The following is a 125967-nucleotide window of genomic DNA, read 5'->3' on the forward strand; positions in this document are numbered from 1 at the left end:
AGATCAAACACAAGATACAAATGCTGCGACCGTTCATTGAGATGATGCAAAAATGACTCAATTACCCTCTCTCTCTCTCTCTCTCCACTCCCCCGTCCCTCTGTGTTCTCCGCCACAGTGCTGCTCCCATGGGAACCACAGCTAAGGACGAGATGAACAAGTTTTGGGCCAAAAATGCCAGATTAAACCGGCCCATGTCTCCCCATCTCACCATCTACAAGTACGTGTCCCACATTCCCAGTGCAGGGCGACGCCTCTGTTCGTCTCTTCAAGTCAAACCCATACGCTCGCTCCCTTTATGTTTCATAATCCTCGCTTCATATTTTCCAACCAACATTACCAGTTCTACTGCAGCACATCAGCCAAGTTGAAGATGGTATTAGTGTAAAAAGTCAATTTTCACATCATGCAGTAATTTCATTCTTTTAGTGCTTATAAAGCAGCAGGAGAGTTCACGCCTTTGGATGCATGTGGTGCAATAAGGAGCCTCTGCTTTTTTTTTTCACTCGGTATATTAGCACTACCAGGTTTTCTTCCTGGCTATTTTTTTTTTTCACTTATTATTTCTTTCCCAGGATAATTTTATGGCTAATCTCTGTGGCATTTACAATCCTGCTAAAATTGTCTGTTTATTTCTACTTATCTACAGCTTTAAATCTCACTCTACCTCCTGTTTTAAATCACTCTGTGTAAGAGCATTATCTTAATTTCCAGCTCTATGTGCAGACTTTGAAATCTGTTAAGGTGTCAACTATAATCTACTTTTGTTTGAAATTTGGTGGAAAAAAAAAACAAAAAAAACCCTCCTGTGCAGCGCTCGCTCACTCACAGCTTTGCTTTTGAGTTTGTGTTGCTGCTCGGGGCTGAAAAATAGACGTGTCTTTTTATTCTGTAGTACATCACAGTGATGTGACGTGTCAGTGGCAGCCTAACCTGACACTAAACAGTTTCTTTTTTTTTTTCTTTTTTTGTGTGTAAAATTCAGAGTAAAGCTAATGATAGTTGAATGCTTTGACTTTTGAGTTTTTTTTCAGTGAGTTTCAGCTTTGTGCGTTCACCATTGTAGTTGATGTGCGGCGTGTCCTTTGTGTTTCAGATGGTCCGTCCCCATGATGATGTCCATCACACACAGAGGAACTGGCGTGGGGCTCAGCGGAGGTAACAACAACTCACTGAATGAAGCATCCCATAAGTTTGTTGTTGTTTTGTTGTTTCCATGCTGCTTCTGTCACCGTGTGTTTTATTTAATCCATCGAGGTGAAGCTGCAGCTTGATTGACCCTGAAAATCTCCTCAGGCCATTTCAGTCCATCACTATTGATTTCTGCTAAGAGCATTTACTGGCATTATAAAACAGACCTTGTGTTCAATACAATTCAACCCCCTTTTGCATGTGGAAGTTGGACGTAATGGGCAGACTGCGGACAGCTTTTAGCCATTTGCCGGCTTGTAAAGGTTGATCCCGCTCACTCTGACATTGTGCATCGGCGCCGTTGACCTTGTTGTTCCACGCTGGGTTCAATTTGTTCCTGAGTTAATGTGCTCAATAAGGGTCAGCGTCCTCAGCTGCCGAGTCCAACATCGCACACTGACACATAAACAGGCACAACGTGTTATGAAAGTATCACACAGTATTTTAAATGCTACATGCATATAAAATGAAAAACTACAATTTAAATGTAACGTTTTTAATCTGTTTATACATTTTCCATGTTATTATATTGTCTTGTTATGTGTTTTTAAACATGCAAATGATCAAATATTTCTACGGCCATGAGGTTTTAAAATCATCTAAGCAGCACAGAAACTAAAACGCTGCTTTGATGAAGACGCCTATGCTTTTATTTTGAAATGCATGCACATGACATCTTTCTGTAACTCATCCCATCCCATCCCGTCGTCACACAACAGACCTTGTCCAGTGTCCGTCCTGGTCCTTATTGCTTCTGTCTGTGTCCAGCTATCTCGACCTTTGCGCTGGCGGCCATGGTTTTACCGGGAAGTTACCCGTACTACCTGGACTTGATCCACTCGCTGTCCGTCGGCCCCTATCTCATCGGGTTGGCCAAGTTCGGCATCGCCTTCCCCGTATCGTACCACACCTACAACGGCATCCGCCACTTGGTAAGACTTGTATTTGAAATAATTTGACTCTTTTGTGTCTTTTGCTTCATAACAGAGAATAATTGAGCTTCTTTAGTCAACTTAAACTACTGAAAAGAGCAATTATCGCCATTTGTGTTACATTTGCTCATTTTACAATTTTAATTTGTGACATTTATAAACTGATGATGTGTCTCCTGCTAAATCGTCTCCCCTCTTCTCTCTTTCTTCTTCTGTATGTTGTTATTTAAATCAGTTTTGGGACATGGGAAAGGGCTTCAAAATCCCAGAGGTCTACCGCACCGGCTACACAGTTATCGGTCTGTCCATCATCACCTCCATAGCCGTGGCTTTCCTCTGAGGAGCAGGAGGAGAGGAGAAGAAGAACAAGAGGAGGAGGAGGAAGCTGAAGGGAAAAATGGACTGTGGGAGTTTTGTGTATATGTTCTGTTGGGGCTTCACCGCAGGCCCGCTTTCATCAAAGTAATAAATAAAGAATTATATTATGCTCTAAAGCAGAGACGACGGTGTTGTGATGTTTTTATCCCTTGGAATTAATTATTCTCTGGAAAAAGCTTTGGGGTCATTGAACGCAGCAAGAGTGCAAAGTGCATGCAAATGTGACCCAGTTTATTTCACACTTGTTCTCCGTGTGAACAACCACCAGCAGCCAAAATTAGACGTGTCCTACATGTTATGTCCTTATGTAATTTGTCTAATAGTGCTGCTGTGACGTCAAATTCATTAATCACTTTATTTTGCTCCGAGTGCTCGGTCGCTGCCTGCCGGGCCTGACCGATGTGCGTGTTTGTGTGTTGTGTGTCGGCTGTTTACTGTAGGCTGTCATTCATATTTTACTTTCTCCAGGCCACAGCTGCTCAGATGCATTTTTAACACGAGGAAAGGAGAAGGGAGGCTCAAAATGCGGAGAGGCAGCCCAGTGGTGGAAGCTGTGTTATGTGAGCCGGCTCCTCACCGGCAGCCCGCCTCAGGCCTTTACCTCCCACCGAGACGCACAGGAGCTACACACTGCACCTCTACAGCTTTTGTCCTGCAGTGTGAATAAAAGCAAGCCGTGATGTAATGTCAGATCCAACTCCCATTTATGTGGCGTACAGTAACAAGAGCACACAGGGAGAGAGAGAGAGAGAAAGAGGGAGAGGGGAGGAGAGTGGAGGAGGAAGCAGTAAACGGTCTGGACTGGTGTTGGGAGGCTGCACCCAAACTGTTTGTTTGTGTTTCGATCAGCTGGAGAGAAGCAACACCGACGCCTCATCCAGTTAGCCTCAACAACATCCATTTATCAATTTGTTACCAGTGGCTTGAAAGTAAAAAAAAGAAAAAGAAAAAAACACTTGTCAGGCTGCGTTTTTTCAGCTTTTCAGTTTCACATGTGATCAAACAGATTCCTGGGCTGACTGTCGGCAGCAGCTGTCAGTTTTCATAAAACACCGGAGTTAATTTAACGCTTCTGACTGTTTAATTCCCCTCAGAGCCGCATCAGCTCCATTACTGGACCAGCATCTCTATATTTAACAGTTGCCAGCTCAAAAAAGGAAAAAAAAAAAAAAACCCAAACTGCTCTCTGTGTGTGACTTTTAGTGTGATCTCGGTAAATTTGGCTTCCAGTAGATTCCCTGCATTGAGCCTAATCCATGCTACAGGCGCATCTCCACCTGAGCTGTAGAGATCTATCAGCCTGTAATTTCCCATTGTGACTGACAGGGAAAATAGCTCCCAACTCCTCCAGGTTTATAAGACCGGATCTGCTTCTAGTCTGAGTCTGTTTGCTGCAAATCTGTAGAAACGTCTTCTATTTTTAGAGTGAAACATAAACTGAGGTGAAAGGAAAACACAGACAAGAAGATAGTCAGGGAGGGAGGGAGAGAGGGAGGGAGAGAGGCGGTTCTCTGGGAGGAAGGAGCGCGTTCCTTCAGAGTTATTGGTGCTTTAACAATGTGAGATGTTCCATCTTTTTGGCTTTTGGCGCAGATAATATCACCATTATGATGTTTTGATGAGATAACCTGCGTTAAAGCGGTGTGTTGTTGTTGTTGTGTGTCTCTGAGGCGCAGAGAGACTTAATGAATGCGCGGCGGCAGCACCCCCTACCGGGCGGCAGATTTATTATCCACGGGGCTGCGGTCCTGATGCTGAGGGAGGATGGCGGAGGATGCTGCGCAGGGCTGGGAGGGGGGGAGTATAAACCCGCTTTTGATCGAAAATATTGTGCCTCAGTCTCTGTGGCGCAATGGAATAGCGCGCTGGACTTCTAATCCAGAGGCTCCGGGTTCGAGTCCCGGCAGAGATGACAATCAAAGGATGGTGGCTTTTTGGATGAGAGGCAAAACTGAGTGATGGATAAAAAGAAAAAAGGAAAGAAAAAAAGCGTTGAGGTTGATTCATGGCTTTTGCTGCTGGGATGTGTTTAAAAGGGCTGTTCAGTCAGCAGATGGTGGATGGAGGGATGGATGGAGGGATGCACAGACAAATAAATAGATGTGTTTATTTTTTTGCAGAGGCCCAATAATAATAAAACGCTGTGCATCTGGACTGAATTGTCATAGAGATTTCCACATAGGAAAGCCCTTTTCAGCGCGCAAAGGTCAGCGCTTTAATATGCATGATTTCAAACGGGCAAAGAGCCTGAAAGCTCCGGCTTCGGTGTGACAGCAGCAGCAGTAACAGCAGCAGCACGCCGGCTTCGTTACCAGCCAATTACCGTGCAGGCTGCGGACTCAGGGCTCTGGTCTTACACGGTCATCAGGTATAAGGCACCGCAGGACAACACACAACACAGCAGCAGCAGCAGCAGCAGCGCCGGCGCCTGCAGCCTCGTCCTGTGAAAGTCAGTGGTTTCAGCACCAGGAGCTGTCCACTCATTTAAATAAATAAAGTAATAACTATTTTTTTTTTCTATTGCAGGGCCAGTAAAACACACACTCACACATACAGACACAAAAAACACATTTAAAGCCTTTTTTTTTCTCTCGTCCTCATAACAAGTGTTTAATGACGCCAGATGCTGCGTGACTGTTCCCCGGTTTGGTTTAGGGACAGAGGGAGAGAGATAAAGACTCCGCTTTACTTTGAACATAAATGAGTCACGGTGCCAGAAAATGGTGTCGTCTCAAGATTCCTGTGTGCAGATTTCTGTATTGAATTATAGACTCACAACTACAATGTTGGCGCAGGGAGAGAGAGGGAGAGAGAGAGAGGGGAGTGAGGAGAGAATAAGGACTGCAGTAGTCATTGTGTATTTTTAATTTAGTGAAATCAGAGTGCTGGGGACCTTTTTCTGGAATCATTTCAAGGACCCCTGAAGGTGGACTTTAGTTTCTGCTTTAGAAAAACCCACATTACTCCAATCACGGAGGCCCAGAGCTGCTCTGCTTCTTTATTTATTTATTTGTTTTTATTATGATTTATTTTTTTATTTTCCAGTGTGGAGAGCAGCTGCTCGCTTGAAGATCTCAAACGCCCCGCGACTCCTTCCACTCCTCCTCCTCCTCTCCCTCTCCCTCTCCCTCCTCCTCCTCCTCCCGACTCCCTGTGGCTTTTTATTATTTTGTGTTTTCCCCTCAAACACGCACTAACCCTCTGCTTCTCGTGCGCCGTGTCGTCGTTGTCGTCGCCACCACCGGCAATGATTGGACCGTCGCGCGGCTGCCGCCATCCATGTTTAACCCCATCATGCCTCCCCACACACAGACCTAATCCGCCAGTAAAACTAATCCTTAATCCTCTCTGGCAAGTTGAACCCCTCCCTCCTCCTCCACCTCCCCCCACCCCTCCCTCCCTCCTCTGGATCCTGACTCCTAAACGGGCCTGGTGCACGCGGAGCGGAGCCTCCACTGTGGCCATAAACTTTACAGCCTCTGTATTTGCAAACTGTCCGCTCCTCCATCACGATGCATAGATTTGACTGTTATTATGCAAATTATTTTTTACAGGCGATAAAGGACCAAAGAAAGTTACAATAAAGTCACTGTTACAGCAACATTATGTAACTTATCTACTGCACTTTTTAAAATGAAAGATTCAAAAACCGCTTTGATGTTTTATTGGGGAGCGTGCCTATGTTCCCACAGCCCTATGTTCCCACAGCCCTATGTTCCCACTGGACCCTCTCTACCTATCTGGACTCTATCTATCTGGCCTGTCTAGCCTCTACCTGGTCTTTTTACTAAACTTAACCAACTCCTTTCTTCATTGCCTAAACCCAACCAATGGTGGGACCAAAGGGCTGTGGGAACATAGGGCCTAATTTTGAGTGACAACAAAAGTTAGAAATGTGGGAACATAAGGCTGAGGGAACATAGAAATGAATGACCCTGTTTCATTGACTTGTAACAGTGACAACGACCCCTGACACCGACACAGCGCCACCTGCTGCCTGGTATTTACGAGCAGATGTGTGATTTTATGGGACACACCTCTTAGCTCAAAGCTATCCCTTTTTTGGGGTCATTCCTATGTTCCCACAGCTCTATGTTCCCTCAGCCCTATGTTCCCACATTTCTAACTTTTGTTGTCACTGGAAATTAGGCCCTATGTTCCCACAGCCCTTTGGTCCCACCATTGGTTGGGTTTAGGCAATGAAGAAAGGAGTTGGTTAAGTTTAGTAAAAAGACCAGGTAGAGGCTAGACAGGCCAGATAGATAGAGTCCAGATAGGTAGAGAGAGTCCAGTGGGAACATAGGGCTGCGGGAACATAGGGCTGTGGGAACATAGGCACGCTCCCGCTCAAAGCTAGCTCACTTTTTTCAGTTTGTTTACTATCACAGGAAAGACCAACACAGACGTTTTCTGGAAAAGAGAAGAAGAGGGAGGAGGAGACTCGACCGACGCCTTCAATTCACTGGACTAGATAGCCTAGTAAGTAATGTCTTCGTTATCTTTGCCTGTTACGTAGGGTTTGTTTGTAGATGCGCCACATGTGCGCTCACAACCAAAGTGAAGCCGTAGCAGCGGCAGACCGTGCATCATGGCTATTTTTTTCGTGCATGTCCGTCCGTGGCGCACAGAGGAAAAAACTCAACTTTTTGGGAGGCAGCAAGCACACGCACACCGCATGTCATGTGATAAGAACAGACTCAGAATCGATCAGCTGCACAGAGCTGCTGCTTCTCCTGCAGCGACATGCTACCTGGCTCTCAGTGCTTGTCGGTGTTGTGTCAAATCCCGGTTTCCTGTCCAGCTGTTCCTCCCCTATAGCCTACTGTTAAGGCGCTCTGCCCCCAGATGTAGCCTAGAATATGTTTTATAGAAGAGAAACACACATTTCAGGACCAATGATTTGTATCATCAGAACAGACATGTTCTGTGATTTTCAGCCTCAATAGAGGAGGGACAATGGCCTACCTGAAAGTAATAATTTCAGTTGGCAGTATGATAGAGGCTAAAAACATAGCCTACTTTTTTTTTTTTTTACAAAGAGTGGGAAACACAGTTTTGTTTTACGAATGTAAAGGATCTCTCTTATTTTGACCGGAAAATATTTGGCTAGTGGAAATTCTGATTGAGCCACATTGGCTGGTGATCAAAAAAGTTAATTTAGAACCCAATCGTCACTCATCTTTTCCCGTTAGGTAAAGTCTTGAAGTCCGGTCCGGCAATCCATGCAGCGGTGGATGACATTTGGATCATACTGTATGTGTTTTCTACTTTGTGTATAGCCTAGGCCTACTGTATTTGTGTAGGTTTATCTGTTAAACAACAAAAGGTTACGGCTAACAGGCATGTTTCTGTCGTGGTGCCGCCAAGAAATTAGATCTGGGACACCGGGTTGCAGATCTTTCAAGGGTGGTTCTCAGCCCAAGAGATGCTAGCTGGAAGCCAGAGACCCTGAATTCCTGTATCCAGATATCTCAGAAGCTGTTTAATTAAAGTAAAAATCTTGCATAAGTTCCTCTTTAATGGTTAGGTCGGTCTCGTTGTCTTTGTCAGGTAATGTCCATGTACCATCCTGAGTGGCGCTCAGTTTGCGATGCGCTGTAAAAGGGAGTTCCTCTTCTCACCTGTAGGGGGAACCCGAGTGCCTGAAAAATAATGACAACAAAAAAACAAAAAAAACTCCCATAATAAAGCTTTAAAAGCTCAGATGAGCTCTATTGTACTGAGAGACAAAAGAAATAATAATCCCACAACTCTGAGGACTGAGTGACATCATTACCATACAGAGGAACGATCAGGCCTGTGGGAGTCAAACTGTAGGACGGCGATAGGGATAATAATATAATAACTCCATAATATATCGATGATAAGACACATTCCTCTCATCTGTGGACGTGTATAGGACACTAGACCTTGCTCAGCATCAGACCTGGAGGAGATAAGGTGAGCTGAGGCGTCACCACAGCCGCCGATAAGGTCAGGGTTAGCCTCGCGCCGCCGTGGAGCATCATGGGAACATTATTATAGGGGGCTTATTTTTTTGCGGGTACGGTGAGATCACACTCCTCTATCGGCTCCATCTCCTCCGTGTTGCTCTCAGCCAGTAGGCCCCCGCTCTGGCCCTGTTATCCCAGTGGTACGGGCCAAATCGTATTAAAATCCCCTCCCTCCCTCCCTCCCTCCGCTGCCTTGTCCCCTCCCCTCCCTCTCGTCTTTTCAGACAGACTGTTTTTGCTGCAGTGAACGGTAGCCGTGGAGAGAGAGAGAAAGAGAAAGAGAGATAGAGAGAGAGAGATACAAACAGTGTGAGAGAGAAACAGAGAGGAGAGAGAGTGAGCGGAGGAAAAAGCAAGAAAAACAAGGAGTCAGGCGAAGGAACAAGGAGATAAAAAAGAAAAAAGAGAAAAGTCGATAAAAGCAGATTGAGAGGAGGCTCCGGACAAGCGACCGCTGCGCATCAAAGGAGGGACCGAACCGGGGACCGGGGACCTTATAGGAGACCAGCGCCAACAAAACCCCACTCCGGAGGCGGAATATACACGGTGTGTGTGCGCGCGTGTGTGTATCTGTATCTATGAATGTGTGTATGTGTGCGTGTGTGCACTGCTCCTCAGCTTTGTGTTATTGTCCGGGGTTAGGCTGTGTTAGCCTGTAGGGCGGACAGGAGACACCTGTCAGTGCTGACGCTTTTCCGTCTCCAGGAATGTGTCTCTGTGTGTGTGTGCGCGCACTCTGGGTAGGTGGCTGTGTGCGTGTGTGTGTGTGTGTGTGTGTGTGTATGTATGTGTGTAATCCGTCATGCCAGCCCAGGGAGAGAGCTGTATAATCCCTGCGTGTTTTATAATTTACTCAGAATATGCGTTTTGTATAGTCGGGCTGCGCTGCTGCTGCTGCTGCTTCAGCTTCACCACACTCCTCTTCTTCTCTCCGGTTATCGCTCTGCAAAAAAGCATTACAACTGCGCGCTCTGTGTGTGTGTATGAGTGTGTGTATGTGTGTGTGTGCAGCAGCCACCTCTCTCCAGCCTTTACAAGAGTCTCTAAATCTCATCCCATCAGTGTCAGATATTTCTGCAAGGTGTTGGGGAAACACGCTCAGTCCGGACCGAGAAGCACACACACACACACACATCGCTCCGGTGCTCGCAGTGATGCAGGCGGTCATCACGAGCTGTTGTGTTGTGTGTGTTATTATTATTGTTATTATTATTATCATCATTATCATCATTATCATTATCGTTACCCACTGTCCATTACTGTCCACGTTACGGTGCACGGTCGCCCAGGCAGAACTTGTGTCCGGGCTGATGGTTTCCCCGCATGGACGCACTTCTTCTCATTTTTTGTTTTCATTTCTCGCCATCACTCAACAGGAAAGGGGCTGGAGCAACAATAAACACCCCCCCCCCCCCCCACTCCCCCTCCCCTCACCCCCCCTCTAGTCACCACCACCACCACCCAACCCCCCACTCCACCCCACTCCACCACCACCGCCCTTCTCCCTCTGTCCCCGCCCTATCACCGCCCGCCTGTCCCGCAAGCACCGCTCCGTCCGCGGCTCTCTCTCTCTCTCTCTCTAGGCTGTGTGTGTGCTGCTATTTTAGGGAAAGAGAAAGCGAAAGAGAGAGAGCGGGATACAGAGAGAGGGATGAGTGTGTTAGAGAGAGGGAGAGGGAGAGGGAGAGGAAGAGACCGATGTATGTCCGTCCGTCTCTGGTCTTGTTGTGCAGCGCGGCTATTCTCAGCGGGCGACAGGTGCATCTCTCCGCTCACTGCTGCTGTTGCACTTTCATTCCTTCCTCCCTCTTCTCCTCCTCTTTCTTTCTTTCTTTCTTTCTTTCTTTCTTTCTTTCTTTCTTTGTCTTCTGTCTGTTTTGTTTCCCACGAGCAGCTGGGGAAATGCCCCTTCGCGTTATTTCTAATTAACGGAAGTTTAGTTGGAGCTCGGTTTATATCTTCTTCTTGTTCTTCTTCTTTCCCACCACAGCTTGTTAAGAGCCAATGAATAAATTCACTGTTATATGAGCCCCCCACCCCCCACCTCCCCCATTCTCCCACCCTCCAGCCCCCCTACTCCTCATTATCACCAATACACCATCATCTTAGCTTCATCACATCACCCCCCTCCTCCTCCTCCTCCTCCTCCTCCTCCTCTTACCCCCGCCTCTCTCAATTTCTCAGTGTGGCATGACACAAGCAGATCGATGAATACCCATGGAGCAACGCGTGAATAACAGAGGGGGAGGGTGGGGAGGGGTGGGAGTGGGAGTGGGGGGGGCAAGCGTTTATTCAGCAGCCAGCCCATGCAGCCACTAGCCAATGGCAGGGGACGCAATTAGTGGCCGGTCTGCGGTGGCTGTTGCCCCTGCTCTGCTTGTTTCCCTTATCTGTGCTGCTGCTCTCCCCTGCAGGTGACTCCAGAGCTGCTCTGCTCCTCCTGAGGATTCAGAGAGACAGGCGGATCTGTGCGACCGACCATGGCCTTCCCATCAGCCCCCTCCTCCGCATTATGGAGTGTCAGCTTATTGACAGTACTACTCGCAGCTGCCGTGCACAGCAACATTGTCTATGGTAAGTAAGCACCTCTTTATCTACCCTACGCCTCCTATTCTCTCTATCTGGCTGTGTGTGTGTGTGTCTCTCTCTCTCTCTCTCTCTGTGGGGGCCCCTGACCTCCCCGACCCCCCCCCCCCCCCCCCCTGTCTCCGGTCGTGCCCCCCTATCTGTTGACTTGAGGCCTTTTTTCGGTGTTTCCTGTATTATGACAAGGGAATCACAGAGCCGTTAATAAGCACATGGGACGCTGCTCCCACCCAACCACCCAACCACCCCGGACCCCTAGAGGAATTTCTGCCGTTGTGTTTTTGAGGAATGTGTGTGTGTGTGAGTGTGTGTGATTCATGCACACACACATGGCCACGAGGCCACGCAAAACACGTGCTTTAGTTAGTTTGTTTCATTTATTGTCTACAATGGGGAAATTTGTCTTTGGTCTCATAAAACAACAAGCAGGACGGCAACAACAACACTTACTTACAGTGCTCCAATGGCATCAGAGATGAAGGAATTTTTAAAAAATAATACGATTTGCCCTTGGTACTTTGTATCGTCTACCAGAGGGAAGAAGTTCAAACTCCCTATTGAGTGGATGAGAGGGATCGTTTGCTATTTTGACAGCTTTTTTCCTATAAGCACTTCTTCGTATATACAACTTAATGGTTTCTGTCTCATCCCTATGATGCTATAGGTTTACTATTCTCTGCAGCTTTACTACAGGTCCTCGCTGCTGTGGCTCATTTTGCCCCGTGGTGGTGGCTTCTTCTTCCTCTTCCTCTTCCTCTTCTCTCTCTTTATCTATCTCTTTCTCTCTTCATGACATCTTCAGTCACTTGAATGCACCCATACAAAACACACACTCTCACTCACACACACACTGTACGTTTCATGTTCACCTGCTCTGCTTCCATCTCTCCGAAGACACGATGTGTGTCAGAGGTTCATGCAGCCTGGACACAAGCTGCTGATCATGTTGTTGTGTGTAGCCTATACGTGTGCACACTTAACTTAACACTTTACGGACGCACACATGATGATGACACTGGTCACAGCCGGACCGAGGAGCGGCTGATGAGCCGGGTGCAGCGGAAAGCGGATGGAGGAGAGGATTTGATGACAGAGGCACTTTATAATGATATCATCCCTGCTGTGAGCACCAAGTGAGCAGGAGTACACTGACTGTCCACTCTCTCTCTCTCTTCCCCCAATTACATAACACTCCACTGACTGCCTGCCTGCCGGTAATACAACCTTTAGAGGGCAAATTGTGCCGGTGGCGAAATGGAGCATCATGATTGGCCCTTAATCCATAAAAAATTGATTGACACAGGTAGAGTGCTGTTGGCGTTTTCTCATTACAGTTGTGATTTAATTGCACAGAGTGTTTGGCAAAGAACCATAAGATGATATAGCAGGCAAGAGAGCTTCTAATAGACTCTCCCTGATTTGCATTTGCAATATATATTCTCCGAGATCCTTCGCCTTGTGCACACACCCACACCATTTCAACAAATTTGAATATACATCCGTGAGGAGCACACGGTCGCACCGTGGTGCGTGCGTGCTCGCGCGAGTGTCCACGTGCATGCTTTTACTGTAGATACCCCCTCACTCGGTTTATCCACATCAGCTGTTTCTACTTTCCCTTGAATTATGCATACTTGTGTTTCCGCGTGTTTGTGTGTGTGTGAAGTGGTGGGGAAGCGGAAAGAGAGAACCGTCGGTGTGAGTGCACAGTGGTCAGAGTGTGGTATGAAAGAAACGAGAAACAATCCGGCTGTGCCAAGAGAGAGAGATGGGATGAGGTCACTGCTAAACAAAATGCAAATACAGGCCTGTCAGAGCCCCCCCCCCCCCCCCCCCGCCCCCGCCTCCGCCTCGGGGGGGAGGAAGCGTGGCGAAGATGAGAAATGCACATTCTCCAGATTGAGGTGCTGATGATGAAATATCAATCCCTCATCATCAGAGTGCTGACCCCGGCCGTGCACGCAGCTCGTCATTGAAACGCAGACGGCGGTTTTGTTATTTGGGTCCGAAAGCGATTCTGGCTCACGTTCAGACACACGTCACATTTGATTAAGGTGTGCCCAGAGGGAGGCCTGACCATGCATGACCAATTCTTGCTTTGGTTTCACCTAAGCGCTGTTTTACATTATCATGTCAGTCAAGGAGAGTAATTAAGCCCGGGACGTCTGACAGTGTTCGGGAAGATGAGAAAACACGTCAAAGAGTGCAATTGAGAGGAGAGAGGAGAGGAGAGGAGAGGAGAGGAGGGGAGTAGGGGGTGGGGGGGGGGGGGAATCAGGGACAGAGTGCTGACTTCATGGACTGTCAGTGTGAAAGTTGTAAACCATTAACTTGTACTCAAGGTCTTCTTGTCATTCATTTTGGCTATCAAAGCCTCATCAAACACTGATGCTAACTACGCTGCAATAAGAGCAATGAGTGCGATTCTGCAACAAAACCTGGAGCTTTTGTCAAAAAAAACTAAAAAAACTCAGCCTATTTGTGCTATACCTTCCACCATGTGCACGATTTCATCAAGAAAAGTGCAGGGATGCGTCTAGTTGGCGCTGGGGTAAGAAATACTGATCATTTATATAGACTTTTCTCACAGGAAAAACAAGTTACTGAGCTCTCATGAGACCTCACACATTCACAGCACCAAGAGCGGCAAAATATCCGGCAGACAGGAAACTTTATGTATGAATCTTTTGTTCACTACTTTCTACAGTTTCCAAGCATTTGAGCAATGCGTTGGTGCAAATGGGAAGTGTTGTAGTGCGTCATATATACTGTAAGGCCCGCCTGGCCCATCACTCACATCTGTTCCCATCCGTCCTGATTGGTGGTGTTGTTGTTGTTGTGACACAGCAGCAGCCGAGTCGTTAAGTAGAAGGCCGAGTTAGCGGGGTGGGGGAGGTGGGAGGGGCAAGTCAGATAACGCTGTCATCGTCGTGGAGATCTCCCAACGCAAAGAGCCAGTGGAACAGAAAAGAGTCTACTTAGCATAAATAATTCAATGTTATGTATCAGAGAGGAAAAAACGATTAGCTCAGCAAATCAATGCGAGAGGCGGATGAGCCATCAGAGAGCGGGGCTGCCCATCACTGCTGCTGCTGCACACACACACACACAGATACACACACAGATACACACACTGTTTGTCTCCTCTCACCATCACATATAAAAACACAGACACAAAGCTTTGGCTGGGAGTCATGGGGGTAGATCATTATACAGCGACCAACAGGCTGCCTGTCATGACCAGACCACCCCGAGCTCCCGGCTCTCCTCCATCCACTTCCACTTCCACTGCCTCATCCTCATTTTGTTGTTTTGTTAAGAGTCCAGGAAAAAAAAAAAAAAAACGACAGCTCTTACTCTTTCACTAGGAATTTATCCGTGACCGGGCTCCCTTAGAGCGAGTGAACGAATCGGGAAGACACTAATTGCTCACCATTTGACATATCCATTTCCACAGCTGGATGTGCAGCCATGCAGCGCGGATGGAAAGCGCCTCGTAGAAGGGCACAGATTAGGCATGCAGTTGGCCGTCTGTACCCCGGTTCTGTTCTGTACACGGCTGACCCAGTTACCTCGGGGCTGTTTGTGTGTGTGTGTGTGTGTGTAGAGTGTGTATGGAGAGTGTGTATGGGGTCTGTCTGCCATGCAGGGCGCTCTGTTGTCTGTGGACAGCAAGGAGTTTAAGTTTAAGTTATTTATATAGCGCATTAAAGGGATACTTCACTCAGAAGCAATATTTCACCAATTTTCTACTCACCGTCATGCCAAGGAAGGGTTTGGAGAACTTTATGACTCATCAAAACACTTCTGGAGTTCCAGGGGGGGGGGTCCGACTGGCTACGGATTTTCATATAATGGCGGCAGATAGAGTTCACTTTTGAATCGTCCAAAACACACACTATGAAACATCCAGATACCTCCATACTGCTCGTCCGTACTGAACCAAGTGTCCTGAAGCCGCCACATGGAAAAGTTGTTGGGAAAAAATTAATTTGATCTCTGTTTTTATCCTTGTTGTAGCAGTAGCTCCCAGTGGCTGCATGAGAGTTGCTGCGAGATGTTCTTCCGTGTTTACATCATACATCTAATGGTTTACAACGACGAACGAACATCTTGCGCATGTGCACAAACATCGACAGAGCCACTGGGAGCTACTACTACAACAAGGCTAAAACAGAGATTTTTTTCTGAACAACTTTTTCATGTGGCGGCTTCAGGACACTTGGGTCAGTACAGACGAGCAGTATGGAGGTATCTGGATGTTTCATAGTGTGTGTTTTGGACAATTCAAAAGTGAACTCTATCCACCACCATTTTATGAAAATCCGTTGCCAGCCGGACCCCCCCTGGAACTCCTAAAGCGTTTTTATGACTCTGAAAGTTCTCCAAACCCTTCCTTGGCATGACGGTGAGAAGAAAATTGATGAATTATTGATATTGGGTGAAGTATCCCTTTAAAAGCAAAGAGAATTTGCGCCAAAATGCAACAACATGTCACTTAGGCAACAGGCATAAAGACATTTCACATATAGAGCAACATCAATTTATCAAAAGAAGAATGAAAAACTATTAAAACCCAGGGTGACCAGATGAATGTAGAAACAGACTGAATGCTGTTGAAAGCCAAAACGTAAAAACGGGTCGTACGGTGCTTCTTAAAAGAGTCGGCCTTTCTAATGGCTCCTGGCAGGCTGTTAAAGAGCCGAGGGGCTGCAGCAGAAATGCCCGGTCGGTCCCATGACTTCTTTTCTTCTGTGAACGAGGCACAGCCAACATACCTCGGCCTGAGGATCTGAGGGTTCTGGTGTAAAGGGGGTGAGAAGAAAGCGTGCAGCGGCGGCCTCCCCTCCGCTCCACAGCAGCAGCAGCAGCAGCAGCAGCAGCAGCAGCAGCAGCAGCAGCAGCAGCAGCAGCAGCAGCAGCGGCGGCCCTGAACCCCATGCAGACCCCGGGAGAGTTGTTTGCATTTGTGACAATTGGAGCCACGCCTTAATAGTTTATTTACCTCGACGGGGTTGTGTTGATCGGGGAGAATGAGTGAATGAAGGCCGATGACTTCCAGCTGAGGCCGATAATGAGTGAGGATTAGAGGACGGGGAGCGGCGTGGCGCGGCGTGGACCGATTGTGGTGCGGTGAGATTTACAAGCGGGAGTACTACTCGCCCTGTTTGTGTGTGTCTATGTGTGTGTGTGTGTGTGTGTGTGTGTGTGACTCTGCCAGCGGTTCACTTTATCCTGCCACAAAATGGGCTCCTACCCCTCCCTCGCCGCCCCCCTGTGGACCGGCTCTTTCTCGCTGGCCTCCTGCCCACTTCCTGTGTGTGCTGCTGTTGTTTGCTGTTGACTTCCTGTGTGCCAAGATGAGGGGGGGGGGGGGGGGGGCGCTTTGGCTAATACACAGCAGCACGGCGGCGGTGGCGGCTAGCGTACAATAGCAGTAGTAGGGCGGATTGGATGGGAGGCCTCTGCCTGTTAACAAGGCTGACTGATAAGCAGTGACTCATTAACAAGCCGAGGTACACAGAGCCTGGGGGAATTACCGCCTAGCCACTGTGACATTAATAAGAGGCCTAAGCTATTTTTCCATTTGGCTCTGCTGGCAGAGAGCTAAACCAGTGGTTTCTCCCAATCTCGACCCCGGCTATTTACTGGCTCCGGCGCCTTTTCCCCATTTGTTTCAGCCACTGGTTACCTAGGTCTGATTGGAGTGTGTGTGTGTGCTAGATCAGTATTGTCAGTGTGAGGGCTCCAGTTAATGACATCTGCTGCTTCAATAGAGAACCAGGCTCCCCTCATTAGTTTTCTGCAGGTTCATTCAGAAACATCTGGGGAGGAGCCCAATTAATTCTTCTCATGCTGATCATGCCAATTAATTAACAATATGTTTGTTTTTCCAAGGAAGAAAGACAGTGACATACACAAACACACACACACACACACACAACAATGTATATGCTGGGATTTTAATTAATGAGACTGATGATGACTCTGACGTTATATATAGAACCAGTTGAGCGCCTAACACACAGTCAGCACAATGCAGAGAAGTGACTAGTACTGTCCCCTATTCAAACTTTAAATCCAAAAGCCACATCGCTCTCATTGTCTTCTCGTGTTTATTCTTCTCTGATCCTTTAAGTGTTTTGTCGTCAAGATCAGTTTTGCGATTATAAATCGGATCCTGATTGGCTGGCATTAGTTTGCAACAGATTTACATCTGGCAGAAAACCAATTATTTCTGCTGTTCATCATGCCGATTAATTAAGGCGCTGCGGCTGATTGATTAAACTCCCAACAAAGCTCAAACCACGAGCACCGGCTGGACCCCTGGGGATGATTTGCAATCGCACATTAATGCACATTGCTGTGTCTTCATGTTATCTTCATATATCTCCTCAGACGTGGCGAAACATTACACGTGGGCACGAGAAAGGAGAGAGACACCCAGAGCTCAACAAGGCACAAGTGTTGATAAGTAATTTGTGGCTAAATGAAGCAGAATTAAAATGCAGTGGCACGCCGGTATCGGTGGATCTTAAAGGTATCACGAGCACCCAAACAAGACTCCATTAGACCTCATCAATCTGAGGCATGGTCTCATCCACCCAGCCAGGCCCCCACTCAGGCAGCAGGGAGATTACATCACAGCAGATCAATCTTACTCACCACCATCATAATAACAGCAAATGGCATTTAGGGAACCGAAAGAGAGAAGGGCTCTTGAGATTTTTTTCTTTTTGCACAGAGCTTATCACACGCAGCTTCCTCTCAGGTGCTCTTAAAAGACACGTCACTCTGCAGCAGCAGCAGCAGCAGCAGCAGCAGCAGCTCAGGGTCAGGAAAATTAGGGGTCCCGCATTTGGCGAGCCGTCAGCTTTAGACCATCACTTCACAAAGACACAGCAGATTAAATAAACCCAACAACAACAACAACAACAACAACAACAGCAGCAGAAGCAGCAGCGGCGGCGGCGTCTCCAGCCTTGGAATAAATTAATTCACCTCGTTTCTAGCAAGAGCCCTTATTATTATTGCGCTCTGCACTGAACTGAACTGGCTTTTCCTTTGATCAGGTCCCCACCACCACCACCACCACCTCCCCCCGCCTTTTTTTTTTCTCCCATTATCTGCCAGACATCTCCGGTGGGTGTTTTAATTGATTGCACTGGGGGTGGAAATCACCCAACCTGTCACTGACGCTTGGCGGGTCAGACCAGGGGCTTCCTGGGAAAGGTGTACCTGTTTGTTGGAGCTCATCACCGAGCCGTGTGAAACTCCAAAGTATGACGAGGTGCAGGAAGAGTGTGTGTGTGTGTGTGGCTGTAAAGCGCAGCGTTTATATTGATTGAGTCTTGAGTGCTGTGGGTTTCCTCCCCCCCTCCACCCTCCTCCCCCCTTGAGCACAGGAGCTCCACCAAAGGAAAGAGCAGAGGTTGCTCTTGTTTACTTCCTGTTCTCTTTTTTGATGATGCCATCACTTCAGCTGCTGGGACTGAGTGTGTCTGCGAGGGGATCTTATCGCTGATACCACAACCATGAAGCCATTATAATTCACCTATGTGCAGCTGTCTGGGGAATCCCCCCCCCCCACTCCCCCTCCAGTCCAGTCCGGTTTCTGCTGCTGCTGCTGCTGCGGAGGATATCTCCACCGTGTCCACTTACTGCATGTTGGGTCTTATCAGACGTAGAACATGTCATGTTGAGGATCCAGTGTAGGAGAAGTATTGTGAAGGAGCTTAAAGGGATAGTTCAACATTTTGGCAAATTGGCCCATTGCCTTAATACCTATAGTTCAATCAGGATAGACCATTTACGACAAGAGAGCCAGGTTTGAGGATGAAGATGAAATTACATTTATTGTGCACAAAATAGACTTTGGCGCTTAGACCATGGGTGTAGACCAGCTGAGTAAACTGATCTGGGGATGAGAAGCTTGCATCTGAAGTAGTTATATCCCCCCCGGGCCTAGACACTGGTGGTGGTAGGGAAGCTTGAAGTCGCCTGATGAGGGAACTTCTCGGTTGAAGATCCAGGTTAAGACAGTCTGTATGTTGATGGAGGTGGTGCCGGGGTGGAGATGGGCTGAGAGTTTTGCAGGAATGACGGCTGGATGACAGGAGAGAGAGAACTTTTAAATTTGACGCTAATGACTGATTGGTGGAAGGGAAAGAGGATGGCAGACTGTGATTGGCTGAATTATGAGAATGAGGGTGGAGCGAGAGGATAGCAGGAAAACGGCTTTGAGGCGTGCTTAAAGAGATAGTCTTCCTGTCTGAACTTTCGCTTAGCTTCATTTATAGCAGTAGGTTCGTTACCTTTAATTGTTGGTGCAAGCTATTTTTAGAACGGCGGAGCAGAGCCGCGATCTGCTCAGAGCTATGCTATGGAGGCTTATGGGATTTCTTGGTTTCCCTCATCAAACTCATCAAATACACAATCCAACAACTCCACAACGCTCTGGTGGACAAGTTGTGACCTGCACATTCACCACACTATGAGATAATAACACAACGTTACTAGACAGAGTTGTTTTAGAGGTAAATTCAGAGACTGCTTGCGGAAAAACTGCTCCCGACAGGTACACGCATCAGCGCTTTTGCATGAATTTCCCTCTAAAACAACTCTGTCTGGTAACGTTGTGTTATTATCTCATAGTGTGGTGAATGTGCAGCTCACAACTTGTCCACCAGAGCGTTGTGGAGTTGTTGGATTGTGTATTTGATGAGTTTGATGAGTAGCGTAGCTCTGAGCAGCTTGTGGCTCTGCTCCGCCGTTCTAAAAATAGCTTGCACCGACAATTAAAGGTAACGAACCTACTGCTATGACAGGGATTATGGCAATGGGACAATTTGCCAAAATGTTGAACTATCCCTTTAATGTAGCACAAACCCTCTTGGACATCGTCCCCAAACTAAAGCATTAATCTTTGTAAACACGTCTGTAGTTGAAATCTTCCTCAGCACTGCTGGAAGCATCACTGACACACACGGTTACTTCTCCTCCTCCTCCTCCTCCTCCTCCTCTTACTTCCTCCGTGACAAAACTATTTGATGAAAATAATTTGTGATCAACTTTTTTTTTTTTTGACTTCCTCACTGAATTGACAGCCGTCTGGCATTTTCCTGCTGCACCAGCCGACGCGACGTCAAAGTGAATCAGCAGCCAGACTGACAGAGTCCTTGAGGCTGAGTCCTCCGTCTCGGCACATGCGGCACAAAACTTTTTGATAGATTTACCATTGACTGACTGATCCGGCAGTCAGTCGGAGCGATTGAACCCGGCGCTGCAGTCGCAGTATAAATTATGAAGCAGAGTTACTCTAAAAGCATTATTTGTGTAATGCGTTTCCTGTGCGTAATGTACTTTTTATTGTTCCAGTTGCAAGTTTATTGTGTATGCTACTGAGATATGGTTTCAGCATTGAGAGTATTGGATGGTATGATTATTAAAGTCTTCGCATTGTAACACAGCTACTGCTCAGCGGAGTTCATTTATGGTTCCTCTGCTCCGCTGCACTCCTTATGCTTCACAATCACATCGCGCCGCGCTCCTCCAACGCTCATAGCTTTCCCCAATGCAGTGTGTATTATTTAAATGCCCTTTGCGTTAATACAGTACCTGGCATTTAGCGTAGCATGCCTTCATCACAATTTATGGCGGCATTGTAATTGGATCAAATTTTTCACACGCCCTATTGCAAAGCTGGAGCGAGTCTGGGAGGTTGCATTGTCAACAAGAGCAGCCATGATGGGTGCGGGATCATTAGACTTGATACTACAGAGCCCGGATTTACTTTTCAGTGAAGTGGAAAAGGTCGTCTTTTATGAGTCTTCCCTGGAAGGCAACAAAAAAATGATGACGTGTGGCTTTTCTTTCTTTTTTTTGCCGCAGTTTGCAGCAACTGTAAGAGGAGTGATGGGGGAGGAAAATGCATGTATACCGTAGGTGTCTGTTCTCTTCGGAGGAGCTGAGTGGACGGCAAAAAAGTTTGGAGGGAGTTCAGTTCTGTTTCTGCACTGTTAGCATGTTGTGGGACACGTGCTGCGTGGACCACATTCGCACTTGGCTGAGGTCCGTTCACCTTCGCAGGAGGTCTGCAGGACGCCATCATGATGCTCTCCCTGCACTGGCACCTTGTAGCCTATATGTTAGTGCAGAGACTCATCTTCTCCCTCAAGCTCTCTGCACCTGCCAGTCGATTATGTTTCTCTCTTTAGATAAAACTCTCACCTAACACAGTGGATATCTGAGTTGTTTAATGCAGGTGAATACAGTGATTGTGAACTTGAGTAGGTATCATTGTCCTCTCATGAGATCGGCTGCTTCCTGTAAAGTGGAGGTATTCAAGTCATCAGCGTATAAAGACTCCAAAACGGCAGTCTATTGATGAGCCGCTGGTGAAATAATCTTGTTTGCTTCATTCTTTGTAACCTTGAGTTGTTTTTTTTTGTTTTTTTTTTGTTTTATAAGACTAACACATGCATGTTTCCCAGTGGCAGCTGGTGTAGGGAATATCTCGCCTTCCTTAAAGCGCTAAATAAGGTCAGCCAATCAATCAGTGTGTCAGTCAGCGTGATGCAAGAGGAAGCCTCAGTGGACAGGTCAGCCTTGGGTTGTTTTTTTTATTTTATTTTTATTTTATTTTTTTCCATCTGGCCCTTGACACTGATGAGGGTGTGTGTGATGAACACATGATGAGTGGATGTGGCTTTTGACGACGAGGCCATCGCGGCGCGGTGTAACTCATCGCTGCCGCGCCGGGTTGAAGACAAAGGCACCAAATAGGCATCTCTAATCTCCCTGCTGAATGAATCCGAAACAAAGAGAGGAGGAACGCAGACATAGAGGCTTGGACACACATAGGATAAGCTGATTACCCAGGAAAAAAAAAGGAGGGAGGGAGGGAGGGAGGGCGAGGGAGACAGAGGGAGAAAAAGACAGAGGCATGCACGTGAACAAGAGAAATCCATACAGTAAAGAGAAACACGAGGGGGCAGGAGAGGGGGGGGGGAAATGGAGGAGGAGGGGTCTGGGAAGAATAAAAGCAAGTGCACTCTAATGATGGGGTGCACAGACCGGAGAGAAAATGAAAAGAAACAGCGCAGGGAGCGAGGGAGGAAGAGGAAAAAAACACACAGGAGGAAGGAAGGAGGGAGGTGGGGGGAGAAAAGGTGAACGTTTATAAAGGACGAGCCACGGCGCGCTACATAGAGCATGCAATGGGGAAATGAAGGGAATGCATATTCGCCTGTGATATCCTCCTTAGGAATGCAACACAATCAAAAACAGGACATTATGCAAATATGAAGCGGCGACGGCGAAGAAGAAGAAAAAAACAACAACTAATCGGTGCTACCTGAGTCATTTCACCTGCTCTGTTCAGCAGTCGCTATATATACAAACAGAATTACACCACAATCCAGGTGTACGGGCTAAATATACAGCTAATTAAAATTAATGAGATTTACTTAGAAAAGAATATGCTCCTTCCCTAAGCTGCTTATCCTTGCATGAGAATCTACTACACGCTGACACACACACACACACACACACACACACACACACACACACACACACACACACACACACACACACACACACACACACACACACACATACATATACACACACACACTTCGTTTTGATTCACTCTCTCTCACTTCGTTTTCTCACAGGCTGCTCGTCAGACTATTAGGAATCCGTGGTGCGCCTGCACACACACACACACACACACACACACACACAAACACACACTCATGTTTGTATGGCTATCTTTGTGAGGACGTCCATTGACATAATGTATTCCCTAGCCCCTTACCCTAACCTTAAAGGTACATTGTGTAGGAATTACTCCCATCTAGCGTTGCGGTTGTATATCGCAAGCAACTCAATCGTGTTTTTCATGCTGCATTCACGTGAAATTGGGCAGACGGCAGACGGACGACAGCACGTAACGGCATAAACAAGCCTCTATGTAAACAAGTGGTCTGTCATGGCAATTACCTGACCCACGTTTTGCCGTCTTTCTCTGGACTTCTGTGACTAAATTGACATCTGGTTTGTTACCGAAGGCCGTCTGCCCGACTGCAGGTGAATGCAGCGTCAGTGTAACGCTCCATTCCTCCTCACTGCGTTACCGCGGTGACTTTTCACAGACGCCACCTCCACCTGAGCCGACAGCTCCGGTGTCTCCGCTGAGTTTCCGTGGTTTCCTACCGTCACGCTGCCACTGAACGTAAAAACATGGCGACACCACATGGCAGCCAGCACCGAGCTTACCCGCTCCATGTAGAGATGAATGATACAGTATGAACGGCTCATTCAGAGCTGAAAGGAACACTTCACTTTGTTGATGGGGGTGATTATTGATGAATGAAAAACAGACTTTTGAATGAAATAATCGATTTTCGTGAATAGATAACAGGAGAAGTTACACAATGTCCCTTTAAACATCCAAAACAAATGACTAACCTTAACCATTACTCTTAACCTAGTTATTATAAAGTCTTAACCTTCAAACAGCCCTTGGAAGGGGTCTGAGAAAGTGAAAACCGGTCAAAATGTCCTCACTTTCCCAAAATGTCCTCACTCTGATGGTTTAAAACTCAAACTGGTCCTCACATGTATAGCTATACAAGTACATGTGCACACACACAGACACACACAAACACACAGTCTATCTGTCTGTCTTTCAGCTGACTTCCCTCTCACGCTGACTTAAACATGCTCCTTGTTCAATGAACATGCAAGTTCTTGACTGGAGTTTGGCTCACACACACACATTGACACACACTGACACTCATTCACACAGATGCACAATTGTGTAAACAGATGCTAACACTCTGGGAGGCTCAGCAACCAATTTGAGGACAACACACACAGTCCAAAAGTCAGAGACGTCATGTATAAATATGTATTTGTCACGTTTATGATGACGTCATAAACATGGCAAATACACGTCAACGCACACACCCACACACACACACACACACACACACACACACACACACACACACACACACACACACACACACACACACACACACACACACACACGCATTGAAACAGAGCTTTGATAGCGCTCCAGTCTTCACTTAAACAAAAATACCCATGTGAGCTAAGCTGTTGACTGCCAGGCACAAAAATTGTGTGTGTGTGTGTGCCTAGCTATCTGTGTGCATGCATAAGTGTGTGTGTTTAGCAGGCCAGCCACTTCATACATATAGCTACACTCCCTCCACAGCGTAGCAGCTCTTCTGTACACACAGTGCAGGCATTTGATATGAAACATTTTTGCATACTGCTTACTGAAGATATCTTTATTTTTTTTCCTCCCCATACGTCGGTGTCCAACCAGAGACGCTCCACTTTTCTAGCGAGCAAAGTGCTGAGTAATTAAAAGGCTTTAGAAGGAGAAGAGGAGTGGAGGTGGAAGTGTGTCTCTCTGTGTGTGTCTGTGTGTGTGTGTGTGTGTGCAGGAGGCTTGGTAAAATGACAAAGCGCGAATTAATCACACTCTTTATTAACAGACTTAGGTTTCGGTGGAAACACTTGTGTCTCCACTGCAGAGGTAGCTGAACCACACACATGCATATGCACGCTCTCCTCTCCGTCTCTATCTGCCTCCCTCTCCTCTGCCTCAGCTTCATTTCTCAGCCTGGTGAGTACTTGAATGTCATTATGACTTTTGCTATCAAAAGCAAACAGCGGCGGGGGCCCGGCTGGAGGAGAGCACGCCAGACCTCCACGCTTTTCCATGCAGGGCACACCATGCAGTGATGTTTTTGATTTATTCCGTCTTGCTGCTTCTTTTCACATCAAATGACCGGTGAGTGTTAAAGTTTGTTTGTCGGTGCAAGCTGTTTTTAGAACGGCGGAGCAGAGCCGTGAGCTGCTCAGAGCTACGCTACGGGGGCTCATGGGATTTCTTGGTTTCCCTCATCAAACTCATCAAATACACAATCCAGCAACTCCACAACGCTCTGGTGGACAAGTTGTGACCTGCACATTCACCACGCTATGAGATAATAACACAACGTTACCAGACAGAGTTGTTTTAGAGGGAAATACAGAGACTGCTTGATGAAAAACTGACCCTGAAGGCAACGAGCATTAGCGGTTTTGCATGTATTTCCCTCTAAAACAACTCTGTCTGGTAACGTTGTGTTATTATCTCATAGCGTGGTGAATGTGCAGGTCACAACTTGTCCACCAGAGCGTTGTGGAGTTGTTGGATTGTGTATTTGATGAGTTTGATGAGGGAAACCAAGAAATCCCATGAGCCTCCGTAGCGTAGCTCTGAGCAGCTCACGGCTCTGCTCCGCCGTTCTAAAAACAGCTTGCACCGACAATTAAAGGTAACGAACCTACTGCTATGACTATAGGGATTATGGCAATGGGCCAATTTGCCAAAATGTTGAACTATCCCTTTAAATGGCAGATTGTATTTATTGACAAAGCCCCAACGTGGTCCCCCCTCCTCTCTTTATATTTACAGCGGCCCTGTGTGCGTGCGTGTCAACAGCTTCATATCTACCGGCAAATTCGATCCCATTTGCGTAAATGCATCGACAGACGGCACAAGCGAACGATATAATTGAGCTAATGAGCTACACGCCCCTTATCTGCTGTTCATTCATACGGGCAGCCAAAGGCGTGACGACTATCAGCCTCCTTACACAGGCTACTGTATGTTTGATGAGTCCCTTGAAGGGAGAATTTGATACCGCAGTCGAACTTCCTCAAGGCAAACTGTTTTGATGTGTTAAGCAAAGAAGAAGGAGTTTATCCTCTGCTTTTCTGTCATTTTTTCTTTCTTTCTCCCTTCTTGTTCTCTTATTCTATGATGAATATTTAAATATTATTGTGATTTATTTATCGCGGCTCAGTGTTCAGCTTCGCAGAGCTATTTTCAGGTTGATATCTTTGCAGGCAGGAGGAGGAGGGGGAGGTGTGTGTATCGACTTGTACATGGGGAGGTGTCACGCTTGACTTTGTGACAGCGCTCAGCAGCGGTGGCAGCGGCGCCTCCGAGAGCATCTTTCTGTTGTTGTTTGAAGGGTTCGGTGACATTTTCTGGTTCCTCCCCCCTCGGGGGGCTGAAGGAGCCCGAGCCGGCCTGGTTTCATCAAAACCTCCCGCTACAAATTTACAGAGGTTTCCCCCTTTTTTTTTTTTTTTTTTTTTTTTCTTTGAAGGTTGAGGAGGGAAGGGAAGGGTCGTTTACGTCATGGGGTCAGTAGCCGGTGGCAAAATGGCTGCCTGTTGACATTTCCCTCCACTGTTTGATTTTTTTGTTACACCTCGATGGAGTGAACATGAAAACCATGGCAACCCGGCATGACCTGCCATCCCATAGTGCAGAGTGTTGAAGGGGATCCTATTTTAAGAGTTTAACAGAGACATTGTGCAACAGGATCTGAAGTTAACCAAGACCTCAGAAACACTGGAAGTGGAGTCGGCTTACTTGACTGTAATCTATGAACGTCTGTTGTTTAAAACCAAGGGAGGGGAATTGATTTATTGATTTATTATCAAAGTTTATCCGATCCGATATTCTGCTTTTCAGCCTGTTTGTATTGGACTTTTTCCGGTCCACCTGTTATGTCTCAGACCAAACAATCGACAAACAAGTAACTCATAGCAAGTTGAGCTGACACAGAATAAACTGAGTCACGACGGGTCTCGATTTAGCAGCCGCCATGTTTGATTAGTCAGCTTCTTCTCCTTCTTCTTCCTCTTCTTGTTCTTCTGTTTCGCATTTTGTTCAACTTCCGAGTCAAAGCCCAGGGCATTTTGTATGCAATTGACAAAAACGTGCAGAAGTAATTCAACTCAACTCAAACTTTATTTACAAAGCACATTTAAAACAACCAAAGTTTGAACCAAAGTGCTGTATAGGTAAAAAAAAAAAAAAAAAGGCAAACAAATATAAGTCAGCTCCGAGCAGCTTTATCAGGGTGTTTCATTCCAAGAGATTCGATTTAGTTTGATTTCAGTCAAACTAACATGTTTATATGCAATTTGAAAAGTCCAGTGAACACATCGTCATGTAAAAATCGCAACTGAAGATCAAACTGTTGTGTTTTTACCTGTGAAACCAGAGTTCAGCTTTTTATTTTGTGGTGATATTATTCAGTTAGTAGAGTATTTGGTTTTAGTAAATGTTCCAGTCAAAGACACGGATAGCTACTGTCACTGTGTAATTTAATTGGAAGTTTCAAGTCAAGTATCGAGTTCTCGAGGATGAACCCAGAGTCCAGTGAAGTTGTCATCTTTAACGAACACAATATAAAGACAGAAACCTTTAAAGACCGAACAATAATATTTTCCTTTATCATCACTGTGTTGACAGTATTTAATACACAGCTGAAGCCAGTGCACCCGCTCAATAAGTAGATATCTGTCTGTCTGACGCCGGCTTTTTAATTTCGGAGCTGTGGTGATTAATCGATCTGTTTTTTTTGTCTTTTTATAATTCAATCATTATTTAATCAGACAGTTTTTGACTGAGATTAAGAATTTTCTTTTTCAAGAGCGGCCTGATAACAAGAGGCAATCAACAACAAAGACAACGCAGCTACACAAGAAACAAAGAATTAAGAAAAAATACATTGACAACAGTCATAAGACAGATCAAATAATGAAGTTTTAACATCTCAAAGGGAAATGTAAAGTAAGTCTGTGTGTGTGTTTGAGGGCAGTTTGGAGCTTATTCCCTTTGAACGGTTCATCAGCACTGAAACCAGTTTCTGCCAACATTAGTATGGAAGTTACTGTAGATAATAGATTTAAATGAGAGACAAGATGAGAGGAAGATGGTTGATGAGTACAATATATGTCGTTTATGGTAAAGTTTAGTGGACTATAGATTATTTTAATAGCTTCATTTTTTATTTTTGAATATGAACCTTGAGCACTAGTCGTTTGTCAGGCCAAATTCATATGTATATTTAATATGAGGAAGATGAAACATGATTTAATCAGTTCGTTGGTCAAAAGTAAATTATCACAGAGAACTGTTCAGATAATTAAGTAACTTTTCAAACAAAAGTGTCTCATGTTTTATCATTTTACTTTCTTGTTTATGAGGATTTGAGGAGTTGATTGTCTCTACAACATAATGTTACTGACTAAATGATGAGTTATATGAGAATAATAATCAAATTAATTAGTGATGGAAATGAAATAGAGCTCCATCATATACAAAAACACAATATTTGATTGTATGAGTGTGAATGGTCATTTTTCCTTTTTCATTTTCACTTAAAAATTTAAATATAAACTTGATAATGTGATTTTTTTGTTGTTATTGTTGGTTCATACCAAACTAAAACGCTCCTTTTATGTGCTGAGATTATTATTTGTCGGCCGGGGGCGTCTCTATGGCAACACAACACTGATGGTGCTAACAATGCCCAACAATGTTGTGACACATTTTTTTTTTTTTTTTTTTTACTTTTATCAAAACAGAAACTGCAGCTCCTTGTTAGTTGGATAAATGCACTCGGGCCATATTGTGATTTCCATTACACTGCTACACTGATTCTGCATCTTTAGAAACAACCGCCCTCAGTAATTCTTCACTGTTGACTGGTGGCGTTTCACTAAGTCAGAGCCTGAGACTTATTAGATAATGCTTCTGCTAACAAGTCAAGTAGAAGTATTTAGGGGGGTCGGTGGTTTCACAATAATCACGAACCAAGTCAAGTTTCATATTTCATCACAAGTCAGCAGCAGCAGCTCCAGACGAGTATAGCGACTGTTGGAGCTCCGGCCGGCGGCGCTACACTATATACACTCTGTTAAAGTGTCCTTGGCTAAGACACATAACTCCCCTCCCTATCTGCTCAGTCATTGTGTTTGGCTTCGGCTTAGAGCATCAGCTAAATGGCCGACGTGCTAAGATGTGCAGTAATTCCATCTTCAGAAATCCAATCATTTTTACTGGCAGCTTCAGATTAACCCTGGCCGGCGCGTCATAAATTGACTGGCACATATTCCCTAAACAATAAACGTCTGTCACGGCATATGTGGACGGAAAAGCTAGCAGCGGCAAGTTGCTGCATGGAGGACGTTGTTGCCATGGCGAGGGAGTGACAACAGGAGGAGGGAGGAGGAGGAGGAGATGTCTGTTGCTAAAATAGTTACTCCTTCAATTTGGCTCATCCACACTAAACCGCTGCGCGTCACATTTCCTGTTAGGACTTGAATCATCTCGCTGCCTCTAATCACCTGATGTTGCGCCGTTTGAAATGAAAAGTGAAAGCGTCACCTGAATCAAGTTTGACATTTTCAATTTCAATCAAGAAACACCTGATAAAGAAACATCTATCTGCCAGACGCTGTGCCACATCCGCATGAGCCATTAACACTGTGTGTGTGTGTGTGTGTGTGTGTGTGTAAGGTCATTCAGTAACACATAGACATGGCAGCAAAACAAATGCCCCATTAACTATTCATAAATTCCTCATTACATATTCTCATTAGCTTCAAACTGTATATGGAAACACATGCTGACATGCAGAAACACAACACACACACAAAAGAAAACCCCGATTAACAGCTACAGTGACTCGTGTAAAACACTTTACTGTAGGAGGAGTAGAGGAAAACAAACATGCTTTTATTTGACAAACACAATTGTGCATATTTTCCTTTTCTGCTGGAACACTACTGAGATAAATACTAAAAATAACAGAGGAGGGAGGATGAAATAACTTTTTTTTCAGCAGCATTTCTTTTTAAAAAACTGTCAGAAATGTTAATCCGTAAAATAAATAATATATGATAACAGTGATGTAATACCTGCTGTTTTGTAGTAAAACATATGTTTCTGGGTGCTGGCCGGCCGACCCGAGGGGGGGAATCCCTATAACCATGACAGAGTTAGTGCAGAGATTTATCCACAGGGAGTGAGAGAGACAGAGCAATGCTGCAGATTTTATGCAAGATTTGAGTTGTAAAAAAAAAAGGGCCAGAGGAGGATCTCTGTCTTCTGAGGTCGTCTTTACTCACTGGGTTGAGTTTAATTTAGTGGTGGTGCATTCAAGGGCAGCTGGATTTTTAGAGCTGGGTCTTTATATAAAAACTTCTAAACATCTTCAAAGTCAAAAAAAAGAAAAAGAAAAAGAATTCTCCTTTGGTTTGCTGCACCTTGTTTTTGGATGATTTAAGATCTATATGCTCTATATGTACAGATTTGGATCAAAACAACAGATTATTGCTCTGACGAAGCAGGTGTGATGGAGGATTACCTGTACAATCTCTCAACAGCTACGACACAGAGTTATTTCTTATGGTAAAAGTAAAAAGGTAACTGGCTGTTTGTGTTTTTGAGAAGTTTCACCTGTCGTGTATCAAGCTTCAGATCAGAGATTGAAACATCTTCAAGGCCAAACAGGAAGTCTTGTTGCATTTAATTTTACATGATGGGCCATGATCTGTGTATGTGTGAATGAGACAGACAGTGAGCTCTCAAAACTGACGTCTGTAAAGGTGTTTTTATTTCAAACCCTATACACATCAAGAGCACTTAACAAGGAGCAGTTATCTGTGGCACGGCGTTCATCATGACACACAACAGACTAGAGCTCAGGGAGACTGCGCGTAGGCACAACGTTGCTTTGAGCTACAAACGTAAAAACACGCTTAACGCGCTCACTCACGGTGACGTTTGCCAATACGCTGATGTCGATGATGAAATATTTAGCATGTGATGTTCAGAAACTGGGATTAACATGTCAGCGTGCAACGTATACAGCCCGGGCTAATGGGAATCTCATTAACTTTTCATTAGTGTTTTGTTGTTGAATTTTGCACCGGATGATGGCACAGGATGAAAAGTCAACAAAAGACGTGGTTCTTCCCACGAAAGCTCACCTTCACTGCAAAAACACAGATATAAACCGTATGTTTGGTGGTGGGAAAGAGGGAGACCATTTTCAAGACCATTACTGTATTCAATCCTCATAATAATCATGTGGTTTGATATTTACATTATTCCTCAGCTTAAAAGGAAAATATAATCTTATATAAAATCTAAACCATATTTAAATGAAACAAAGTTTGGATTGAACAGAAGAACACAGCACAGAACCTGCTGAAGTCTCCTCCCACTGTCGACTCTGGTGCAGCCAAGTTTTTCAGATGGTAACACACAAGCAGATAGAACAATTTTATGTCAAACTTATTGAATCACATTACATGAACCAAAGAAGAGAGAGACATTTGCGGTAAAAGAAAAAAAAAAGATGTCACTGCAGCCGTGGTCATGACTGGTCCTGATCCTGAGTCCAGCTCGATAGCGACCAAGGCAAGACCGAGTAATAGTGGAGTCAATGAATGAATGAACAAATGAATTTATTTCGAACATAGAAAATGAAATTTAAAAACAAAAAAAAAGAATACAAACAAAAGAACAGTGTCCGAAAAGGAGCAGGTAGAAGTAAAAAGCCTACCCCTTTCTTACGTATCTATTAAGAAATCTATAAGACCAAGACCTTGTAAAAGTGACCGGTCTCGAGTACCACAACACTAGTAATTAGGGATCATCCTCTGGGGAACATGAATATACCTGCACACATCATGGACTTGGAGTGGAGCTATACGCTGCTCGCATGAGCTAAAAAAAACACGACAACACAAATGAATCTGTGAATGACAGTGAATCTAATGGACCAGGAAAACAAAGACACCAAATACCTGTATAGTCCAAATCAACACAGCAGCATCACAATACCTGCACTTCCTCCTCCCCCAGCCGTGTTGTAGTCACGCTGCCAATCACAGGAGCCCCCTGTGTCCAAGCCAACAGACAGTCAACAAATTACCATTTGGAGCGGAACCCGGCTATAAATGCGATTGGTTTGGATTTTGGAGTCTGCTCTCCTGGCTTTGGATTTGAATAGAATAGACTCTGTCCTTTTTTTTTTTTTGCCTCTGTGGCTTCAGAAAGCAAGATTAGATAGAGGTAGGGAGGCAAAGAGACACACAAGGAGAGAGAGAGAGGGAGAGGGGAAATAAGAAACACAGAGCTAGAGAGCATCCACGGGTCTTTAAAATTGCAAAAGCCTTAAAAATAAATCAAAATTTCAGGCCTAGATTTTTCTTTTTTTCTTTTTTTTTTTGTGAAAATATGTGAGGTGTCTGTGCTGGAGGTCTTTTTCTTTCCCTCCGCCCCATGACAAGTCTCTTTGTCCTGCACGTCTCCCCTCAGATGATTTCAGAGTGAGCAGCACAATAGACCACGTCATGTTTTATTCATTATTTCTGCCTTTAGTAAACAAAATTGGACTTCGTGTTCCTTAACAAATAATTTCATGTTTTTCCTTTTCATTACGCCCGCTCATTCATAATTTCGTCGTGATTGAGGCAAAATAAGTTGCTTTTGGCACTCGTTTTTTTTTATTTCAGAGTGATATATTCGTGGCAGTGTCAAGATCTGAAAAACCCATCGCTACGTGTTTGACAATAAAGTAATTACCATAAACAAATGACACTATTACCAGGAAGATTGTCAGCCTCCAAGGGCCTGTGTGCTGCATTTTTACACAGTGTCCTATCAAGTCGGATTTTACAGGAAATCTGCCAGATTGCTAACGACACTGCGAGTTTCCATCAGGGCATATGCAAAAAGAAAAAAAGAAAAACACGGCTGCCATATTTCCTATACTAGTGATGATAAATATTTGTGATCCAGATTTGCAAAAGAGATGTACTCCAGGCACGATATCCATTATATTTGATTTAATAGCTTTTTAAATATGCAAATAAAATGCTTACATGCATCATTATTGCAATATTGCACTCTACTTACTGTAACTGTATTATAGGAACCTCAGAAGATAGAGTCGTTGGATGTTATTGGATGCTTTATAGTTGTTATAATGTTGATTATAGCCACTCTATGTGAGTATTTAGACAATCTCTTCGTATCTTTATTCACCTCCCAGTGGATTTCCATGCAGTTGTGTCACAGATGTTTTTGACGCGAGCACACACCTGCCACCAGGCTGCACGTGCAGGTGCAGGAGCGTGAAGCGAAACCTTACAAAGCGCATCGGCGAGCGATTCGTCTTCATTTTTGCAATGCTTTAACTTCCTCCGTATAAGTGATCGATTCATCAAAGAGTAATTGAGGGATTAGTAGTAATGACAACAAAGGTTAGTTGCAGCGCGACATGTGTCACACATTCAGGCCGCAACAAGGCGAGGTTTCGTTTCAGCAGCTCTGAGTGGCAGCAGGAGATTCATTAGCTCATTAGTGAGAGACTCATTAGGCAGAAGTCATGTGACGTTGTAATCTGCACTAATGTAAGTACAATAATGTCGGTAATCTTTGCACTCGATCTGACCTGCATCTCTGTCCTGTTGAGTGAGTGGGTGGGCAGCTCGCTCTCTCTCTGGACGGGTCAGTGAGAAGTGTCTTGATTAAAGAGAATTTATTTATGATCCCCTTTTCTTCATTTTTCTGTCGTTGATATAATGTTGGATGTCCGTGTTAAACGTGGCCAAAGTTTCAAATAATGAGGTGAACAATAATCCGAGTGAAACATAATCCCTGACTGTCAGGCGACTTGGAAACGCGAGGTTTCCATCGCGAGGTTTGCACGGTCATCAGCTCCCAAGCTCAGCTAATTCTCACAAAACAGGCTCCTTTAACTGTATTATAGACATCAACCATAACCAACGGTGGACGGTTTACTGTCATAATGTGCTTGCTGTCAGCTCAGCACCTGTGAAATATCAACAGGGGGCATCGGTAGAAAAAGTTTAATGCACAGATTGTGATTGATGCTTGTATTCACTTTTAAAAGCGACGTCCTGCTGTAATCTGTGTAGCCGCCGTCCACTCTTATATTTCAGACTCGAGCATTTACAGATGGATTTGTTATAATTTCCCATCGATCGTATTACTTAGTTTTAATTTAAATCACAGTTAATAATAATAATAATAAGCTGCTGTCGGCTGTCGGCTTCTGGATGTCCGACCAAATCGGAGGAAACTGGGGCCTGAGTTATAACTGCGCCGTTTTCAATCTGCGGCTAAGCTCTCAGGCTGCGTAACAGGCAGTTTGAGATAAATAAGAGCCTTTTTTTTTTTTTTCCTTTTTTGGACTGTGAATTATGCAAAGCTATTCCAGTGGAGTCCCAGAATAAAAAAAAATATACAGAGCTGGAAATGAACATAATAGGTCCCCTTTAATTTGCAGTTTTCCAAGAAGATTTCCTTTCACTTGACGTTGTGTTGCTTTAATTAGGACAAATGTAGCCGCTCTTAATAGAGGGAATAGGACACTCTTCTTGATGAGACATGCACTTTTTTTTTTAAATTAAGAAATATCGCCTATAGCTTCAAATAAAAGTCCTGAATTATTCCTTGTGAAACCTGCAGACAGCCTGTGGAGGCAGAGACGGAGGGAGTGCTGCTGCATCTGAGCTCTGGGTTATTTCAGGATGGTTGTCTTGCACCGTAATGTGGTTTGGCACTTGTGTGTCTAGTCAGTGTGGAGATATATGGATGAATTTGCCTTGAGTGGAGGGAGGCTGGTTTCTGAATGGATGCGCTCTGGTTTCTCTGGTTGCTGATTGCTCTGGTCAAGACTTTTCTCTCCCATTTTTCTTCCTCATTTTCGTCTTCTCTGCGTCTCCTCCTTTGTCTTATCTTCCCTGCATCGGCCTCTCATCGTGTCCTCCTTTTCTTCACAGCCTCTCTCTCTTTTTGTTTGCCTTTTTTTTTCTTCTCTTTTGTTCCTGCTCTCCTCTCCTCCTGCCTTCCATTCACACTTTCCCTTCATTTCCCTCTCCTCTCCTTTCAACTTTCTCCTCCACTCCTCTTTTAATTTCTCTCTGCCATCTTATCTTATCTTTTTTTTTTTCTAAATATCTTTCCCCTCCCTCTCTTCTCTATATTTATCTCTCCTCCCCTCTCATCACTTTAAAGTCCCTCTCTCCGTTTCCCCTCTCGTCTTCTACCTCTCCCCTCTTGTCTCTTTGCTTTCCTGTCTTCTCCTCTTGCTTTCTCTCCATCCTTTTTCATCCACATCTCTCTCTTTCTCTCCCTTCCTGCCTCCTCCTCTGGTCTCCTTCTGTTTTGTGCTTGCTGTTTTAGCATACTCTGCAGGGAGCTCTCCTGCGATGCCAATTATATTGACTGAAGAAAAGGAGAAAGAGAAAGGAGAAGGAGGGAGGGAGGGAGGCTTGGAAGACCTGTGCATGCGTGCACACAAACACACACACACATTCATGCTGACGGAGAGGATGAATAAAAGGGAACGGAGGCTTGAGAGCTCAGGAGGAGCAGTGGAGGATGAGGAGTCGAAGGAGAGGAAGAGGGGGATGATGAAAGAAGGGGGAGAGCTGGGAGGAAGAGGACAGAGAGAAATTGGAGGAGAGCGAATCCGTCTGTGAGTGTAATAGTCTCCCGCTGTTGAACCCGAGGGAATTCACTGACTGCAGAGGAGAGGGAGGGAGAGAGATGGAGGAAGCGAGAGAGAGGGGGAAGGAAGAGGAGGAGGAGGAGGAGGAGGAGGAGGAGGTGGGTGCGATCACAGCAGAGGAGATGATAGAGAGATACAGAGAGAGAGGACAAGACAAGAGAGAGCAGAAACAGAGGTGGCATGAAAAGAGAGATGACTTCAGTTCCTCTCCTCTCGAAGCTCCACTCCAGGCAAAATGTGGCTCGTGACATTAAATAAGATTCAGCGTCATGACTGAGTGTATGAATGGAGAGCATAAGTATATCATAGTAATGTGCTGCTGCTGTAGCCTACTACAGTAGCTCAGCCTGGAAAACTACTTACTTACAGTGTGTGTGTGTGTGTGTGTGTGTGTGACTGTGACTGTGACTGTGACTGTGCACCGGGTCCAGTGTAAAGTGTGTAAAAACGTTTCAGAGGGTCACTTACCACTAAATTACTGAACAATATCTGCACTCAGGATCCGAATATCTTAGTTTGTATTGCACAAGTACAATGAAATTGAGGTTGAGACTTTCATTTTCGGTGATATTAAAAAGACAAATGGCAGAAAAAAGAGTTAAATTAAAAAAGAAAATAAGTGAACTGTACTGATTTTTGCTAAACAGATGTCGCTCAGCAGGATATTGGCTCATCTCTGTGTGTAGCCATGCTAAAAGTTGAAATGTCAAAAAGTTTTGACACATTTGTCTCTGAGAGCACAATAGAAGTCGATTAAATTTCACATTTGAAGGAGCAATTTGTACGTTTTTTTTGCTATTGCTGCGTAACTGTTGCATAGCTTTAGCAAGAGCTTCTGTTTTGTGCCACTTCTTTTGTGCTAGCATGCTAAACAGCTAGCTCCAGCCAGGTTTTCCGATACCGAGTCACTGCAGCGTCAACTGAAGAAGTACTGTAGTAGTAGTGCTGCTACTGTTGTTGCAAAGGCTGTTAAGCTCTTGAAAAGACTGCTAAGTAAACAGCTGTTGATGCTAACGCTGGATATGTAAGCGTTTAGAAACCCTCAATTAGCTCTTTTATAAAAACATCCACAGAAACATGTCTCGAAAGAATAATGCCTCCTTTGTGCTGGATAATCCACAGACCTCAGTGTGAAGAGTTTTCAGTGAAAGTCTTCTGAAGAATTTAATCATTGAGCTTTTTCAACACTACAAACAAATTCCATTGAATTCTGTTGAACTAAGTTGGCAGCAGACGTTTTAAAAAGGATATCTGGACCAGCTAAGATGCTGAAAGAGTTAAATGACAAAATATTTCTTTTTGCAATTTGTCTGAACCGGCCCTGCCAGTCACTTTCTTATTGAGTTGAAGGATTTCAATCTTCCTCCCTTGGTTCAGAAATCTCTGGTAACCCCTTTTGAAACTTTCACAAAATGAGAAGTGATCTGTATAGGAGCTGCTGCATAAGAGAATAAACAATGAATAAAATATGTATTTATATATACATATATATATATATATATAAACATGGTCAGCTCTTTTGCTTTATTCATTTGGATCAGCTGCATTTGAGACTGTTTCTCCCCAGAAAAATGACACGATCAGTTGTTTCAGCAAGAATCCCAATTTGGCTTATGCACTCAACTATTATGGGAACAAAGAAGGGAAGTGAGGTGGTGTCATTACAGAGCCGCAACGTCCGCACAGGGAGGAGGTGCGGGTGATTAGATGGGACAAAAAACATTGGACTATGTTTCCTCTTTGTGACTCACAGTCAAACCACGATTGTTGGACGTATCATTTCAACCGAACCCCATAATAAGTCATCACATGGACTTTGGATACGATACAGAAACGGATTCATTTCCCAGATGATGCTGCATGTCTTTCCTTTTCGACATCAGAGCATCAGATCAGGAAATGCTTGGAAACGTGTCACTGCAAAAGGGCAGTTACCAGAAAACGTGTTTGTGATGTATTGATGTGAGTCATATCCATCCTACAGTCTGGCCTTTTGCAGTTTTACCAGGTCTACAACCAAATTAAAGACCCAGACGGCGCCTCCTCTCCTCCCCATCCATCATCAGCCAAACACCACATGAAACGTTCGTCCATCCATCCAGGAGAGTTTGTAGATCTGAAGCTGTTTGTGGTGGAGCAGCAGAAACTTAAAAATGCTTTTTTATCTTGCTTTGTCGCTCCTCAGTTCATTCAGACTTCAAAAGGAAGAAGAAAAAACAAAACAACCAATCCATGGCCCCAAGCTTTTAATTATGGAAAAGGGAGGATGATAGAGAACAGACACCTTGAACGAGTCGGACAAAGACAGAAAACGTGATGAGAAACTTTTAGAAAACCCCATCAGATGTATGGTACTTTACCCTGAGTGGTGGTAAATCTACAACACTGGGCTATTCTTCATGGTTTCTGACAGTTTTAGATTGGGTGACGTGGGGGGGGGGGGGCTTTTTTTCAAACGACATTGATGGTACAGTGCACACACATCTGCACAGTCTACTGTACATCCATCATGCACCTATGCTCGCGTCCACGAAGATGTAGTGCAGGCTGTTTGGTGTTTACCCAGCTTTTTAGCTTGACGTACACCTTTATGATGTAAATTTATGGCACACATTAGGGAGTGCGATGATATATATCTATAGCTGGTATATGGCTTTTTTTTTTTTTACAGGATATCAGATACAGTCTTACAACAGGAGGACACCTCATTTGATTTTACGCCAAACATGTACTCTTTTCTGGTGTCCAAATAATTCAATTTTAGACTCATCTGTCCAAAGAACATTATTCTAGACGTCCTGGTCTTCGTCCACGTTCTCTCTGGCAAACTTCAGTCTGGCCTTCATGTTTCTCTTAGAGAGCAAAGGTTTCCTCCTTGCACACCTCCCATGCAAGTTACACTTCTACGGTCTCTTTCTGATTGTAAAAGCATGCGTTTTCACATCAACAATAGTAAGAGGCTGCTGAGACTTCTTTTCGCATCCTGCAGTCTGCTGCTCTTGGGGTGAACTTGCTTGGACGGCCAGACCTTGGGCACGTTGGCAGTTGTTTCAAATGTCCTCCATTTGTAGATGATTTTCCAGACAGTGGATTGGCTGGTTTTAAATAGTTTTGAGATCTTTTTTAATACCTTACCAGACTCATAAGTCGCTAGAATCTTCTTTCTGAAGGCGTCAGACAGCTCTTTCGATCTCACGATGGTATTCAGTCTCACTTCTACATTCAGGAGCACTGTATGTACTGTATGTATGAATACAGTGCTCTGTATATATGTATTTCCATCTTTATGTTCAGATGTGACTGAATCCAGCAAGGGAAGGGGAAGGGAGTAAGCCAGAGGGGTAAAGGAGGTATGGATGGGACAATAGCTCACATTTTTACTATATTTTTCCCCTTTTTTTCTCTTTTTAACACTGCCCGCAATATGCTTATGAGAAGTATGGTTGTATATGTATGTGAATTATGTGGCTAATGTGGGTATATTGTTAAAAAAAGAAAGTGAAATAATCAAATCTTGATCACAAAAAAAACAACATTCAAAAGGAGTACTGCAAACTAAATGTCTGAGGTTTTTAATAGGACAAACCTCTCTCAAAAAGCTGAGTAACAATGTTCAGATCATGTGCACCGTGATGTGATTCACTTGTGTGTGAGTTTTTTAGTGGGAATAAATGTGGATGTGTCCGAACTTATTCCCCACCGAAAAGAGAATTACATTTTACCAAAAAAATTTGAAAGTCTTTTTTAAAATTGTTTAGTTATATTACTTGAATCTCTCTTGAATCTCTTGATATTAAATATCCATATGTCAAGATATGTTTAAAAAAAAAAAAAACACTAACAGGATTTCATAGGGTGCCCATAACTTTTTCACATAAAAAAATTTGTGCAACAACATTTTTCCCCCTCCAAAATAGATTTCTTCAATAATTCTGTTTTGTGTTTTTAGATAAATCCCAGACTCTGGCTGGGAGTTAATGGGTCAACTGATCTCAGATCTTTTGCGAGTGCGACGGTTAAGGAATGAGTTTTAGTGTTCTGTAATGCTCTAAGTGATGTTTCAGAGGCTTTTTCCTGCCGTGACAGGAATAAAATTTACATAGAAATACCGAGCAGCAGCAGCAGCAGCAGCGATGAATTCGGTTTGAATACATCACAGTAAAGTAGCATCAAATGGATGTCATTAAGGAATAAAAGAGGGGCTTTTTTTCTTCTCCACAAAGGATACAATGGATAGGTAGGTTACATAAGTGTCGGTTTGTCTTAACGACGCGGCGACGCTGACCAGAGTTGACGCTTCAACCCTTCCTTTACTGTACTTACTGTAATATCAGCACCTGCTGTTACTCTCTGCAGCGTGGTGTGTATTTATAGTGTGTGTAGGTGTGTGAGCTGTGCACCGCTGCGCTTGCATTTCTTTTTTTTTTTTGAAATCATTAGGGCGATCAGGGTCGTTCATGGCGCTTCCAGTAGATCTGCAGCTACGTGATGATGAACGCTCTCTCTTCACTATAATTAATTAATCAGAATGAATAAGACACAGAGAGACGTTGTAATTTACATGTTCTCAAATGAAGCTCAGATACTATTATATGTTTGGCTTCTCTCGTGTCAAGTGGGTCACACAGTTCTCCCATGTTGGTTGGTTGGCCGTGACAGTTCAGACCCATGTGAAGTGACCCTAATTAGTGAGTTAGCCCCACGGAGGTCAACGTGACGATCTCTGAGGCCTTTCCCGCCAACGTATATATACCACCACGCACAACAAACCGCCACTGTCCAAGCCTCTATTGTTTAACTGTCTGTGTTTGTGCTGCCATTGTTAGCAGCAGATACACCCACCATCCCCCTCCTCCTCTTCCTCCTCCACCTCCTCCTCCTCCTCCTCCTCGTCTTCATCCGACCCTCTTCCCTCGCTCCTGCTCGTCCATTGATCTCCATTGTCTTGATTGGGAGTGACAAACCGCGGGGGCCGTCCGAAAGGTTGCGTTCATTAGCGGCCGCTCGTCTCTTACAAGGCAAAAACACGCATTCCCACAGACGTGGATGGGAGAAGAACAAGGGGGTGCACATGCCCCCCACCCACCCACACACACACACACACACACACACACACACACACACACACACACACACACACACACACACACACACACACACACACACACACACACACACACAAATTGGTACACACTTAAGGACACACACACACATATTCCCAAGTGGTCCCTGGAGAAAAGAAACACGCCTGGATACAGCGAAGAAAGTGTTTCAGTACAGTGACACAGTAAAAGGGGAGGCTAATCTTGCACACACACACACACACACATGCACATGCACACACACACGCACACATGCACACACACACTACACACTGTACTCCAACCAACCAAACTTTGGCCATTATTATTTCTGCTTCTCTTAACTCTGCTTTGTCTCTCTGTGCTACTTCCAGGGAGACACACAAACATATGCACACACACATAGACACACAAACACACACACACACACAAAATCTCCAAATTCACCCCTTTGTCCTTTTATGTCATGTTGCTGAGCAGAGACTGAGGCAGGAGAGGAGAGGAGAGGACGGAACAAGAGAAAGAGCCAAGTACAGCCAGTACAACAACCAGTACAACAACAACAAGAGCCAAAACATCCAGTACAACAACACCAACAACAACAACCGCTCTCATGTAACTCAGCAACAATTACACGACAAAGAGGAGAAGGTGTTTATTTTTATTTGTGGTTTCATGTGGAAGAAGCGTCAGACGGGAACGCTGACATGATACCAGACAAACTTGACAGACGCAGCACCTGCCGCGCGTAGAAGCCAGAGTATCGAGGTATCAGGTGCTAATCGTTCTGTAATTGTGCAGGGAGGAAGGGAGGGAGGAGAGAGGGAGGGAGGGTGAAAGACAAACTCTCCAAACACTGCACACTCCACTGGTTTCTGATCAGATCTGCAGCGACAGCAGCCGCTGAAAACACAGCACAACATGTCGTCCGAACGGCTTTTTTTTTTTAAAGGTAAAGAGTGTTAATAATGCCTTCTCCTGGATGTCCGCACACAGCGGGGTGGCTCTGCCTCCCCTCAGCTCCCCCGTGTGTCTCCCCCCGGGGCTTTTGTAGTTGTCGACACTTGAGGATTTTGTACAAATAAAGGAATAACAGCAGCGCGCTCTCTCTCTCTCTCTGGACGGTCTCTCTCCTCAAGGGCATCCGGGGTGTTGCGCCGCGTGTGTTTTGCAGTCACGAAAAGTGATGCAAGGAGCAGTGGGAAGAGTTCAAACCCTGCCCACTCTCCTGCTTCAGCACACCTGCTGGTTGGATTGTTTATTTTTGGTAAAGTAAATATAAAAAAAGAAAAATTACAAAAGTTGTTATGTGCACGGCCCCCTCACACTGAACTTTGCAAAGGTGTAGGGTCAGGAGGAGGTTGCAGATCTGGGTGGAGGATTTGACTGTTTGAAGGATGACGGCTTAAAGCTTTTTTACCATATGTACAACAACAACAAAAAAAAGATCTGTCTTTAAAAAGATCATCTTCCGCATTTATCTTATCTCACAGATGTTTTGCATCTGTGGGTATCGCTGCTGCTGCATAAGTAGCAGGAAATAGCCCCCACAGAAAAGCAGAGATGGTGGCGATACGAGAGGAGTGCAGCGATAAGAGATCCAGCTGCAATGCAAAGTTTATGTTTTCAAAATGTTTTTTAAATGAGTTTAAAGTGCTGACACGAACCTCTGCATCCTGCATCATGAAACCAGTGATATTACAGCTCCCCATCCATTTCTGCTTTCTCTCCTTATTTCCTCTCATCGCTCTCTCTTTTTTTTTTTTATTAATGAATAAATGCATCAAGTGGCCGAACCATATTTCAAATACTAATTACACAGATAAAGTGTGTGTGAGGGTTTTGCACACCGAGTTTTCGAGTAAAGTCACGTTAGATGAAGACGATGCAAATGTTTGATTGACGGATGTCATGTCAGTGAGCGGAACAGCATCAGTCCAGAAGTGGTTTTAATGGTTTTAAAGGAATAGTTCACCAAAAAATGAAATTCAGTCATTATTGACCTCATGCTGATGAATACTCCGGAGTAGTTTTTTATTCCTCAAAGTGCATCTGAAGACCTGGGAGGGCGGTTCCTAGTCCAAAGAAAACTTTATATGAGAGTCAATAGGGCCAGAGACAAAAAGTCCATAAAACTACACAAAAACCTTGTAATATTCCTCCTTACTGCTCGTCCACTGCAATCCAAGTGTCCTGAAGGGATATAGTCCAGAGTTTACTCGAAATTACGTCATTTAGGACATTTTTACAGCCTAAACTGTCCTGTATTGCGCTCTCATGTTCACGCGCACCAGGCAAATTCAATACAGGACTGTTTAGGCTGTAAAAATGTCCTAAATGACGTAATTTCGAGTAAATTCTGGACTATATCTCTTCAGGACACTTGGGTTGCAGCAGATGAGCAGTGTGGAGTAAGATTACAAGGTTTTTGTGTAGTTTTATGGACCTTTTTGTGTCGGGCCCTATAAGGATTTTGTTGGACTACGAACCGGCCTCTCAGGTCTCCAGATGCACTTTGAGGAATAAAAAACTACTCTGGAGTATTCATCAGCATGAGGGTGAGTCACTATTGAATGAATTTCATTTTTTGGTGAACTATTCCTTTAACTAAACTTGTAATTTAAAATGACCTGGATATGAATAAATAGTTCTAATGCATCAGTGAATCAGCAGCAGAGCTCCACTGGATATCAACATGTTGATGTTTCCTTTTCTTTTACTCTTTGATCTGTTACTGTGCTGAGTTTTTTTTATCTATTTATCTAAATACAAATGAGAAGAACCGGCAGTCGACAGCGCTGACCAGATAAAAGCCTCGCTGAGAATGAAAATCTCTTTTTTAAAGAGCGACGAGGCCAAGAGGTCAACAGAGGGGTCGCCAGACTTCAATACAAGTGTCACAGCATCCTAACGATGAGAAATAACAAAAACAGTTATTATACAGATTCAATTTCCTAAATGGCTCTGGTTGAGTATTTAAAAGCCTTTTTTTTCTTCCTTTTTTTTGCACATTTCTGTTCTTCCTCTTTGCACCAGCATCTGTACACGTAATGAAAAGTCCTGTTTGTTTGTGAGACTGAGCCCACGCCTCTGATACAGATGCTGAAGTGATAAAATCATCGTTAGGCTTCATTCAAACTCTCAAATGTTTCTTAAAACACAGAATCTGGGAACTGTACGTGCTCTGAGAAACAGTGTTTGTGTCCTGACAGAGCTGCCAACGCCCCCCAGCCCTGAAAAACACAGCTCTAGGCTATTTATTTATTTTACGAGCTCATCTTGGACGTCGTCAGACTGTCGACGTGTCGGAGCTCCACTCTCGCTGCTGTTGTTGATTTTGGGGCGAAACGTCGTCCATTAGCCGCGCGACCTCGACCCCACTCCTCAATTTTGGCGCTGACCCCTCTTGATTGAAAGCCCTGTTGTTCCTGTTGGAGTTACACCATGACATTTCAGTTTGTGTTGTTTTCCGTGAGAGACGAGGAGAGAGAGATGGAGAGATAGAAAGAAAGAGAGAGAGAGAGAGAGAGAGTCGTTCGGACCTGAGAAGCGAAAGAGAAAGACGGAGAGAGAGAGAGAGAGAGAGGGGTGCAGGTGTGTGTGTGTGTCTGTGTGTGTGTGTGTGTGTGTGTCTGTGTGGGTGCCGATGAACGATAAGGGCGACTCCATTTCTTAGGTCAAGCTTCGGGTCACCTCGGTTGCCCTGGTAACCCTGTTCTGGCTGGGTTGCTTGGCAACAATCCTCTTTTGTTCCAAATGATTTAATTTGAAGCATATCTTCCCTCGTCACCCTTGGCTCACTGGCTCAGCCTCTCTCTCCCCTTCTCTCTCTCTTTCTCTCTCTCTCTCTCTCTCTCTCTCTCCATCTCTCTCTCTCCATCTCTCTCTCTCCATCTCTCTCTCTCTCTTCTCTCATGTCTCTTCTGCTGAAGCTTTAGGACTATTCCCTTTTTTCTAATCTTGGCCTTTCCCAGGCCATCCAGAGCCCTATCCTTCTTGTGCCTGGTGTATAAGACCCTGCTGTTATCAGACGGGTTTATGAGCTGTGTGTGTGTGTGTGTGTGTGTGTGTGTGTGTGTGTGTGTGTGTGTGTGTGTGTGTGTGTGTGTGTGTGTGTACATGTGGGTTCATGCAGCTGAAAGGTGGCGACTCCTCTTGCATCTCTATGTCGGCCGTTTTTGTACCGACAGCTGCGTCTCCGGAGGTCGAGCGAGGTCGACTGCTTATCAGAGGGGAGGGTCGGACGGTCGGACGGTCGGTCGGTGGTTCGATCCCCGGCTCTGGCAGCGTGTGCATGTCGAATGTGTGTGAGGGGTGTGTGTGTGTGTGTGTATGAGAGAGAGAGGGGGAGAGAGGGCACGTGTCATCTGTGTGAGTGTGATAGAAAGAGAAAGTGCTGAGTGAATGTGGCTGGTAGAGTGAAGCACGATAAGACGAGAAGAGCTGCAGACGAGTGTTTGGTATGTTCACGTACACGCTGCCTGTGGAGTGTGTGTGTGTGTGTGTGTGTGTGCGTGCATCACAGGAACAACAATATCACAGTATCTATTAGTGATTGATGGCATTTTTTCATAACCAGCATCAGCCAATCAAACAAAAACAACATACGCAGAGCCAGACATCCTGGTTAGGAGCTTATAAAACTCAGTATAGTTCATTTCTGCAGCTTTTAATAGCACATCCACTCTTTACTGTCTATATAGTCACATTTACAGCTGAGTTTTAGTGAGAAAATACAAAAACAAAGTTGCTTTAGAGACTTTGCACAAGACTTTGGATCTGGATTTACTTCCATTCACCCTCTGGATCGTTAGCCAGGTCGCAGCACTGATGTCAGACACTAAGTGGAGTCCAAGAACTCGACCTTAACTTTGTGCACAGTGTCTCCGACAGAAAAAACAGTCGTTTCGCAAAAAACTGTTGCAACATTTTCAGCCACGTTGTGTTGTCATTTTTGTCGTCTGCTGCTGTTTCCACTATCACTGTGTTAAGATGTCAGAGCATCATGATGCGGCGGATAATGTAAAAATCAATGGGATGGGATGCGTTCTGCTCTTATGTCTCACATCAAACACAAAAAACATCAACACGTGTCGAACGGAAACTTCAGTAAATGAATTGTTGTTGCTGTTTTTTTTAATCAGGGTTTGTTCAGAGTCATTAATCTAGATAAGAGAATGTGGTGAAACAGAAACGCCATAATATGATTATTGCAGCTGAAAGACAAACTATGACATTAAATTATCACCCAGTGTGCACATTCATTTCATGCTCACATAAGTGTGTTTGTGTGTGTGTGTTTGTTTGATTGCAACACACTCATATTTCCCTGAACATCAGAAACTTCTTCCAGCTGTCTCATTACTGTTGTTTTGAAAGATGGGTGTTGTCTGTACAAACAGAGAGAGGGAGAGAGGGAGGTAGAGAGCAGGTTGTGAGGCTCCACCATAACGGGTCCAGTGATCTTAGTCAAAAGGGCAGACTTCTGGTAATTGACTACTCATTTCTTTAAGTGGCCTATTGGCAGGGCCAGTCAGTGCATTTGCCAAGGCATTAAAGATTTCACTCTCTTTATCTTCCTGTGTGTGTGTAAGTGTGTGTGTGTGTGTGTGTGTGTGTGTGCGTGCGTGCGTCCAGATGGACAGATGAAGCCGGGTTTCCTTTTTTTTTTCTTATCAAATGATGATTTGTGGTGGGTGAGTTTGTATTTTTTATTTTGCACATGCTGGTGCAGCAAAGGGCTCCTCTCTTAAATCAAACAACATCTCTCCATCTCCGTCCGTCTGTGTCCAATCGTTTCATTCTTCTTCTTTTTTCTTTTTTTTGAGTTGGCAGCACAGCTGTGTGAGGAAAATGAACAATATCACCAAAGCAGTTTAAAGTGCATTACAATACAAGGAGGGCATCAAACAGAGATGATTACAGAGGTAATTATGCTGCCGTAACGAACGGGAGCTGAGCTGACTAATGCTCTACAGCGTGATTAGTGAAAAAGTAAAAAAAAAAAAAAAAAGAAAAAAAAAGCACGTCAGATATTAACGTAGAGGTGAAGGTCTTGTGTGTGTTCGCCGGTAACACTTGATAATAAGTACCACACTATTCATTCCGCCAAAAGAGTGCCATTTGCTCATTGTAACTCTTAAAAATTAAACTTAATTTTTCATTCCATTTCAGTATAGAATTTTTTAATATACACATTTACTCATTCAAAATGAGTAGTGGTCAATCTCAGGCTACTTTATTTAATTTATTGCTGTTTTTATCATTGCATTTTTGAAGAATTAGTAACAGCAATGAGGGTAACAGTAATGAGTTTTTAGCATAAAATCAGCAATATTGTGAAATCCAGCCAAATAGCATCTATACTAATAGCTTGAGCACACAGAGCACATTCTTAGGATTTAACTGAATATTTTACTTTTGATATCAACAAACACTGTCTAGAGATAATTTAGGTAACAGGAATGAGTTTTAAGAGTGACCGACCCTGACATAGCTACAATATCATTCAATTTCAGTAAAAATAAATTACAGAATTTAATTTTGGTCTTTCCATGACTTTCAAAAGACCTAAATGATGTCACTTCCAGCAGAACATGTCACTGGTGGAATGTTCCAAAACTTTTAGAGTGTAGAATGTGTTTGGGTAAAACAGCACTGAGTGAAAACCTGGGGACGGGACTAAAATGTGAATTTTAACCAAAATATAATTAAGTTTTAATTAAAAAAATGTTATATAAGTGTAGATATAACATAAAGTCACACTAATATACAAAAAAAAATACGATTTTAGAAGGATTTTATTCATTATGCATTGTGGTAAACTATAGCGTTTGGCTCTGGGGACATGCAACATAGGCTATGTTTCAGTGTTTTGAAAGCCTTTTTATAGTAATTAAAAATTATATATCTTTAATTTCTACAGTGATTCATATGTATGGTGCTTTGTTTATTAATTAAATGCAATTTATATTATATTATTACATGTTTTTATACATTTAATATGCTGGGGACAGAAATGGCACTCTTTTGGTGGAATCGTAATGAATACTCAGTTTATAAATAAAGTTAGTGCTTATCAATGATGAGTGAAACATTTTGAACTACATATTAATGAGTATTCATGTGTTATAAATGATGAATTCAGTATTTACTGCTTAACTAATGCTTATTAGTGTGTATACGTATTATAAAGTGTTACGGTGTGTTCATATGTTTTCTTTTTTAGTCGCTCCTCGTCATCCCAGTTCCCAAGCAACATCCTCCCTAACTGGATTAACCCTATCCTTTCCTAACGAGCCCAGGCAATAACCTTGACCCCTTCCTAACGAACCCGAACAGTAGCACTAATGCTTCTTAACTAACCCTGACCCTTCATAACCAACCTTGACCTTTCCTAATGAACCCTTAGAATAACGCTGATGCTTCCTAACTAACCTTGACCTTTCCTTCCTAACCCAACCTCTTCCCATCTAACCTCGTCGCTAACGATCTACAGTATCTCCAGCTCCATTCCTGTCCACTCAGACAGAGTCCAGACCTTTTCTGTGACAATAAATCTGTCTAAAAGCTGATTTAAAGTTTAATAAAACTGCAGCAGTCTTACTTTACTTACCTTACTTAGCCAAAGAAAGTTGCTGACTTCATCCTGACAAGATGACTTTTTGTTTTTTTTATTGCTGACATTTCCTTCCCTGTTAAAAGACGGGGGGTTACAACATCAGGTAATAATAATGACGAACACTGCCAGAGAGAGAAAAAACAAAACAAAACAAAACAAATGCGGATGTTTGAGTGACTCTGCAAAAACCTGATGATGTTTTTATGCCCTGCAAAATGCGAGGCGGTTGAGGTTTGATAAGGAATAGACTGAGGCCGATGTCGGACGTGCAGCATCTCAGACTTTCTACATGTTGGCACTGTTGATATGGTAAATTGGTCGACGCAAAGTGTTGTTATGGTTAGTTCCCAACCCCAATTGACACAGCTATAAACTTATTAATTAACTTATTGTATAGATTATAAAGACAAGGAAGCTTGATGTGGGAGTAAATAAGTTTGACTTCTTCCCACTCCTTTTCGGATATGAAAAAAAAACAAAACAAATTATCTTCATTTTCAATTATTTATTTATTTTCACGTGTTGTCTTTGCAAAGTATTTGTTATGTCTGTCCATTACTGTATTATTTCTTATTTCTTTTAACATGTCCGAAATAAACTGAAACTAAACTAAACACATAGTGAATAAAGGACTTAGACGGATTCAGGGCCCTGGAGCAGTCACCCCCTCTTGCATTCTGGGTAATCCAGCGATGTACTGGGATGTAACACCTCGCTGAAAGTCATTAAAAGGACATTGTCCAAAGCACGTAACTACCTTAAATGTGTCTAATTTCTGATTGCCTTAGTGTTTTTAAAGGTGGCTGGATTTAAGGTGGTATGTTACTGTTTTGTCCTCTATTAGTTACAGTAGAGTCACCTCAGATAGAGGCGACTCCAGGCCTGAACGTACGGAGAGAGAGAAGGAACCAGCGATTAGAGAGAGCGATAATAACTCTCGGCTGCTCATTGTACTGAGAATGAGTCAGAGAATCAAAAAAATAAAAAAATCCGGGCTTATCCCTTTAACTCTTATCAGCTTCCTCTCTTTCTCTTTCTCTCCACCTCGACTCGTCTGCCAGAATCCCCTCTTTCCTCTCTCTGATCTCTCCATCCATCCATCCCTCTGTCGTCTCCTCCTCTTTGACTCTCTCTCTCTCTCTCTCTCTCTCTCTCTCTCTCTCTCTCTCTCTCTCTCTCTCTCTCTCTCTTTCTCTCTTGTCTTTTCTACTCTGCTCTACTTCCCTCCATCACGCTCTCGTTGTTTTTTCTGCCTTTCCACTCTTTTCTGTCCCCTTCTCTAAGTCACCCTGTCATCTCCCCTCATTGCTCTCATCTATCTATATATGCTTATTTCTGCCACGTCCTTCACTCACCTCACCTCACTTCTCTTCTCTCCTCGTTCACTCTGTTTCTCCTCTGTGCTCTTTTCTCTCTGTCTCTCTTTTTCACCACCTCTCCTCTCTCTCTCTCTCTGTCTTTCTTTTCCCGGCAAATCATTATTCTTTTTCTTTTGTCAGCACTGATGCTGCTGCCCTTTTCTCTGAGCTTGAACCCCACACTGTCCTCCTCCTCCTCCTCCTCCTCACTCTCTTTCTCTCTCTCGTAGTGCTCTCCCAGTGGCAGGGTGGGGCGGCCGGCTTGGCGCCTCAGTGCTGCTGCAGACACAGTTTGTGTGTGTGTGTGTGTGTGTGTGTGTGTGTTTGTGTGTGTTGTGTGAGGAGGGGGATCGCCTCAGCTTTGAGTTAACTATGTTTGACAGGCAGCAGAGGAAGGGTGGGGTGGCAGGCTGCTGCTGCTGCTGCTGCTGGAGGTGGTTGGAGGAGGTAGTTAATGGGAACGGGTGGGGTCTCTATGGGCTCCCACAATCCCCCACAAACCCTCAACCCTGAGATTAAAAAAAAAAAAAAAAAAAGGCGGGCTGCAGGGGGAACAACTTAAAGGCTATAAGGAGTTTGTTTGTGCTAAGACGGGAATGTAGAGGCGCTTAAATCCCTCCTGTTGTCCTCCTGGGTCAGGGAGGGAAGGAAGGACGAAGGGAAAGAAGGAAGGAAGGAAGGAAGGAAGGAAGGAAGGAAGGAAGGAAGGAAGGAAGGAAGGAAGGAAGGAAGGAAGGAAGGAAGGACAAAGGGAGAGATGGGAGGAAAGAAGGAAGGGAAAAAAGGAAGGTAAGATAGATGAGAAAATTGGGTCAAAAGGGAAGGAAGGGAAAAAGGATTGTGGAAAGAAGGAAGGAAAAAGGAAGGAAATAAATATGGAGGGAGAGAACAGAATGGGTCAATTAGATCAAAAGAGGAAGGAAGAAGAAGTCGGGACGAAGAGAACGAAGGAAGGAAGGAAGGCAGGAAGGACAAAGGGAGAGATGGGAGGAAAGAAGGAAGGGGAAAAGGGAAGGTAAGATAGATGAAAAGATTGGGTCAAAAGGGAAGGAAGGAAGGAAGGAAGGAAGGAAGGAAGGAAGGGAAAAGGAAGGAAATAAATATGGAGGGAGAGAACAGAATGGGTCAATTAGATCAAAAGAGGAAGGAAGGAGAAGTCAGGACGAAGGGAAGGAAGGAAGGACAAAGGGAGAGATGGGAAAGGAAGGGAAAAAGGAAGGTAAGATATATGAAAATATTGGGTCAAAAGGGAAGGAAGGAAGGAAGGAAGGAAGGAAGGAAGGAAGGAAGGAAGGAAGGAAGGAAAACGGAAGGAAAGAAATATGGAGGGAGAGAACAGAATGGGTCAATTAGATCAAAAGAGGAAGGAAGAAGAAGTCAGGACGAAGGGAACGAAGGAAGGAAGGACGGATGGAAGGAAGGAAGGAAGGAAGGGGAAAAGGGAAGGAAAGAAAAATGGAGGGAGGGAACAGATTAGATCAAGGAAGGAAGCAGAAGGAAGGAAGGAAGGAAGGGGAAAAGGAAGGAAAGAAGGAAGGATGGAGGAAGGGAACAGATTGGGTCAATTTGACCCAGAAGGACAACAGGAGGGTTTTAAATCCCAAATACCTCCCCTCCCCACTCTAATTCACCCCCCCACCACCACTACCACCACCCACCACCCACACGCCTCAGAGATTATAAGACATTTGCGCGGCGCCCCGAGATGACAACGACAGGACAAGAGAATGAGAATTGAAACAACTGTAGCTCCTCTCTCTCTCTCAGGCGGAAAACAAAGCCTTTCGTTCCACCCGCTCTGCTGCTCCGTATACTTCAGAAGCCGGAGGAAAAAAAACAAAAAAAAAACAAAAAAAAAAGATTTGTTTTACATTGCAGATGCTTTGAGTTTTTCATTCACAGGGCAAATCTGGTTTGGATTTGCATGTTTTGATTCGGAGCAGGCGGACAAGATAAGAAAGAGTATATAGTGGATGAAGAGAAGGATAAAACTAGGGCTGCAACTAACGATTATTTTCATTATTGATCAATCTGTTGATTATTTAAACGATTAATCGATTAGTTGTTTGGTCAATAAAATGTTGAAAAATGTTAATATGACGTCCTCTAATGTCTCGTTTTGTCCACAAACCAAAGAGATGCTCAGTTTATTGTCATAAAGGAACAAATAAACCAGAAATATTCACATCTAAGAAGCTGAAATCAGAGAATTTGGACTTTTATTCTTTAAAAAAACAACTCAAACTGATTATTCCATTATCAAAATAGTTGACGATTAATTTAATAATCGATTACTGTTCGATTAATCGATTAGTTGTTGCAGCTCTAGATAAAACAAAAGAACAATAAAAAAGAGAGGGAGGTGGGAGCTCGTGGAGGGTAGAGGTGGGCAGAAGGGCACGTACACACAGACATGTATATACTCACACACACACACACACATGTACCCAGGGGGATGGGTGGTAGCCGGGGACAGCTGGGCAGAGATGGATGGATGGTGTGTGGGGGGAGGTTGGTTGCTCTGCATGTGTGTGTGTGTGTGTCTTTCTGAATGTGTCCTCTGTGCGCTTTGTGCAGACAGTGTGTTGTGTTGCATTTCCATTTGCACCCTGTTTTCTGTATGTGTCCAACTGTATATAATGTATTTTTAAGCACATTGTTATGTATTTATGTCACTCTGTATGCGTACGCTGCTGTTTGTGCTTGTGACGAATGTGTGCGTGTGTTTTCCTGTCTGTATATTTTATGAGGGACTCTGTGTTTGGGAGCGTGTGTGTGTGTGTGTGTGTGTGTGTGGATGCCTCTGTGTGTGTGTGTAATGGCCTGTGTCATACCATGCCATATCAAACCGCACACTGCCGCCTGAGTTTCCCATCAAATGTGAACAGCATCAGCAGCCGCACCGTGACACATGGCTCTGTCTGTCACACACCGCAGCACTGCGACGTGCACACTCACTATCAAATATATAGACACACACACACACACACATACACATAAACACACACATGCAGATAACAACCCATCTCATAAATCACACTGATACATACACACACACAAACAGATAAAAGTGCTGCCCGGAAAAACAAATACAACTGCATCTGAGTGCAAACACTTGCATGCAAACAAATCCACAGGAGCATCACTAATAAGCTTCTTGAGACTCTCTCTCACACACACACACACACATTAAGAGACATGCAAACACACACACGGACATGTGGATGGTAATCTCGACACACACACAACACACTAAGCACAGACATGCAGAAGGTGCACGCACACGCACATGCACATGCACACACTTCCATTACAGTAAATACAGTTCATTAACCTGCACTAATTAACAGCAACACTGTAAAGCCTCTCTGGGAAAACACAGGAAGGAAAAAAAAAAAAGGAGGGAAAGAAGGAATTAAGGATGAGGAGGATGAGGAGAGGTAGGACGACTTTATCGGATACAGGGAGGGAGGGAAGCGGGGGGCTCGACAGAAGGGCAGAGAGGTGAGGAAGGACGAGAGGAAACCGAGGAGGACAATGCGGGGCAGATGGAGAGGAGGAGTGGGGGAGTGGGTGGAGAGAAGGGGGGAAGATGGAGGGAGACAGATGGAGGAGGAGGAGGAAGGAGGAGAGAGGGGTGAGCATGAAGATGGCCAAGGTGTTTCTGGATGTTTCCCTGTCTGCTCGTTTTTTTGAGTTTTTTTTTTTTTTTTTGGCAGCGAAACCGATGGAATCAACAGGAAGTCAGATTTGTATTAAAGGACGTTGGTTATAGCCTTTAGCTTAGCATCAAGACCAGAGACACCTTGGATGTATCGATGTTGGACGCTCCGGTGTCTCATACTGTAGTGTAATACTGTTTCTTCTTTTTAGAGAGGAGCTAAGCAGGATTATTCCCGTTGCTATGCTACAGTTTCCCCTTAATTAAAAAGCTCTGGAGTAATTGTGATGTTAAATTGTTAAATAAATGACTAATAACTTGTTACGAGTGAGAATGGAGGCTCTCTGCCTTCCACCTGGCGTCAGTGTAGTTACTTGGCCGCTGCTCCAGTGTCCCAGCTCTCGTCTCAAACGCGCTCTGTAACCTGTTCATGATAGTTAAAGGGATAGTTCAACATTTTCGGCAAATTGGCCCATTGTCATAATCCCTATAGTTTTAGGAGTAGGTTTGTTACCTTTAATTGTCGGTGCAAGCTGTTTTTAGAACGGCGGAGCAGAGCGGCGAGCTGCTCAGAGCTACGCTACGGAGGCTAATGGGTCGCTCTTGGTTTCCCTCATCAAACTCATCAAATACACAGTCCAACAACTCCACAACGCTCTGGTGGACAAGTTGTGACCTGCACATTCACCACGCTATGAGATAATAACAGAACGTTACCAGACAGTTGTTTTAGAGGCAAATGCAGAGACTGCTTGCTGTCTCGTAATGTTCCCTTATTATCTCATAGCGCGGTGAATGTGCAGGTCACAACTTGCAATGGGCCAATTTGCCAAAATGTTGAACTATCCTTTTAAGACTTCACAAATACACACATCGTAACATCATATATAACGTTATCCAACACTCCACGGATTGCTTTTTTGCCGGCTTCGTTAAAAACAAATGCACATGGCCAGGCGGAGGGTTAGCAACACAGAGGAGAAGCGACCAGACTTGCATCATTCCTCTTAACTCTCAGAAAGAAAGAAAGAAAGAAAGAAAGAAAGAAAGAAAGAAAGAAAGAAAGAAAGAAAGAAAGATGTCTCCGTTTCCTCTTCGTCGAGCCCTCCAGCTCCTCACACTTCCTGTGTTGCCTCGTTGGCGTTTTCTCGGCCCCTCCCTGCCCTGTTTTTTTCACACACACGCACTGTTTCCCACCCTGTTTTATCACCCACCCTCCTTTTCATACTTTTATCCATCTTTTCCTCTCTCCCTCTCCCTCCCTCTCTCTCCCTCTCTCTTGATATCCCAGTCAGCCTTCTACCTCTGGGTTCTCTCACCTTGTTGCCAGCGAGGGAAAGTGTAAATTGCGTTGCTTTAAATACCCGTGTCTTCCTCGAGCTTTACAGCCTGACGAAGAGGGCGAAGGGGCGGTGGTGGTGGGGGTGATGATGGGAGAGAGGAAGAGAAGAAAGAGGAGCAAGCCACAGTGTTTAACTTAACGTCTGCTAAGGATAGATAGGTCTCTCCTTTCATTTTTTTGCAGCTCGGGTGTTTATCCTGACTTAACCGTTTAAACTCGAGCTGAACTTAATTTACCACCTCCTCCTTTAACTTCTGCTGTTAAGTAGCTTCAAAGGTAAAGAAGAGCAGCTGTATCTGCATCTGAGGCTTAAAGGGGGTCATGTGCTACTATAACACCGGCTACTGACTCAGTTTGTGTTTGTGTGAGCTGGTTTGCACCGGCCGATGGGGTGTGTGCTCCACATTAGGATGTGTCATGCAATTTATCAAGCACAAAAACTTTTTCTTATCCAATTTCAACATAGTCTAAACTCTCTCCGACTTCTTTATCTGGGCGTCGGCACAGTTAACATCGACCATCTCATTCTCAACATAAATGGTCTTCTTCCTGCTCCTTCCATTTATGGTGTTATGTACCTACTGTAGATTATAGCTGCAATAATTAATTGATGAACTGAACAATAATCGATTATTAAATGAATCAAATAGTAGTAGTTTTTTAAAGAAAAAAAGTCACAATTCTCTGATTTCAGCTTCTTAGATGTTAATATTTCTGGTTTCTTTGTTCTTTTATGACAATAAATTGAGTCTCTCTTTGGTTTGTGGACAAAACAAGACATTAGAGGACGTCATCTTGTGGTTTGGGAAACACTGATTGACATTTTTCAACATTTTTCTAAACATTTTATTGACCAAACAACTAATCGATTAATCGTTTAGATAATCAACAGATAATTCAATAATGAAAATAATCGTTAGTTGCAAGATTACATATGTAATCATGTAATGTATGCATGTACTCCATCAATGGAATAAATGTGAAATGAAATGAAATGAAGTATCATCACTGATTAGGATGATTTGAACTGTTTTGTAAAAGATGCAAATGATCCTGATGCAGCTAAACTTGTGACCAGACTTGTGATAAATACAGTAGGATGGGCTTACGAGGTTACAGCCAGTGACTCTGCATTACAGTAACTTTAGCTTTAAGATGCATAATACTGTTTAATCATCTTTAAAACGTCTTATGGACCTTTTTACTGAGTTAGCGTGAGTTTGACCTTTATTTATCAGACTGGATTAAACGATACAGTTCATTCGGGGACTCTAGTCATTCAGACTGGAGTTTGGGAAATGAGTGTGTATAATGTGATGGTTAATTTATCAAGAATATCTCCATTTGATACTAAGCTGACAGCGTGGGGTTTGAATATTTTACTCAGTGTAAACATTATACAAATTTAATAAAACAATGGGACGAGCAGAATATGAGAGAATATTATATGCGGTGTTGAGCAGTGAAACGGGGAAGTAAATTCCCAAATCTTCAAAGGTGGAAAAGGAGGAGAAACAGTAGGAACAGCAGCTTCTTAATCCACTAATGATTAACAAGTAGTTGTGTTATATGAAGCATTCATGTCTGTCCACTTCTCAGGCAGATATCGGTTGTTTCACCGGCAACAAAATGTCAGTCTGAGCCTCCAGCGCCGAGGCTGTGACGCCAGTTTGTGAATGCCAGGGCTCGGTGGCAGGCGGGCGGGCTGGAGGAGGAGATGAGTGGAGTTTGGGCTGAACTTGTCTGGGCTCATTGTGGTCGGCTTGATGAGCGATGCACCGGGACAGCCAATTTACCCAAAGTGTTCGTGCCAAAGTAGTAGAGAGAGAGAGAGAGGGAAGCTCCCTGTGATCAGCCGCAAAGAATTATCCCAAGATGCTATTAAAGGAGACACTAATCCGTGGTGCACTTGACCACACATTCAGCCCCTCAGCCATCCTGGTGCTTAGATAAACTAACCACAAGGTCAGGGCTGCAGTAAAAACACCACAGAGAGGGAGAGAGAGAGAGGGGGGGGGGGGGGGGGGGGGGGGCTTACTCTGACACGAAGGTGCTCGGTAGAAGGAGAGCAGAGGCTCACAGCGCCGTTTGAGTCCTGCAGGCGAAGCAGCAGCTGCACCTTTAAGAGCGGTTATCGCTCTGAATCCTCTCAGCACAGAGGCAAAAAACCCTAACTCCTCTCTCTCTCTTCTCTAATAACTGATGTTCCCTGAGATGCTGAACTCTCCATGCAGCTCTCAAGCAGACAAAAAAAAATGTAAAAAATGTTTTAAAAAAAAGAGAAAAAGATGCCGATGGTTGCTGCCTGCTCCTCTAAGCTCATGTACTGCAAATGTGTATTTTTGATGCTACATGCAGTTACTTTGCTCGCCTTCTCTTTTGCATCCTTTCTTTTTTTTTCCCGCCGTGTCCCCCCCTCCACCTCTTTCATGTCTTGATGGGAGTTCCGCCGAAGCGCACTTAAGCAGATGTTCTTCCTGCAAGAAAAAAAAAAAAAAAATCAATTCCACCGCCGGTGCAAGGATGTGATAACGCTCCACGCCGAATATAAACCTGTCTCCTGCTTGACAATTTGGTTCCAATTAAACTATTTATACACGCCATCTTTTCAGGGGTGAGGAAAGGAGAGCGCTTTGAGGCATATCTTCTTACGAGATGTTCCCTCTGTTGGCTTGGCCTCCTTGTCATCTGTGCCATATTTTATTTTATTTTTTGTTTGTTTGTTTGTTTTTTTTGGCCTGAGATTAGCTTGACTGAGCACTGGCACGTTTATAAGGCGAGAGACGGTGGGATGAAGGTGGTGGAGGAGGGGAGCTCATCGGGAGCGTACCTATGTTCCCCGATTGGGGGAAAAAAAGGGTCCAATGTTCCCCGCTGTTTGCCGGTTGATGGACTCTCTCTATCTATCTGGCCTGTCTAGCCTCTACCTGGTCTTTATACTAAACTTAAAGGGATCGTTCAGTAGGTTCGTTACCTTTAATTGTCGGTGTAAGCTATTTTTAGAATGGCAGAGCAGAGCCGTGAGCTGCTCAGAGCTACGCTACGGAGGCTAATGGGATTTCTTGGTTTCCCTCATCAAACTCATCAAATACACAATCCAACAACTCCACAACGCTCTGGTGGACAAGTTGTGACCTGCACATTCACCACGCTATGAGATAATAACACAACGTTACCACACAGAGTTGTTTTAGAGGGAAATTCATGCAAAACTGCTGAAGCTCATTTACATCAGGGACGGTTTTTCATCAACTCTGTGTGGTAACGTTGTGTTATTATTATCTCATAGCATGGTGATTGTGCAGCTCACAACTTGTCCACCAGAGCGTTTTGGAGTTGTTGGATTATGTATTTGATGAGTTTGATGAGGGAAACCAAGAAATCCCATTAGCCTCCGTAGCGTAGCTCTGAGCAGCTCGCGGCTCTGCTCCGCCGTTCTAAAAATAGCTTGCACTGACAATTAAAGGTAACAAACCTACTGCTAAAACTATAGGGATTATGGCAATGGGCCAATTTGCCAAAATGTTGAACTATCCCTTTAACCAACTCCTTTCTTCATTGTCTAAACCCAACCAATGGGACAATTCCACTTCTCACTCAAAAATAGGCAAAAATCTGCAAAGTCATAACTCCACTTCCAGGTATGGGACCAAACAATTGCATGTTCCCCGGGTCCCTTTCTTCTTAGTTAGTTAGTTACCGTAACGTCGATAAGCTGCATATTTCACCATAGGCCTACATCTCTTGTTTTTCTTTTTTTTTTAATTCTCGTAATGGTCGGCTGCCCTCGCTGAATGCAAGGGAGCAGAATTAGCCTGCACCATCACCCGTTATCAAGGGAGCGCTGTTAAATACCATAATTTGAGTCCATTTGAATACTGTTACACACCCAGACAGCTTCACTGTTCAGTGATTTTTTTTTTTTTTTTCTTTCCGTGGAGCACCAGTTGCAGCTCCAGCCTCCAGAATCCCCTCATTATACCGGGTCATTTGTATTCTCTCTCTCTTTCCCTCTGACCTGCTCATTTGCATAATGCCTGTCCCGTCCCGGCTTGTTCTGTACGAGCAGCAGATACATATGCATAGGCGGTTTAAAAAACGGACACAGATATTGACAAAAGAGGGGTTACGACGCCATTAGAGGTATGAGACGGAGCTCTTGTTGTTCCTATGACCTCTCGAGAGCCGCTGTCTGTCGCTGCTCTCTTCATCTTTGTTGCTCCCTCAGGTCGTTGCTCTCTCCTGATACCGCGCGGCTGCTACTGACTCATCACTCTTACACTGGCCTCGCAGTCATACAACCAGATAGCCATTTGTCTGCTTTTTTTTGTGTGTGTGTGTGTGTGTATGTGTGTGTCCCTCTGACAGCGTTTTGGTGCGTGTATGTAGGCTACGTATGTGTGCGTGCGTCTGTGCTTTCAGAAAGACAGATAGAGATATATAGATAATCTGACAAGCAGAGAAAGAGATGGGCGGGGGGAGATAGGGGGAAAGAGAGAGAGCGAGGCGAGTAATGCGTTTTGTGCGTTTATCTGATTTGTGTGTTGGTGTGTGCCACTGTTTTTGCTTGTATTTTTTGTACAAGTGCAGCGTCTCTCTGACTTGTCTCTGTTGCCTCTCTATCACTCAGTCTTATGATTTTCTTTTTTTCTCCTCCTCTTTTCTCTCTCTCTTCTCTCCCTCATCTGTTACCATAGACGACGACCCCTTGCAGCCGACGACCCAAGATGAGACGGTGTCCGTCGGGGGCACGGTGACGCTCACCTGCCGAGTGGCCGAGAGCGACAACTCCTCGCTGCAGTGGTCCAACACCGCACAGCAGACCCTGTACTTTGGAGAGAAGAGAGGTGAGAGGAGGAGGGAGGGAGAAATGATTAAAGGGTCACAAAGCCACACTGCGCTGCTGATTTACCTCCTTAAGTGTTTATGTGGTTGTGTGCCTTATTCCAGATGTGTGAACTGTGACGTTCCTGCATCACAGAGATGCTGTTGTTGTTGTGGTTGTTGGGTTCAGGTGAACAGCTGTTTACAGACAGGACGAAGGTGATATGTAAGGAAACACTGCAGCTTAAAACAAAACAACACACAAAAGAAAAAGAGCTAGAATAGAGGAGGGGGTAAATTGCAGAGTTTAAAGGGGAAATATGCCAGATTTTTACCTTAATTAAACAGCTTCACCGCAATTGTGATGATTAAATGACTTGTTCCAGGGAGAAAGGAGGCTCTTTGTCTTCCACCTAGTGTCTCGTGAACGGGGCCTCCGAGCCGGGGTCCCAGCTCTCGTCTCTGCAACACAAATGCGCCCCGTAACCCGTAATCTCTTGTTTATGATAAGACTACACAGATATACACATCCTAACATGTACACTACGCACAAAAAGTTAAGGACATTTGACAAGAATATCCCCATAAAAAGTTCATGCTACAGTGATATTCTATCATGAGGCCTTTTAAGTAGAAGGATGCAATGGTCATTTCTTTATCTCAAACTAAAGCTAACAACAGTGGTGGCTATAGCTCAACAACAATCTCAATGTCTCAATAAGTTGATCAGTTTGATCAAGTTGTTGTCTTGGTCTCATGATGTCACCATGGTAACATGGTGGAGAGGAGAGGGAGAGAGAAGAGGACTGAATACAAACTGTCACTGAACCAGAACATTTAGTGGTTCAATGACGACTGAACCACTAAATCAGACGGTGCTTGTGATGTTTGTGGTTAATCACCTTGTTAGAGAACAGCATGTTATTCAGTAATTACTGAAACATTGAACAATTGGACATGTGCGTTCAAAAGTTTAGAGAAGGTTAAATGAAGTTCACCTGTAAAGGTTATAGTGCATTTTAGGTGCATTCTGAAATTTAATCCAAAAGCCAAACATCCCTAACTTTTTGTGAGTATAGTGTATATGATAATTGACGTTATCCACCGCTCCATGGATTGATTTCTGACCGGCTTCGTTGAAAACAACGAGGGAAAGCGACCAGACTTGCATAGTTCAGAAGAATTTTCGGTAACTTTATTTTAAGGGGTCCTTGTTCCTGTGTATCTACCTAATTAATTACAGTGTAATTACCTATGTAACCGTATGTAATAACATGTACTTACATTGTAAATACATAGTGTATTTTGGTGTACTTACAGGTCCTTGTTACACTTGTAATAAGAAATGCTTGTGCAAAGAGAGAGGCCACTTTGGCATTTCTTATTACAAGTGTTTTACACTGTAATTAATTAGGTAGATACACAGGAACAAGGACCCCTTAAAATAAAGTGTTACAGAATTTTCAAATTCAAAGTTGCAGATTTACAAGATATACGATGTATTCACAGACATTATTAAGTCAGACTTTGCAGCGTTGGAAGAGCACAGGTGATGTAATGGTCTGGTGATTCTAAAATAACATATTTCCTTTTTTTTTTATTATGTTGCCGTGACACAACGACTGTGGTTTTGGCCAGACATCTAAATATAAAAACTATAAAAACACTTCCCTTTTCGTGCTATAAATCATTGTTAGCTCCAGTCGTTGATAGTCAGTCGTTCCTCTAGCAGCTGCTCTCCAGCTCCATTTCCAGTGAAACCACACTGAAATACCTTACAGTGTCAGCACCGCTCTCATTTCCAGTCACATATCCATCTAAACCTCAGATGCAATTGAGTGCACCTTTGTTTACACTTGGCCACATATATGAATCCCCCGTTGAATACATTTCAAATCTAATTGCAATCTGTCTTCAGATTTCCCAGGCTACATGCAAATCAGCCGCGCCCCTGCTCCTGTTCTGAGAGAGGTGGTAATATACCTGAACTGTTTGGTTAAATGTCTGGAGAAATAATAACTTGTGCACCCATAAGCAGTTCAGTTATAACAGCGGAGCCACAGTTAAAGACGATGTGTATGTATGTGTCTCAGAGAGATGGATTCATTTACAGCTGTTTTTTCAGCGTGGGGCTGCAGAGCGACTCAATGAATGGGGATTCAAGTCAGTCACAAATGGCTCTTGAATGCATTTACACTTATGTATAGTATATTCATTCTGTCCTTGCATCGCATGGCAGAAATTACGTTTCCTACATGCAGATTATTCCTGAAAGAGCGCGCTACATTTTCATGTGAATGTGATTTTGTTTAGCAGGAGGATGTTTGTTTTTGCTGCCGCTCCCTCGCTGAACAAGATGTTAATATTTATCTTTAACACACTGGGCCAAAAAGCTTTGTCAAATAGAGAAATAAAACAAAAAAGTCTTAAAAACAAAGACATTCAGGGATTTAGACAGCAAACAGCATATTACTGTAAAACAAGCACCGTGCCAAAAGTGCTCAGTAAAGTGCAACACATGAAAACAGAGGATGAACACACACACAAAAAAAGAAAAGAACGCTAAAGTGCTTCGACATGTCCAATTCAAGCAGCCGCAGATGTTTCTTTTAAAGGAAAAAAAATGCCTCTGCTTTTTGATAATAATCTATTTTGCGCAACTTGAAGCAGAGGGAGCTGGGATGGCTTTTAATGATATTTTTCAAAAGAGAGACTTCCCACTCTGTCCGACAACAACACAGGAGAACGGAGCACGGTTTAAAAAAAAAAGTCCCTATAAATACAGACTGACGTTATAAATACAGAGTTGTGCTGCTAATCATCACTTTGGCCTGTGTTGACTGAGACCTGCGGTTCAAAACACATTGGCTTGAGTGAAAAGGAGTGTGCACATCAGCTAGTTAGAGAGTATAAAGACGAGGACATTACCAGGCTGCGATGAAGGCGATTCTTTATTTATTTTTTGATGAGATGAAAAGAAAGTCCAACGATTTTAAAGTTAAAAAAAAAGGAGCCTGATGAGCTGAAATGTTTTTGCTCCATCTTTTTTTTTTTGGGGGTGGTCTCTCTTCCTTTTCAATCGTCCAATATCACACAACAGACTTGGTACATTGGAGTGAAAAGAGGGGAGAGTGGTGCAGATGGAGGGAGGGAGTGATGGGAGAGTTAGAGAATTAGAAACAAGGGGTGAGGGTGAGGAGAGAGAGAGAGATGGAGACGCTGCTAATACGACACTTTACAGCAGAAGTGAAGTTATAAGGACGGCTGGAGTGGAGAGAGGAGAGAAGAGAGAAAAAGAGAGGGCCAACTTTTTCTGTTTCTGCAACAGAGAGAGAAAAAGCGAGAGAGAATGAGAGAAAGGGGGAGAGAGGGAGAGGGAGGTGGGAAAGGACAAATGGAGAGATCAGCAAGTCTTTACTCCAGATGGAGCCTCAACCACAGAAGAGAGGAGGGAGATAGAAAGTAAAGGCTCTTCTCTGCAATGACACTTAAAGCCCGACCTCTACTTTGGAGGGAATTGAGGAGAGTATTGGAGCAAGAGGAGGAGGAGGAGGAGGTGGTAAAGGAGGTGGAGGGGTGGAAATGGGTGGAGGAAAGCAAAGAGGGAGCAGCAACTCCCCACTGTGGTGGTTCAACATGCACAGCAGATGCTGTACTTTGGAAAAGGCAGAGAGTCGAGAGGCAGGGAGGCAGAGAGGAGGATGATGGGAGCTCAGAATTCATCCCGTATCCTCCCTCCCTTCAAAGTGCAGCAGATGGAGAGAGAGAAACAGACAGAGAGATGGAGAGATGGAGGAAAAAGACTTTTCAGAACAGAAAGACATAAATATATCAGAGGTGGTGACTGAAGATTCAAAGTGAAGATGAGGGAGGAAGAGGGGAGTGGTAAACAGAAGATAAGATTTTTTGGGAGGGGGGTGATGAGAAGCAGATGGAGAAAGAGAGAAGGAATGGACGACACTAAATAAAAGACTTCCACTGTGTCAAATTAAAAGTTTTAGTAAAATCCTCACAGCAACAACGCTCCAGTTTTAAACTACGTGTCCGTTTCCTGATCTGAACTTGACCACTGATGAGTTCAGGGAAAGTTTAGGCCTCAAAGACTAGTTGGTTAAAGCTTCAATATGTAACTTTTAAACATTAAAAAGCCTTGAAATGGGGGGGATGAATGGTTAGAGAGCACGTCCCATGTTGGCATAAGCCTGAGGCGCTGATCACCGGTTTGACTCCCAGCCCGAGACGATCTTTGGCACATGTCTCTCTCCACTGTCATATCAAATAAAGGCAAAAGAATATCTTTAAAAAATAAATAAATAAATAAAATGTCTAATGACCAGACAGATGTTATTTGTTATAGAATAATATTGAAATCTGGAGAAAACCTTTATTTTATTGCAGTAATGCACAGAGTTTTAAAGGGAGACAAGTTAATTAATACATTTTTGATGCATAATCTTGTCCTTTAATGTTATTATAAGGAAGTGGGATCGATTTTCATTGGCTGACATGGTGATGACAACATCTCCCATGATCCCACGCTCCTTTATGATGTCATGAAAATATCCTACATATTTTTGCTCTAGTTATTATTAAGAGACTGTGTGTGTGAGGTAACACAGTGCTGCTTTAAATAACCACTGGCTCAGATCTGCGCTGCTGTAGCTGTGAACCTCCAACACTCCACAACTCTCCTGTTTTGCTCTATTTTAGTCTTTGTATCGGGCTCTTTAGCTGCTAAATGTCTCAACATGTTGCTGATGCTGCCTGTTGCCATTCGGTTGCTCAGCAGGTAACATGTTATTTTTTTGTGAAACCCAGCGAGAAGCAGCTACAGTGCTGAGAACTTATCTATTGTTAATATTGAAGTATTGATCAGAGCAAGCTTAAAAGCCGAAGACGGATTGTGATCCTAGTTTAAAAAAAAAGAAAAAAGAAAACCTGTGTCGACTGTAAAGGATATAAACAATCATTTATGAAAACGTTCTGCTCCTTTGGGTCGACACGGAAAAGAAAGAAAGAAAAAACCATCCAGCCGAGAAAGAGGAAGTGAGCACAGGCAGATTAAGAAAGTAAAATAAAATACCAAAAAAAAAAAAGATGGTGGGATGTATGAAGTGAGGCGGAGAGGAGGAGGAGGAAAAAAGAAACTGGGACTGAAAATTCCTCAATGATCCAAAAGACAGATTGAAAGAGAGCAGCAGAGTCGGGCCGAGCAGACAGCGCGCTTCAGAGTTAAGACAGCAAGACATGAAGGGATGAGGGTTCGGAGCACGGAGAGAAAGAAGGATATATACTAACACGGGAATGGAAGAGGGGGGAAAAAAAGAAATAAGAGAGTGAGATTGAAGAGCGGAGAAAAAGTGAAGGAGATGAGGAATGAAAAGGAATAAAAAATAAATAAAGAATCACATGACTCCTTCCTTCCAAGTGGTGCACAGCGGGGCAGCCGGCTTTGGAGAGCGGAGAGAGAGAAAGAGATGTATATGTGGTGGTGGAGGAGGAGGGAGGGAGGAGGAGTGGACGGACAGCGTGATGAGACAGAGGAGAAGATGAAGAAGAAGAAGCAAAAGAAGAGGAAAATGATGACTGACAAATCCTCACAGTGACGGCTGCCACGGCGCAGGAGGAGAAAATGCAGCTCGGTGAGATCAGACAGAGAGGGAGGAGAAGGGAGGACGGATGGATGGATGGATGGATGCTGCTCTGAACTTATTGCTTCCAACTCAGTCTAAACAGGTGGAGCTACTGTACTGTATGAAAGAGAAGAGACAGAGTGGTGGATGAAGATGCAGAGAGAAGAGAAAAGTTCCTGTTCACAAACTCCCGAGTCGGAGCTGTGAAATATGAAATGTTGATGTTTCCCGGCGTAATCACAGAGTCACACTGATTCGATCCGATGCTCTGCGGTAGATCGAAAAGCTCAAGCTGACTTTTATCATTATCTCAGCAACCAGAAGCCATTGATATCAGTTTAATTTGACCCTGCTTTACACAGACGAGAGGAGACGAAGACACAGCGGAAAGGGAAACAACAGAGTGTGGGTGTGGGCACGGTTTTAAAGTTTTTTTTTTCTCGTTTTTTTTTTAAGCTCTGTGGAAGTGAAAGAACAAAACTGAGAAAAGCAGCCTGGCTCCAGTGGGGCAGAGAGAGTCCTGCAACTATAAGTGACTAGATAGAGATAAAGCAAAGTACAAAATTAATTGTTGAGGGACACAAAGCCCAGTTGTGTTTATTAAAGCGAGATACAGTGACAGAAGAAATTCTTCTTCCTCTTCTTTTGCCGCTAATCCTGTCCTGTATTAATCTGAGTGTGAACATTAAGAGCAAAAAAAAAAGGAGGAGAAAAAGAAATGATCCAATATATCTGTGGCCAATGAGAGATACTTTGATACATTTTAATTCCTTAATTCGCAATAATTTATTTTAAGACCCTTTTAAGGAACCACAGATACCCTGGAGGGAGTGCGTGGGACTGGATGGATGGATGGATGGATGGATGGATGGATGGATGGGTGGATGGATGGATGGATGAGAGGAGGGGAGGCTGCTATTAGAGGAGATTAGACAGCCAGGAAAGCATGAAAACAGATGGGTTCCTACATTAAAGCCAGACTAGCAGGAGACACAGAGACAGGGAGATGGACATGAGGGAGATAAAGAGCAGCGGAGAAACCCAAACACTGAAATCAAGACAAGAGAGGGGGAAAACAAAAACAAACAAGGACGTTATACATTTATTTATACATCTTTAGCTCTCTAGCCCGACGCTCTCACCCAGAACAGCTTTAAAACAAACCTTAAACTGCTATTAATTCACACCATCGATTAAGATTTCTTCTTATTCTTCTTCTTCCTCGGAGACTCGACAGCTCCAGAGTGAGTAAAGTGTTGGAGAAATAGTTTATTAAACCCTGGTTGAGATGCTGCGCACATTTCACCTGACATTTTTGGTTTGGTCGCCAGCACCTCGGGCTCTGGGGTGAATCTTTTTTCTTTTTTTTCTTTTTTTTTTAGTGAAGGTGTCAGGGCAGCAGAATAACAAATAAAACCTGCAGACTGAGGCCAGGAAGTGAAATCAGGAACTTTAATCTGCTGGTGATAAGTCACAGGATTCACAAATGACTGTAGTTTTACTAACGCTTAAAAAAACAATCCAAATTCTGAGTTTTTTGCTGTCTGGGATTCAAATCACCTTTTTTTTTTTTTTTTAAATGACAGTTTTGCTTCTGCTGTTAAAGTTGAATTAAAATTGTTATAAAAATGATGAAACAATGAAACGAGCACAAAATGTCTCGGCCAAACTTTTACTGCTACAAAATATATTCGTTGTCAATAGTGAAGCTTTATGAAAAACGATGACCTTTCAGGCCGACTAGTATTCACTATATTTAATATACACTACACTGCAGTTACAAGGAAGAACAAGGTGATAAAAAGGAAATGTACAGGATCTGTAACTTAGCAACCAAAGATTATTTGTAGCAACTTCACATCTAAAAAGATGCAACAACATACAGTATCATCACATTTTCTGTTTCAAAATAAAAGCATTTGTTATTCTTTTTTTCCCACAATATCTTTATAGCAGCCTAGCAAAAAGAAGTACAGTCTTTGACATTCCTGCAACATGTCATACAACATATGTTAGCTGCCTTATAATGTTCAGAACACAACATAAAACAAAAAATCACATAGAGAACATGTTTCTCTTGTTATTTATACGCCACTTAATGGAGTACTATCGAATGATGCAATGAAAAACTACAGGTAGCATTTGTTATTCTATTATCTTGAATGAATGAATGAATGAATGAATGAATGAATGAATTAATTAATTAATTTATTTCGGTATATATCAAGCTTATATAACCGAAAGGGTGTAGGTTGAAGCCAAATCTTATATACCCCTACCCCTTTTACCTTAAACAAATAAAAAAAAAAATATATGCATTAATACAAAAGGATCAGATCACAGACATTTGAAATGAATCAGTACACTTAAATTTCTGATCACAACAAAATAAAGAATTGTATACAGCGCATAACCCAAAATAGTACAAAATCATTGAACTTAATTTTCCATACTGTAACGAGAAATTATGTTGTTCTTATAAAGTCTTTTAAAGCTGACTAGAGTACAGCATAATTTAATATTTTCAGGACAATTATTCCAGATGTTAACCCCTCTAACAGAAAGACAGTGATTTTTTACAGTAGTTCTTCAACCTTAGCGTCAAAGAATGATTTATATCAGATTTGCCAATAAATCTAAATGTATAAGATTCAAATCAGAGTAAATTCACGTCTCTCATCATTAACTTGTGTTAGAAGAACGATGCAGCGTGTGATTTCAGGGTGAATCTTCAACCTGGTGACGCTGGATCAGTAAATTTAACTCAAACATTGGGTCAAACCCAGAAACAATCAATGACCCAGAGTTGGATTATTAAAAAAGAAAAGAAAAGAACAAACAGCAGTGTTTTGTGAATGCACAGTCTGCATGGACGCTCATGTTATTTTATCTTGTATGGGAGACATGGACACAACCGTCACCGACCTTAAAGCAACAACACATTAAAGCTCCATTATAGGCCGCAGTATGAATGACGTCATTTCCACCAGACTAAACCAATAACACCTTAAAGGTCGTCACATACAGTGTGTTGGTAATGAGGCTGAATATTTGCACTATCAAAGGTGTGCAGTTGCACAGTCTGAGGGCAGGAATAAAACTCGGCAGCATCCTGACAGACGATTTTCACGCTTTTACTCCTCCACACTACCTGGAATATTTCTAACAAGCCTGTTGTTCCAAGTGCAATCAGCATTTTTAAACTGATCCACGGTATTAAGCTTAATGACTCACTGTTAGGTGAAGAGATTTAGGAGCTAATTAGCTCCGAATAAACGAGATGAATGTATTAAAAACAACCTTTGAAAACGTGAACCTGCCTCGGCACCATGGATGAGATCTGTTCACACACACCTGCTCTAACGACACACCCCGTTGGACGGATGGACGTGGACTTTGTGATGAAATCCTCGTCTCATAAAGGCTGAGACGCGACCACACGATGCGGACACGAGAACACGCAGATTACCCTCCTCCATCGTGAAAAGGATTATATGACAGGAGCACAAATGGAGCACTGTATATTCACTTGTTAGTGAACGATTAACTCTCAGCTGGAGGAACGAGGATGAATAAGGGGTATTTGTTTTGGTTGGTTGCTCCTGATTAAAAAAAAAAAAAAAAAAAACTCTTTTGGGAGGAACTCCAAAACTTTCTTGTATGATTCAGAAGCTAAAAACCAAGGTTATCAAGCGTTAAAAGCAAATGCATCAGCATCAACACCACTCTACTCATTTCCACTTTCTTTTCACCTCGTTGTCCAAAGACTGTGGCGTGTGCATTTTAAGCCGTGTTTATTCCCAAGGCCAGACACAATGGTTTACAAAGAGAAAGTGAACCCACTGTGAAAGTAAACCAGCCAGTGGCAAATTCTCATAATTTGAGTATTTTGCAAACACATTTCCTGACCAGATAAAAAGAAAAAAAAATATATAAAAAAAATCACACATTTGCCCTCACTCACTCCACCTATAATTTTATTTACTTGTCATGTGTGGTTTCTTTCTTCTCCATAAAAGCCTATCAGCATACATCAGAGATGCTATCAGCCTCAGTGTAATTTAACAAGGTAATGGAACCGAGGTGATTTACAAACCATTGTAGACAGGAATGGCCTCCGACCGAGGTGGTTGAGGGTGGGGTACGACTTTAACTGTGGTGAAAAAGGAACCAACTTGTAAATCATTCCATTAAAAACACATGCTAAGCACTTTTTGGAGTTTATAGCGTTCAGCAACTCTTAAGTGAAATGAGCCCAAGGAGAGAGAGAGAGAGAGAGGGGGAAAAAAAAGAAAAACATGGAAATAGATGGATTAGAGCCTGACTCTCAGACAAACCGACGACTGACGGTGTAAACTCCAGATGCAGGGAGGGCGCTGAGTTGTTTTTTGACATTTTCTGAAAAACTATTGATCCACATCGCATCAGTCAAAGTTTTCTTGGTGTCTGGGAAGTGAATGGGGGGAGGGGAGGTCTCGCTCTCTGGAGAATGTATTAACAACAACCATCACAGCTCTGAAAAGACTTTTTTTTTCTCAAATCCAGCACTTGAAAGGCGTCTTTTTCTATGTTTTTGTCTTTGTATTGTCTGAACTCTGTGTGTTTGTGTGTGCGCGTGTGTGTGTGTGTGTTTTTTTTCCCACCAATGTGTCCTTAAAATAATCACTTGTAATGAAGACGTGTGAGGTGCGAGGAGAAGAAAGAGACAGACACACAGAGGATTCAAAGTTTTAGAGAAAAAAAACAACACTTTTTTTGAGGTTAATGAAGTAAAAATACAAAAAACATCTCCCATGTGATTCTGAAATTGGCCTTTTGCCTCTCTCCCAGTGAAAGCAAAATAAAAATCAATAAACTAGACATAAAAGTAGAGACGCGCATACATTATAGCACCGTGTTTGCCTAATTGTTATGGCCCTACGCTATAATTTTTGATAAAGAGGTGCAGACTGTCATAACTCAGATGCAGCCTTTTTATTTTATTTTTAGCTGAGTGACTCAACATTTTTGGCACATGGGCCGTCTTTAGGTTGTGCCAAAACATAGATTCACAGAGTTATAAATAAATATAACTGCAATGGAGTTTGGACCGTGCTGGTTTTTTTCCCTCCTGATGTTTACCAGCTGTTCAACACGGGGATATGTGCGTTTTCCCCCTCTTTTTCTTGCGTTAATCCGTCTTTAACTTTACCCCTAAACTGGTCGACTGCAAACTTCTGATAGTTCAGAACAGGAAATAAGCTCATGTACTTTTTTATTTTTATTGTTGCCTCGGGGCTGATGAAACGATCGAATGAAGCTGCAGTCAGTCCAGATAATAAAGAGACATCAGAACAAGAGTTTGTGAAGTTGATGCGATGTCGTGCAGGCAGCTTCAAGTAGGAGGCTCGTATCTTAGCAGCCATTATGATAATTGCTTCCTTGACTCGTTTTCTTTTTCTTTTTTTTTATGTGTTTTTTTTTTGTTTTTCCAAAGGTGAGGACAGATGATGAGAAAACAATCCGTGCTCCGGCATGATACATTTCACTCTGCTCGCTCACTCGCGCTTTCTTCTTTTAATCCTTCTGCAGCAGGCTGAGCCAGCCAGCACGAGCAGTGTCTTCTCTAGGTAATCTAGCTCTTAGGATGTGTCATCGGTCAGTATTTGCCAGAAATCCCCAATGGACATTTTTTTTTTCTTTTCCCGCTGCTGTAAATACTACATGGCAGAATTTCATTGGCATGTTGCTCGGAGCTGATGCACCGTTGGGAACATTTTCTCTCTCAAGTTTAAAGTGGAACTAATGCCTCCTTGCTTCAATTTGCACCACCTTGGGCACATTTTTGCTTCTTCATCTCCCTCCCTTTGCCTCCTTCCATTGATTTTGCATACATTTCAGCTGCTGCCTGTAAATGATTATTTTTTAATTCTCTGTCTGAAGGTAGAGAGAGCGAATGTGAGACGGGTAGATTGAGAGGGAGGAAGAGGTGGAGAGGGAAGGAGGGGAGGGAGGGGAGAGAGGGAGGATAAAACAGACAGAGGTGTGTGTTTATCAAGTGTTTCATAGTTGGCACAGTGATCCAAGATCAATTGATACTCTCAGATCAGTGGGGACGGGATGATCAAGGGAAGCCTGCGGTCACTGAACCCAGATCAGCTGTCGGAAAGGACGGATAATTAGGGAGCTGGAGAGAATATTCAGAAACAGATGGGAGGATGGAGGCGACATGTGTGGGAGAGAGAAAGAGAGAGAGAGAGACAGAGGGAGGAAGGAGAGAGGCAGTCTCTTTGGATGAGAGTGTCAGCTAAATGCGTAATAAAATGTAAAACAAAATGAGAGAGTGAGAGGGAGGGAGGGAGGGAAAGAGAGAGGGTAGAGGAAGAAGAAGAACAAGAAGGTAGGGAAAAAAAAGGGCGGATAGACAGATGGACTGGAATAGAAATGGACCGGAGGAGGTGGGAGAGGTGAAATGCAGATTCAGGTTGAGCCAAAGCGGGAAATGAAGAGACGGAGAAGTTGGGAGGAAGATGGAGTTAGAAAAAAAAAATCTAATAAAAAAAAAAATATTGGTCTGTAACTGATGTACTTTGCTTCGGCAACACAGGTTCCTCTCCCTGTCGTGCCAATAAAGCAAATTTGAATTTGAGAGAGTTTCTCGGCAGAGTGGAAACTTGGTTGGAAAAGCATGAGGAGGCAGGAGGCAGATGAAAAAAAAGGAATATATATATGGATGTGCAGTGTGCACTCAGTGTGTGTTGTGGGAGAATTCCTCTCTTCCTGAATGTTTGAAGTTGAAAGAGCATGAGAAAAGATGGAGGGAGGAGGAGGAGGAGGAGGAGGAGGAGGTGGAGGAAGATGAGGGAGGTGGAGGAAGAAGACAAGTAGGCGAAAATAGCTGCTGCGACCAGATCAACAAGTTTGAACCTTTGGGGAGTATCGAGTCTCCAGTTTGAGCTGCAGACAAGAAACCACTGTCTGGCCAAACAAACACACACACACACACAAGAAACAGAGACATGCAGATGCAGTAGCAAGTACAAAAAGGTTTGTTCGCTGATAAGCAGATCCTGTACTCGGCATGTAATCAACACACGCACACACATACACGCACATGCCCGTCCTCCTTAGCTGAAAGCCCCTCTGACACCACTTAGAAACCCTTTTCCACCCTCGTGCTCACACACAAAAGTTGCACAGTCGAGGGAGCAGCTATTTGTAGGAGTATTTCTTCGACCTGTTCAGAGTTATTAATTACGCTCAATATTCCTCTGCAAAAGAATCGCAGGAGTCTCCTTGATAATTTAACAACCCTAAAGGGCTGCAGGAGACGGTGCACCGCCAGCCACTCCAGTCACTGCAGCACCAAACCCACAGCGTCTCTGGCTGGCTCAGTTTTTTTTTTTTTTTTTTTTACATTCACTGGTCCAGTTTGTGTCTGAGGACAACAGACGTCACTTGTAAATGCATGAAACTGCCTGCAGTTATGAACAACTGGTGCTAAATGAATATTTAACGGTGCATTTAATTTGTTATTGACCAGTTTTCTTTGCTCTGTCTGAAGTTTGCAAAGCAGTGAGAGCGAATGATGCATGGTGTTTTCTCCTGCGAACAGACGCCAGTGTAGAAATATGAAATTAAAATGAAATAACTAGAAAAAGCGGCATTTAGTCTTAAAGGTCCTGTGTTGTACGAAGTGATGTTTTCACAATTAATACCACTATCAGAGCCTCAATCCACTAAGAAATGCATGTGTTAAAAACAAGCTGTCAGGACTTCCTGTAACTTTGTGATGTCACAATGATATACTGTAGCAATGCCCCCCCATCTTGGCCCATCTTCCAGACTTGCAGGTTATTGTTTGTTTGTGTTTTATCTACTCTGTTTTTTCATTTAATCTCCAAGAAATTACTCCGCCAATCAGAAGAGAGGAGGCACTGAGCCTCTCATCTGATTGGCTCACCAACCTGTTGGTACTAGACGAGATTTAAAACTATTATCTTCTTCTAAGTCACAAATGATTTGCTCTTTGTCCGTGAGCGTTTTGCTAAATGCTGCTAAATGATATTGACAAAAACATTGCAGCGGTAACAGACTGCTGTTATTATTATTTCAACTTTTAACTTTTTAATCACATTTTATTACAGCCCGGTTTGCAGATGGCTCTAAGATACAGCGACTCCCATGAGCTTCAGCTGTTGTTGCTATGGAGAAGGACCCAGCAGTAGCAAATTCAAAAATGTCCCATTGAACATGAGATATCGAGCTGGCCTCAAACTGGGGACGTTGCGCCTCATTGTGAGCATCTTAACCCCTGAGCTATGAGGCCCAACCCCCGCACGTATAATCTCACGTAGCTACTTGCTCATCTTTTTTTTACGGGCAATTTAACCAGGAAAGTGTGATTTGGACCTCCTTTTTAAGAAAAATGGTGACTGCAGTTTTATATAAGAGAAGACTAGAAGACAAACTTCCAGAAGTTTTTTAGAAAGTTCAGCGTGTATCAGAAGTTGTGAACTCTTCGCTCAGATGTTTAGAGTTTCATGTCCAGCCAAGCCTTGGATGTGCTCCAAATGTCAGCCACCTCACATCTTCTGAGAAAATGAACAGGACCTCTACTTTGCAGCTATATTATTAACTTCATCCAACCACGCACGCTCACGTATACACAACCCGTCCGCTAATCCGCTTTATCTCAATAATAAAGAAATTCATTACGTTCTTTGACCACAGAAACAAGAGCCAAACAGCAGCGTCAGCGACCTATCGGCAGACTATTTATGTTTCCCCCACATCGCAGGCTAAACAGTGTGCAGGCAGGCGCATGTACAATTTTCAGGGGGCCTCTGGATCGATACGCCCCCGTAACTAGATATCATATCGTTTTTGAAAATCCATCACACCTGTGCTCGCAAGCAATATACATCGTTTCTAATGAAAAAAGAAAAAAAAAAAGAAGAAAAAAGTAAAGGAGAAAAGCCTGGAGTCAGAAAAGATTAGAAATGGGTGAGGGAAAGACAAAGAAGAACAAGAGAGAGGGAAAGAGGGGAGATTGAGGAGAGATGAAGGGAAGGGAATTAAAGAGACTGATAGTTGAGAGCTGGGTCCAGAGGGCGTGTGTGTGTGTGTGTGTGTGCGTTTGTGTGTGTGCGAGTGTGAGTGACCATATGCCTCACCAACACACACCCACAAGCACACACCCACACAGAAAGGGAAGCTCATGAAGACTGATGCAGTGACCTTGCTTAGTGATAAGGCATGAAGATAAAGTAGTGTTGGATGAAATAACTGAAAAATACCGAGAGAAACTGACAGAGGTTTGTGTGTCCGTGTCCGTGTGTGTGTGTGTGTGTGTGTGTGTGTGTGTGTGTGTGTGTGTGTGTGTGTGTGTGTGTGTGTGTGTGTGTGTGTGGGAGTGCAATATAGATAGACAGGCGAATAGACAGATGGAGAGATGGAAAAGATGGAGATAATAGTGAGACAGTAAGGAAGACAAAGATGAAGAGATCGACACAGATGCGTCTCAGCACTGAGAAAGGCAAATAAACAATAATGCGGGAAACAAAGTGTATAACCATAATAACACGCTGTTAAACTGCAGCATTTATGCACACGCCCACACAATCCTCCCATCAGTAGGGTTTTAAAGAGACTTAATGATTTGCTTTTTGCCGATCCTCGTGGTTCAGTTCGTTTGCACTGTGACCTCACAGTCAGGTGTGGTTACAGAGTCAGAACCACATGGGACCATATCTATATCTTTATCTGTAGCCTATCTGTATCTGTATATCTAGCCTATATCTACCGGTATGCCTGTATACTGTATATCTATATCTATAATCTACCGGTGTGCCTATATTTATATCTGTATATCTATATTTAGCATAGGCTATATCTATATGGTTGTGGTTCGTTCCTAAGCTGAGGTGCGATTGTTGCTGTGAACTTAATTTCCTGTTGTGATGTGGTAGCCTACTAATCTAGGTGTTGAGGCAGTTTAAGTGGTGAGTCACAAAAATTAGCATCTACTCTTTCACCGTACTTGGGAATGAAAAAAAGAAAAGATAAAAACAAAAACACACAATCCCCAGACAGATCCAGAAAATTGCAAACATGTCTATGTCTATGAGCTAAATATAATAAGAATAGAATTGTATCATTCTATCTTTATCCCATAGGCTACAGTAAGAATCAAGATTTTAAAAAATAATAATATTTGTATCAAATTTAGATAACAGTGTTTGTTGCTATTTGCTCTGTTCTTTGAAAAACAAAACATAGCCTACCACAATGAAAAGTATTTGCCAAATCAACCTGTTACTTCCCGTACATTTCTGTGGTTAGATCTAGCCTACTTCCTGTCTCTGTCCGATTTACTTCCTTGATGATTGGCTGCCCCGCCCTAATGTGGAACACCTGTGCTCAAACACCTGTGCTCAAACACCTGTGCCTCCCCAGTATCCAGCCTAGCTGTTCACCTTTGTTTTGGATAATATGACTTGTTTACCATTTCACCCATTTGTAAGTTTCTTTTTGTCTATCAAACACACCTTTTCCATGCTTTGGGTTAGTTAGTTAGTTTTTTAAAACCCAAAACATGACTTGTTTAGCATTAGCATTAGCATCACAGTTAGCAATTAGCCTGTCGACTAAAAACATGAAGTTGTAGGAGTTTAGTCTGAAAACTGTATGATATCAACATCAAGGCATGGCTACTGTTTCAAAAAGCATAAATATTATCTTGCTAGCATGTCAGTTGACTGTCTAATCTCTTTCTAACTATTTTTCCCTCCTAAACATGACACTGCTAGCATTAGTGTTAGCATCACAGTCTTTTAGATCAACCTGACTGTAGGCTATAGCTTGCTAAAAACATGGTGTTGTTCAGTTTAATGTGTTGCTGTTGATATGGTGGGAAAAACAGAAACGAATAGTCTTCTGTTTCAAAATGCAAACAAAACGATTCTGAATTATTAACCCTGGCCCTGAACTAATCTCTATTAAATCAGAATATAGTCAAAATAGCTCTGAAACAGCCAGGAGCATCATATAGCCTAGCCTAGCTGCTGCCAGTTGTTTAGCCGTCTTCTTTTCAATCTTCAACTTCTCATGTTTCACAATCTTCAACTGAGGAGGATCAAACAGAAACTCCGCCGTCGTGACTTAAAACAACTTTGAGAGTGGAAACAAACTTATCGCACAGTTCACTTTGCTCGACCACAGCGGCCTTGTAGATTGTATTTATTTATTCTTTATTTTTTGCACATATCATACTTCTTTTTCTCTTTTTAGTCTGATTGTCATTTGTTCGTTCAGTCAAAAAATCTGCAACGCTGACGCCGCCGGAGAACAAAGCTCTGCGAAGCCTTTTATTGAGACGACGGGGAGAGATTGTGACTGTGAGACATCTCGATAGACAGGCAGATACTAGGGATGCTGGGGAGACAGACAGCAATCACGGCGCACAAACACCGTAGAGGTCAATGCTATCACGGAAACGAGCGGTTATTTCGTAGCATTTCATCATCATCATCTATCTCGGTCGCTTGTGCACGCTCACTCCCTCCCTCCCTCTCTCCCTCTCTCTTTCATGGCTGGATTTCTCATTGATGACAAAGCCATTTATGTCTCTCTTATGTCCTCCCCCCCTTCTCCTCACCCTCCCTCCCTCTCTCTCCTCCTCCTCCTCCTCCTCCTCCACCCATCCCTCACAGTCTCTCCCTTATTCTCCGAGCTATTTATGCTTCCTCTGTTTTATTTTTCCCAGTTTTTTTCTTCTTCCTCTTCTCCTCTCCTGCACTTTCTTTCCTTCGTCTCTCATTCTCAATTTGCGTCTCCTCTCTCTTTGTCTTTCTTTACCTCGCTACCGCTCACATCTTGGCTATTTTTTCCCTCCTCTCTCTCACCTCATCTTCATCACTCCTCCTTCTCCACCTCCTCCACCCCTCTCACTCTCTCTCTCGCTGTGTCTTACATCATTTTCTCCCCCCTCCCTCCTCCCTCTTCCCTCCTCCTTTCCATTTTACCTTTCTCTTTCCCATGATTTAAATTCTGCACATCATCTTTCTTACTTTCCTCTTTTTTCCCTCGCGCTCTGCCCTCCCCATCCTTCCCCTCCTTCCTCCCCATGCTTTCTTCCTCTGTTCCCCGCCTCCTTTATTTTTCTCACTACATTCCCACTACCTCTCCTTTTCTCTCCGTTCTTTTCTCTCACTATTTGCTCCAACTTGTGCCTTTTTTTAACTCCCTCCTTTCATCCGTCTCTCCCCTTTCTCTTCCTATCTCTCCCTTTTATGTAGGCTACTTGTTTCCTTTCTCACCCTTCTTCTCTACCTCCTCTTTTCACCCTCTTTGAATCCTATCTTCCTCCTTTTCATCCTTAAATCATATTTCTGACTTTCTTCACACACCCTCCCATACGTTTATTCCTATAAAAACCATCTAGATCTTATACAGTCCTACTTTTCTTCTTCCTGTTTCTCATTTTCCTGCTCCATCAGATTCTTTAATCCATTTTCCACAACCTGCCTCCTTTCCTCAGACTTCCTCTTTCTCTCCTCCTCTCTTCCTCCCTCTTTCTGTTCTTGTCTGACTCTACAGTCGTCTTCCATTTCTCTCTTTATCTAATCATCAAGGACATAGCTAAAACAATTATTGCCATAACGATGACATATATAGAAAGATAAGTTCCTCAGTATTAAAAGTTATAAAGTTTAAAAGCACAAACTCCCTTATAGACTTTCGACTCTCTGTAAAGCAGATTATACTGTACATGTGCACAGACATTTCTAATTACTCTAATGTCTGCTTCCTCTTCCTCTTCCTCCCTCAGCGCTCAGAGATAACCGCATCCAGCTGCACCGGTCCACCTCCACCGAGCTCTCCATCACCATCGCTGACGTGCAGCTGTCCGACGAGGGCGAGTACACCTGCTCCATCTTCACCATGCCGGTCCGCACCGCCAGGGCCACCGTCACAGTGCTAGGTGGGTCGCACATGTGCACACACTGGGGCGAATAAGTCAGCTGGACATTGCAACTTTATTTTTACAGACCCTAAAATAATCCCTGGACTGGTTTTTATCTTTGTTTTTTGTTTTTTTATGATGCTGTTTTAAAAGTGCAAGTCATCTCTCAGCTGTGTTTGATAGTATTTCTGGATTTTCCGAGAAGAGGAACTTCTGTTTTACCAATTCCTCATTAATATTTCAGTAAAACTCCCTTTTACTCTATTAATTCTGACCTTACTATTTCCTGTCTGTCCTTGGAGGAGGATCCCTCTCTCTCTCTCTCTCTGTGAGGTCCATCCTTAGTCCTCCACAGATTTTTCTTCTTTCCTTCCTCGGCTTTTTTCCCTCTTCTTCTTTGTTGTGAAAATGATTCTTTATTTCTATGGAGGCCCTAACGGTGCAGAGTGACATCTTTGTCTTCCTTGTGTTCACACTCGGGCTTGTCTCCTTTGAGACTGATTGACGGCTTTACAAACCGCTTTGACTGCAGTCTATCTTCATTTCTCTCTCTCTCTCTTGAAGAAGAACCTGTAGGTGTAGGATTTCTTTTTTGCGACAAATTTGAACAGATGACTTGAAGCTTTTTTTCCTCTTTTCTTTATTTTCTCCCGAGCTCCCATGTTATTTGTAACAATTTTCACCAAAATGCCCACTTTTTCTGCGCACACACAGAGAAAGTGTTGGCCCATCAAATTACAGAACGCTTTAACTTGAAAATTGGGAAAAGTGGCTCAAATTCACCTTGATGCACTGCTGAGGCTTTGTGTTGGGCCACCCCACCCTGCAGAATCCCCCCCCCTCACTCTCTTTCGATCTCTCTCTCGGTGCAGAATGAAGTTTGACCCTTTGGATGTCTGTTGATGTCTGTCGGCATGAACTACGGTAACGCTGCTCCACCTGAGGATGTATGAAATACCACTTGTAAAAAGTAAAAGCGGAGATATACTGCCCTTAAGTCCCCAATATGGGTAATAGCTACCCATAATGCACCTCATCTCTTTTGTTCTGCCCCGTATTCGTCCAGTTATCTGATCGCCGTGTGTAAAACCCTTGAACTAAAGAGGATTTTCTGTCAAAAACAAATTGAAACACTTCCAAATGATCCTTTAACATCGCAATGTAATGACTCCGCTGCGTTTGCTCGTGATGCCTTCATCCGGTTTGATCCAGATCTTTGCTCAGTGTAAGGTTATGACCTCATATAACTCCCGTGTGGAGATAAACTGGCTCCACTCATCTTCTGTGAGATGGATGTTATTACCTACGCGTGCAGACTCTCTATAAATTGCGGTCAACCTGTCAGCGGTGAGTGCGGGCCTGTTTATTGATTGGATATTGGACTAATCAGCTTTGCTTCCCCTTCACATACTGTCTTTTTAACTATTGATTTTTATTGGACCTGTTATTGTTCCTCAGTGTTGGCTAATGCTGGCTGTATTTCACGGCCTCTCTCGACGATGAGAACAAAGCCAGGCGCTTGGCGATACTATAACGCACCGACTAATGGCCGTACAACCACAATGGGGACTTAATGTGGGCCTAGTATACGTGGGAGAGACAGGTGGTCAGATATCCCTGGGAGGTTGTGGTGCATGCACGCTGCAGATTTACAGCCAACCTTGCAGAGGCATCCACAGCCACATTTTAAATTGCTGTGTAATGAAACCGACTCGTTATTTGTGCTGATCACAAAAATCCTGCATCCATACAAATTGGCTTCCAACACTTCATTTTGCATACCGGCTCCTGATATGGCCGAGAGTTAGTTTTTTTTTATTATTATTATTATTTTTTTTTTTTAACTCTGAGCTTGTTTGTGATATTGAAGAAGGTTTTTTTTTTCTTTTTTATATTAGTTTTTGCCATTTTTTCTCTGCTTTTCTAATCCAATACATCATAATTTGCCAACAAATTAAACTTGGATGAAAACCGAGCTGCGGCGGGTTTCTGGAAAATGCACTTAGTGGAAAGAGGAGATGCTGAAATTCAGATATTTAAGGGTGGGGCAGGGAGGCTTAATGTTTACAACGGTTGTTATGTACTGTATGTTGCGGAAAGACTCCCCCCCTTAAATACAAAAAAATAATAATAATAAAAAAAGGGAGGTTTGTTGAGTCGACAGCTGGATGAAGCATCCTTGAATAAATCATTGTGTTGATATTTATTCAAATGTTTTGGCAGTGCTGCAAAGTGTGTCAGAAAGAATGAGATGTACTTCCCCTGGACAACAGCATAAGCAGTGCGCTTAAAATGTTAATGTGATGTTTGTCAGTGTGTGTGTGTGTGTGTGTTTATATAACAGGGGAGGGGATCTTGTGAGTGGAGGTGGGACTACTTTAGCTCCTCAGATTCAAATTAACATGAGAATCACTCCCTCCATATTTCTTCCAATTTTTCCCCATAATTGTGTAACTCGGGTGTTTTTTTTTTTCTTTTCTTCCTTATCTGCTGTAATTGACGGCTGTGACACTGTATTCTGCGTTCAATAAATATTTCATGACCCCCGAGAGGGAGCCAAACCATTAAAAATGTATGGTAAAGTGTCTAAAACGCAAGGACCCCCCTATGGGAGAATCAGCCAAAGATATCGAGTTTTGGCAGCGCAAAGCGTTCACGCCTGAGTGTTTTTATACTTGTTTTGACATGTGGAAGGTTTTGACACACAAACATTTAAACCTCATCGCTGATACCCAAGCGGGGGTCAGTATTAAATGGCTGTATGAGACGACGTGTAAGCGCGGCCGCGGCCCTGTGCCTCCCTCCTGAGCTAAGAAGGGAATAATTTATAACGGCTTTATTCTCTTTTTATTCTCCTTGTAGAGGGAAGGGTCTCGACAGGGCTTCTCCAGCCAATTCTATACGTGCAGTGTTATTCCCTCATTAATATTCAATGCTACTTTACTGCCAGAGAGCTTCCGCACACAGCGCACTACATCAAATACTGCTACATTAAAAATTGACCACATTTTTATTTTTTTGATCTATACCATGGTTAGTTCACGGCACTTTATATTAGCACTTCCACTGCTGTCCATTTGTCTGTTTCAGCTGTGGGAGGCGGGCGAAAAGAAGAAGCAGGACGTACTTTCAACATCATTTAGCATCATGAGCTCCATTAACATCCGTCTTTTCTCTGCTCGGTCGTTCCTCACTTGTCTTATAGGGCCCTTATACACCGGGGACGTGACGAACAAAAGATATGAAAATACAAAATATTTGCTGACCATTCATACCGGTGGTGACGCAACAATTATAAACCAAAGTTTTGCTTTGCGTCGGGTGGTTCTTTGCCTCCACTTCGTGCCTTAAACGGCATTTCTAGTGGTAATCGATGTTTACCTCAGATATCAGGTCACCTGATCAGTTAATTTCATACCATCCATACTCCCAACTGCAGCGTGTGGACGTTTATATTCGTTTTTGTTCAAGAATCTGTTGTTTTTTCAATGTTCATTAATGGGCTCCAGACTAACTTTAAACTGTGGTCGCAAGTAACGTCCTTTTGAACATCCTTTAAATTTTAAAATTCGCTTTACAATTAAATTAAATCAAAATTTGGACGTACCGCGGCTTCTGCATTGTTCTTTTCTGGGTCAGAGAACACAACAGTAGAGGGACTCTGAGGCGTTTTTTCTCTGACCCAGAAAAGAACAATGCAGAAGCCGCGTTAAGTCCAAATTTTGATTTAATTTAATTGTAAAGCGAATTAAAAAATGTAAATGATGGTCAAAAGGACGTTACTTGCGACCACAGTTTAAAATTAGTCCTGAACCCATTAATGAACATTGAAAAACCAATAGATTCCTGAACAAAAACAAATCTAAACGTCCACACGCTGCAGCTGGGAGTATAGATGGTATGAAATGAACTGATCATAGGTGACCTGATATCTGAGGTAAACATTGATTACAGCTGGAAATGCCCTTTAAAACCATACAACGCACACCTGCTCGTTGATTATCCCTCATGTATTCAACAGCACAACGCCTGCTTAGCTGCTGTCGTCATGGCACCAACTCTACTACTCCACCTCCAACACAGCGGCTCAGTATCTGATCACTCTCCTGACAGCCGAGCTGTTCGTCAACACATTGTCCTTCATTTCACTTCATTGTCTTTGTAATGTTTGTGTCCTTTGTCAAACAAGATAGTCTATGTGAGAAACACAGGTTGTTGACATTGTTGTTATGGTGTTGTGTTGTGTGGGGTTGTCACATACCTCCTTCACATGCTACATGATTGCTCGATGCGTTGAAGCTCAGAAAATCGACTATAGTTACATTTCCGCTGCTTAACATTTGCGGTTTGTGTGAAGCCAGAGTTTGAAAAAAAGGGAATTATGAAAAAACATCTCCGGTGTGTGAGGGCCTTTTATTGTGAAGATGCGGTGTGTGTGTGTTACATTTCAAAATTAGTCATCACAAAGTCTTAATTTTTGCAAAAACTTTAACTAAAATCAGTTTTTCCGTGCTGCCTGTTGCTCCTGCATGGTCTCTAACTTTCTGTCAAACTCTTTCTGCCCCGTCTCTTCCTCACACTCTGTCCATCACTCCCTCTTTCTGCCCCTGAAAAGCAGAAGATGGCAGGATGATGGGGTGGAAAAGACACGCAAAAACTGCAACGTTCATTATTTTTCAAGAGCAGAAGAATGACAGTTAACTCCAACGCCAACACACAGAGGGAAGAGCCGCCCACAGTGTCTCCAGATGGAGCACGGAGAGAGAAAAGTTTAATTTTCTCCTCTTCTTGCCTTTTCGACCACGACGGTGGAGGCAAAGTGGATACTTAAATATTTGGCAGAGTAGACTTGTTGTTGTTGTTGTTGTTAAGTTGGGTTTTTTTTTTCACTTCAACTCATGCTCCAAGTTAAAATGGTAATTAGAGCACAAAAATGTTGCTTATTTTTAACCGACAGCGAGCGTGCGGGGAATCTGGAAGAACATCCTCGGGGTGGAGGAAGAGGAATCATGAAGTTTTTGGTTTGGCCCGGAGGCGTCGTGGTGTTTTTTCAATCCGACCTTTGGCGATGTCATCCCTCTGTCCCTTTCAGCTCTTTCTGCAAACAGTCACCCAAGGCTCCAGCATTCAACCCCCGCCTCACCTCAAAAGAAACCCATTTATTCTCACAGAGCCATTCCCAACTCCCACATCATTTTGGCTTTTAGCTAATGAATTCTGGGAGTCCTGTTTTAATAATCTCATTTTGAACCAAAACCTGAAGCAACTGAGAGCGAAACAGTCGCACAATGCTCTTTATTACCAGAGCGACCTGAGTTGATGTGGAGATGCCGAGGCTTTCGGAGCTAATGCAGAAGCCCACGCTGCTGATTATTTAAAAAAAAAAGAAAAAAGGATAATGTATTATTTTTTATTTTGAAATGAAGTAATTGCTCCTGCGTCGCCTTCTCAGTAGGCAGCCGTCCCCGCCCTCTCGCTGCAAATCCTTGAATACTTGATATGCGCACCTGAAGAGCCTGAGTTCTGAATATTAAGTTAATGAAGGATTTTATCATTTTCTTGTGGGGATATATATATATATTGGTCTTTATATTCATCTTCTGTAATCTTCTGTCATGTTTTTTTTTTTTTTTTCAGTCTGAGTGAAGATGTGGTTTTACATTTCACTTCACAGGAGCGATACGTCCTGTATGAGCGTGAACACGGATGAGATTAGACACAGACAGACTCTGACTGCGTGTTATCACAGACTTGTCCTGTAGAATATTACAATACTTTTTTAATCAATCAAGATGGTTTGCAATGAATTTCAATGTCAAACAGATAAAAAACTAAACATATGATTGTGGTTATACATGTATATGAACGGACAGACTACTATAGTATAACTGAAGGATGCATATAATTAGGTCCAGTACCGACTTCAATTAAATAATCAGAGCAGGTTTTCGCACGATGTATCATTAAATACAGCCTGTCAAACACTGCTGTAAAATTCTGTTTCTTTAATGATTATTAATTGATTTTTTTTTCTCTTTCAAGAATCTATTGATAGTGCTTCCATATGGGAGCTGTAACCAACAATTATTGTGATTATAGATTATGTTGAATCATGCGTGTAAACTGTCAAAAGCTCAAGGCAGTTTACTGTATTCACATCTTTTTCTCTGAGAATGTTTTACCTAATAATAGATGATCATCGCAGCTCCAGTTCAACGGCCTTCATGCAACGTTTTTTTCTTTTTTTTCTTTTTACAGTGCCACCTGTCACAGAAACTGTCACAGGTGGTGGTCACAGAAACCAATCAATCAATCAAGTTTATTTATAGAGCACGTTTAAAAACAACCCAAGTTGACCAAAGTGCAGCTGCACAGTTAAAAATGAAGGAATTATACGAAGACAGGATTAAAGTGATTGATTTCTGATCAGCCACCAGAGATAAGGGTGTTGGTAAAGGAATAGTTCACCAAAAAAATTGGTGTCATTATTGACTCACCTTCATGCTGATGAATACTCCAGAGTAGTTTTTTATTCCTCAAAGTGCATCTGGAGACCCGAGAGTCTGGTTCGTAGTCCAACGAAATCCTTACTCCACACTGCTCGTCCGCTGCAATCCAAGTGTCCTGAAGGGATATAGTCCAGAGTTCACGTGTGTGAACATCATAGCCAGGCAAATTCAATACACACCTGTTTCAGCTGTAAAAATGTCCTAAATGACGTCGTTTCGAGTAAACTCTGGACTATATCCCACTATTGACTCTCATATAAGGGTTTCTTTGGACTATGAACCGGCCTCCCGGGTCTCCAGATGCACTTTGAGGAATAAAAAACTACTCCAGAGTATTCATCAGCATGAGGGGGAGGCAATAATGACTGAATTTCCTTTTTTTGGTGAACTATTCCTTTAAAGTAAAGCACAAAAAATACGACAACTCGGTGCAAACAGCGCCATCTAGAGGCTAAAAGCTGAGCTGACGGTGCAAATATGTGTCTTGTCACATTACTGCAGCGTGTTGAGCTCTCTGGGCCACCGTAGATTTCACGATGCTTTAATTGCATTAAGCTCGGCTCGCCCTCTGTTTCATAGCCCAAACAGCGGTTATTTGCACAGTCTTGAGTGGTCACGCGTCACAGCAAACACAGACACACCGCCGTGCACCCACGGGCCTAATTGGCTCTGATGGGCAGACAGCTGGTTCGATGCCTGTGGAAGGTCGGGGGTCAGCGGAGGCTTTGGAGGAATTCGAGCCACTGTGAACAATGTCGTGTCCAAAACGATTTCAAGCCTTCATCGTTATGATTATTACTGTCATTATTATTTCTCTCCCAGCTGGTTTCCACCACAGCTTTTTTAGAAATCCAACCAAATAAATTCAAGCTTGTTTGTGATACCGAGGATGTTGTATTACATTTGGCTGCTCACATTTGCTGTTGTTGCTCTCGTCGTTGTTATTTTTCCTGCCTCGGTTTTGTACAAGACGACTTTACAAATGTGCAGCTTTTGTTCGCCTTCATTTCATTCATATATTTGTATTTTTTTTTTTTGTTGCTCTTTCTGGCTACAAGGTGAGTCTGCAGTCCTCCTCCTCTCTCTCTCCGTCTCACGCCAACTCTCTCTAACTCTCCTCAGGTGTGCCGGGTAAACCTCAGATCTCGGGCTTTGAGAACGCAGTGCTGGAGGGGGGCAAAGTCACCCTGACCTGCATCAGTACCGGCAGCAAACCCCCCGCCAAGCTGATCTGGTACCGCGGACAGGAGGAGCTGGAAGGTGAGGCATACAGGAAGTTCACAGACACACACAACCACACACATACATTCTTTGTGCAGGAGTAAAATGTGTTTTGCGGGCTTCAGAAAAATGCACATTTGACTTCCGTGTTGCTGTATCTTGGCCTGCGCTCCTGCTGGATCTGTGTGTGTGGTGAGGAAAGTGCAAGGGTGTGGTTTATGTGTGTGTGTGCAGTTGCAAGGATATTGTGTAGGAATGCGAGGATGTGGTGGTTTTGGCCTTTGTCTGTGTGTTTGTGTGTGGATCTAAGTGTCGATGTGATCCTGCAGCGTCGTGTGGGGATCTGGGGGAAGTGTCTGTTTATAGACGTGCGCAAATTTCTGCACATATCCCTCATGTGCCAGTGATTGTGTGTGTTTGTAGTTGTGTGTGCGTGCACGTGTGTGTGTATGTGTGTGTGTGTGTGTGTGTACGTGTGTGATCATGCTGTGTGTAGATTGTGTCCTTGCCACATTTCCTGCTGCCTCTCTGCATGCCCCAAACCTGTGCTTGCATATGTGTGTGTGCAAAAGTGTGAGGGCATGCTGCCTCTGTGTGTGTGTGTGTGTGTGTGTGTGTGCAGAAACAAGCTGTGTGTGTGTGTGTGTGTGTGTGTTTGTGTCTTTCCCATTATTCCTTTATGTTCTGATCCAGTACATTTGTGCTCATGCATGCATCCAGGAAGTGTATGTGTTTGCTGTTGTTGTATATTTTTGCATTTGTTGATGCAGAGTTTAGTCTTCCGTGTGTGTGTGTGTGTGTGTGTGTGTGTGTGTGTGTGTGCGTGTGCGTGCGCGTGTGTGTCATCCGTTGAGCTGCAACATATCTGCAAGCGGGAGTGACACAACAGAGAGCGAGAGATAGCGTGGGTCGGATCTAGCCGGGGATAACGACGAAATCCCAACAATAAAAGGCAGGGCGGAGGAGAGGATGAAGGGATGAGGTCGAACAGAGAAAGGGAGATAGAGAGAGCTTTGCATGAGGTCAGGCTGACTGGTCTTTTGTTACAGATAAACAGGAGAAATGAGCAGGGAAAGAGAGAGGGAGAGGGAGGGAGGGAGGGAGGGAGGGAGCGGCAGAGGAAGTGCAGAGCAGAGAGGACGACATGAGCGGACAAATTAAGCGTCCTAACCCGCCCCCCCTATCCCCAACTGAATAATCAAGGAAACGATTGGCAGCCTCTGACTCACACCAGTAGTATTGGCAGTGGGAACGTTTCTCCGAATTACAGCCATGTCTCCCATACCCCCCCCCATCCCCCTGCACACACACACACACAGACACACACACTCTGCATCCTCGTTGCCTCATCAGTCAGAGGTTTTCTGTTTTGCTTTACCGAGCAGAAAAAAAAAAAAACATGTTGGAAGTGTTGTTTCTGTCGCCCTTTCGCTCCTTCCACCATCTGCCTTCACCAACCACAAACTCTACAAGCTTTAAGCTGTGTGCGTGTGTGTATATGTGCATGCATGCAGGTAGAACAGCGCCCCCTGTCTGTGTGTGCGCCGCTCTCCATGCACAGCTCCTGCCAAATTCCCTCTCTCTTTGTAAACTGCAATGTTTAGACTTCTTTGCAGTGGCCTTTTCTGCAGTAATTATACTAATATAATTTGATGATATAATATGATAATGAGTTATTGATGTGAAAACGCTACGCGCCGGCTTTGAAATGCAAAAAAAAAAAAAAAAGAAGATAAAATACGCCCATCTCCTGTCCTGACGCCTTGGCAGTAGTTGCTGTTTGCCATAATTATGGATTGAAATGAATCGAAAGAATGGACTAAAGCTACAAAGGAGGAGGGATGGGAGCGGTGCCGACTGAGGACAGATTATCTGGTCTTTTGTCACAACTGAACTAAAAAAAAGAAAAAGAAAAGTCGACAGAGGCAAAGAGGAGGAGGAGGAGGAGGAGTGTGGGAATTGTTGCTTTTCAGAGAGTTTGAATTTTCAGTTTAAAAGGTCAGTTTATTTATAAGACTTTACAAAAACTTGCATATTAGCCTCTGAGCTAGTTGTCGTGTTATTCCTCCAAGCTTTAAGCTGTTGTGTTTGTGGTGCAATAAACATTAGAAAGCAGCACGTCTCTCTCCAGAAACAATATTCGGATGATGCTGGTGGATCTTACTCCGTAGAGGAAACAGGTGGTATATTGATAGTGGACGGCGTGCAGTTCAGTACCTGCGCCATGATGATTTGCATCCAGCAGCGAGGCGTTCAGGGTCACTGCAGAGAGAAATGTGCAGGTGTTACAAAGGGAGTGAAAGTGGAAAGAAGGAAACTGCAACGTCAATGTTTCTCTAACGCTAATCAAACGTTTGAACCTTAAAGCAACAGTCCAGTAAATGAACGCTGCACATCCATAAAATTGGACGACTCACAGGAGGCAGGTAGAGTAGCGGTGAAAACTGACTTTGGTTGTTATTGGGGCTGGTTTAAAAAAAGAAAAAAACCCACTGGATCCTACACTTGACTGAGTTTGTCATTAAACTCTCACTGTCTGGTAAAAGTCAGTTTGCTCAGTTTAGACTGTGTCGTCTTTACCAGCAGAAGATGTTATGTAACAGCTGGTGAACCAAACACTACACACTACAGGCCAAAAGTTTGGAAGCAACTTCAAGTCTCTGTTCACAATGTCTTTCTGAAAAACCTGTTTAAAAGGATAGTTCAACATTTTGGCAAATCGGCCCATTGCCATAATCCCTATAGTCATAGCAGTAGGTTCTTTACCTTTAATTATCGGTGCAAGCTATTTTTAGAACGGCGGAGCAGAGCCGTGAGCTGCTCAGTGCTATGCTACGGAGGATAATGGGATTTCTTGGTTTCCCTCATCAAACTCATCAAATACACAATCCAACAACTCCAAAACGCTCTGGTGGACAAGTTGTGACCTACACATTCACCACGCTATGAGATAATAACACAACGTTACCAGACCAAGTTGTTTTAGAGGGAAATGCAGAGACTGCTTGCTGAAAAACTGCCCCCGACGTGAACGCGCATCAGCGATTTTGCATGAATTTCCCTCTAAATCTTTTTATTTATTATTATCTCATAGCTCACCATTTTCCTCAATTTACCTTTAGGTATACTCTGATGATACCAGACCATTTCTGAATAAATATTAACAAAAGAAAAGAGGAAAGGAGAAGATTTGAAAAAGTCACAACTATAGTCCAAAAATCATAGTTTGCATTATTCACTTTAGCTCTTTGCCTAACCCCCCTAATAAATCTCAACTGTGTTCATATCTCTGACAAACTACCACAGAACTGGCTGGAAAGAAACAGCTGAGTAAAGAAGCAAGAGTACAGATTTCTACATGGAGGAAAGAAGGATACACTGGAAGAGAAATTGCAAAATGCTTAATAGTGTCCAACAAAGGAGTTCACGGCACCCTGAGGAGACGAGAAGAAGAAACTGGAAGTTATGATGATGATAGAAAAAGGTCAGAAAAAGAAGAGGAAGGTGTTGGCCCCCTCAGTCTCCTCAGACCTCTGTCCAATAGATGTACAGTATATAAGAAGACTAGATGACGCACCCAACGCTGCTGCAGCGGTGACATGGCGTCGCCACATGGCCGCCCTCTTGCCTCGGTCCACTCGCTCCCTCAGAGCATTAAACCTATGGTGCATGTTCAACTAAAGTAACCTCAGTTTTTGACAGATTTTCAAACGGTTTGGTTTGTTATGAACGTCAGAAATGCAGTTATGATACTGCATACTTAATTACGAATAATTTTCATTTAAAGTGACATTATGCAAATAGTTATAAGTTAAAAGCTTTATATGGTCAAAATTTCACCTAGTTATGAATAGTTTCTTAGTGCAGATGAGTCTGAGTCACAGCGAATGCAAGATGGCCGCCTGTGAGTTGTGTCTGTGCGTAGTCCGATCCACCCCCATGGTGTGGGACGACTTGGAACGATCAATTAGAAAAGTGCACCCCACCAATCAGCAGTCTCTCATTGACCAACTTACAGTAAGAAAGCTTGCTATTCACTTCCTGGTACAAACTTAAAAAAAAAAACTTGTGGAACGAATGCCTCGTTTATGTCGTGCTGTTGTCAAGGCCAGGAGTCTGGCATCAGGTATTTGGAGTAAGAAAAACCCAAATACCTGATAATTATAGTAAAAATGTTTATTTTGTTGTAAAGTATCTGAAACTATGACCTTTATTTGGCCTGTAGTGAATATAAAACAGTGGTGCGTCCCTTTAAACCATCAGGACACTGCATGCAATCGATTCTTTTTTTAAAACATCGGTATTGCACGTTAATAATAAAGAGCAGTCACTGAACATGATCCAGCGTGTTTTCTTGCTGAGTCATGGTTCTCATCTACTTCTGACTCAGTGACGAGGGCGTCGGCTCCTTTTTTTTGGTGTTAATTTGGGTGAACTGACCCTTTTTAAAGAAGACGGAGAACAGACTAGAGTAAAGACCGACACCTGAACTCAGTGTGAAGGATGGTGGCGGTGCGTTCAAGGCCTCGCCCAGCCGCCCTGACATCGCTCAGCATCAGTCAGCTGTAGCGTGAAGCTCTTTATTGGGGTTTTATTCAAATGTGCTCATTTAGGGGCGGAGGAGGAGACGGAGGAGGAGTTGGAGGGGGGGGGGGGGGGGGGGGGGGGGGGGGGGTGGAGGGAGGAGGGGGGGGGGGTTCACCACCTCTGAAGAGGAATTAATTTTAACACAGTGAATCCAATCAGTCTGATATCAAGACGCCGTGACTTCTCCCATTCAACGGATCTGGGATCTCGACATCAAAGGAGCACGTTAACAGGACGACGGCTGAGTCTAAATACAGAAAAGCATCAACTCCTAACGAAGGAACGACGAAGGAACGACGAAGGAACGAAGGAACGCGGAGGAGACGTGACGTCTCGATAATTAACCGAGATGCAAAGTGGTGCAAAGAGAACAGTGTTAATCAATAGCTGAGTAATGAATTGGGCGATGGTGGGAGAGAATATGATTAGGCTTTTCTTTGTAGCTGGAACAGCAGGAGAGCTGCCACCGCTCGTCACCACTGTGTGTGCGTGTTTGTGTGTGTGTTTAAGGAAAACGCTGCTGTTTTGTCCCGACTTTAAGACGTCTGAGGTCGATTTGATGTTGTGGGGATCCAGTTTTTTTTGATCTGCATGAAGCTGTCGCCCCTCAAAAGTAGTCAAACACAACAACAGCAACACACAAACGCATGATTTAACACACAAACACAGCAGGTAATAGATGTTTGATTATCTCGCACACACACCCTGTCACATGGTGCTCATCTCCGGCTAGATAGCTGCAGAAGAGCACCTCAGGTCAGTGTGCTATTATTAATACAGCTTCTCATTCATGCAGTTGTAGCGTGTGTGTGTGTGTGAATATATGTGTGTGTGTGTGTGTGTGTGTGTGTGTGTGTTGGAAAGACGAGCCCGTACACTGCTGCTCACCACTGCTTCTCTGACAGCTTCAGTGACAGTAAAGAGAAAGATGGAGAGAGAGAGAGGGAGGGAGGGAGGGGGGGGACGAGGGCGACACAGATGTACAGAGTGTGTGTGTGTCTGAGTGTGTGTGTGAGCACGTGTGTGTGCGGCCGTGCATGTGTGTGTGTGTGTGTGTGTGTCTGTGAGAAAGAGAGAGATGCCTTGTATCAGAAAAGTGACAGTGAGGAGCTGCTGAGAAAACAGAGAACAGAGAGAGTGAGTGAATGAGCGAGTGTGTGCATGTGATGCGTGCGTGTGTGAGTGTGTGTGTGCATAAAAATAGACAGAGCGAGTGCGAGGATACTGAGAGAGTGATGGAAGCTGCAAAGAGCCGACGGAAGAAGAAGAAGAAGAAGAGAGACTGAAGGAGAGAGAGACAGAGAGAGCAGTGGGGGAATTAAGAAAACCACAGAAGAAGGAGCGGCGAGGCGGCTTTGCGGCTGAGTGGGAGCAGAGGCTGGGAGGAGGAGGAGGAGGAGGAGGAGGAGAGGGGGAGAGAGGGAGGAGAGGATGAAGCAAAGGGAGACCAGTTTAAAAGAAGAGGGGACTGAAGAGCGCAACAGGAGAGAAGGGGAGAAAGACGAGAGGAGGCTGACGAAACGGAGAGAGAAATCTGGAAAGAGGATTTAGATAGAAAGAGGGGGAGGGGGAGGGGGGGTGAGAGAGGCAGAGAGAGGGAGAAAGAGAGAGAGAGAGTGCGGGAAAGGGAGTGGTAATTGAGAAGAATGAAAGGCTAAGAGCTTTGAGGACTGTATTAGTTGTACTGTGTGAAAGGGCTATGGATCATTTAGTGACATCGATGTATTGGATTGGAGATAATGGGGATTTATGGCGGCACTTACGGCCACACCAGCAGAATAACCGGCCCCCAAATTGTCATAATGCAGGACGAGGGGGCGGGCGGACGGGGTGACATGGGCGTGTGTCCATATGGAGCGATGTGATGTCAGAGAGAGAGACGAGACAGAGACGAGGAGGTGGAGGACGCTCCGATCTCCGGCGTCCGCACAGAGCATACAAGTAGAAGTCAGATCGTTTCAGAGTCAAAGTCAACACTTCTCATGATGTAGAGCGGCTTCGTTGTGTAAATATTTGTTGCATCTATCACACGACACATGATATTTTGGAGCCTTGAAGGGATGTGAGAGCGAGAAGATGTGAAAACAGTCACTCATCCAGTCACTGCAGTTTGGAAAATCGACCAAATCTCTGGGCTGTGATGCTGATTTTCAAAAGTTTCCAAAGTTTAAAGTGAAATCTGGTTTGTTTTGTGTGTGAGCAGAACCCAGAACCAGAACAGTCAAGACTGCAAACATATTTGGTTTGTAGTGAAACATGGCAGTGCATGCAACAATCTGCAAAAACTATTTAAAGATTTGCAACTTATCAAGTGCAGCCGTCTTCTCTTCTCTGTCACATCACACAGGAAGTGGTGAAACTGCAATCGTTTTTGGGTCCAAACAACACAGGACATCATGCCGTTTTTGTGGAGGAGGGTGTGATGTCAGGACCAATCAAATCCATTTATCTTACATCTGCATTCGAGTGTTTACAGTACATGCAAGTTGTAGGAAAACAGAAGAGAGAGAGAGAGAGAGGGGGCAGGAGATGATTGAAAAGCCCTTTCAAAATAAAGTACATGCTGGCCAGGTGAGGTGAAGAGTGCTGTAGTTCTCTGTTAAATAACATAATCTATAAGGAAACAGCAAAACAGACCATAATAACATCCCTAACACAATCTCTGCAACACAAATAATAAAGGTCAGATCAATAGCTCCTGTTTTATTGTTGTTTTTGCCATAAACAAGCAAAATCAATGACGCAGCATATACAGAACTGTAGGTCATGTTTTATGTATTTAGTTATTCAGACGACTTTCCTCCCGAAATAACATAGAGACAGATTCATAACTGAAGCGAACTGAGCACCGTGACCACTAGGGGGCACAAAAGGGCAGCTAACGTCTTTAAAGTTATAGCGCGTGACTTCTGCTGAGAAATTCTGCGTAATTACAAAACCCCTTGATTGTTTTTGTTGCTGCACATTGCTGTTGGGAGTTAATTTAAAACCAAAGATTAAAAAAAAAAAAGCAGATGACAATGTGTTTACAGTAAATTAATTGTCTATTGGTTTATTTTGTTGCTTTTAGTAACTCAGTGTCCCACTTAGTAGCTATACAACTTTGAATATTAAGTGTAAATCAACCTCAGGCTGCACTTCTAGCTGGATTTGGTGCCATTTCAGACGAGTAATAACACGCCAGGCTATAAGTTTATAGTTGATGTGTAAATGATCAAAAATTAGTTTTATTGGCAGTAAAAGAGGGCCCAATGGAGGCTTGTTCATAACTGGTTTTATACCTTTTTTTTTTTTAAATCAACAAATAAGATGAGCCCACCAGCCTTTATATGTTATATTATATTAAACAGAATACAGAACAGTATTCCCATCTGAACTGTAGTGAAGTAGAAGTTAAACATACTGAAGTTAAAGTGCTTGTACCTGACAATTAAACTTAGGTATACTCTACTTGACTCAATGCACTCGGTCACCTCCCACAGATGAATAAATAAGTCAGTCAGTGCAAGTACAAGTACAGTAGAGACGGAAATAGAAACAAGCAGAACGTGCTCCAGCAGCGTTTTAATCCAGTAACAGGACTAATGAACTCCTTCTAAATGAGATGACCTCATCTTATGGCTCAAATCAGACTCGAGTGCTTTCTCTGGCCCGTAATCCGATTTGAGCTTAAAAGTGATGACTGTTTTGATTATTTTAAAACCCCCACCACCTCCCCCCCTTCCTTCCTTCCTTCATCCCTCCATCCTCCCTCCCTCTTATCCAGCTAGGGAAGACGGCCTTCTGCTGAGCATGCACAGCAGCAGCGGCGGCGGCGGCGTTAAGCCACACTTCACTGTCTGTTCACACAGCTCCACGTTTTCACACCTCTGAGATGCCAAGTAGAAACCAGAGTTTTTCTACTCGTGGCGACTGAGCCGCTCCACTGGAGTAGCTCCGGAGGTTAAGCGCCTCGTTCATCTGGCAAAGTTGTTGAATATTAAAGGAGGGGGAGTTTTTTTTTTTTTCTTTTACTCGCTCATTCACTGAGTTTTTTATTATAATTTTTTTGGCTGCAACACGACATTTTATTCTCTAACTTTTAATCACTTTTTTTGTTAAAATGTCAGAACACAGTGAACATAATACCCATCATCGCCGTTCATCACAGCCTCATTCAGGAAACATTTACTGTAACGCTTTCTTTAATAGTGTTTACACCACATTTTGGATATTAAGTCGATTTAAAACAGGGGTGTTTTTGAGGGATAATTTCACACGCTGCTCATAAATGTTTGAAGATTTTCTTTGGCTCAGGTGACTCTTTTGAATTTTAAGTAGATTAAAACTGCTTTTATTTCTCATTTCTCACAATATGTCACACAGTCAAATGGAAACGCCTCATTACATTTCTTCTTTTGATTATGAAAAAAAGCATAATTTTACGTCTCGTTATTATTCTGCTTTAAGATTTTCAGTCCTCTAATTGATTAACTGACTAATTTCCAGCTCTTATCCTAGAAACTGTGGCCTCAAACTCGCCCCCCCCCCTCGTTGTAATTGCCTCATCCACTTGTTTGATTCTCCTAATATGATTATTTTACGGTGGATCGTGCGCTCAAGGGCTGGAGCATCATCGGCAGCGCCAGCATCTCATCTGCATCGCATCACCACCTTGGGAGGGGGGACGAGGGAGGGAAGAGGGGGGTTGTTAAGTCTTGTCCACCTTTTTCTGATTTTATAGAAAACCTACAGGCTTCCCTCTTAAATTTTTGATCAGGTGCTGCGGTATAGTCCGGCTTAAATATTAAAGAAGGCGAACGCTTACGCCCACTTCCACTAAATCTAATTGAATTGGATATCTATGTTTATTTATTTATTATTTATCAGTCATTAAAGGGATGCAGTCTCTGCATTTCCCTCTAAAACAACTCTGTCTGGTAACGTTGTGTTATTATCTCATAGCGTGGTGAATGTGCAGCTCACAACTTGTCCACCAGAGCGTTTTGGAGTTGTTGGATTGTGTATTTGATGAGTTTGATGAGGGAAACCAAGAAATCCCATGAGCCTCCGTATAGCGTAGCTCTGAGCAGCTCACGGCTCTGCTCCGCCGTTCTAAAGATAGCTTGCACCGACAATTAGATAGATGAGTTTATTTGTCCTTTCCAAGGAAAATTGTTTTCACCATTTCGTACAGAGCGGCCTCGAGAAGTGCAACTTACATACATTAACATACATTCCCACATTTCATACACCTCAATTACATAGAGACATAAGAACATAAAAAACATAAGACATAAGACCCCGCACCCCATATTTACATGTGCAATTAAAGGTAATGAACCTACTGCTACTGTATGACTATAGGGATTATGGCAATGGGCCGATTTGCCAAAATGTTGAACTATCCCTTTAAAAATGAAACTTTGAGGATACGATGTATGTTTTTTTAACGTTCTTGCATCTTTGCGATGTGTTGTAAACTTTTTCCACTGTTTTTAAATAATAATGAATCATGCAAGGAGGCAGTGATATAGAGGATCGATGCAGTAGTTTGACCATGTATGGTGGTTACATAATAAGCAAATGTGTGGCCTTCTCTTTTTATTCTAATAATTAACCTTTTCCAGCAGCGTTTAGCTCTTGTTCTGTGTCTGTGCAGGGTTTTTAATTTATGCCGATTGATTTGTGATGTTTCCTTTTTTTTTCTTCATATTTGACACTTTAACAATCATTTTTCCTCACCTTTATACGCCATCGTCTCTGCATCACATTATCGCAGATCCACAGTCTGCTGGTTATGTAGATGCAGAGACGCAGCTCGTTCATTAGCTTGAGTCTACATACGGTTTATTGAGTGTCATATTTTTCACTTACATTAAACCTGCATTTGCTGCTGCTGCTGCTGCTGCTGTTTTTTTTTTCTTGGGCCACACAGAAGAGAAACAGAAACAGGCTGACATATTATCACCTCGTAAACATGAACCTGCTACAGAGGAATCATTTGCCCACTGACACGTTCAGCCCACATGAAGCGTTATGAATAATCATTAATTTGGAGTTATATTCATGCTGCTGCTGAAATATACACATCAAAAACTGCAGTTCTTCAAATGACCCAATGAGTCTGGCTCCAAAAGTGAGTCATTCCTCAGAGACTCACATGTTAAAAGAGGAATAAACATGTTTACAGCTTGGTACAAAGTCTTGAAAGTTGAGTATATTTGAGGGCGTGGCCGGACGGATCGGACGCTGCCAAGATGGCAACGGCGAAGCGGCCCACTCTGAGCTTCAACACAGTGAAGATTAAAACTCTGAAATTAAGTTTCAAATCAGAATAAACTCACATATTCTCCAATCAGCTACAAGATTAAAGGGACAACGAGGAGTTTGTACTTGGTTATAAAAAAGTCTCATATTAATTTGGATGAATCTACATTACCTACACTTGTTAATGGGTCCATTTTCGATAAATATATCGTTTTGTCTTCTTTATCGTTATTTTGTTAATATTATTATTAGTGGTCGGCTCGACCAGCTTTTCCTAGTTTAGGTTTCGCGGACGCTGCCTGGCGGGTCATGGGAATAACGCCGTTTATGGTCGTCTTCGAACCTCTGACTTTCATTCTCGATCAATGAAAACATTCTTGGCAAATGTTTTCGCTTTCGTCCGTTTTGCGCCGGTCCAAGAATTTCACCGTGTTCGCGGAGGTTCATGGGAAATGTAGTGTGGAAACAGTTCGCTTTCCAAAACTCCTCCTCCTCCTCGTCTCTTTAAAACCCACTCAGCTGTTTTTAATATTGTGGCTGATCGGTGTAAACACAGATGATGAACGACAATGTGTCACAAAGAAGACAGAAACATCCTCTGCATCTTCAGCTTCTTTTTCATTCAGGTCAATCAAGGTCTAAACTAAACTAGTCAGAAAACTGAACCCTTGAACATTGTGATTGTGATAAAAACGACCTCAAACAAACCAAGGAGACTCTGAGAGCGATGGAAACCAAAAGCTCTGATCCAGTCAGGTGATACTGTAATTCTCTGTTGATTCATCACTACACTACAAATGATCCCATTGTTAATAACAATATCAAGATATTGATCGAGGCTCAGTTCATCTAAATTACCTTATGGCTGAGCTGCTATAGTTTTCATCTTATTCGCCCAGGTTTGGAGATTTTCTTTCTGTCTCTACCCTGATAAAGTGTTGTTGTTTGCGTCTTTCCAGCATTTAAACATCACATCACGTCACATAAACAGAATTCATCCTGTTTATTGCGGCTAATCCACAATAACACACAGTGACCAGTTTGTAGAGAAGTGTTTCTGGTCAAAGATGTGACAGATGTGAGTCATGAACTTTCTATTTTTGAATCTGAGTTTGTCATTGTGGCGTTTTTTGTTTGTCTGTAGACGTATGCATGACAACAAGACACAAACATTTATCTGAACTGAGACTTTTTAGACTCAGAGTTTTGGTCATTTGTGCGCAACGCCACTTGTTGCCAATCTGCTTGTTGTGCAGTAGCAGCTGACATTCAAACCCAACCCTGATGATCTAATTATGAATTGAGGAAAATGTGAATTATGAGTAAATGTGCATCACTAGCTGTCTTGGGAACAAAACACTGCTTATAAACCAACTGCATCTTATTTTTTCCCAGTAATGAATGTGTGAGAGTCGGTTTCCGTGACCCCTTGGGCCTGGAAAACTTATTAAAACTCAATTGTGTGATTTAAAAAAAAAAAAAAAAAAAACTGTACACAGGAGTCGGTGGGTAAACAAACAGGATTTTATTTTTTTCATTCCCTCCCTCGCCTGGTTTTGGAGATGCATGGTCTTTAATAAAGGCTATAGACCGGCTTTATATGTGTGTGTGTGGGTGTAGAGAGAGAGTGACAGTGACAAAAAGACTCTGGCTCTGATTGGCGTCAGATTTTTCTATTTTATTTTTTTGAAATGCACCTGGAAAGTAAACTAATTTTCTCCGCGGGTCAGAGGACTGCTTATGGTAATAAAAGAAGAGAGATGTCATTAGATCCAGTGGTATTTGAAGAGTTCTCAGGAGGGGGAGGGGGCCAGGATGCAGCTATAATATCTGTGTGTTTGAGTGACTGAAAGAGTGAGACAAAGGGAGAAAGTGAGTGTGTTGTGTGTGCGTGCACGACACGTGTGTTTTTTTTTCTTTCCAATCTGCTTCCCCGCCACTATCTCTGTCTCCTCTGTGTATATGTTATTCATGAGCTTGACCTACATGCGCCCATGCTTGTGTGTGCATGTGTGAATGTACGTGTGTGCGTGTTCATGTTGTGTGTGTCACTCCATGCAGGAGAAAGTGATAAGGTTCTGGTCCACTTTCCTAGATTCACCAACCACTTTCACGCTCTGACCACCCAGTTTGATTTTTTTTTTTTCTTACAATAGAGTGCAATCTCCGGATGACAGTCTCCTCTGTGTTTATGCTTTCATACGACGAACTGTGTTGCTGCTGCTGCTGCAGTTGCCACTTAACGCCTGCCCGGCTCCTTCTTCTGCTTCTACTTCTTCTTTACTCTGCACAAACGGCTGCCACAAATGCAAAATAAAGGGGAAAACTGAAAGGGAAAAGTCTTTCAGAAGATCTGTGCATATAATTAATTAAAGCCTCCCGTTTCATCACTGTAAATGTGGCTGCAACTGATTGCCGTTAAGATGCTGTAGATTTTCTTTACTTGCCAGAATGAAACCCTATTCTGGGGTATTTATAACAAGTGAAATGCATTTTTTTTTTACTCTGAAGCAGCGAGTCCAAAGAAAGCTGGACTTAAGCGATGTTGGATCTTTAGCCTCTCTCGTCCCCTTTGGTGTCCTTCTGCATGAAATATCACAGACTGGCCTGGTTGGTAAACATGAGCGCGCTGTGTGCCATTTTAACATTTAAAAGCCAGACTGGATGTGTGTTGCAGATATCTGTAATTCAGTTTTGCCTCTAGTCAAAAAAAACCATTTCAGATATCCACCACTACGTTCTTCCTAGGACAAATGACATCACTTTTGCCATTCATGTGTATGGGGTTTGTCATTACAGATATTCAGTTGCAGATATCCGCTATGTGAATTACGGATATCTGTAACTGAATTACGACTAGTAATAATTCCAGTTTGAGATATCTACAATTTGATTCTGACTAGTCATAATTCCAGTTCCAGATATCTTTAATTCACCTCAATTAAAGATATTTACATGTCCTTTTTCAGATATCTTCAATTAAGTTAGGCAAAATGACGTTGTAGATATCTCAAACTGGAATTAGGAATAGTATCTGTAATGACAAACCCCATACACATGAATGGCAAAAGTGACGGCATTTGTCCTATAGGAAGAATGTAGTTGCGGATATCTGAAATGTTCTTTTTGACTCGGCAAAAGTGAATTACAGATATCTTGAATGAAAAATCCAACTGTTCAAAATGTAATTACGACTAGTCAGAAAGACGTTGTTGATATCTACAATGTTAATTCCGGATAGTGAAACTTAGCTTTTAAATGTTAAATCCGCTTGCCATAGTTTACTGATGTTAACTGGAATATTTAGTAAAAGTCTCGCCGCCGCCGTTTAGAGAAGCGAAACGCGCACCAACGTCGACTCACAGGAAGTTGTTTTAAAAGTGAAATTTTAGAGTGAAATTCTCTCCACATGAACCGAGACGGATGAGAGTCTGAGAGGGTTTTATAAAAACTAATGGTCCCAGAAGAAACTCCTCTTATGCTGAACAGATTTGTTGTTTTAACCATTTTAGAGGAGAAAATGGTGCAGATAAATCAATTATTATTATCATCATTATTTCATTATCAGAAAACAGTGGAAAAAAGCTCCTCAGATACCCAAAGACAAAGATTATATTCAATGTACTGTGAGAAAAATCACATCTTAGAAGCAGCAACCAGTGACTTTTTAGTTTGATTAATGATCTCAGATCCATCAGTTAGAATAATTTCCATTCATCGACTGGTGGACAGACATTTTTTCTGCACTTTTAAAGCACTGAAAGAAAGAAAAAATAGATCTGACTCGGGTCCTTGGACCTGCAGGTTTTTATGAGATGGAAAGTTTTATTGGATATAATGATTGTACACATCGCCGAATGAGTCAGCAGGAAAACAGACCAAACAAACAAACAGTGCTTTTGAGAGAGGGAAGATATGATATCGCTGTGGAAATGTGTGCAAGTGCATCATTGTTAGACGTACAGTATATGTGGCATATAATGACAGATTGCAGAACCAAACACCCAAGGGCACAAGGTAACTGCTCAGAAAAGGCATTTTTCATTTAATGGGAACAAATGGGGGTCGTTGCACTTCTCTGCAGCAACATACGACAACATGAACCCAGCACATCCTGATTACACCAGAGTTTCTCTGTGTTAGATAGCGCTTCCTCAATCCTCAGTGTCATGCCATGTCTCCCTAGTGTCAGTAGTGAGAGAGAGTGTGTATGTGTGTGTGTGTGTGTGTGTGTGTGTGTGTGTGTGTGTGTGTGTGTGTGTGTGTGTGTGTGTGTGTGTGTGTGTGTGTGTGTGTGTGTGTGTGTGTGTGTGTGTGTGCAGTATGGGGTGTGGGAGGGAGGGGTTTTTACTTGTAATTTGTTTTTCTGTTTCTATTTTTCTGTGTGTAAAGCACTTTGTGTTGCATTCCCATGTATGAAAGGTGCTCTATAAATAAAGATTGATTTGATTTGATTTGATTTGATTTGTCATCGCTTATATGTTTTGTATTTTGCTGTTTTTTTTTTTTGTTTTTTTACCTGTCTCTGGTTATGATGCAGACGCCTCCCTGTTGACTGTTTCTCCTTCCTCCTCCCCCCCTCCTTCTTCTCATCTCTCCTCGCCTCAGGGCGCCCAGACGTGGTGGAGCCCGTTCCAGACGATCCCACATACAATGTGAGCAGCGAGCTCACGCTGGAGGTGAGCCGCAGAGACGACAACGCCCTCATCACCTGCGCCGTCGACCATCCCTCTCTCGCCCCGGGGGACAAGAGGAGCGAGCAGGCTCTGCGGGTCTTGTGTGAGTCAAATGGGAAATGCAGAGGAGGGGATGCTGGGAGGGAGGGAGGGAGGAGATAGAGGAGGACAGGTGGAGAAGAGAGAGGGAAATATAAAATAAAACCTCAAACGGCCGTGGTTTTTATTTCCGCCGTGCTCTTTTCTTTTACTGAGCAGTATAGTCACATCTCCCCTCTGTGCAGTTTGACCTCTGCACCAGTAATTTCACATTAGCTCGCTGTAATAATGACCACACAGGAACTTCACCTTCCCCCCGCTGCTGCCAGAGTCCAGTCACTGTGGATAAGAGGAGCGAGTTATCATCTTAAAATGAAACTATAAATGGAGCTACGTCGGACCGGACTGGACTGTACCGGTGCTGCCACCCTGTGGGCGAGCCGCCGGTACTACGCCGCCGTGGGGGGAAGAAAAAAAGAAGTGCTGTCGTTGTGTAAGGCGGTTATGTCATTGTAGGAGGCAGAGAGACGGTGACGCCTACAGGAGGCAGATGGGAGGAGATGGAGATGGAGATGGAGGGGATGAATGGGACTGTGATGATGTGTGTGTGTGTGTGTGTGTGTGTGTGTGCAGCACGTCTGTACATTTATGAGTCCTGTGTTATGTAACTATGTAACTACACTCTGTTTTATCTGTGTGTGTGTGTGTGTGTGTACAGACTCACCTGTAGTGGAGATCCGGCCTCAGAACACTTTGCCCAGAGAGGGGGAGAAGTTTTCTCTGGAGTGTGACGGCACGGGCAACCCAACGTAAGACACACATAAACACGCAGAAACATACACACACCACCTGTTTGCATGTGAATACAAACCTCGAGTAACATCTGATTTGTTTCTTATACAATGAAACTTTGAACCGAACATCTGTCACACACAACTAACCAGTGATATTATTAGATGTCGGTCGTGTTTCTACATTTCCAGACAGTTTACAAAAGACCTGAGTGTTTTTTTGTTGTTGTCTGTGCCAGCCAATGAAAAGTGAAACAGCATCATTCAGATTTATCTTCAGATTTCACAGGGATCTCACGTATAGGCCGACGTGATCGTGCAAGGTTCACATTGTGTGCGTGGTGTGTTGGCGTAGAGATCGATGATGATGTTCTCCAGTGACGCTTCACCGTTTGCTGTGAATGGACGAACACGTGAGCGGCTAAAGGTCTAGTTAAAGGGATAGTTCAACATTTTGGCAAATTGGCCCATTGCCATAATCCCTATAATCATAGCAGTAGGTTTGTTACCTTTAATTGTCGTTGCAAGCTATTTTTAGAACGGCGGAGCAGAGCCGTGAGCTGCTCAGAGCTACGCTACGGAGGCTAAAGGAATTTATTGCTTTCCCTCATCAAACTCATCAAATACACAATCCAACAACTCCAAAACGCTCTGGTGGACAAGTTGTGACCTACACATTCACCACGCTATGAGATAATAACACAACGTTACCAGACAGAGTTGTTTTAGAGGGAAATACAGAGACTGCTTGCTGAAAAACTGTCCCCGATGGTAGTGGTTTTGCATGAATTTCCCTAGCGTGGTGAATGTGCAGGTCACAACTTGTCCACCAGAGCGTTGTGGAGTTGTTGGATTGTGTATTTGATGACTTTGATGAGGGAAACCAAGAAATCCCATTAGCCTCCGTAGTGTAGCTCTGAGCAGCTCACGGCTCTGCTCCGCCATTCTAAAAATTGCTTGCACCGACAAATAAAGGTAACAAACCTACTGCTAAGACTATAGGGATTATGGCAATGGGCCAATTTGCCAAGATGTTGAACTATCCCTTTAAATTCAGACTAACTCTGTGGTTTAGGATTAAAAAGAAACAAGAGGTCGCAGCAGGATGAGACCAGCGCTGACAGTTGGTGGTGGGAGATTTCACTTTGTGAGATGCTGCAGCATCAGGCTTCGTCCGCCTCTGCTTGTCTGCAGGCTGCTGATGAAAACATGATCAGTTGTGAGTGTTTGGAGTCGTGCAGGGTTTGACTGATGCGGCGGGGAGGACACTCCGGGACGGTTACTTCAGGGTTGATGTGCTTAGTCTTCTTATGTGCTCGCGCTCAATTTCTGACATCTTGTCATGCAAGGAGTCACTTGTTCAAACATAAAACACACACACACACGTTTAGTAGAAACACCTGCTTCGACAAGCTCCCTCTGATGCACTGTGTACACTATTTTTCTGATGCACACGCACAAACAAACTGCAACCGGCGTCTTAAATCCTGCCCACACAAATACACTCTTTCCCCCTGGCCTTTCTGCATTATAGATGAACCTCCAGCCAACCAGCTCTATTGATCTGCTCTCCTCCCCTCCTGTCCTCCTCCTCCCTCCTCCCATCCCTCCATCATCGGATATCTCTCCACCGCTGTGTCAGTCACAGCTCGTTCGCTCCTCTCCGTCTTGTCACGACACCTCCCTGCTCTGCTCATCATCCTCCTCCTCTCACTGTCCTTCCCTATAACTCTCCTCTATCTCTCCTCACACCTTTTCCTTTTAAATTCCCCGTCCCTCCTCCTTGTCTTCTCTCCTCCCGCCCCTGCCGTCCCGTCGCCTCCTCCCCCTCTCCTATTTCTCTTCCCCCCTCCTGTCAGCTCATCGCAGGAGAGGCGAGGAATAAGACCAGCCAGTTAAGTTTGATTGGCGGGTGGAACAGATAGAGGGGTGGGGGAGAGGGAGGCGACTGTCATCGCAACGTACGTGCTTTAACAGGCAGCGGGGGAGTCGATAAAGTATAGACAGGAGGAACACCAGGCATGAACAGAGCGCCACGGCCGGGGGTTCGAGTCCCACTGGGACCTGCTACACCAGAAACTGTTTGTTTGTGCTGCAATTTAGACACAGTGGATGAAAGCATCCTTTAAAAGGATAGTTCAACATTTTGGCAAATTGGCCCATTGCCATAATCCCTATAGTCATAGCAGTAGGTTTGTTACCTTTAATTGTCGGTGCAAGCTATTTCTAGAACGGCGGAGCAGAGCCGCGAGCTGCTCAGAGCTACGCTACGGAGGCTCATGGGATTTCTTGGTTTCCCTCATCAAACTCATCAAATACACAATCCAACAACTCCACAACACTCTGGTGGACAAGTTGTGAGCTGCACATTCACCACGCTATGAGATAACAACACAACGTTACCAGACAGAGTTGTTGTAGAGGGAAATTCATGCAAAACCGCTGATGTGCGTTACCATCGGGGGCAGTTTTTCAGCAAGCAGACTCTATATTTCCCTCTAAACAACTCTGTCTCATAACGCTCCGTTATTATCTCATAGCGTGGTGAATGTGCAGGTCACAACTTGTCCACCAGAGCGTTTTGGAGTTGTTGGATTGTGTATTTGATGAGTTTGGTGAGGGAAACCAAGAAATCCCATGAGCCTCCGTAGCGTAGCTCTGAGCAGCTCTGCTCCGCCGTTCTAAAAACAGCTTGCACCGACAATTAAAGGTAAAGAACCTACTGCTAAAACAATAGGGATTATGGCAATGGGCCAATTTGCCAAAATGTTTAACTATCCCTTTAAATGATGCTCCGTATGTTCCATATATGAAATAGTCTGTGGTAATAAATGGTTTCATGCAGCCTTGACAGTGCAGGAGTTCAGCCCCCCCCCCCCCAAGTCCTAAAAATGTACTTAACCCACAGTACATGGAGATAAAAGCGTCTGCTGAGTGGCAGAGGCTGCGTGTTACAAAAAAAAAAAAAAGAAAGAAAGAAAGGAAGAAGAAGCTACAGAAGAGGAGAAGAGAGGAGCTGTCATTGCAAAATGAAAAAAGAACGACAGGAGAAGCAGAGGTGGAGAGAAGGAAAACAAAGCAACAGGAGAGAGGGGGAGGAAGGGGGAGAGAGGAGAGGAGTGGAGGGAAGGTGTGTGGGCGGAGGGGAAAGATTTGGTGACAGTGACTAAGAGAGGAGGAGGAGAGCGAACAAGAGAGAGCCAACAGGGCGAGAGAGGAGAGGAGGTGGAGGTGGAGAGATGCTCGGCTCTGTGCACCGCCGCTTTGTGGATGAGCTAGTGTCCAATCAAATCAGATACAGGTTGTATGCCCCCCACCTCCCTCCATCTCCCCTGCAGCTGTCAGTCAAAACCCAATCGCCGCAACGACACCTTTCCTCCGCCACACACACACACACACACACCCAACCACTCGACTCCCTCTCCTCCTCCTCCTCCTCCTCCACCTCCTCCAATCAAAGTCAATGAGCGTCACACTCCGTCCCGTGGTGCTCGCTCCTCTCTCCTCCTCGTGGTCACATCCTGTCAGGTTCAAAACAATAACTTACCATATCGAATTCTCTCTCCTGTCTCCTCGGCGCCTGCATGGCAGCGAAGAGCCGCTTTAATAGCGGCGGGAGGAATTCGTGCTCTACATTCTATTACATTTCCCATCTATTCAATCAGCACGGCCGGGGAGCGCTCGCAATTGCATCACATTTCTGCTCTTGAAGTCATTTAACCACTTAAACTCCCCAAGACTGTTCACTTAACAACAGCTTCACCAGAAAGGCCTCGTCCTTTACGTAACTTAACTTTGACTGAATGAGTTCAGGCTTCCTCACGTGAGCAAGGTCACGGCCACGGTTAGAAAAACAAGGTCACTCACGACGTAACGGGATTACAATAATCTGTGATTTAACTAAAAAGGTGAGGCAGTTCATGCTCTATATACCTGTCACAGCCGGAGCTGGTGGGGGGAGGGGGAGGGAGGGATAGGGGGACCCAGGTGGAAGTTATTCAGGTAAAAGATTTATCACAAACAAAAAGGAACAAGAGTGGAGAGTCAACAAACCAGAGGTTGGAGCTGGGGGATCTCATGGGAACAGCCTGAGGGGCCGGAGGGGGGGACAGGGGGGCGAGGGGATGGCAGCGGGCCGAGGGGGCGGGGGGGCAGGGGGTAGGGGGGCAGCTGGAGATCTCAGGTCCGTGGCAAATGCAGAGACTGCTTGATGAAAAACTGTCCCTGAAGGCAACGTGCATCAGCGGTTTTGCATGAATTTCCCTCTAAAACAACTCTGTGTGGTAACGTTGTGTTATTATCTCATAGCGTGGTGAATGTGCAGGTCACAACTTGTCCACCAGAGCGTTGTGGAGTTGTTGGATTGTGTATTTGATGAGTTTGATGAGGGAAACCAAGAAATCCCATGAGCCTCCGTAGCGTAGCTCTGAGCAGCTCGCGGCTCTGCTCCGCCGTTCTAAAAATAGCTTGCACCGAAAATTAAAGGTAAGGAACCTACTGCTAAGACTATAGGGATTATGGTAATGGGCCAATTTGCCAAAATGTTGAACTATCCCTTTAAGAGACAGGCTCCTTTATGACCTACACCTCCTATTGTGGGCTCTGACCCTTAGATATGGCGAAGCAACAGCCACATAGGTCCTGTAGGGACGAGGGCTGTTCAAGGTCGACAGGACGCTGGTCGACCCCGGGGCAGCAGCAGGAACAGAACAGACAGGACGGTTCAGCCGGCTTTGGAAGCGGCGTGGAGGCGCTCACGGGCCTGGAGAGGGTTACGCTGCTGGAGGTTTGCAGCTGGGAGGGCTGGATGACGGCGGGTGCGGACTGCAGGGCTAGAAGACTGAGAAGCAGCTGCCAGAAACTAAACCCAAGGCTTCACAGTGTTAGTGTGTGTTAGTTAGGCAGCCAGGTGGCTCGCAGGTACAACTGGTGCAAGCAGGATAATGTAATGAGGTGGCAGAGAGTCAAAACAAAACAAAACAGGGGCAGCAACAGACAAAGAACTCCAGTAGGCAGAGGTAAAAAGAAAAAGAAAGAAATAAAGAACAAAGAAGAAGAGGTAAACTAAACATGAGGAACCAGATCATGGAGCTCACTGTAACTTAGCACAACGATGACGACTGGAAATGTGGTAAAAACATTTGGCTGTTAATTCACTGCAGACTCATTTACTAATGAGACACAGGTGGCAAAGAAAAACAGACAGGAAATTAAAATAACAACAAATGCATAAGGTGGAATTTCAAAATAAAGCAGGAAACGCCACCACACCACACTACGCTACACTACTGTTACTATGGTTAATCTTATTTGCTGTGAGTCGTATCTACACACACTGACCTGCTGCTGTAAATACTCAACCAGTGCTCCAAATAAATCCACATTAATCCACAGCTCTAGATAGTCCCCAACTAATGCACTCACTACTCCTGACTGGAGTTGGCTTTGCCGGCACCCAGCTGGGTAATCGTTATCAGATTCACCTTATGAACCAGTTACGGTGGTGAACATGCTGGTAATACTTACTCATGTAGCAGCAACAGAGCAGCGTTAGCACTGATTTTAAATCGTGTTTGTTTCCGCCTTGGCAGATTTAAGTGCAGTATTTACTCTCCTTTTAGCTCCACTTTGGTCTCCACCGACTCCAGGGGGAAATATCTGTGTTTTAAACAGTTCAGTGCTTCACTTTCCTCACTGTTGTTTGGTGCAGGGTAAGGAGGAGACACAGAAATGGATTCAGAAATGGTTAAAGAGAGCCAGAGGAGTTTGCTTTTGGTTATAAAAGAGTCTCATATTAATGTGGATGAATCTACGTTACTCACACTTGTTAATGGGTCCATTTTCGATAAATATATCGTTTTTTTTGATATTATTATTTAGGGGTCGACTCGCCCAGCATTTCCTAGTTTCGGTTTCCCGGACGCTGCTCGGTGGGTCATGGGAATAAACGCCGCCTGATCGCTAGTTGGCATCGTTTATGGTCGGAACTACGACGGTATCTGATCGACTTCGAACCTCCGACTTTCGTTCTTCTTTCTTTCTTTCGCTCTCTTTCGCTTTCACCGGTCCAAGAATTTTCACCGTGCGCGCGGAGGCTCATGGGAAATGTAGTGTGAAAACACCTCGTAGTCCCTTTAAGATGTGGAGGCAGAAACGGTGGAAAAAACCCGCTGATTATTTACTCCATTGTTTTGTTTTTTATATACAAATATTGATTAGAGCTGCTAAAAATATGTAGAAACCGAAGCTCGAGTGTCTCAGACTGGGTGGAGAAACCAGGAGATGATGAGAGTTGGACTAATGCACTTGTTGGCCATCTTCGGGGATTTGGTGAAATGAAAAAAACCCCCCCGAATATAATATAAAACAACACCAGATTTATGGGTGTGCCTACGAAGTGTTGGGACGAATTATGGATACTGGCATTATTTAACACGTTTTATATTAATAATTTAACACAAGCCGCTAAAAGCTCTTGTGTGTTTTTTTTTTTTACTGTGATGATGATTACAGCTGTGAGAAGGAGATATACTATGCAGCACCAAAGTAACGGCAATAAAGAACGTCTTCAAGCGTATCATCGCTTTTGTGCAGCATTTTTTTTATTTTTTAATTGATACATGTGTGCTAATTGAAAAGCCTCCACCTACGCAGAGCTCACCGCCGAGAATATAAAGTGCAAAACCACACCTGATGGATGCATGATGGGTTATCACCACCAGCGCCGTCCGACCAATCAGCTGCCTGCCACTTAAAACTAACAGCTGTATAACAAGAGATTGACTTCTGGGCATTATGTTTAATAACAGCACACGAGTTACAGCCTGTAAATGTGTAGTTAATTGTTCACATAATTGCATATTAACCAGCATTTGGAGGCGGTGGCATATAACGCAACAGCTGATTCTGTTTTTTTTTGTTTTTTTTAAATATTTTACAGCAGGTAACAGACGTGTAGACAAACAACAGTGTTGGAGAGACACAGATTGATTTAAATAGATTCCTTGTGGAGGAGCGTTCATGTGTTATTCAGCCGGGTGCAGCTGAGCCGAACACTGCAGCTCTTTCTAGGCATTGTCAGGGTTTATGCTCCTGAAATGACACGCATTCAAAACTTTGGAGCTTCACAGTGAGTCCACAGTCTCCCCAGTGTTTGCTCAGCAGCAGGTGTCAAGGGAGCAGACGATTAGCTTTCACTCAGTTTGAGAGGGGATTGCGGTTTTTTTCTCTCTCTCAGCAGCAATAGCAACGGGGTTGTTGTGGGTTTTCGTTTTTTTCTTCTCCTCCTTCTTCGTTTCGACCTCTTGGAGTCTTCCAGCTGGATTTTTACAAATTATTTGAGTTTGAGTTTGGTTAAAGCCAGGGTTGCAAAGGGGCGGAAAATTTCCAGTAAATTTCCGGTAAATTTCCAGAAACTTTCCATGGGAAGTTAAACTGGGGAATTTTGGAAATATTCCAAATTGGAAACTTTCCATGGGAATTATGGAAATTTATGGGAATTTATGGGAATTAACTGGAAATTGGGGGTAATTTAAACAAACTGTATCATATCCAAACATAAATGTAAATATTTTGTTTTGTCATAAGCAGACATCCATGTAAAAAAACAAAAAAAAAACAATTAAAAAACATGACATTTCAACAGATTTATCTGTGAGTAGAACTTTATCAAGTTTTAATTCTGGTATGAACAATCAATTATTTTACTGAACAACAAAAACATGAATGGTGAGTAAAATATTACTTACTATATTGGATTAAATCTGGTTGTTTTAGCCAAGGTTATGCTACAATATATATCCCCAACTATATTTAAGTTCTCTGTTAAGGGCCAGCCTTCAATTTTGTACATTTCGTATTTTTTCCCGTTTATTCCCATAGATTACCGTTACGTAATTCCCATGGAAAGTTTTCAACTATGAAAATTCCTGGAATTTTGCAACCCTAGTTAAAGCTGATCTCAGACCAGCCGGCACCCAGCTAAGCAATGGCATGGCTGTGATTCCACCTTGTGATTTCAGCTGTGATTTCACCTTAAGTTGTCGATGAAGTTGTTTTTTCCTTCTTCCCATTTCTAAGAACGATTAATCAGTCCAACACACTCAGGTCTGTCCCCAATTCAGACTGCCCCCCACCACCACCACACACCCCTCCCTCCCTCCCTCCCTCCCACCCCCGTCATTGTAATTACTGTACAGTGCTTAAGGACTCGCACATTTACATAATTGATTCTTTTATCAAGGCACGTCTCGCTATCTCTCTCATACACAATCTGTTATGCAGAATGGATTTTTTAACACGGGCTGATTTGAAATGCTGATCTTCATTCTGTTGTTTTCTTCTCCTTCTTCTCCTTCCATCTCTTTTTAAGAGCTCTTTTCTTCTTCCTCAAGCAGACACCCTCCGTCCTCCTCCTTCCATCATTTTTCCTCCTCGATGCGACAACTCTCACCCCTCCCTGTTTGTTCTCACTTTGCTCTCCTACTCCTGCCTTTATCTCCTCTTTCTTTCTTTCTTTCTTTCTTTCTTTCTCTTTCTCTCTGTCTGCATTCCTCCCAGCCTTCTCACTCCTTCATCCATTTCTTCCTTCACTTCCTCCCTCCCCCTCTCTCTCTCTCCCGCTCTTTCTCCTGCAGCACTTGTCACAGCTCCCTTCTCCTCTCATTACTTCACCTCTTTTTTTTTTTCTTTTTACTTTTAGTCGCTCCTTTGCAAAAATGTGCACAACATGTACAGTTCAGTTCAGGACTCTCATTCTTCCTTTCTCTCTTTCTCTTTCTCTCTCTCTCTGTCATGTCTCAGGCCCACCACCTTCATGTGGGAGAAGAAAGATGGAGAGCTCCCCCCGCTGGCCAAAGCCGACGGTGCGTTCCTGCGCTTCGAGATGCTCAACAAATCAGATAATGGCGTCTACCTCTGCCAGGCCGACAACGGCATCGGAAACAGCCAGGGGGAGTACACACTGCTGGTGCAAGGTAACGAGGACACAACAGTGAAAAGAGGGGAGGAGAAAAAAAAGAGAGGGGTGGAGAAGAGAGGGATGAATGTAGAGATGTAGAGAGAAAAGTGCACTGGCTGGGATGTCTTCTCTTACGTTTCTTCATCACGTTTTATTTTATTTCATTTTATTTTATTTCTTCTGTCGGTTGTTGTGGTTTTTTTTGCTTGTACTTCTTTCCATCTTTTTTCTCTTCTGATTTTCTTTCGTTTCTTTTCCTCCTGTTTTTGTTTGTTGTTTTGTTCTTCTTCTTCTTTTTTTTCCCTCAACCCCTCTCATCCAAACCACCATCACCACCATCACCAACCAACCAACCAATCAACCGCCAACGCCACCGCTTCACCACCACATCCAACCGCTTTCGCTCGTTCTTGTTGCGCTTCTGTCCCTCTCGCTTCTCATGTGTCGTTTTCGATCCGTGGCCATTTTTCTTTTTTTTTCTCCTTTTTTTTTTTGCGCTTTGCTTCCTCGTCCTCTTCCTCTTCCTCCTCCCAAAGATCCCATGGACCCAGATGCTGAGTACACCACCACCTCCTCCTCCTCCTCCTCCTCTGACCTCTCAACCTCCACCTCCTCCTCCTCCTCTTCTACCCCTGAGTTCTTCTCCACTTCCTCCTCCTCCTCCTCTTCCTCTTCCTCCCCTCCCGACCTCACCTCCTCCGGCGATGACATGTCGACCACCACCATCTCTGACTCCTCCATCTCCACCACCGTCCTCTCCAACGCTCTCTTCCCCGATCTGCCCTTCTCCTCTCCGGCGACTCCCCCTCCCTCCTCCGCAAGCTTCGCTCCCTCCTCCTCCTCCTCCGACCCCTCCCTCACCTCCTCCTCCACCTCCTCCTCCTCCTCCCTCACTCCCTCAGTTTCCGTGCGGCTGAATGGAGTTTACACTTTCACAGGTAACAATCATCCGAGTCACACACTTGGACACACACTTGCAAACAGCAGAGTTGTGAGATGTTTAGTAATGGAGTGAAAAAAAAAAAGAAAAAAAAAAGACGACAAACACCATTTACGTTACTCCGCTTGTTATTTCTGTCCCTCAGTAAACACAAACTGTGTGCTTGCATTGTGGAGCCGTGCATGCAAACACACACACACACAGACACACACATTCATGCACACACACACAAAGAAAGAGAGAGAGAGAGAGAGGTTGGCAAGACAAAAGCACACAACATTACGATAGAAAAAAATGCATTTGTGTGTCCATATCACATCTGTTTGATCTTTTTTTTCTTGTTTCCATCTTTTCCTCCTGTTGATAATCCCTAACCCCCAAAACCCACCGACATACACTCCTCCATCCATCATCCATCCATCCATCCATCCATCCATCTAAACATCCAACAATCCATCTTTTCATCCACTTGAGAAGAAGCTGCAGACAACGTTGCAGGTATAACTTTTTCCACCAGTCGTCTGTAGTTCTGACTCTGTCGTTCTAACTTTTCGTCCGTCTGTAGTTTTGTCTGTTTTTTGTCCGTCTGTCACTCTGGGGGTAAAAAAAAAAAAAAAAAAAAAAACCTAGCTAGCTACCGTGGGGACCCTTTGAACTTCAGAGCAGAGGGATGAATATTTCATTCTCCTGCCCACGTAGCAGCTACTTTGTTGTTGCCGTACACGCACACACACACAGCCACAGACACACTCTTCCACAGATGGACCACGTATAGCGACACCCTGGTATTCACAGCACACACTCATGTCTATCTATCCAAGACACACACACACACAGAGACACTAGCTAGCACGACCCCTTAAGTGGTACAAGTCATTTACACAGTGTTCCACTTCCTCTATGTGTTTCTCTATGTGTGTGTGTATGTGTGTGTTTTTCCACTTCCTCTATGTGTTTCTCTATGTGTGTGTATGTGTGTGTATTTTTCTCTGTGTGTGTGTGTGTGTTAGCACTCTGGAGGGAGGGGTCAGGCTTCGAGGTGTTCTTGGGTCTTGTCTGCTTTCCTTTGATGCTGACAGCAGGATTTATGGGCTCGTTCTCAGTCTCGCCTCGTCAGCATGCCCCTCTCACCTCCACGCTGGCCAGCCACAGTGTGTGTGCGCGGGCGTGTGTGTCTCTCTCTGTGTGTGTGTGTGTGTGTGTGTGTGTGTGTGTCTCTCCTCCCTCTCCATCTCCTCCTCTCCCCTGTTCTTTCTGCTGGCTGGCTGGCTGGCCTCTGGTTGGCTGCTGTCGTGCCCCTTCACTCCTCTAACTGGCTGAGATGTGACTCTTTTTTTTCCCTCCAAAATTGACCGTTTACCACGACTGTTGGTGTCCCAGCTGGTTGTGTATATATATATATGTGTGTGTGTGTGTGTTTGTGTGTGTGTGTGTGTGTCCCTTCCTGCCCTTCTCAGTTACAGTTTTGTCTACATTGCTGCAGCTTGTCAGTGTCTCTATCTCCTTGTGCTCTGATTGGGTGTGTACTGTATGAAAGCAGCTATTTGTCGAATCCTCGCCCTCGTCTTCGTTGGTTTGATCCCTCAAACGTTCACTGAGTGCAGAGGCAGTCCCCCCCCCCCCCCCCCCCCCCCACCACCACCACCACCACCTCTCCCTTTTTTCCTCCTATTTTACTCCTTTTAAAAATCATTCACGCTTTTCAGTGTGTGAAGTGCTGCTTTTGAGTTGTGCCTATCTGAGTGACTTTCAAATTGACACCCGGCGTTTGATCCGTTCTGAAAAGTCAGGCGAAATAAATGATGTATCAAATTATTTCTGCGCAGATTGCTTTCTCCCCCCAAGGGGCAAGTAACCGGAGAGTCTGAGATGAGGCAAAACTGGGAGGAGGGAGGGGGAAGAGGGGGGGGGGGGGGTATAAAATCTCAGCTGTTGGGTGAAAAACCTGAATCTTAAAAACGTGTGAAGAGAGAAAGAGAGAGGTGGAGTTTCCAACTTGATCAGCGTGGATCGTCAACTTGATCCACAAGTTAGTGAAAGTAAAAGACTCATGGAGATCATGTTTGACCTGTATAAATCATATTGATTATACATGTCAATATGCTACATGGGCCATATATTCAAAGATTATATATTATAGAAGAGTTTTCTCTTTTTCTCTCAATTATTATAAAAACAAAAGTTGTCAGTTTGTCACATTAGTCGTGTTCATGTTGTGTTGTTGTTGTTGTTGTTGTGTCTATATGTTGTGTTGTATCATCCCAGTCTTTCACTTGCTTCGCCATGTAAGAAATATAATAATATACGTTTTAAGAGAACATTAAGGCCTAGTTAATTAGTTTTAGGGGTAACACTTTATAATAAGTACACACTATTAAGCATTAATTAAGCATTAATAAATGCTGAATTCTTCATTTATAAAGCATGAATACTCATAACTAACCCTAACCCTATTGTAAAACATTTTTAACTCTTCAATCAAGAAACATGCCTGGACGACGTACTGCATGGGTATCAGTTGTCCGTCTCTTTGTCTCTTAATCTCTACCTCTGGTGCTCTTCAGTGTGAGGATCCAAATACTAGATGGTAGTGGGAACTGAGAGTGATTTTAAAAAGCCTTTATTGCAGCGTGGCCAAACAAATTGTGAACTCGACTTCTCCCCTTTTCTTTGATCCAGGTGGGATCCAGCTCCCTTGACCAATAGGTGTCTTCCTTCAGCTTCCTGAATGAGAAACCCCAAACCCAGTGTTTGAAATGTTTTCTATTGTTGTTTGCGTGTATGTTTTGTGTTGTTCTTCTTTCATGTCTGTTGAGATGTGGATGTACAGTATACTGTATTCTACAGATTAACATCACATGTGTTTCTACTATAAGGCCCACCCAGACATGTGACCTTTCCCTACATATATGATTGATTGATTATTTTGATTTAAGTGTCATGCACATTTTTTGTGCCCAGCCCACATGGGCTTACAAGACACTCAGCATTTAAATACTATTTAGAATAGCTTTGGCGTGTCGTTTTGGAGGAGAGAAAAAGAGAATTACAAAAAAAAAAAAACAGAACAAAGCAAAAAACAAACAAACAGAGCACAACAGATCAGAAATAAACAAACAGGCTTCCAGAATACAGAACAGCAAGCAGCAGACCATTTTATGTGGATTATAATCCTTAGTGTCAAGCTCCATCAATTAATCTTGCGAAAGCATAAATCTCCTCTTTATATATAGGAGGTTACATATGGGCAGCCATTTTATATCAGCCCTGATGAACGTGTTGTTTGGCCATGCTGCAATAAAGGCTTTTTAAAATCACATTTTTAACTGTGTTTATAAACTACATACTAATGAGTATTCATGTGTTATAAATGATGAATTCAGTATGTAATGCTTAAAGGGATAGTTCAACATTTTGGCAAATTGGCCCATTGCCATAATCGCTATAGTCATAGCAGTAGGTTTGTTACCTTTACTTGTCGGTGCAAGCTATTTTTAGAACGGCGGAGCAGAGCCGTGAGCTGCTCAGAGCTACGCTACGGAGGCTCATTATGGGATTTCTTGGTATCAAACTCATCAAATACACAATCCAACAACTCCAAAACGCTCTGGTGGACAAGTTGTGACCTGCACATTCACCACACTATGAGATAATACTAACACAACGTTACAAGACAGAGTTGTTTTAGAGGTAAATTCATGCAAAACCGCTGATGCGCGTTGCCTTCAGGGACAGTTTTTCAGCAAGCAGACTCTGTATTTACCTCGAAAACGGCTCTGTTTCGTAACGTTCCATTATTATCTCATAGCGTGGTGAATGTGCAGGTCACAACTTGTCCACGAAAGCGTTTTGGAGTTTTGGGATTTTGTATTTGATGAGTTTGATGAGGGAAACCAAGAAATTCCTTTAGCCTCCGTAGCGTAGCTCTGAGCAGCTCACGGCTCTGCTCCGCCGTTCTAAAAATAGCTTACACCGACAATTAAAGGTAACAAACCTACTGCTATGACTATAGGGATTATGGCAATGGGCCAATTTGCCAAAATGTTGAACTATCCCTTTAAAAGTGTGTACTTATTATAAAGTGTATTTCTTATTCAATAAATAAACTTTATATCTTCACTGTTTCATTTTTAGTTTTGAATGTGTTTAGGGCCGTTTTTTTAGTTTCTTAAATAACTATATTACATTGAAACTTTCATGAGTCTAATCCAATTAGATGTTTGCATCAAGCTGACAAGCTAAACTCAGTCATGAATTTCAAACAAGTGTACCATAAGTACATGAAGCATACTTGCACAGTACGCTTTCTTAATAATTGGATCCACCGTTAAGTTAATCTGCTGGTTTCACACAACCATGTCCTGGTTAAAACCAGCAGAGGACTTTACATTTATATTTATATTACATCAGATTATTACACAAAGTGAATCCATGAGGCTTTGTTAAGGCTCCTGGAGGTCCGGGGGGCCCCGGTGCAGACGGTGCAGCCGCCTGCATCCTCCAGGTTGGTAATCCAGCCTCAGATTCCTTCAGCCTGAGCATTTTTCACTTTCTTAATCCACAGAGGAGCAAAAAAAAAAAAAAAAAAATCCTTCAGTCAAAGTGAAAAATGGAAATCACCACAGCTGAGGGGTTAAGGATTTCACCCGACATCAACATGTGTCCCCACGAGGGTCTTAGCAGTTGAGTGGGACTTTGGTTTGGTAAAGTGCACAATCCTATGGGTTTTAGAAGGAGGGGACACGCTGGCCTCTTTTCTTTCGCCTGGCTTTTTCAATCTCTTATTTTATTTTATATTTCATGTACTCGTCTTTGTCTTCAGAAGGTTTGCCTCTGTGCCTGAGTATTATATATTGACAAGTCTCCTCTGCTCCCCTGTTCTTCTCCTTTCTTGACTTTTCTTTCTGCCTTCTCTCTGTCACTCTCCCCATTATTCTCTCTCTCTCTCCCCTTTTCTCTGTTTCTGCTCTCTTTCATCATCTGTCTCCTGTTTCCACCAATATTCCTCTGCCACCCCCTCCACCCTCTCTGCTTTCAATCTCTGTCTCTTTCTCCCCTCTCGTCCCTTATTTCTTACCGTCTCATTTGCTGTTTCGTCTCCTCCTTTCTCATCCTCTCCCTCTCACCTTCTCCTTCTCCTTCTCCTCTTCTCCTCTTTGCACCTGCTGCCGTTTCCACTCCCGTCCACTCAAGACCCCACGGCCATGTTGACCTCCTCGGGGGTGGACCACGCTGTGATCGGAGGGGTGGTGGCCGTTATCGTCTTCATCCTGCTCTGCCTCCTCATCGTCCTCGGCAGATACCTCATCAGACACAAAGGTCAGCTGCTCGCGGACACACCCATACCCACACACCCACACCCACACACACACATACAGACGAATGAACGCGCTCATACATGCATGCATGAGCGTACACGGAGATACACTTCCATAAATATGGATACATGAGTAGCGAGACGGGATCTCGCACGTACAAACATGCATATGCATACAAATGCAGGGATCCACCAAAATGCAAATGCACTCATACCTAAATATAAATTCTCAGCGTAAGCCTCAATTATTTTACTCCTCTAAAGCAGAATAAGAAAATGAAAGAATGTCAATAGGTGAATGTTTATTCATTGCCTTTTAATGCATCTTGGTTCACAAGACTTCCTGTGAGATTAGATTTCCTGACGTCGGCATCTTCTCACTTCTATGGCCAAATATGGGATTGTAAAGTGATTTGGTAGAAACTTCATAGCTCTGCTCCCTCCCTCCCTCCCTCCCTCCCTCCCTCCCTCTCTACATATAGACAGCTACATTCACTTAACAGAAGTTCCATCCTCCTGGAATATAAACAAACAAGAACAAAAAAAAAGGAAATTCAGACGGCTCGGCTCCAGCGGGGGGGACATGTGGGAATTTAAATGGTAATATACACATGTTTTGGCACCCAGATGGGACAGTTGATGCATACATGCCCACCGCCATCGCACCACAGTGAGCCAGATTCAATCCCCGGCCCCGGCGCCTCCAGCTGGCCCAGAATATTGAACACGGTTTCCCGGTGTCGTCGTTGTGTGTTGCTGCACCAGCAGCGACTCCCTCTGGTTGGATGAGGCACCGGAGCAGAAGCAGGGGTGGGGTGGGGGTGGGGGGGGGTGGGGGGGGGGGGGGGGGTGTGAAGCTGCTCACTGTGTGGTGACATACAAGAGGAGGGAGCAGGTTTAAAGAGCTGCAGTGCAGAGACACGTAGTCATTTCTTATCGTCATATGGGAATAAATACATAGATCTCACTAATGAAGCACAAAAGCGGCTGATTCAGACGCTGATAGCTGCATGTACATGATATCAAATGGCCTGGTGTTTGCTTTTGACAGAATAATCAGATTTTTTTTTCTCTGCTGCTTTCAATGACATCCCATGGTCCTCATCAGAAAAATAGATGGTTTCCCAGGGGAAAGATCGTAAACACATTCACTGACTGTCCAAAGGCGTCTCCATCACTTGATGACAAATGACGACGTGTCAGTGAGAGTTACGGAAAAGGCCTCAGAGTGGATTTTAATTCAAGATTATTCTGTCAAAGTATTTGCATGCATAAAAAAATATACTGTCAGTTACAAAGTAGGTCTGGATCTTAAAGAAAGAGAAAGTGCTCACTGGCTTAAAGGAGCTTTTTTTTTTTTTTTGCTATTGTTATCAACATCTGTTTAAATATCAGACTTATAATAATAATAATGATCATATTAACATACAGTAATTTGTGTGGCACCTTCAATACACTAAGTGCAGCTCAAAGTGCTTTACATTTGAAGCAGCAGAACAAGTGCAAACAGAAACAGTGGGAGGAAAGACATTTAACAGCATATATTAAAATACATTAAAATACATTAAGATTTAAGTGAATTAAAACATTCAGTGTTGAGTCCTTCATCAAACTTAATTCCTTTGCTCCAGTAGATGAAAAAAAACATTGGCACTACAGTACTTTTCCACCACTGACTTTGTGTTAGCAACCGTGTAGCTCATCTGCTATTAACCCCAGACTGTCCCCGACACTTGTAGCCTCTGATCTGCTGTAATAAGTACACACTGTTAAGCGTTAAAGGGATAGTTCAAAATTTTTGGCAAATTGGCCCTTTGCCATAATCCCTATAGTCATAGCATAGGTTTGTTACCTTTAATTGTCAGTGCAAGCTATTTTTAGAACGGCGGAGCTCATCAAATACACAATTCAACAACTCCACAACGCTCTGGTGGACAAGTTGTGACCTGCACATTCACCACGCTATGAGATAATAACACAACGTTACCAGACAGAGTTGTTTTAGAGGGAAACTCATGCAAAACCGCTGATGTGCGTTCCCGTCAAGAGCAGTTTTTCCAGCAGGCGTTATTATCTCATAGCGTGGTGAATGTGCAGGTCACAACTTGTCCATGAGAGCATTTTGGAGTTGTTGGATTGTGTATTTGATGAGTTTGATACCAAGAAATCCCATGAGCCTCCGTAGCGTAGCTCTGAGCAGCTCGCGGCTCTGCTCCGCCGTTCTAAAAATAGCTTGCACCGACAATTAAAGGTAACAAACCTACTGCTATGACTATAGGGATTATGGCAATGGGCCAATTCGCCAAAATGTTGAACTATCCCTTTGAGCATTAAATACTGAATTCATCATTTATAACACATGAATACTCATTAGTATGTAGTTTATAAACACAGTTAAAAATGTTTTACTCATCATTGATAAGCACTTACTGTATTTATAAACTACATACTAATGAGTATCCATGCGTTATGAATGAAGAATTCAGTATTTATTAGCTAATACTTAACTAACTTATTATAAAGTGTTTCCGATCTGCTTATTATAACTTATTATAACTGCAAGTCTGGTGAAAAGAACAACGGCTGAAGCTCTTTTCAGGCGTCACCACCTGCTCCAGACAAACTAATGAGTAGTTGTAACATTAAAAACATGAGATTTAGGTTAAAATGTGTCTCTGTTCCCCTCAGTGTGACCAGAGCTTCCTACAGTACAAACACCTTTTTATCAGCTGCTCTCCTAGTGTGCCCCCCCCCCCCCCCCCCCCCCCCCCCCCCCCCCCCCCCCCCCCCCCCCCCAACCTGAGGGAAACTTCACCACATAATAATCCAAACACATAAAAAAGCAGAAAGTTCCTGGAAACACCTGAGGTGATAGTTTAGATGATAAGGGAACATCTCTCCAGTCAGCTGTTGATAACAGCCTCCGTCCTGCTGGCCTTCTGTCATTTTACAGTTCCACTGTTTGACTTTTACTGCCTCAGCAATCTCATTCCTCCTCCTCCATCTCCGACTCTCTCTCTCTCTCTCTTTCTATCTTATCTATCTCTCTCTCTGCCTCCCTTGGTCTCTCTCTCTTCTCTCTCTTTTCATCCACAGGAACGTATCTGACCCACGAAGCCAAGGGCTCGGACGATGCCCCCGACGCCGACACAGCCATCATCAACGCAGAGGGAGGCCACTCCGGAGCAGAGGACAAGAAGGAGTACTTCATCTAGATAGAGCATGGAGAAGGAGGAGGAAGAGGAGGAAAAGTTGGAGGACGTGGAGGAGAGGAGAGGAGAGGAGAGGGGAGGAGTGAAGGAATAAAAACTCCATTTTGTTTTCACAACGCTTCAGTTCTTCACTCGGTTGGAGGGATGATGGACGGGGAAAGGGAGGGAAAGGACTGTGGACAGGATAAAGTGATTCAACTGGTACTACCCTCTTTGCATTGATACAGGGAAGTGAGATTTTGCACTGACATACGAAAGAACTGTAGTTACACACTCAAACACACACATATACACACACACATGACATATACATACACACACACATACGAGTCAGTTTTGGGGGAAATACAAAAAAAAAGAAGAAGAAACTCTTCCCGCTCAGACTCGGATGCTCGTAGACGCTCAGATTAACAAACGCGAGCCTCGTACTAACACGTCTGAATTATGACACATTAACACATTTTTACACGAAGCATCGTGTCCTATTTCTAACTGTCAACGCCTCGAAAAAGCAAAATTGTAATTCACATTCCTGGCATCCCGACGAAGCTGATATCTCACTATCTCACCATCCCATCGCCAACCTGTCTCCTCAATATTTAAACCAAACCAGCTCTTGTCTTTTCACACCTTGCTTTTCTTTTTCTTTTTTTTTTGTTAGATTTTTTTTTTCCTGTCCTCATTCTCTCCACCCTACGACAAAGGCGGTGTCCCTCTGTAAACATCCTCGTGGCGGAGAAATCCATCTAAATTATTACTGACAGACATAATCTCTCCCTCTCCCTCTCTCTCTCTCACTGTTTAATCTTTTTATGCCATCAAACCTCTTTTTCTGTGGTTCCCCGGTACGAGACGACTATTTTTTTTTTCTTCCCCTCAGCGCAGCAGCAACGCAGCAACACACGACATGTTAACACTCATGCAAAAATAGCATTCCCGCCTTGCGCTACAAAAGCCGAGGGGCTCCAGTATACATATATAAATATATATATATATATAGAATTATATAGCATTCTTTTTACTTGACAGAAAATGTTTGGTGTGCTGTAAATACACTCTTCTCTCTCTCTCTGTCTCCTTCTATCTATCGTCCCTCTCTCTCCTGTATCTCATACAGTCTGTTACTGCATTACAGTAACTTATATACTCTGAAAAAAAAGGAAAAAAACAAACAAACGCCTGCCTGTTTTCTATTACATGCGTGGAGATGCAGAGTTGAAAATATCAGTATCTGGGGGAAAAATAGAAAATACAAATGACAACGACGTTGCAATGAAAACTAACATTATCTGCAAATATTTGTATGAGGAACGTTTTCTTTCTTTCTTTTGTTTTTTTTATTCTTTTGTTTTTTTTGGGGACTTTCAGAGGGATTTCCTCCCGTCAGTGTCTCAGTGTGTTACCGTCAGTGTTAACAGTTTACAGTGTCTGTCAGTTTGTCAGTCCAGGAGTCCATCATTTGGTTTCATTTTCCAAACTCGTGCTTTCATTTTTTTCATTTTTTTTTTTTAGGTTTTATGGGGTTTTGATGCCGTTTGTTCTCTTCTCCCGCTGCCGCCATTTTGTCCCGGCTTGGCCCCCCCCTTCGACTCCCCCTCCCTCCTGAAACACTAAAACTGTAGCAAAACCTCAGATTTCGAACACAGTTTTCGAAAAAAAGGTGTCAACTCATTCGGTGGAGCTTGGACCTGGAGCGTCGTCATCATCATCGTCGTCGTCGTCGTTGCGTTTGCAGCCCTCTGCAGTCTTCCTGCTGAACGCACCTCCGAGCCTCCGCCTTCCATTTCTGTTCTGTTCCCCCTCCCCGCCACAGCAGCAGACAAGCGGCTCGTCTTGTCTTGTCTCAAACTTCATTGAGTAGTGACATCATGACTTCCTCCGGAGAAGCTGGCACGGCCGCTGCTTCAGGGGAGGTGAAAACGCTTTGCTCGCTTTCCACTTCGGGGCCAAACAGGACTGCCGACATGCATTACCACAAACTTCCTGGCAAAAAGAAAAAAACCCCGAACCCTCTCTCTGTTGTTGTTCTTTCTCCCTCTTTTTTTTTGTGTGTGTTGCTGTGAGCAGGAATCAGTCGCCAGCTTAGCAAAAGGTTCCCATAAACGAACGGGGTTTTTATTAAGGTTGGGAGTTCGCCTTGGCACCGGCAGGCTCCACTTGGCCCAGTCGTGGAAATTGATTGCAATCTAACTAAGAGGCTCTGGGCCCCAGACTGTTCACATGCCAAGGTTTTCCTTGGTGGGCAAGGTGCCGAGCTGGAGTCTAACACTGAAGAAAGTCATTTAGGACCTTAAACGTCCTCTTCTCTTTTATTCCCTCCGCTCCGCTCGTCCATTTCTTTTCATTCTTTAATTAATCATCCCCGTCTACGTCCTGATCCACCTTCACCCGGTCGGTCTCTCTTCCTCTCCCTCATCACACCACTCCCTCCTCCTCCTCCTCCTCCTCCTCCTCCTCCTCCATCTCTGGCCGATGTCTGATTCTCCTTGCTGGTCTCTTGTGTCATTCAGGAGTTCATGTAGACGTACAGTAGAAGTAGCGTCTCTAGGTTTTTCCGTCGGTTTTTCCGCTGACGTCTCTCCTCCTCTGCGAGAGGAGAGGAATCCATTTGCTGTTGTCAGTCTACCTGTAGACAGTTGCGTCTGTGTAGTTTTTTTTGTATACACCTTTTTTTGGGAACGTTCAGGGATTGTGCTTTTCGTACCCCCACCCCCCACCCACTCTCCCACCCCCCTTCCTTTTGCATCACCGTTAACTGCTACCTAGCGGGCCGCTTCGACAGGAAGTAGCCCGACTAGTGCGTCGATAAGCTAGCTATACCACAAAGAGTAACGTCGTGACCTGAAGCAAGGTCAGCTTGTTGTGTTTCTTTTCTTTTGTTTTTGGTTTTTGGTTTTTGTTTCCCTTCGTAGAGCTCTCAGTTAAAAGTCGGGGTGGTTTTAGTCGACACTGTAAGCTAAACGTCGCTGGAACGGTGTTTTGAAATCTGTTGGAGGCAGTTTTGCTGAAACGTAGGAGTGCGTCACAATGTTTATCGCATGTTTTCTCCGCAACACTCTTCAGCCTTTCACAGGGATCATGTCTGCAGACCAGAGGACGGGGCTTTGTCTCACTTTGAAGAGATATACCTTTGATTTGTATTTAACCCCAGACTAATTCTGCTCTATGAATGGAGAAAGGAATACCTGCCTCATACTCAGAAAAAGTGTAGTGTCTTTTTTAAAAAAAAACAACAACAACTAATGGACCTGTATTTGCCTGTAATTTATCGTCCTGTCCTTTGTCTTAGTTAATGTGCTAGCATGTAGCTTGCATGAGGAATGGTTTCGGAAATGTAGATAGTGTTGGAAGAGACGAGACGAGACGAGAAGAAGCGTCCGACAAAGCTTCTCCTCTCGAGACAAGAGCGGCGGTCTGCCCAGCTGACCTCCCTGCGCTTCTCTGATCTGCAAACATAAGCCGTGTCCCAGTTAAACCCATCTGTATCTCCACAACCCAGCAGCGCTCCGGTGGGGGGGGGGAGGAGAGGGGTGTGTGTGTGTGTAGTGAAACACAGAAGGCAACGAAAGGAGCAGGAATTACCCCTGCTTTTTTTTTTTTGCCTTTCTGCATTAACACGACGACGCAGAGGTACGATGGTGTGGATCTGGGGCCACGCTGCCTGGTAACACACGTTTCACAGCCATCGGTGCAGTAACGACGAGCTGTCACCAGATGTCAGCAAACTGCAGCTTTTTTTTTTATTTATTTTTTTTACTCGTCCTTCTTCAGTCAAAACCGAGCTGAGCTGAGCTGCCCTGCCCCACCGCGCCACACTCTTCGCCAACTCCTCTTCAGGCAGTCGCACACTTCCTGCCGCTCATCGCTGTTCCTTTATCCTTTTAATTGATTTTTAAATTATGTTTTGTAAAAGGTGTGCATAATCTTAAATGTGTTACTTTCAATTCAATTGATAATCATTTTCTCTTTTCTTCTTCTTCTTCTTTTTTTTTTAATTAGTTTTTTCCAAAAACTTGAAGATTAGATGTTTTTAGTTTGTTTTTTTCTTTTTTCTGTGCATTTTATTGTTTCAACAACCATTTTTATATAATAATTTCATGTATATAGTGTTGCCTTTACTGGATACTCTTTACAAGCGCACCCATACACACTTTGCACACACACTTTGGATACATGCACATGCACACACACACACACACATATCTGGATATGCACGGCAGGCATGATGTCTGTGACTATGGTGTATTTGTGAATATGTGTGTGTGTATGTGTGTGTGTTTGTGTATGAGTGTGAGGTGTGTATTAATTGACCTAAACAAGGCTCCGGAGACACTCTTATGCGTGTTGCATTCACACACACAAAAAAATGTTGTACTTCTTCTTATTGTTATTATTATTTCGACGACTAAAACAATGTCTGTCTTTCTTCTTTTTTTTTTTTGAAGCGTCTTCATTTTGGATGACAAGTCTTCCGTTTGAATAAATGTCCATATCACATGAGGATAATGCTGTCATGTATGTTGATTTGTACTATCGCTGATGATGTCATCAAGGCCAGAGCCAACCGCATGCTGTGGTGGGGTTTTGCCTCTGTTGGCTGTTATGTTCATAAAGTATTTGTTTTATTTGGGATTTTCTTTTTTTGTTTTGTTAAAATACCAGTTCAGTTGTTGACTTCAATAAACATGCATTTGGGTTAATTTCACTTGTATTGGTGTTGGTTCTTTTCTGCCTGGGTCTTCAGGTAGGTTTCTGAACAGATGAACACGCAATGAATGCACAAATCAAAATCTCTAAAATAATAAAGATAAGTTGATGCAAAACAATCGGGGATGAATTTAAACATATGAATGTGTAAAAGTAGGTCATAAATAATGTAATATTGTCGTTCATCAACAGGTTTATAGAAGCCAGCCATTATTTTGTATGTGCAGTACCACATCTTGTCCAACAGGGGGCAGTACAATGCAATAATTCAAAGTTCCCCACCAAGAAGAAAGAGAGAAAAAAAAGGTCAGTGGTCATAAAAAGGAAAAACACTGAGTGACTTCTACTAAATTTCACTGCATATTGGCAACAGCCTTTATCTCATTATTGCTAAAATAGACACTGTAATTCTTTGTTTTCTGCCAAAGACACAAATACACAGTGGTCTTTCTTTCTTTTTCCTTCTTTCTTTCTCTCTCTTTCTTTGATGTTTCTTCTTATCTTCTCCCTCCTTCCCTCCCTCCGCCCCCGTTCACTCCTCACTCCGTGCTGTGGTTTTGGGGGAATATTGTTACCACGTGTTGATACTGGCTTGGATGTTAATGACCAGCCTTACATTGTACACATGCTACTAGTTAATGACACAGTAACAAGTCACACTACTCACACAGATGTTGGTCTGTATCTGCCCAGCTGTTGGTTGGAGGACGAGGGGGACTGTTGTTTGTGCTGAACTTTAAGAACATTTGAAGTTTGATTTCACTTTGTTTGATT

General features: G+C 43.6%; 2 protein-coding genes across 2 annotated transcripts in view; both read left to right on the plus strand.

Moving 5' to 3' along the window:
* sdhc (succinate dehydrogenase complex, subunit C, integral membrane protein) overlaps positions 1-2622 on the plus strand; it is a 4707-nt gene extending 2085 nt beyond the window's left edge. The window contains exons 3-6 of the mRNA XM_083991127.1: positions 119-220; positions 1097-1158; positions 1960-2123; positions 2359-2622. Coding sequence (XP_083847253.1) covers positions 119-220; positions 1097-1158; positions 1960-2123; positions 2359-2463 — 433 coding nt within the window. The 3' untranslated portion in view covers positions 2464-2622. The remainder of the gene's footprint in view (positions 1-118; positions 221-1096; positions 1159-1959; positions 2124-2358) is intronic.
* Positions 2623-10923: 8301 nt separating this feature from the next.
* cadm3 (cell adhesion molecule 3) lies at positions 10924-120489 on the plus strand (the record flags this gene model as incomplete). Its single annotated transcript, XM_083990963.1, has 9 exons — positions 10924-11068; positions 59281-59430; positions 77852-78004; positions 85618-85755; positions 101161-101331; positions 101986-102076; positions 110861-111033; positions 117151-117276; positions 120371-120489. Exons 1-9 carry the CDS (start codon positions 10975-10977, stop codon positions 120487-120489), a joined length of 1215 nt encoding a protein of 404 aa, XP_083847089.1. The 5' UTR covers positions 10924-10974.
* Positions 120490-125967: the final 5478 nt, after the last annotated feature.

Source organism: Trachurus trachurus, assembly GCF_905171665.1.
Source record: "Trachurus trachurus genome assembly, chromosome: 17".
NCBI lineage: Eukaryota > Metazoa > Chordata > Actinopteri > Carangiformes > Carangidae > Trachurus > Trachurus trachurus.